At 44.0% G+C, this 144,179-nt stretch overlaps 4 protein-coding genes and 1 pseudogene across 4 annotated transcripts; 4 read left to right on the forward strand and 1 right to left on the reverse strand.

Annotated features, from left to right (window-relative positions):
• Positions 1-3,569: 3,569 nt before the first annotated feature.
• On the reverse strand, positions 3,570-15,700 carry CPOX (coproporphyrinogen oxidase). The gene is made up of 7 exons (XM_059687949.1): positions 14,978-15,700; positions 12,955-13,098; positions 12,581-12,691; positions 11,096-11,237; positions 10,052-10,270; positions 6,600-6,704; positions 3,570-4,930 (listed from the first exon to the last, which is right to left on the reverse strand). The coding sequence occupies exons 1-7, from the start codon at positions 15,498-15,500 to the stop codon at positions 4,843-4,845; spliced, it is 1,332 nt and encodes a 443-aa protein (XP_059543932.1). The 5' UTR covers positions 15,501-15,700; the 3' UTR covers positions 3,570-4,842.
• A 15,166-nt stretch (positions 15,701-30,866) lies between these two features.
• Positions 30,867-94,861, forward strand: LOC132229638 (ferritin, heavy subunit-like). Its single transcript, XM_059686183.1, has 4 exons — positions 30,867-30,962; positions 31,564-31,728; positions 32,693-32,818; positions 94,581-94,861. Exons 1-4 carry the CDS (start codon positions 30,867-30,869, stop codon positions 94,719-94,721), a joined length of 528 nt encoding a protein of 175 aa, XP_059542166.1. The 3' UTR covers positions 94,722-94,861.
• LOC132231854 (protein Daple-like) lies at positions 54,122-67,512 on the forward strand. The gene is made up of 8 exons (XM_059691660.1): positions 54,122-54,152; positions 57,954-58,048; positions 58,188-58,304; positions 59,179-59,359; positions 61,518-61,753; positions 62,990-63,114; positions 65,099-65,185; positions 67,052-67,512. The coding sequence occupies exons 1-8, from the start codon at positions 54,122-54,124 to the stop codon at positions 67,464-67,466; spliced, it is 1,287 nt and encodes a 428-aa protein (XP_059547643.1). The 3' UTR covers positions 67,467-67,512.
• Positions 78,334-79,646, forward strand: LOC132231855 (nuclear prelamin A recognition factor-like; annotated as a pseudogene).
• A 13,410-nt stretch (positions 94,862-108,271) lies between the features above and the next one.
• Positions 108,272-141,176, forward strand: LOC132229639 (ferritin, heavy subunit-like). The gene is made up of 5 exons (XM_059686185.1): positions 108,272-108,367; positions 109,028-109,171; positions 110,357-110,482; positions 132,148-132,155; positions 141,053-141,176. The coding sequence occupies exons 1-5, from the start codon at positions 108,272-108,274 to the stop codon at positions 141,174-141,176; spliced, it is 498 nt and encodes a 165-aa protein (XP_059542168.1).
• The last annotated feature ends 3,003 nt before the right edge of the window (positions 141,177-144,179 follow it).

The following is a 144,179-nucleotide window of genomic DNA, read 5'->3' on the forward strand; positions in this document are numbered from 1 at the left end:
GATCAGCTGGATCCCAGCAGCAAGCTAACCTACCGGTGGGAATGCCTGCCCCCTGGTGGTCAGTGCACATCATAGCGAACAGTTGAGCAGCCTTAGAATATCATTAGCATATTATGCTTTGATTGGTTGACTGGATGACTGGACACTTAGCATATTAGGCTTTTATTACATAGGACTAGAGGCCCAGTGCACTCAGGGCGGGGGGGGGGGGGTCCCTCAGCCCAGCCTGTGCCCTCTCACAGTCTGGGACCCCTCAGGGGATGACCACCTTCTGACTTAGGCCTGCTCCCAAGAGGATTGGGCCTAAACTGGCAATCAGACATCCCTCTGGCAGCCCGGCAGCCCTTGGGGGTTGTCCACTTGCCAGTGGGGAGCAGACCTAAGCTGCAGTCGGACATCCTTAGCGCTGCTGAGGAGGCAGGAGAGGCTCCCGCCACCACCGCTGTACTGGCAGCCATCAGCCTGGCTTGTGGCTGAGCAAAGCTCCCCCATGTGGGAGTGCACTGACCACCAGGGGGCAGCTCCTGCATTGAGCGTCTGCCCCCTGGTGGTCAGTGTGTGTCATAGTGACCAGTCATTCCCAGTCTTTCTGCTGTTAGGGTCAGTTTGCATATTATCCTTTTACTATATAGGATAGAGGCCTGGTGCACAGGTGGGGGCTGGCTGGTTTGTCCTGAAGGGTGTCCCGGATCAGGGTGGGGGTCCCGTTTGGGTGCCTGGCCAACCTGGGTGAGGGGCTGATGGCTGTCTGCAGCTGGTCACACCCCCTTCAGGGTGGGGGTCCCCACTGGGGTTCCTGGCCAGCCTGGATGAGGGGCTGAGGGCCGTTTTCAGGCTGGCCACACCCCCTTCAGGGTGGGGGTCCCCACTGGAGTGCCTGGCTAGTCTGGGTGAGGGGCTGAGGGCCGTTTTCAGGCTGGCCTGCAACTGAAGCTCCCAGCCTCTCTCTCTTTTTTTTTTATTCTGGGATTTATTTACCTTCTATAATTGAAACTCTATTGTCTTCACTGGTGCTCCCAGCTCTGAGGCCACAGCTGGCTGAAAGCAGGTATCTGGGGTTTGTTTGGCTTCTATAATTGAAACTTTGTTGCTTTTGGAGCTGTTGCTTTCAGAGCTCAGAGCCGGGCTGCGGCAGGCAGGGAACCTTGGCTTCCTCCATCACTGGAGCAACCAAGCCTCATGTTCGCTTCAGCTGCATGGCTGCCGGCCGCCATCTTGATTGGCAGTTAATTTGCATATCTCACTGATTAGCCAATGGGAAGCATAGCGGAGGTATGGTTAATTACCCTTTTTGTCTTTTATTAGATAGGATTACTCACTTGCTGTTAATAGAGGCATTCAACTGGTACAATCTTATTTGTAAACTTTAAGTTGATACCTCCCCAACCATTTCATAAGTAAATGATTCCATGACAGAGCCAATGTTGCAACTGTAAATGACTACAAAGCCAAATGACTGTATTTGTGTCAACTCCTTGAAACTCATTAAACTCACTGAAACCATGATGCATTAGATTATGCCAAGTTTTATGTTCAAACGTGTTGATGAATGGGAATTAATTGGTGAAGGATTCTTTAAAATACTTATGAATGAGTTAACTTTTAGAATCAAAACAAAGAACATTGATTGGAAGATGGAATGCAATTCAATTATCTTGCTCTGCTAGCCTATGCTATTGTATACCTGATCTTAAACCACCTGTAGAAATAGGTCTATAAGGTTTTATATTATATGACCTATGCTTTGGTTTCAGATAACAATACTAAATTCAGGATTTATTCAAGACATTTGTAAATGTTTATGCTTCACCAACTTAATTGTGACAATTTAGGTTTATTATGAAATTGAAATTGTATGTGTTTCTTTGGGAAGGAGCAAATTTAATTAATACCTGTGTCAGGGATAATACAATAGTGGTGGCAGTGAACAGAGGAAGGAAACCAAGAAGCATTTCAAAGGTAGAATCAACAGGATTTTATTAGGACAACGAGGGAGAGAAAGAGGCCAGTCGCTTCTGTGGTTTTGGGTGTGAAAGGCTTTGTGTTGGTTTCCAAGATGACAACAAATTCCTTGTCACTCCTGCCATTGAGTTAAGTAAGGCCTAGTCCCTTCCCCTTGAATGTGCAGCTGGCTTAGTGACTCACTTAACTAGTGGAATGTGGAGAGTGACACTACCTAACCTCTGGGGTTGGATCAGAAGGCAACCATGCATACCTCACCTGGTGAAATTTGAGTCTATGCTGAGCCAGCCTTCGAGTGGTCTAGCCTGGGCACTGATGTGTGACTAAAAAACCTGCAGATGATTCCAGCCTTGAATGTAACAACAAAAGACACATGGAAGGATAAGCAGTCATAAGAAAACACATTTCTTGACCTTTTAATCGGGTGCTCGCGAGCATGCAGTTTTCTAATTCAAACATTGAGTTCAATGGGTGGGAAGGCGGAGTATACTGATAGAAAGTAGTGATTAGAAATTTGTTCCAAAGCATGTACATCCTCCCCCCAAATTTCCACCCCTTCTGACCACTAACAGACATATGGAAGAGCAGCACTCAGGTGCTCAGGCCATTTGGGAGTACACCTGGGCCTCTAGTAGATTCAGGACAGACATCAATACAAACTTGAAAGTGAAATTTACTTTGAGTAACAGCAGAATGATCTTTTTTTCCAGTAGTTATGCAATTATGTTTCCCCCATCTCATCTGTAAGAGAAATACATCAAAGGGTATGGAAAACTGATATGCACAGAAAATTTTTGAAATTTTATCTTAGTCCAATGCCCAGACACCAACAGTCCTCAACACAAGTAAAAATGCTAGCAGATCTATATGATAAAAGGACTTTTCATTGTAAAAGGTAAACTGAGGTTTATTTGAACATGCCTATATTAGGGGTCTTTAAATTTAATCAGCTTTGTTGAAGTAAAAATTATATACATAATAAAATTCTATGATTTTCAGTGTGAAGTTCAGTAAGTTTTGATAAGTGTATACAATTTGGTAACCACTGTCACAATCAATACATGGAACATTTCCATCACCTCAAAATATTCATTTGTTCCCTTTCACAATCCATTTCCCAGCTCCATCCCCAGCCCCAGCCCCTAGCAACCACTGATCTGCTTTCTGCTGTTAGAGTTTTGACTTTTTTAGTGATGGAGAATTAACAACCACAGGTAATCACTGAATTGTAAGACGTAGAGATTAAGAAAATTTCAATGTAGTTATACAGTGAGTGCTCTTTGTGTCTGGCTTCTTTCACTTGGCATTATGCTTTTTAAATATTCATCCATGTTGCTGCATTTATCAAGCCATGCCTTCTCATTACTAAGTAGTATTTTAACATATGGCTATAACACACTTTCTTTATCCACTCACCTGCTGAAGGGCATTTGTGTTATTTCTATTCCTGGCTATTGTGACTAAAGCTGCTATGAGAATTTGAGTGCAAAAGTCATATTTAGGGAGGTTCAAATATTTAGGTGAGGAACTATGGTGTTAGAACTAAGAAATATTTGTCTTCCCTGTGTATATTATCCTGAAAAAAAAGTGAAAAATACAGACATCTGTAAACCATATTCCATACTAAAATTTAATCAGTAGATCCGTTGTAAGACAATGAAAGATTTCATACATTTTCCAGCCCTAAAGAGTCACACACAGTCACATACATTCAACATGTTCCAAGATAATGCTTAATAGTGTGTAGGAAGATAATATTCCTTACAAACTTCAATATATTATGAATTAAAAAAACACATTCATATTATTATGTGAACAAAGAAGCCATTTTAAGAATTTTGTGAACTTATCTTAAAAGCAAATATGAGTTACAGAATCTCTCATTTAAAGAGAACAATTTCAACTAGTCCATCTTACAAGAAAAAATATTTATAAAATGCCTACATGCTTCTCACACTCATAACATTTATGCTTACTTTAATTAAAGAAGGAAAATGTTTCTCACTAAACGAGAAACATTTCCTATATTCATAACATCCCCAGGATTTTTTTTTAGTTTAAATTTCCATATAGAACTGTCTGGAATAGAAAATTCTAAATATCAGAATGTATGGTTATAAGCTTTCACATTCAAAAGTGCAGATAACAAATTCTAGTTCTACAAAAATAAAAATTACAACCTAGATGTCCCTTTTTGAAATAACAGTGATGGAGAGTTAACAACCACAGGTAATCACTGAATTGTAACACATGTAGAGATTAAGAAAATTTCTAGTGTTCCTAAATATCTATCATTATATAAAAATGAGCATTTTACAATATTACGATTTCTACAGCAAGATACAGACATACATATATTATGACTAAAGAAACTTCAGTAACGACAAAGCAAAACTTTTACCTTCATTTCAAGTTGCTTTCAAAAATTACTGATAAACTCAATCTCATTGAATTAATGAAAATAAATTTATCCCACAACAGATTTTTGTGGCAGAAACTACAATTTTAAAGAAATATAAGAAATAAAAATAACATGAGAAGTTCTCCTGATACAAACTATACTATTTAGATTCCCTTAACTCAATACAGGAAACCCAATGTCATATTTTGTAAACTAGTCATATAAAATGATTCTAAAAGTATAAATGAGATTTATATCAACCAATGGACTTGTGGTCACCTTCTCTGACAGCATCCCATCACTGACAGCATCCAACGGAAACCTATGGGGCCAGGGAGGCAGGCTCCAGTGAAGACTGGGGCTCAAGACATAGGCGACTCACTGCCACAGGGTGGCAACGGTGCCGGCCAGTGGAGTGGGGGCACACGTGGGGCACATGTTCTGTGTCCCCAGGCCCCAGGGCGGCTGCTTCGCCTCTGTCAATGCACCCAATCCCTTGGATGGCGAAGAACTTCCAGAATTTCTGCTTCTTTGGAGTTCGCTGAGGGTGAATGCATGTACTCCCATCTGTGTACACCCAAAACAGAAGCAAAAAATGTAATAATAAAAAAATAATAAACAACACTTATACCTGTTTACTTAAGATAAATGAAAAATAAAGTTCTAAAACAGTAAAAAATGTCTCATACCTCTTTGTCTCTACTGTGCCTAATATGCCTTTCACCCACCAGGCTTTTTAAAAATACTTGTTGCTAAAGAAATAAAGTTTCTTAATTCCTGAGCACACTTTGGCTAATATCCCAGAAGGAAAGTACACTTTTACTATAAATTAGGGTTTTGTAAAGTTCTAACCTGAGATGACCCATGGGCAGACTATTTTTAGCTTCATACTTAAACATTTATTTTGTGTTAACTTTCTATTTATGGCAACAATATTGGCATGCCTTTTTAAATAGATTCTCTCTCAGAAAAAACATGAGTATCAAATTAAAGTAAATAATACATCAGATAATATAAAGGGCCACATAATGAATACTTTAGGCTTTGTGGGGCCACATATGGTCTCTTTCATATTTTTTGCTTTTAATAAATCCTTTTAAAAATGTAAAATCCTTTCTTAGCTCAAGGTCTGTACAAAAGCACACCTTTTGGTGGACTTGGATTTATCCTGCAGTCTTAAGTTTACAGACCCCCTGCATAGATTATAAGAAGCTAAAAGTGACCTGTTGTGTTAATGCTACTCAAGTGAGCAAGGCGGTGATTTCTAATCCGCCCACATCTGCTTGGAATATGCATTATACTTAGGGGCCAGAGCGATCAGGCTGACCACCAGAGGCCTAATGGTCATGTTTACTTTTCACTCACTTCTCATCTCTCCAGTGGCAGGAATACCTAACAGTGATGTGCGCGATCTTCTAACCAAGGACAGAAGATCCCTAAACGATAGTTAGACAGAGCCAATGCCTTTGTGAAGGCATGACAACCACAGAGGGTACTGCTCTCACAAGGCTAGATCAGAACAGCAAGGCAGACTGTCAATGGCATCCAGTAGTTCAATTCTTATTCAGACATTTAAATTCATGGAGAAAAAAGATTCTAACTCTTGTAAAACAAACAATGGTAACTTTGTTTTCTTTCTGATCTTTTCTATTTCAGTGTTGACACACATCATTCTCATTTTCTTAAAAGCAACAAAGTCGGTTGTAGATCTCTACTAACCTAATAGCACCAATGTGAATATATCTGTCTGTAAAATTCCCCACACAGGCTCAATTCACCTCTAGGAAGCTAGCTCACCACAGCAGCGTGGAAAACACAGAGAGAATGCTGTGCACCTCGTACTTTCAAACAAGTTTAATACTTCCTACGGGAGAGTAAGACATTTCCTCATATGTGCAATCATTTTTAATAAAATTAAGTTTTAGAAGTTGATATGTTCTTCCTGGAAAACTACCCAGGCAAGGATAATCCGGCCCTTGGACATCATCACCCCCGTCCTCCTGCTCCCTCTATCCTTTCCCTGCTCTCACACACAAAGCTGTATCACTCACCCTGATACCCCTCAAAATATCCAATTTGATTTTCCTTAATGATTTGACTCTGATTTTTTAATAAAAGCAGCAAAGTGAAAACCAGTGACGTCTCTGGGTAAGAGATCTGTAGTGTTAACGTTCATGTTTGGTGGGGGCTGAGGGCTTGGGGTAGGGGGATCATTATTATGACGAGTTATTCTTACCGAGCAGTCAGAGGTAAAGACATCAAGATGCTTTCGATCCTGGATCCCGGAGTGAAGAGGCCAAACTTTGTACCCCGATCATACAGCAGGTTAAATTCCACATACCTGACATATGGACATCAAACAACATTAAGGTCAGCTGAGTAAAATCTTTCTTAGCCCATGATGAATACTTAAAGGGGGGACTTATTCCTGCCCACCCTCCCAATCAGCTGGAACTGACACAAGTCTACAGTCAGTTGAGTTTTCTCCATCTGGACAGACATAAATAAAAGGGTATTCTATCCAACAAACAATAGGACATAGATTCAGCCCCAACACAGAGCCGTTATAAAACAAGGAGGCTGTTTTCTAAGAAATAAAAAGAATGAACACAAGGCTGAGAACCTGAAGGCACAAGAATCATGAAAAAGAAATGGCATGACTCCTTCTGGGCCTCCCCCACAGTCTGAGGTAGTTCAGAGCCAAAGACTTCATTTCCCTGCCTATACCTCACAAGTACTAAGACAGGGCAGCAAACCTGCAATTAAAAGGCCAAATGCAGGTAACAGCAATCTATTAACATTTACTCATATATTCTAGATATTCCCTTTTATTGAAGTAGTTAATAGCATTAACAAGCAGTGATATAAATCAGCCTTCCTGTGGATTCATGGCAATCATAATAAAAGGCAGTGGTTGAGTTGCAGTGCTCAATTTTATTTGCTTAGAAAAATACCCTTAGCATCAATGAAAACTTGGTTTAGTACATTAGTTTTCCATTAACGGCCAGAGTCAGATGTAAACTCTGTCTAGCTTAAAAATATAATTGCCTTTAACATCATGGGATCCTTTGTAAAAGGGTCCCTTCTCCCCAATTTAAAAAAATAAGTTCTACTACCCCAAATAATTTAGAATGATCCATAAATCTGAAAATGTCAATAAATAGTACCCCTTTCAGATCATTTCTCAACTTGTCAGAAACTACTCTCTTAGTCTAAACTTCCTCAGATATTCCTTTTTATCCATTTGTTACTCTCTTTAATCACACATAGAAGAAAATTTCTTCTAGAATCCTAGAGTAGTTCAATTTTTAGAATGTGCTTTTGTGTGTGCACTTGCCAAAGGTTCTGAGAAAATTAAAATAAATTATATCCATGAATCCCTTTCTAGTCCTCACTATTTATTATTGATTCCATTTTGCATACTAATAACTATTTAATATCTTATGCCTGTTTCAAAATATAATTTAAGTGAATCTTCTTAACTTCTTCCTAAGAATTTCAGTCTCCAGCCCTTTTCCACCCCTGCCTGATATTACCTTTCTGAAACATTATTTAAGGAATGACTGGTTCTCTAATTTGTATTGATGTCTTTGTCAAAAACCGTGAAGGAGCTCCCGAAATGAGCTTTTTGGAGGATCCCCTACTGTTTCCTTTTTTGAGTGAATGATGTCCCTATCCCTGCATTAGCCTCTCTGACTCCCACCCGGCTCCGCTTACATCTGTTCTTTCTGATTCTTTCTATACATTACTCTTCTCTGAGGTGCCTGGGAACTATGGACTTGAACCATTCCTTCAATCTAACTGATGCCTGAATCTTATCCTGTTTCCCTTTCTCAAAATATAACAAAACAGCAGTAAGTTAAAGATGGTTAGTTTCTGTTCTCCTACGGGGGGAAAAAAAAAGACTCTAAGACTTGAAGTTCAAGGTCTGATGAGAGAAGAGTAGTAACTGAGGACAAGAGACTAAATGAGTTTGCAAATAAGACTGTACCGTCAAAAGGGAAGCAGTCTCACTGCAGGGGAAACTCATTCTGGGCGGAGGTGGGGAGGAGTGACCCCTGAAGGAGACAGATAGGGCTGTAACTGCATTGTAAGCAAGTGAAGACGTGCTGATAACTGCAGAAGAGCGAGGGTTATCTTTCGCCCCAGAGTTTATACTGCCACCTGAAGCCCAGAGATATAAGGGTGGTAGAAGGAGGCTCGCCTTGCAGAAGAGTCACCCACCACACCTCAGAAAATTCATTAACACCCCCCACTTCTAACTCCAAACACATGAGTGTCTGCATATCAAATCTTACGCAAAACTAGACCATGTACTTTCCATAGCATTTTTCTTTTTCTTTTTAAATTATCCTCTTAGGTATACCTTCCCCACTGAACTGTGAGTTGTTTTTACAGGTCCATGCTATGCTCACCTTTGTAGTCAGCACAGAGACTAGCCATAGGGGCACATAAGTGTCAAGTGAAAAAAGAAAGAAGTAAAGGTGTATTTGAGAGATCATAGAAAAACAAAAACATGTCCCAAAACAGATGCATTGTGTAAGCAATTTCTAAGAAGAAAAGTTAATCAACTCTCACTTTCCCATGTTTATTAACGGAGACCAGACAGCACAGGTGGTCATAAAGAAGGATAAACACAGACATACATCTTTAGACCTGGAATGTTATTTAAGTTGACCTTTTCTGGGCACTAGTGTTACCTCCTTAAGTGCCCAAAACTTCATATGCTTGATACAGAATGAACACAAGTGAGAAAATCCATTTTACAGCGATGGACCAGCAGTATATATGCAATTAAGATGGCAATGAGAAACTCCTGCGAGCCGGAATAGTGGATTCTTTGGAGCTGAGTCACAAGTATATGCTCCCGCCGCCAGATAAAGATAATCTCAGGATGATCACCCAAATTCGCTCACCAAGCTCAATGAATGCACAGAGCAGGGTGCTAAGGTGAGTATCATGGTAAGAAACACAAACCTGCTTCAACCACTTCCTTCATGAATGGGAAAGGCTGCAAGTTTTGAAGTGTGTGGAACCATGATAACCTGGTTCCACATCTGGGATCTTTATTTACCAGCTGTGTAATCTTGGGCAAGGAACTTGCCTTTCTGAGAATTAGTTTTATCATCTATAAAATGATAATGATTACACCAAAATCACAAGTTTGTGGAGAAAAATAGATGCAAACTGCCTTATATATGGGTTGGCACATAGTAATGACTCCATAATTAGTAAATATTGTCATTAAGTGTAAATAATTTCTAAAATGATTATTTTCATTAAAACAACGTCCAAGAAACCTTAATGACGAATGAAAAAAGGTGTGATTCCAAATTTACAAAGCAGCAAAAACATTAAATGGTATTATGTTGGCATAAGGCTGGAGGGTACTGCTTGAAACCTAAGTAAAAGAAATGGGCTGAATTAAATTCATCAAGTACTTACTACATGCCTACTATGAATCCCTTATGTAGGCTAATGAAATGCACTTTGCTCTTTCCAAAATACTATATTATACAACGTTGTTTTATTCATTTACTATTCATCTGGTTATGAAAAGAAATCAAGTACTAATACAACTCTGAAAAAGCATCTGCCCCAGATAGCACACCACCCACGGTTACTACAGCTGCTCCACCCCTCTCCCGTTACACAATGAGCCGGTTTGTTCTCCTTTCAGTCACTCACCGTCCCCTCCGGAGCTGCTGCCACAGCTTCTCCTGAGGGGTGAATGAGTCATCACGGTGCTTCTTCACGAGGGGAATATAAGCAGGAACGACAGCCTGGGCGCAGCTCTGCACAAACTGAAACACCTCCTCCTTGGATGGAGAGTCAAGGTCATCAAAAAAGATACCCCCGACGCCCCTGCGCTCCCCACGATGGGCGATATAAAAGTAATCGTCACACCTGGGAAACAGAGCAAGGCCAAGTCAGGGGTCAGAGGGACACAACAAAGGCATGCACGTCAATGTGAGTGTTTCCACTCGGAGCACCATCCTCGACTAAGGCCAGCAGTGTCCTCACCCTTTGTCCAACTATGAAAATGAAAAAAGGGCTTTAGATGGATCTCCTGCAGTTAGCACCGATGCAGAATTTGCTTTTACTTTTATCTGCAGAGCAGGCAATTTAACACATGTCTATCTAAAGCATATAGACTCTTAAGACCTTTAGTGAAAGAGAAACAAACAGCCCAGGTTTAATACTGTATATCTTGAAACGAATGGTGTCGCTGCCTCAGAAGCAGCTTACACTTAGATTCCATTACATACCTACCAAACACCCTGGGTCTCCTCACAACTCGTTTGTTTTTTCTTTAGTGTTTCTTTCACAAAGTGTCCAATTCCACCTTTCTCCTTGCCACAAATCTCTGGTACATTTCCATCTGTCCCTAATAGTTCTCCAGCCCTTCCTATGCCCTCATATATAGCCATGGCAATAGAGAGACAATTCTCACCTGGGATGAAAATTTAATTTCCCACCAGAGGATTAAAAAGCCTTGGATTTGCAAACATAGATCACCTTAAAGTTTACATTCGAAATCATTTGGAATCAAAGAATATACTGCAACCCAGTTTTTATTGCAGATATTCAAATATTCCTAAGTCAATAACTTATGAAAACCACTTAAAACTGGTATCCCAATTCTAGGGGGCAATGAAATAGTTCAACCTTCGCCAGCTAAAAAAAGGTATTTAGTGAGGAACAGAATATACTTTAGGTATCATGACCTACCATTTTTTAAATTTAGGGTAGAGATCTGGGCCGTGCCGGTCACAAGCCTCCTTTAGAGTTCTGTGAAAATGGACGGCATCCTCTTGGTTCAAGTACGTGGGAGTAAGGTCACTTCCCCCACCAAACCACCAATGCTTGTTACCTACCAAATCAAGACATGTAAATGTGACTTGGACTCTGGACTTTGAGATGCATCACGTTACTCACTGTATTAGCAAACTTAATTTATCAGCTAACTTTATTAAGCATGAAACGGGTGACAATCAAAAACACTGAACTGGAACCTGGCTGGGTTGTGTCATCTTGATATGCCAAGATTGTGGGTTCGATCCCCAGTCAGGGCACATACAGGAATCAATCAATGGATGTATAAATACATGGAACAACAAATCAATGTCTCTCCACCCCCCACCTTTCTCTCTCTCTCTCTCTCAAAAAATAAAGAGATAAATAAATCAAACCAACTGAAATTAGCTCTAAATGGCCTGTAAGGCCTGGGCAGGAAAGAAGTAAGAAACTAAAAAGTGAGAGTAGAACTAGGCAGGGAAATGACACACAGGGCAGGGAATGATCAAACACCACAGGTGGACCAGGCAGTGGATTTTAACTCTGGCTACCTATTAAAATCACATGAGAAGCTTAAAATGCCTCTGTTGGTCACAATTTAAAAAAAAATAAAAACAAAAGCAAATATCTGTCCCAGGCATCTATAGCTTATTTAAAAACAAAACAAAACACACACAAAAAAACAGGAGATTCTTATGCTGCCTATATTAAATACCATCTCCCCTTCCCCCCAGAAAGGGTAAATATACTTGCTGAGGGGGACAACTCAAATAGTTTGAGAATAACTATTTCATGTGCTTAGTTAGGTCTATAGGTTGTCAGTACCAGTTGCCAATTTTTTAAACATAAGCAACTTCAAAATGAAAAGTTAAATACATTGACTTTAAATGCCATCACCTACAGAGACATCAAGAGGAGTAGCGTGGCACTGCACAGGCGCTCTGACAGGTGTAAGAGCTGGCTCAGCTAACGGGATTCCTAGGCTGGAATCACACGTGCATAATGAGGCAGGATCAAGTGCATCCCATCCTACAGTGCACTGGTGACCAGCAAAGTTATGCATGTGGAAGATATTTTCCAAAAGCAAGTTCTCAATTTCAACTTAATCTTGCACACGAGGTTCTCCTTTGGGTGGGTTTATATTTGCAAAGAACCCTGTGTGCACTTTAAGTTCAGGCTCATTCAATTGTTCCCTCTGTATAGGAGGAAATATGGAGCAATCAGAGTTGAGCCAATCCCGTTTTCATGTCCAGTGCATAATCCATTGCACTTGCTAAGGAATAAGCCATCATATGCTCCTGAGAAATCTAGTTAAAATTGTATTTATTCTCTCTCACTGTTAGATGTTATGTCCTCTAACCTGCTTTAAAATACACATTTGGTACAGTAGTAACTTCCCACAGCTCCAGACATACATACCATCGGCTTCTTCTACTTCAAAGTATCTGTAGTTGAAATGGATGGTAGGAGCATGAGGATTCTTGGGGTGGATAACGGAGCTCACACCCATAGCAGAAAATGACAATTTACCTGGAAAGTAAAACACACAGTGAGCTGCTCTCAATCACTTGGCTTGATACAAAGTACCTCCAACATGGTTTCTGGATCAGTTTTCAAAAGCTGCTTTTTAATTTGTTTCTTAAAATATAATTTAAAAAAAAGTAATTGTGAACATGCTTATGGGACATAAGCACCCAAATGGCCTTTTACAGAAGCAATATTTATTTTACAAATAAAACCTGTGGGGAAGAACAGCTTGCAGCAACTACTAAAGGCAATTGAGACTGGCTTACCATCTTTACTCTTCAGATTTTTTCCTCTATTTCTCATTTGCTTTGCTGCTTCCTCAGAAAGATGTCCATGAACGACAGAAATGCTCACCCCAGCCTTTTCAAAAACATGCCCATCTTGAAGTACACAGCTGATGCCCCCACCTCCTGTTTATAGAAATGTAAAATGAGCAAAGAATGAAAAACAGAAAATAAAGTACAAAATTAAAAAAAAGCACACCCTTGAGTGAGATGATGGGACTGGGACTTATTCTCCTCCTCTATTTTCAATATCTGTATATTTATAATTTCCAGGTGCAATAAAATTAGATAAGTAGCTTAGCTTTATGACACTTGCTACTGATAGTAGGCAAATATTATCTCTTCAAATCACATAATTGAATATTTCTTCTACATTTTTATGCCGTCATCTAAAACAAACCACTGGGCACTGGCCGGTTGCTTGGTGGTTAGAGCATTGGGCTACGGACTGAAGGGTCTCCGGTTGGATTCCGGTCAAGGGCATTTAGCTCGGTTGCAGGCTCCATCCCTGACACAAGGGCACATGGGGGAGGCAACCAATCGATGTGTCTCTCTCACATCCATGTTTCTCTCTCTCTCTCTCCCCCCATCACTTCCACTCTCGAAAAATCAATGGGAGAAATAACCTTGGGTGAGGATTAACAAAAAAAACAAATAAATAAAGTGAAATAAAATAAATCACCGGAACACTTTCCTTTCAAATACTACTGCTTTGGTTATGATATATGAGAGAAAACTAAGGTTAAAAACAGGAATGGATATATTTGAAAACTTTTATTATTACTGAATTTAAGAGCTCCATATTGTTTCAATTGTTTTTTTCTTAGTGTTTGTCTTTTCGTTTTGTTTACAGGCAACTAAAAAACAGTAGATATTGGATCACTTGGGGATTTGGAACTCTAAATTGAGTGAGACCCAGTACATTTACGTATATGAGCTTTACTATTAGTAGCCGGTCTGTTTGTTTTTTAAAACACTAGAGTTACTACAAGAGTAGCTGTCATAAAGATTCATGTTTAGCTTGTTTTATTTCTAAGATTCTTTGAGCTGGATGGGACATAAGATGATCCAGTACAACTGTATATTACAAATAAGAAAACTGAGGCACAGAAATGTAAAACACCTTCTCCAAGAACACATTTGTTTCCTGCTTTTTTAAGCACTTACATATATTTACCTCATTTAATCCTTACAATACCCTCATATATTATTTCATAGGTGAGGAAACAGAGGGGAAAAAAAAGTTAAGTACCTTCAGAAGGTCACACAGCTAGTCTAGTACTTGAGGTTTTGTGTCCTGGTTCAATGGCCTTCGCTTGAAAACATTACAAGATGGAAAACACTATGAAAACCAGGTTTAACTTCACTTAATATAAATGTGGCAGGATCACAGCCCCAAACCAGCTGATAAGAAGTTGCTGTAGAAAAGCCAGAAATCCTTCAAGTTTATGATCAAGGGGTGTGTGTGTGTGGGGGGGGGGGGGGGGTCAAGCCTGGTGCATTTTGTAGAACTACTGACAAACCAATCAAATAGTTCTTGTGCAACTTGGGTGAGTGACACCACACAATGACACCCTTAGCTGGAGGAGTCTGGCTGGCACGTAGCAAAGAGGAGCCAAGTTTCTCTTTCCATTTCCAAAGGAGGGGAAGGTATAAACACACCAAGAAAAAGAGATGAAATATGGGGAAATCTATGTGCAATGACAAGTTTGGACATCCACGCTTGTTGGCTAAAATAACCCCAAGACCTCTACGAAAAACGCCATTCAGAGATTGCAAAGATTTTGAAATGCCGAGTGCTAGCGTGACAGCACATCTGGTTCCACACCTGCAAGAAGAGGGCTGAAGGCCCTTTCGGTGCCAATCTTTGTAACGGCGTCCCTTTTTATCTGGCAGGTCCCCCTTTCCTACTCTCACACCCTCGTCCGAGTCATTTCACGGCCGCAAACTAAAGCCCGACCCCCTCTGCCCGGCTTCGCCTCCCGTTCGGCGCCGACCTCCTCACCTTCCTTCCTCTCCCACCGGTCCACGGAGAAGCCGGCGCCCCCATCCACCTGGGCCAGGGCCTGGCACACCTGCGCCTGGGTCTCCAGGATCAGCAGCTCCATCTTGGTCTTCATGTCGCCCGGCCTCCTTCGCAGCTCGCGCAGGTCGGTCACGGGCGGGGCCATGAAGCCCCGGCAGCGGCGGGCCAGCTCGTCCTCCTCCTCCCCCGGGCTCCCCGGCGAGGGGCTCCGCGCCCCCGAGCTCTTGGGCACCATCTCCGCCCGCGCCACGTGCCCAAAGGCGGCGGCGGCCAGCCCCGTCAGCCCGGCCAGCGCCGCGGCCAGCCCGGTCCCACGCCGGGGGCCGCCCCCCGCCGTCGCGCCGAGCCCCAGCCCGCGGCTCTGCCCCGCGCCGGCGGTGCCAGGGGGCCGGCAGAGGCATCCGGCCCGGCCGCGCCAGGACCCGGCACGGAGCTCCGCGCAGCCGCCGCGCGCCGCGCGCCAGCAGGGGCCCGCGCCCAGCCGGCCCAGGGGGAAGGCCATGCTCCCGCGCTGTCCCCCCGGGCAGTGCCGCGTCCCCGCGATTGGCCCCGAAGCCCCGCGGGAATCCCGAGCCGACCCACCGGGCTGGGAGGGCACCGGCAACTTTTGGCGAAGAAAAGCAACTACCCCGCCTAGCTCCCAGGCTGCGGGTGGGCCGCGAGGGATTCTGGGAGCTGTAGTCCAGGCTCCTATGCCGCCTGCAAGGGTGAGGCCAGGAGATAAGGCGACAGCTTTCTCCAGAAGGGAGTGTAGGAGGGGAGGAGAGCTGGGTGCCCGAGCACAGTGGGAGCATAGGCAGAGCTAAAAGAGGCGTTCTTGTAAAGTAGGTACAGCCCTAGTATGCTGTTCTGTCAACCAGAAGGAGAAGAGGAATTGGGCCAGACACCAGGAGTGACTCAGGCAAAAATAAGGCCAGAGACCCTCTCTTCCTAAACGACCCCTGACCTACATTTTCAAACAGGGTTGCAAACCCTAGCTCCATTATCTATACAAGCTCCTTCCTGCCTGGTTCTAGTCCCATCGAGCTTGTGGAGTTTGCAGGACTGGGTGGAACCTTGGGAAACTCCTTGCCTTAGGGCAAGTTTCTAAAGGAAGTAGGGAAAAGCTAGTGAAAGGCTCCCAAGAAATACTCGGAAAATACTTGCTGGGATCACTTAATATCACAGTCCTGTGGTAGGCAGTTAGACAGGAACAGAGCAAGAAGGCTTGGCCAGGTGTCGAAGGATACCAGGAAAGCCCCAGGTGCCTGGCAAAGGACAATTGTAGGGTGGGACCTCACTCCTCCTGGGTAACCTTTCATCCCCTTGCATATTGCTGCATCCCCTTGCATATTGCTATATTGCTGGTCATGGGTGTTGTACCTCCTCCCCCCCACCCCCACTTCTTTTCTCCCTAGAAATAACTCCACACCCAGAAAAGCAGCTAAATCAGACAAGTGACAACCTATGACTGACCTCAGGACCAGTTGCATTAGATAATGACCCCCTGCCCAGGCTCAGACCAGTCATTCAGGCCTGGTCTGAAAAGGCCTAGAATATTCTATTGAAATCTTCCCCTGGGACCACCCCTAAAAATCTCCACACTTCCCCTGGGATGGTCCCCTACAAATATCCATTCTTAGGATGGAGACCCAGCTGGCTCTTCCTCCCAGAGTATGCCCATGTCTCCCCTCATATTTCCCCCTCCACTTCCACCCAGGCATCTCACCTTTACCTTCCTCACTTCCAAGCTCCAAGGGCCCTTACACCATTAACTATGCCCAGTTCTTCTACGAATTACTTTTACTTCTGTGATTTTCTAAATAAAGGTTCTCATATATTTTGAGTCTTGGCTCTGAATTTTTTCCTTGCCAGTGAAAGGACGAGGACTACGCCCTCCACCTTGCCCCAGAGTAAGGGCTATGCTCTCCATCTTACTTTGGCCATGTGCTCGGCAAGGCTTCTTCCCGGAAGCCAAGCCTCTGCTAGCCACACCCAGGACTTCTTTAAACTAACCAATGACAATCAAGGGAAGTCACCATAGATATGACCACATCCTGTGTAACAAGACACCGACTTGCGCCTGGCCAATCGGCAGGGCCCACAGTCCTTTCTCCTCCCCTTACCCCAACCCCCTATAAACCTCTCTCCACACAGAGTTTTCTCTCTCGGCCACTGGGCTTACCATTGCATCGGTGAGTGTGGTCGGGGAGCCGAACTAGTTCGAAATGAAGGACTCTTTGCTTTTGCACCGGATTGGCTGGCTCCCTGGTGGGCCCTTGGGAATCTTGAAATCTGGGCACAACACCAGAACTCAAGTACCGAGGTGCCTGAACCCAGGTTAGGTCTGACCCCACAGGGTCTAACACCAGTTGCCTTTCCTAACATGGCCAATAATTATATGATTAAAGACTTTCCAGGCCTTGCTCCTACAGTGCCCACTTGATTATTTTAGATATAGGAAAAGCAAAGTGACTGTTTTACGAGACCCACATAAAATTCATGACCTGGTGTGTTTGGGTGATCAAGGAATAGGAGATTTAAAATATTTTTCATCATCCAACAGTTGTAGGATGCTGCCAACTATTTCTCAGGGTTTGTACTCCCAACAACTCCTGTAAACTAAGCAGGACAAATATTCACATTTCCTCAGCCTCCCACCCTAAACACATACATACACATACTTTTAAAAATGAGAAAAGCAGCTAACATAGACTTGATGGACAGATTTTTTGTTCCTATTACCATATCACAGTTCCATGTTGTCTGGACATAGGAGTGTAAGAATGATTGTCGCGGGCTAATGTGTCCCTTAAGTCACCAGGATGATTTTAATTTCTAGTAGCAGATAATTTAAACCTCTGGTGGTGGTTTCTCCAGGTTGCTCTTAGTGGCTAGATGCAGTGATGGAACTTCCATGGCTCTGCCCAGACCAATGGTTCAAGGTGGCATAGTTTATCCATCTACAACTGTGTCTGGCAGCTCTGACATGGGGACTCGATGTAGGTGGGTGAGCACACTTGACTCTTTAGCAGGTTAATGAAAGGTAAAGGCCTGGATTGAGAAGTGAATAAACTACTTTGGGGAAGTTTTTGTTTGTTTGTTTGTTTTTTGCCATAGTGTGGCTTCCTGGAAGGCTGAGTTGGGGGGTGGGGGAAGGAAAGATAAGAGAGATCATTCTAGGGAGTGTTGTTTGCCTGCTCTAGATGCCTGTGGTGAGGTTTGACTGGGCCTAGTGATAACATGCATCTCATCAAGAAGAAACCTCTCTGGCACATATGAAAAAAAATTTTTTTTAAATTGATTTTAGAGAGAGAGAAGGGAGAGAAGGAAAGAGAGAAACATAGATTTGTTGTTCCATTTATTTATGCATTCATTGGTTGCTTCTTGCATGTGCCCTGACAAGGGATGGAACCTGCAACCTTGTTGTATTGTTATGATACTCTAACCAACTGAGCTACCCAGCCAGGCCATCTCTGGTCCATTTTAAAGAACCCCCTTTTTTATTGCTCTGATTCTGAGACTACCCAGAAAGGTACTAAAAAGTAAGCAGGCACAGGCCATGTTGAATGCTTGTCCAGTCAGACAGGCTCATCCTGAGCCAGTTGGGTACTAGTTTCCAGATCCCCATCCCTCTCCATCCTTAGCCTCTAGGCAAAGAGCCTCTCTCATTTCCTCCCCTGACTTCCAGCACTCTCCCTACCTTCACCTTATAATGTTATTCTTAAGAAATACCTTAACAGCCTGGATAGTGTGAATTTAAATCACACTCCCTGGGAGTTCAAATGTCCACAAAAGGGATACTTGTATTTAAGCCTGATTTGTCAGTAGATGGCATGTCCACATTTACATTTGAGATAGATCACTCTGTAAGCAGGGGATGGAATATGAGGGGTGAGGCTGGAAGCAGATGGATGGAATATGAGGGGTGAGGCTGGAAGCAGATGGATAGGGGAGCTCAGGTAATACAATGCTGCTCCTTTACCATCCTAAGGATTACAATGATTCACATTAGTGACTCTAATAACAATTCGAACCTTTGACATTCTTTCTTCAAAGGAGCTCAAAGTAGAATCAAGGTTATAATAAAACACTCTGCCCCCCCCCCCATCCACCCTGATTTATACACAGCGCATAGTATACGGTACCCAGCAGGCACGCTCTCTAGGTTTCGAGGCAGCAGGTCCTGCCAGGAGGACCCCTGTGAGCTATGCAGTCACCAAGGGAAAACTGGACTGCTCTCCACAGCACCAAAAGCTGAGAAGGGGCACATTCTACTTCTCATCTGGTGACCATCCTCTAGATGTTGGGGTAGATTTAGAGGAATCCTGGCAACTTTGAGTGTATGACCTAAGAGATATTGTAAATGTCAGTTCTGCTCTATCAGGTCCTCAGCCAGAATGGGAGGAGCTGCTACGGGAGTGGGGTGGTTGAGGAGGAAGGGAGAGCTAAGTTTATACCTTACTCTTTGGTTCTGAACAGAATTAACTAACACTGCTCTGCACATCAAGTTAGCAGGGTCAATAGTGCCAAGGAAAATAGTTACATGAGTTTTTTCTCTAGTACCTGTGGAGTGATTGTGAATGATTTCATGAGAAAGGAATTTACCACCCAAAGCCCCTCTGTCAGAGTCGGTTCCTATGAGTGCATGTGTATTACCCACAGATTAGTCTCCTAGAAACCTGTCTGTTTCTAAGTCTCTAAACACAGCAAAATGTAAAATAGTCCTTTCCTCTGTTAGAGTAGTTAAGGTTGAAGAATCATAGTATATTAATATCTTAGACTATTTGAGATAGAAAGAACCTGATCCAATGGTTTTCAAATTTGTTCTAGCATCAGATCACTTCTAATGAAATCATGTGAAGAAGTCCGATTAACATGTGAACAGAAAGCAGAGCTGCCCCCATTCAAGAAGTCTCTGGCTGAGGAATGCCTCTGCTGTTTGTCATGCCTCCAACACCCTATCATGTGAATTAATCCTATGAACCTCTAGGATCTAGAGGAGCAAAGTCTGAAAGATATGAATTAAAACAATTCTTCCATTTTATAGGTGACAAAGATGTGTCCAATAGTTAATAATTATTTGAGTAGAGTGTAAATCCAATAGGAGGATTCATAGGAATAAAATGAAAGGCTACAATTTAAGTTCATGGCAGAGAATGGAGTTGGGAAAGGGTTTTCCTAATGGTTTCTTTGGAGTTGGATCAATGAGTCAAAAAAGAACAAGACAAATTGGAATGTGTGAAGGAGGAGAAGAGTGTTTCACTTAGATCCAGAGATAGATTTCAATAGAAATGGATGCAAACTTTGCAATTTTGAAGTCTCTGGCTGGGAATCTATTCAATGTAGCAAGGTGGCTGTCTGTGTAGAGAGATCATAGGAAGCTTTGAATCACAGCACTGCATTGAGGGGGAGACCTTCATCACTCCCAGCTATTAATCACCATCCTCGGCATAATCAAATATCCTTTAAAGTAAAGGTCTTTACAAGTTAAACACACAGGAGCTTTTCAACCTCTGGACACCAACTGTGTAGATCAATAGTTTAGACAAACAATACTTGGCAATTTCCTGATTCACAGGAGAAACTTTATCCAGCTCCAACCTTTCTTAATTTTTTTTTTTCTGTGCTCCAAATCAACTCAAAACTTATTTGTTCTAGAAAATGTCTACTGTCCTGACTCAGTTCATTATTGTGTTTAGCAACTTCTACTCTTGAGGTATCTTACTGAACTTCACCTGTAGAGTACAGATAAGAAGAAAGATTTCTCAACTGTTTTTAAATGAATAAGAGGAAACAAGATGTCAGCTGTTTAGCACAGTGCATGATACATAGCAATTATTTTAAAACTATTAGCTTCTCTTCTGGCATAGATCTCTGATAGATCATGGTAAATTCATAAGAATTTGAAAGATGTTAAATTTCACTTTTTTAAAAGAATTCTCTCTAATTTCTTGGCTCAATTATATTTTATTTCTTCCCTCCCCTTCTTTTTATTCCTAAATTAGTATGATCAACTTTCATTAATATGGTAGTTAACTCTAAGATAAGAATAAACATGGAGAATAAATAGATACCCATATTCAATACCATAGTTTGCCTTTAGTTATGAGATTTTTAGAATTAGTTTCCCTTAGACATCCTTTAAAGGTCTTTACAAGTTAAATACACAGGGACTTTTCAAAACGCATTCTTTATTTATCTCTAGATGGTTACGGAACATTTTTTGTGTTTTTAGATAATAAATTTTATAGCACTGGCAAAGGGTAAATATCTCTGCAGATAAACATATGGTCAATAGAGACCAGGTGAAATCACTCCATTTTCACACTCAATACCCAGCTTCGTGTTCCCAGCAGTCCAGGGATGCTGACCAAGAAACGTATTGTTTAGAAGTTCTGTGTCTCTTGGTGGTGGTAGTGGTAGTGCTGGTGGTAGTGGTAGTGGTGGTGGTGGTGAGATGATGATTATGATGAATGTGTTTAAAGGCAATGTAGAAAAGTCTATGCAATGATCTGCTCTCATTTTAAGAAAAATAATTATAGTATAATTGCATATAATTAAGACACTAACGTCTCTTTTAAGAAATCACACTTTTCCTTTGGTTAGAAAACGGCCAGGTTGTTTTTTTGTGGGTGAGGGGAATATTAAAAAGTATTATTTCTGCTTTTTCATTGAAGCATGCATTTAAATTAAGGATTACAAATTAATATTTGGCCATTGAAGTAATAGAAGTGGCCATTATTGAAGTTAGATACAAGTTTTTGGCAGTTGTGATTATGTCTCCAGAGAAATGATGCAGTCTAAAAAAATGATGTATTCTTTTTTTAAAATTCTTTTGGGCTTTTAAAGTAACATTTATTTTTTAAAAGTTAACGTGAATATATAGGAAACTGAAAAACACAAAGAACAAAGCCATCCTTAATCACAAGCAGTTTACAGTCTTACGTGTTCTTCTAAGTGATCTACACAACTAAGCTTCCATTTTTGTGTAATTAAGATGGTACAGTTATGTATCATGCTTTCTCACACATCATGAATGTTTACCATTTCAAAGTCTCAAAGCTATGAGTATTTTTAAAATCTTTTTTTAAAGAATTTTTAAAATTGATTTCAGAAAGGAAGGGAGAGGGAGAGAGAGATAGAAACATCAATGATGAGAGAGAGTCATGGATCGGCTGCCTCCTGCGCGCTCCCTGCTGGGGATTGACCCTGCAACCTGGGCATTTGCCCTGACCGTAATTGAACTATGACCTCCTGGTTCATAGGTCAACACTCAACCACTGAACCACGCCAGCTGGTATTTTGATAACCAAGAATACCCCACACCAACTCAACCTCAAAGAAAATGTAATCCTGCCTTTCTTGATGACAAAAATTTCATAAAGGACAAAAATAGCAACAGACCTCTAGATAAAAGATATTCATAAAGTTACAATGAAAATACTGCGTTCCCTTAATGTTCCATTAAGAATGAGACCCAAAGCAAGAGTACACAAAGTATAATGCTTTTAAGAGAATTATGGTTTAAACTTTAAAATATTAGCAAGGAGGCACGTTTTGACTGAACTACTTAACAACATATTCCTATAGCACAGCCTAAAGAGATGCTTGCACATCAGTGGTTATCACCACAATGTGAATATGAACACACACTCTGCTCATGAACAAGTTCTGATGTCCATTTTTGAGATGGTTCAACAACTCCATGTCCAAGATGCCTTTTTTTCCCTCCTAGCAATTATACCAAAAAGATATTTACAAATTGGTTAATTCACTAGCTCTACTTTTTATTAGACATTGTCACCTCAGGACATCTAAAAAGTTCCAGTGTTGCAAAATAAAGAACCTTGTCCACAATAAACACAGGAACTTAAAAAAAATCCATATAGACCTATAGTTATAACCTAAAACTTTCTTCTAGGTATGGAGATATTATCAAAGAACCCTTCCCTTCACCCTTCCTCTTCTCCCTCCTCCAACATTTCAGACGAGATCTGAGATCTGGTGCGTTCAGGGTGGTATGGCCGTAGACTCCTCCAACATTTCAGTGACTAAGTACAGAACACCTGGCTCCAAGAGGTGGCTTAACAAGACACTCCCAGAAGACAGTCCCTCCTAAAAACTAACAAGAGGGGCTTTTATAAAGGGATTATTTTACTATCTCTACTTTTAATATACTTCGGGCATTAAGACTTGTTTATCCTTGAATACACAGAAATATTAACTACTGATGTATTCTTATTCCTTCTGCATTTGAATTCGTATGAGCTATATTTATGCATATATCAATTTTCATATCAAGTCACAATACCTGCTATTGCCATTTCCTATGGCTGATTGAAAGTAGATGATTTATAATATCCCTAGGATACATTAAGTTTATGTACAGCGATCTTTAATTCAGTCACAAAATCTGTATTCCTTTTGAAAGCTATAATCTTTCATACTCTTACTAGAATTGTATGTAATGAAGATTCAGCCTGTAGGGGACTATTGAGGAGAAAATATAGGCATAGCTAGAGGACGAAAGTACAAATTGCAAATATCTTGATTGTACACAGGATTATTTGCTATTCATCAAATTTTATATTTTGTTTACTATATTTTCAAATTTTCTCAATATAAGAGATTCCATACATATAACTAAATGTGTATTTTTTAAATTTGTTTCTCCTCTTGAAAATTGAGGGCTTTAACAATCCCCTTCTGAAATGAAGAGATTTTACATAAGGGGGTCTTTGGTATTGAAACTAAAGTAGGAGAGAGCCAGAGTCATTTTTAGGAGCTACAGTTTGCGAAAAATGTCCACATCTCATACCCCAGATCACTGACACATTGGGTAAAATGAAAAAAGGGGAATTAAGGTGAAGATGGAATCAGGGTTAGTAATCTGCTGACTCTACAATAGAGAGATTATCCCAAATTATAAGGATGGACAAGTAATTACAAGGGCACTTAAATGTGCAGCGTGGAAGAAAAAAGAAAACTATCGAAGAGACATGATGTGGGAGAGATTAAACAGAACTCCCCCCCCCCCGAAATCCCTTTGTTGATTCTTTTTCTACTAGCATAAAATATGCTTAGTTCATTTGTACAAATACTGATGATTTATTTTTATATGCACAATGCTATACTGGGTTGTGAATAAGAAATGAAGGAATACAGAAAGCAAAGAAGTGCTGCCTAAAGAGTAAGCCCAGGTTATAAAAAGTATAGATCATTGTACCCGATGTAGGTATAACTGTGAATGGTGTTTGATATACTAGTATATGAGTTTTTTGGTGTCTAAACTCATGCAAGTGTGTACTATTAAAATTTTATGAGATAGAGTTAATCAAGAATACATAGGTAAAATTAAAATGATGATGGCAATGTTAATTTTATTCTGTGAATAGATAACGATGTTGGGAGGTCTATTTTTTCTAAAATATGAAATGTTTCCTTTTCTTTCCCTCTAAGATGCTCACTTTCTACTTATGTTACCATTAAAATTGCTTTTTGTTCCAAGTTGGGATTGGACTCTCAGCTCACACATTCCTACTTCTCCTCCACTCCTGGATCTCAGGCCTAAGGCCATCCACCTGACCTGACCCTCTCTCTGGGCCCTGGTCCACAGAAGGTGCTCCTCACCATATCGTTCTTGTGTCTCCAGACCTCTGTGAGTCACTGAACTTTCAGAATGTCTTCAAATGTTAGGTACTTTTCTACATGAACAAGGTGATGAGGGGCCTCTCCATCTGCAACACCTGCCTCCTGAGCATGCGCCAGGCCATCATCCTCAGGTCCAGCACCTCCTGGTTGGCCAGGCTTAAACAGAAATCCACCAGTTCCATCTTCCATTCCTTCTTCTTCTGTGAGTTCTCAGTCTGTCTTTTGTAGAACCTTATCTCCTACACTGTGGTTTCCAGTCTGCCGAATACCATAAATACTTCTCCCTTTCCCTTACAAGCTACATCATCCAGAGCCTGTTTCCCATGCTGCCACTACTTAAGATGCCTCCTTTCCAGGAATTGTTCGGCCTCAGAGGCAGCCCCAGCACCTTCACAGCACCAGCCCCTTCCTACAGAGCTCCGCAGAGAGAAGGGCCCCCAGACCCTCCTGTTACATAACGTTTCTTTATGGTCAAGTACTGGGTGGGCTTCACCATTACATCTTCTTCAGCCCTAATACGGGCGTATGTTCCAGTTGTCCTGGTTGTTCAAACTTTTGTGGTCAATTTTTATTGCCACTGTCAATTTGTTGGTGCAGATCAGATCTCATAAAAGTACAATAAATATGATGCAAAATATTCGACAGAAGTATCATATGTTAACAAATTATTAATGAAAATACTTTTCTCAAATACAGTTCTTTTGTCATCAGGTCAATAATTCATAGAACAGAGAATTTGATGTTTGTTTTTTTTAAATATATTTTATTGATTTTTTTACAGAGAGGAAGGGAGAGAGATAGAGAGTTGGAAACATCGATGGGAGAGAAACATCGATCAGCTGCCTCCTGCACATCTCCTGCTGAGGATGTGCCCGCAACCCAGGTACATGCCCTTGACCGGAATCAAACCCGGGACCTTTCAGTCCGCAGGCCGATGCTCTATCCACTGAGCCAAACCGGTTTTGGCAGATATTTGTTTTAATTAAAATGTGTAGATTTATACTTTTATTATATCTCAATACTTTTGAAACCAATGATGCCAGGGACTTGGCATATTCTTTATTTTTTTTTAAAGAAACAAAACTGCTTCATTAAGGCAACTGCTTATGATGAGTATAGGATTGATGACATTAAAATTTTTATCTAATTATAAAAACAAATTTGATTCTTGATAAACCTGCTTGCCTGGCATATTCTTTAGACACCATACACCATGATTGAGTAGTCCTGTACTTTTACCTGTTTCTTATCTTTCATTTCGATTCTCAGAACTTCATGTAAGAAAATGTTTGTTAATTTTTTAGGCATACTCTTAAGAAGCTTTTATTGTTAATACAATGTTTCAGTGTGATTTTTAAAAATTACTTTGGGTACACTTATTGAAAATCAAATGATAATATTTGTGTAGATTTATTTCTAAACTCTGTGCTGGCGTACTATATGTTCATATTTATGACAACTCAAAACTGTCTTGATTAAATTTAGAGTGAGTCTTGAAATCAGGTTTTTTTCTTATAAAAATTGTCCTTTTTATTTCGATATATATATATATATCCCTTTATATATGACTCCCTTTACCCATTTCTCTGATCATTCACCTCCTTCACCTGCTTCCTGCTCTGGCCACCTCCACTCTGTTTTCTGTATCTATAAGCTTGTTTTTGTCTATTGTTTTGCTTTTTAGTTTCCACATATAATAATGAACATACAATATTTGTTTTAGTTTGTTGGACTTATTTCACTTAGCACATGCCCTTGCGATCCATCCACGTTTTCCTAAATGGCAAAATTTTATTTGTTTTTACGGTTGAATAATATCCCACTGTATATGCATGTATATAAATACACAATTGCTTTATCCATTCATCCACTGATGGATACTTAGGTTACTTCCACATATTGGCTATTATTAATAACCCCCAACACACATGAAAGTTTATGCTTCCTGATAATTTATTTTACATTTTTAGTCTCGTCATATACTTGCCTTCCATATTTTTGTTTGCCCATTAAATGTTTGACCATTTACTTGTTCCTTCATAATGAATGGATATCTATTGATGACCTGCTACTTCCTCTTCTATGCTAAATGTTGGCAACTCCACAGCACAACACAAGTGCCTTCAAGGAGCTCATGAACTGAGAAAGAAGGCACAGATAAGCAAGCAGTTACAAAGGTGTGGAAAGAATTCCTATAACCATGGAGCACAAAGGTGGGGATACCAAACCCAGACTGAAAAGTCAGAAAACATGCTTCAGAGGAAAGGAAAGATGCACTGAGCCTGGAAGTAGGGGCTGCAGGATATGTGTGTAAACATAGTGGTTTCTGTAGATGCCATTTCTCATTTAGTCACCAGAATTACTTGTGCCCTTAGCTTTTAAAGCCCATCAGTTTGCTATTTTGATCAATTACTTCATTTATTCACTCTTTCATCTGTAAACATTTAAGAATGCACTCAGTGCCCCTGATTGTGTTAAATGCTATCTTTTCTTTTAAAGATTCATGACATGGAATTCCTGGCTTTCTCCCTCTCCATGATTTATAGAAACTTAAAATCTGCTTTTCTAAAGTGCAAAGTACTCATCTGGTTCTGCCCATTGTTTCTTCTTTGACAATCAACAACTCTCAATGTTTAAGTTTCTTTTCCTTTTAAGTTGTTCAGTCAATATAATTTATTGGGTGCTTTCCATGGGCAAGTCACTCTACTAAATGCTCAGGGACATACAAAGATGACTAAGACTTAGGCCCATTTCCCATGAGGCTTTTAAACTAATGAGGAATATATGTGTACAATACAGGGGATAAAAAGAACCCTCTAAAGATATTTTAAAGATAAACATTTCTTGTTTAGAATTAAGTCCAGAAGAGAACCCTTTCTCTTTCCTTAATCATTAGGGAGATGACAAGGTGAAGTAACACTGTAAGGACATTAAGTTTGTATTACATTTCAATAAAATTTTAAGCAATTATATAAATACTAGAGGCCTGATGCACGAAATCCATGCAGTAGGCCTTCCTTTCCCCGGCTGCTGGCACCAGCTTCCCTCTCACCCAGGACCCGGGCTTCGTCCAGAAGGTAGTCCGGAAGGACATCCAGTCTAATTAGCATATTACACTTTTATTATTATAGTTTTTTAAAAAGCTGTCTTTGTATTTTCTGCACATTCCAGAGGAGGAGTTATATAAATTAGTCAGAGAATGTCCCATAATTCAAAAGTCAATTCATTAGGTTATCAAAAGTTAATAGTGGTATTATGAATCAAATTAAATTTAAAATATATATTGGAACTACCCATGGGCTGTCACTTTCTATATTATATATTTCTGTAATTTTATAATCGTTTATAATGGTAAAGCATTGCATTTATAATAAGAAAAAAATGTTCATAATACATGTGGAGATTACATTGTGCTAATTTTCTAGAAAGGTAGCTGTCAGGCTTCTTTATCAAAATGAAAATATGTTATAATTATAAAAGTTCAAAAAATATGAAAAATAGAAAAAAAATCACCTGTAAAGCTATCATATTAATACAACTATTACTGATGTTCCAAATGTATTTCTTTTTTGTATATTGTGAGGTTGTTTTTAAATGATTATATAGCAATATTCCTCAATAATATTTAACCCTCAAGAAGAAGAGCATTTTCTTCATATGTATCCAATTCTGTGTTTTGGCCCAGATGGAATGGTAGAATCATGGGATGTTTACACGAAAAGATAATATCTTTTCCTAAGACCTTAAGTTGATCTATCCAGAAATATCCAAACTTTTATATCTTCCAGTAAGTAAAATCTTTATGTTCTTGATTTACTCTCCCATAGATGGGGTCACATTAACAATAAGTAAAAATCCAGATTTCACTGGTACTTGTCTCTACCTGCGCACATAGGACCCTAATCTCCTGAAAGGTTTCCCCAAATTCTATTGGGAGTTCAGGTGAGGTTTTACACATACTATGAACAAAACCAGTTACTATTAGTCAGCTACCATCATCTTTCCCATCCCCCTGCTGTAACCTTCATAGGCTAGATATTGCTGAGCGCCCTGGCACTGCTGCCTCCCCAGGGTGCTGCCGTGGAGGTCTTGGGAGCTCCGGCATGCCGAGCACTGCAGTGGGCTGTGGAGAAGCAGCAGGGATGGTCCCCTTCTCTCCTATGAGGGGGTCCTCAGTAGTGCCATGTGTGTTCCACATCTTACCACATTTTTATTGGAATAGCTTTTTAGGACTATACGTAAACCCTTACTACTCAAAATGTGGTCCCTGGACCAGCAACATTTGGCAGATTTGTTAGAAATGCGGGATCTCAGGCCCCATGAATCAGAATCTGCTGCTTAATAAGAGCAACAAGTGATTTATATACAAATTTCAGTTTGAGAAGCAGCTGCTTAAAGTGCCTTCTGGGACCAAGGAGTTAATTCAATTAGGGACACGGACAGGGTTGAGTCAAGAAGCAAAACTGACAAATAGTAGGACCTTTTTTTTTTTAATCCTCATTCGAGGATATTTTTTTCCATTGATTTTTAGAGAGAGTGGAAGAGAGGAAAAGACAGAGAGAAACATCAATGTGAAAGAAACACATCGATTGCTTGCTTCCTGCATGCACCCCGACCAGGGCCCAGGCCAGAGGGGAGCCTGCAACCAAGGTAAGTGCCCTTGATCAGAATCAAACCTGGGACCCTTGGTTCGCAGGCTAATGCTCCATCCACTGAGCAAAACTGGCTAGGGCTAGTAGAACTTTTTGTAATGACCTCTTCCCTTTGATGATGTTATTTATTCTTGTGACTGGACCAAAGTGAGAATGCTTGGCTCCTTCTCTCAGGATAGCTGTCCCTCAGGAAACTCCCAGGCTCCTCACCTCCCTCCCAGTGGTCGGCAAAGTGCAGCTCATGAGCCACATGCGGCTCTTTGGCCCCTTGAGTGTGGCTCTTCCACAAAATACCACGTGTGGGCACGCATGTACAGTGTGACTGAAACTTCGTGGCCCATGCACAGAAGTCAGTATTTTGTGGAAGAGCCACACTCAAGGGGCCAAAGAGCCGCATGTGGCTCACAAGGCGCAGTTTGCTGACCACTGCTAGACTCGCAGTGGTTCTTAAGCTTCTGCCCCTTTAAATACTGTCCCGCATGTTGTGACCCAACCATAAAATTATTTTTGTTGCTACTTCATAACTATAATGTTGCTACCGTTATGAATCGTAATGTAAATGTCTGATATGCAGGATGGTCTTAGGCGAGAAATAGACTTGGTGACCTGCCACTTCTATGTCAGTTGCACCAGACATAGCTTAGATCTATGCACCCACCAAATCCATGAGAAATCACATTGCTGCCCATGTAAACTATACTTTTATGTAACAAGTTTTGAGTTCACACCTATTATTTACAAATTATTTCATTATGAGCAATAGGACTACCAAGATAAGTAAAACAATCTCTACCCTAAAAGGACGCTAATAAAGTGGTAAATGTTGAGGCAGGTCAGAACTTCTGGGAGGCCATTTGAAGAAGGGGGCGAAAGCTTCCCCAATGCAGCAGTCTTACTGCAGTGATGAGAAACCATTACTGTGTCTAATCCCTACAGCCTGTGTGCCAGTTCTCCAGGTGGAACGCCCTTCTTCCATTTCTTTCTCCCTACATTCTTACCCACCTTCCAAGGCCAGTTTCAACTGCCGATTTATCAGTGAAATCTGCCGAAATCCCCTCAGCTACATGTGCTTTGCCACTTCAGAACCTCCATCACATCCTGTCTTAAGATCAGTTATATGCAGTGCAGCTTTATGGAGTGGGGAGGGAGGTATGTCCCTTATAGGCAAATAATGCATTTTAACCAGTCTTCTTAGATTCTCCATAGGACCTAGCATAATGTGCCATAAATTGTTTTTAAAGAAAAGAATATATTAAAGCTAATGCATCGGCTCTGTTACTACTTCTCTATTCAGGAAGTAGATCAGCCTTTTCAAATCATAGAGAAAATGTGAGAGAAAGTACTCTACACTGGCTGGGCTATTTAAGTGAATTAACTTTTCTCCCACACCTTTTTTTAGGTGAAAATGGTTCTTTCATGCAGAAACAATGTCCTCATTCACAGATGAGTAGCTGTTAATCACAGCTGGGTGGGATTTTATCTAGCTTTCAGCTGTATGAAAGGGACTATCTGCCTACTAGTATTTAGGAAGTCCATAGCTTGCTGGGTAGCACTGTGTATGCTTGGTTTTCTCTAACGCTGTGATGGCATTCAAGCAACCTGTCTCTGAAGAGTGTAGGGTTGCTACTAATTATGTGGCATCTTTTGAGCTGCACATCAGTGATGCTTATTTATCTATGGTTAGTATGATTTTTTGAGCCACTGGGAGGAAGGTTTCAGCTTGGATATATCCTATGTCTCTTTAGTAATGGTGGTTATGGCCATATTTGTGTTGTGATGATAGATGAAACAGCAACCTAGTGCCTAGGATTTTGCTGCTTTGTGGCTAATGATTTAGAACTGTGACTGCAAACAATGGGCTATGATGGGAGAATCACGGTTCTTTCCAGTGTGTTAACCAAACCATATGGGCATCAGACACTGGTGGTAGACTGAATAAGTAATTTTTCACCCATATTTAATTTAGAGGTAATGTAGATGTGTTAGGATTGGTGAAATAGGTTGATTTTAAAATGACATTTAATTTATTCCGGACTTTTGCTGTGTTTAAACAATTATTGGATATAAGTGCTAGCATGTGGGGTTTACAAATCTGGTCATTAAAGAGGCCATAATATCCAAAGGTTAGGCCCAAGCATATTAAAATCTGGATGGCTTTTCTTTGAGGTAGTTTGGGTTTGAAAGATAGCTGGGGTCTTCTGGAAGTCAAAGGACAAACCAAGGACCCTAGCCTGAACAAAGAGGGCTTGAGTGTGTAAGATTTCCAACTTTAAAAATTAGCTTGTCTCACCTCTGTCCCAGGCCTATTCTTATCCTTTAGACTCAGTAGAACCTATTTTTTCTGGATTCTTTGAAGACCAAGCTGAATTGAAAAGGGAACATGGAAAGCAATTCCTAAAATATCTAGTAGGACGTGGAAATACCATCTGTCTTCCTGTGATTAAGGTGACTATGTAATTTGTCATAATGATTTTAATGGTGCCTCTGCTGGGTCTAGAGAACTAAGTTAGTTGTTGCCTAACTTGTTGGGTTACCCATATTACACACGGGATTATAGTAACCAACTTTGAGGGCAAGCATTTGTGTTCTTTATAACCTCTTCATATCATTTTGAGTAATTGCAGCCACTAAATGATTGCTTAGGTTTTCCCAATGAGCCACAGCTAGTGTGGTCTCTGGACCAGAGCATCAGCATCACCTGGGAAATCATCAGAAATGCAAATTCATAGACAAACTGGATCAGATTCTCTAGGGGTGGGGCCCAAGGAGCTGTACTTTAACAAGATCTCCAGGTGACTCTAATGCTCAGGCAGATTGAGAAGCACACCTCTAATGGCCTCTTCCTAGAACAGTTACCATCCTCTATCATATCATTAGACTATCTCAGATGCACACCCAGGTATTTGAAATGGCTACATCTTCCATGTAATGAAGCCATTTTTTTTTTTCTGGGATGGACACTTAAAAGAAATCATCTAAACTTTAATGGGGGCATGACATCTAGAAACATGCCTACTTATGTGAGGGGTTCTGTTAACTTCAGTTTTATAAGGATAATTAGTAAATGTCTGATAGTTATGGAATAAACCACTATCATGGAATTTTCAAACTAGTGGAATAGTGCATGTAGCTGTGCTAGTGGCACCCATGCTTTGTATGTAAGCACATTAAAATTACATGCAGAGCGTTTAAAATCCTGATGCTGAGCTTGCACTCCTACCATTTCAGTCATTGCATTATGTCTGCAGCTGAAATCCAGACATCAGGGTTTAAGATGCTAGTTTGATTCCATTGTGCCACAAAGTTTAGAAAGTATTGGGTTATACTACAAGCCTAGACATAATTCGACCCAGGAAGTCTAATGTAAGAAAGCTGTGCCCCAGGTGACTTCCCTGTTTCTCTCCTAAAGCGGCCTGAGGTCGATAACTGGCAAACCGGCATAAAAGCTCTGGAGTATGCTCTGGAATTGGAGAACCAGTTAAGCCAGCTCCTGATAGACCTGAAGACCATAGCTTCTGCCGACAATGACAGTCATGTAAGTAGTAACTGGTTTTGAAAGTACTATCATAGTTCACTTCTGGATTATGACTTGCTTCTTGGAGGAGGGCCCAAGGCTCCGGTCGTGCAGCACATGCTTGTTTCCCCCCAAGGAGGTATATGAACCTGCTTCTGGGAGTAGATTGGAGGTGGGAGGAGTGGGTGCCCTGGTAAGAGGGAATGCAACTCAACACAAGATGGAGAGGGCTTCCCAGGAGAAGTGTGCTCTGGATAATTAAACAAATGACTTTTGCTGTTGGCTTTTAAATCTAGAAAAGTCCTTAAATGTTAATAGGTACCAGAATCACCTGGAGGGGTTACTCAAACAACCTGCTAGCTAGGCCCTACCCCACAGAGTTTCTGATTCAATGACTTTCATGTGGTGCCTGAGAATTTGTATTTCTAACAAGTTTTCAGGTTATGCTGCTGCCTGCTGACAGTGGCTTTGAGAACCACTGTCCCTGATGGTCCCTGCAAAAGTGAATGCTAATGGTGACTTATTATCCTGCAGTCTTCCTGGTTAATGGTGAACACTCCACCTTGTGGTGGTAACTTCTTTCTCACTAACCCCATAGCATCTCAGGAAATCAAAGTGAGGAAAATTCCCTTGTACAAAAGTTATCAACCCTAGATGCATATTGGACTGGCTTAGTTGCTCTGAAGAGATAGATACAAATGCCTGAGCCTTATGGCCACTTACATCTAAATCTGTGGGAATTGGGTCTAGACATCTACTTAAATCTCCATGTGATTAAAAAAAACAGGGTGAGAAACCACTGCAGTACTAGTTTTTTTTTTTAAGTTAATCTGTACTTTTTTTTTTAAAAATATATTTTATTGATTTTCCACAGAGAGGAAGGGAGAGAGACAGAGAGTCAGAAACATCGATGGGAGAGAAGCATCGATCAGCCGCCCCCTGCACATCTCCCACTGGGGATGCGCCCGCAACCCAGGCACATGCCCTTGACCGGAATCGAACCCGGGACCCCTCAGTCCGCAGGCCGACGCTCCATCCACTGAGCCAAACCGGTTTTGGCTAATCTGTACTTTTGATGAGATGCCATAACACTCATACTCATTGAGAGTGGGTATTTGTACTCACTAGAGGTCTTGAGTGTCTTAGATCAGTGCTCATTAAACTTCTATGTGCATATGAACTCCCTCTCCTTTCTTAAAATGCAGGTCTGATTTAGTAGGTCTGGAGTGGGACTTGAGATTCTCTTTTTCTGACAAGCTCCCAGGGCTGCAGATCAAGGGGTTACAATTTGGGAAGCAAGATTTTTGATTGCCTCCTGTTGCAGACGAGGTTCTAAAGCAGCGGTTCTCAACCTGTGGGTTGTGATCCCTTTGGTGGTCGAATGACCCTTTCACCGGGGTCGCCTAAGACCATCCTGCATATCAGATATTTACATTAGGATTCATAACAGTTGTAACATTACAGTTATGAAGTAGCAACGAAAATAATTTTATGGTTGGGTCACAACATGAGGAACTGTATTTAAAGGGCCAGAAGGTTGAGAACCACTGTAAAGGGTTTTCCTCTGTTTATTTCTGTAGTTCTTAAGCTTCATGGGAAAGTACCTGGATAAACAGAAGAGGAACACAACCTACCTGCAACGCCAGCTTGCATATTATAGAAATGAAGAAAAGCAGGCTCAGGAGGAAGCCGGATTGGAAAAGCCTGATGATAAAAAGCCTGTCGAGTAAATAGATCCAACATCCGAGGGCAACAGAGCAAGTCTTCCCATTGTAGTTGTTCCCAAAATCAGTTATTTAAGGATCTTAATCTTCTCCACTGCTTTCCTACATTGGTGCGTGTACAATTAAACCTGTTTTTGCATTATAATTATGTGTAAAGAGATTGTTGTTGAAGCACAAAAATGGGTTAATTCAATCAGTGTTAAGTTTGGTGAAAGCTTCCTAAGGACAATAGGTGCATTAGACTTAAAAAAAAAAAAAAAAAAAAAAAAGCCTTCTCCTTCTCCCATGATCCCAACAACACTCAGATGCAGGGTCAAGATTTGGGAATTTCAAACAGACCAAGTAGATATAGTATAAATTAAGTAGGAAAACCTTAGGTCTCACTACTGTTTTTTTCCCCTTCAACTTGTATACTATGTATTTAAATTTTACAAAAATAGTAGGATTTTCTTCAAATCAATGTAAAGCTAGCCTTGAAAACAAGAGTTCTTGGTCTAGAAATGTTTACTCACTGAAAATATTTAAGGGAACAAGCGGCTGCAACCCAGGTGCCCTTTCATAACCTGGGGTATGCATAGGGACCAGGAAGGTACACAGGCCATTAAGACAGCAAACAACTGTGTGGATGTGCCTACCCTACCTACTGAGGGCAAACTAGCAACTATTGGGGTGGTTGCTTTCAGGAGCAAGCAATGAGCATGCAAGCTGGGGTGGTTAGTACCATATGGGAACAAACGGGGCTCTATAGGATTGTGTCATGGCCACAAAACTTGTTAGATCCATGGCCGTGAGTAAGTTTTTACCTTACTCATTGACTCAGTTTATTCATTTTTAAAGTAGGGTTAATAGTATTTAGTTTATAAAGTTAATGAGAGAATTAAGTAAATTAGTATGTAAAAGTATCTAGAACAGTACATTTTCGGATTATATATTAGTTAATTTAGATAATAGTGCCACCTCATAAACTTGAGGAAAGCTAATACATAATGGCATTAGATATACCTTGGGGAAAATTCCAGTTAACAGTTGGGTTGAATATTGAAATAGACACAGCTGATCAAACAAGTGATATTGAAGTAAGCTAAAACATTCTTAGCCAAAGGAATAGCAAGTGATATTTTAAATTTTAAGATATGGAGTTCCAATGAAAGATGTAATTTAGAGCTCCAGGAGAGAAGAGAAGTTGAGAAAAAAATCCATTGTAGAAAAATTTTAGAGTACCAAGGTTGAAAGCTCACTGTAAAAGACACCACTTACAAAGAAAGAAAACTGTCATATTACTAACAGCTTTCTCATCAATATTAGATGCAAAGACAAAAACGGGAAAAACTTCAAAATTCTGAGGGGAAAAATGAAGTTAGGCAGAATAGACCTATTTGAACATGCAAATATGAAGCTCACAAAAGCTTTAACCCAAAGAAGACCTTCACTGTGAACAACCGTAGTTTGTTTTAATAAAATACAAGGGCCTGGGCTTCTACATGCAGGCCCAAAGTAGCCGACCTGATATGAAGAAGCCTCGTCTGGTACAGTCACTCTGGTGGGGAAGGGCATGCCTCAGGCTATAGTTACAAGTTAGTGAATTTCTTTACCTCCACATCTTTACCACAACTCAACCTTCTTGAAAATGACTGCCATGGTGAGCTTGTTGCCACTGGAGAATTACCAGTTCACCATGTATTCTTGAATCAATTCCCTTTTATGATTATTATTAGTTTATACTTAATTTTATACATATGGGTGACTATCATAGACATTAAAACAAGAGTAAGACAAGATTGCTTTATCTTCAACACCACTTCGTGTTTTTCTGACAGTTTTTAAGCAGAATATTTGAGACTCAGCACAATTGACATTTTTGAGCCAGATGGGTCTGTCGCGGGAAGTTGTCCTGCATTGTAGGATGTCTAGCAGCACGCCTGGCATCTGCCTACTAGATAGCACCTCCTCCAGTTGCAACAGTCAAAACTGTTTCCAGACTTGCCAAATGTCTGTTGAGAGGCAAAATCGCCATGCTTCAGAACGTCTATGCTAGACAATGCAGTAGAAAAGTTAGAGGAAAAGAAGATGTATCTATTTGAAAAAGACTTATTAATGTGATATGATTATAACTAGAACTGAAAAGCTATATAACTTACAAGAAAGTTTAATTTTGTTGCTGGATACAGGATAAATACCTACCAATGGACCTTTCCCATAAACAAAAACATTTTAAAAAAACATAACTTGTTCATAATATACAAATAAATAAAAAAATTACGAAGAATTCTAACAAAACTAACTTAGGACCTATATGAAATAAAATAAAGCGCCTCCTGAAAGAGATAAAAATCTTTAAATAATGACTAAAGGAAAGTAAGACTAAATATGAAAATTGTGACATCTCTCAAATGAATGTGTAGGACTAAAGCAATTTGGTTATAATCCCAATAGGATTTTGAAGGTATGGACAACTTTATACTAAAGAATTTCTCTAATCATGGGGTAAACATGGGAACATACATAAAAATTACTTAACACTATTAGTCATTGTGAAACAAACACAAACCACATGTGATATCACCACTAAACATTCAGGAGAATGACTGAAATTAAAATAACTGTCAGCACCATATGCTCATAAGGTGGTAAAACAACAAAAGCTCCCACACACTGTGGATGAGAATGTACAACCACTTTGGAAAAAGGTATGATTTTTTTTTCATAAAAGTAGGCATATACCTACATCATGAATTTTGGGAGAACACAGTTCAGTCCACCACAAATGATGTTGACTAAATTTGAGTGGAGAAAAGAGGAGGAAGTTTCAAGCTAATTCAGTAGGAACCAATAGGTGTTGCCTGAAAAAAGAGAGTTCTAAGAATTGTATAAAAGTCTAATTATAAAGGCAGTCATTAGAGTAAAATTATGACTGATTTTTAAAATAACCCCAATAGTGAAAGTATAAGTAAATATAATGCTCATATTCACATTTTATTTTGTAACCCTTAAGTTAGGCTTTGATTTAGTCCTAGTTCAGCTGTTAAGCAATGTTTACCCCAGTCTTTTTGCTGAAGTTTCCCTTATCTTTTGGTTGAGTGAAGTTTGTTCTCTGGGGCATTCTTTAGTAAGGCCTGACATGGATAATATTCTGAGTCCCTGAATTTGGAGAAAATTTTTTCCTCTTTATTTTATTTTTTAAAATTTATCTTTATTGTTGAAAGTATTACATATGTCCCCTCTTGTTTTTGTTGTTGTTGTGTTTTTCCCCATTTACTTCCTCCTCTCTTTCTCTTAGCATAATACTATCCAAGTCCATCCATGCTGCACAAATTATAAGTTTCTTCTTTTTTACTGCTGCATAGAATTCCAGTGTGTAAATGTACCACAGATTTTTATCCACTCATCTGCTGATCGGCACTTAGGCTGTTTCCGAATCTCAGCTATTATAAATTCTGCTGTTGCAGGCATAGGGGTGTATAATTCTTTCTGATTGGTGTTTCAGGTTTTTTAGGATATAGTCCTAGAAGTGGGATTACTGGGTCAAATGGCATTTCCATTTTTAATTTTTTGAGGAAACTCCATACCGCTTTCCACAGTGGCTGCACTAGTCTGCATTCCCACCAGCAGTGTACTAGGATTCTCTTTTCTGTCATCTTCTTTTTTAAAAAATAATTCTTTATTGTTGAAAATATTACATATGCTCCCCTTCCCCTCCCCCACCCTGTTAACACCCTCCAGCTCACCCTCCCCCCCTCCCCTAGGCCCTCACCATCCCATTGCCTGTGTTCATGGGCCATGCATCTATGAATATGATTAGTGATTTTGAGCATTTTTTTTTTATATATCTCTTGGCCTTCCATATGTCCACTTTGGAGAAGTTTCTATTTAGGTTCTTTTCCCATTTTTAAAATTGGATTGTTAAGTTGTATGAGTTTCTCATATATTTTGGAAATTAAGCCTTTAACAGTTGTATTGTTGGCAAATAAAGCCTCCCATGAAGTGGACTCCTTTTTATTTTGTAGATGGTTCCTTTTGCTGTGCAGAAGCCTTTTATTTTGATGTAGTCCCATTTATTTATTTTCTCCTTAGTTTCCTTTGCCCTAGGATAGAGGTGGGCAACCTTTTTGTGAGTGCGTGACAAAACCAGCAAAATCTCTGACTCAAAATTCTTCTGCATGCCAACCCTAATTTTTTGAGAACATGTTACGCCTACTTGATATCTCTTAAGGTGTACGTATGTGAAGAACCTTGAAGAAATAATAAAATTCATTCGAGCGACAAAAAAACAGTATATGATGATGAAAAATACATTTATTTTTTAATGTATACATGTACACTGATAGTCCGACAGAAAACTTTATGACTCCGTTTGATATTATCAGTGGGACTTTTGCTGCTGCATCACTGATGACAGAGATTTTACATCAGGTTTATATTTCGTGACCTTCAGAGATATGCATGAGCTACTACTTTCATCTGTCAGTCTACTCCTATTACGAGACTTAACAAAATTCATCACTGAGAACAAAGATTCACAAGGGTATGTGGATGAAACCAAAACACTGGTCGGATCTAGGAAGGCAGGGAAAGTTAAGGCAAAGGCATAGAAATTGCTCTTCCCCTCTCTCGTCAATCCATGTCTATGGTCTTCAAGATAACTTGTTATGTAAAATTATTTATTTATCTAAGATGCACCTACACTGAATTTTATCTGAAAAATAAAAAAGTCGATATTAAGAAAAAAATTGTAAATGGAAGATTATAAGAGAGGGTTTCGCATGCCAGCAAAAGTTACTGGCGTGCCATGTTTGGCACGCGTGCCAGGGGTTGCCCACCCCTGCCCTAGGAGATATATCAGTAAACATATTGCTATGAGAGATGTCTGAGATTTTGTTGCCTATGGTTTCTTCTAAGAATTTTAGGGTTTCATGACTATCCATTTTCAGTTTATTCTTGTGTATGGTGTAAGTTGGTGGTCTAGTTTCATTTATTTTGCATGTACCTGTCCATTTTTCCTGACATCATTTATTGAAGAGATTGTTTTTACTCCATTGTATACTCTTGCATCCTTTGTCAAATATTAATCAAGCATAACAGCATAGGTCAATTTCTGGGGTCTCTGTTCCATTCCATTGATCTATATGCTTGTTCTCGTGCCATTACCAGGCTGTTTTGATTATGGTGGCTTTGTAGTATAACATGATACCTGGTATTGTGATCCTTCTACTTTGTTTTTCCTTCTCAAGATTGCTGTGGCTATTTGGGATCTTTTTTGGTTCCATATAAATTTTTGGAGTGTTTGTTTTAAGTCTGTGAAATATGCCGCTGGTATTTTAATAAGGATTGCATTGAGTTTATTATTGCTTTGGGTAGTATGGACATTATAATGATATTGATTCTACCAATCCATGTATATGGTATTTCCTTCCATTTGTTTATATCTTCCTTTATCTCTTTTTCAATGTTCTGTACTTTTCCAAGTACAGATCTTTTACCTCCTTGGTTATGTTTATTCCTAATTACCTTAATTTTTTTGTTGCAATGGTAAATGGGACTGTTCGTTTAGTTTCTCTTTGTGAGAATTCATTATTGATGTATAAAAATGCTATCAAATTCTGGGTGTTAATTTTGTATCCTGCTGCAATGTTGAATTCATTTATTAAATCTAGTAACTTTTAATGAATTCTTTAGGATTTTCTATGTACAATGTAACGTCATTTGTGAATAATGAGAGTTTTACTTCCTCCTTTCCAATTTGGATGCCTTTTATTTTTTCTTCTTGTCTGATCACTGTGGCTAGGACTTCAAGTACTATGTTGAATAAGAGTGGTGGAAGTGGACATCCCTGTGTAGTTCCTGTTCCTAGGAGAAATGGTTTTAGTTTTTGCCCATTAAGTATGATTTTGGGTTTAGGGCTGTCATATATGGCTTTATTATTCCCACTTTGCTGAGAATTTTTATCAAAAAAGGTTGTTGGATTTTGTCAAATTCTCTTTCTGTGTCAATTGGTAAGCTCATTTGACGTTTACCTTCTAGTTTGTTTATGTGATGTATCACTTTTATTGACCTGTGAATATTGTACCCGCCTTGCATCATTGGAGTAAATCCCACTTTGTCATGAAGTATAATCTTTTAAATACATTGCTGGATTGTGTTTGCTAATATTGTTTTGAGAATTTTAGCTCATTACGGATATTGGCCTGTATTTCTGTTTCTTTGTAGTGTCTTTATCTCATTTTGAAATTAGACTAACATTAGCCTCATAAAAAGAGGTCTGAAATGTTTTTTCCTCATGGAATTTTTGGAATAGTTTGAGGAAGATACATGTTAGTTCTTCTTTGAATGTTTGGTAAAACAACCCTGTGAAGCCATCCAGACCGGGGCTTTTGTTTGCTGGAATTTTTTTTTTTATTAATTCTTCAATATTATCAGTAGTTATAGACCTATTCAAGTTTTCTGATTCATCCTGATTGAGTTTTGCAAGATTGTACTTTTCTAGAACTATGTCCATTTTGTCCAGGTTGTTCAGCTTGTTGGAATGTAGTTGTTCATAGTATTTTTTTACGTTCTTTTGTATTTTTTTAAAAAAAATTTTTTTATTGATTTTTTACAGAGAGGAAGAGAGAGAGATAAAGAGCTAGAAACGCCGATGAGAGAGACATCGATCAGCTGCCTCCTGCACACCTCCTACTGGGGATGTGCCCACAACCAAGGTACATGCCCTTGACTGGAATCGAACCTGGGACCTTTCAGTCCACAGGCCGACGCTCTATCCACTGAGCAAAACCAGTTAGGGCTTTTTTTTTTTTGGTTTTTATTTTATTTTATTTTTTTTATTTATTGCTTAAAGTATTACAAAGGGTATTACATATGTGTCCATTTTTTCCCCCCGCCCTAGACAGTCCCCCAGCCTCCCCTATCCCCCAGTGTCTTATGTCCATTGGTTATGCTTATAGGCATGCATACAAGTCCTTTAGTTGATCTCTTACCCCCCCTACCTCCTGCCCCCCAACCCTCCCCGGCCTTCCCGCTGCGGTTTGACAATCTGTTTGAGGCAGCTCTGCCTCTGTATCTATTATTGTTCAAAAGTTTATAATGGTCTCTATTATCCATGAATGAGTGAGATCATGTGGTATTTTTCCTTCATTGACTGGCTTATTTCACTTAGCATAATGCTCTCCAGTTCCATCCATGACGTTGCAAATGGTAAGAGTTCCTTCCTTTTTACAGCAGCATAGTATTCCATCGTGTAGATGTACCAAAGTTTTCTAATCCAATCATCTACTAATGGGCACTTAGGCTGTTTCCAGATCTTAGCTATGGTGAATTGTGATGCTATGAACATAGGGGTGCATATATCCTTTCTGATCGGTGTTTCTGGTTTCTTGGGATATATTCCTAGAAGTGGGATCACAGGGTCAAATGGGAGTTCCATTTTCAGTTTTTTAATACTGTCTTCCATAGTGGCTGCACCAGTCTGCATTCCCACCAGCAGTGCACAAGTGTTCCTTTTTCTCCACATCCTCTCCAGCACTTGTCGTTTGTTGATTTGTTGATGATAGCCAGTCTGATAGGTGTGAGATGGTACCTCATTGTTGTTTTGATTTGCATCTCTCGGATGATTAGTGACTTTGAGCATGTTTTCATATGTCTCTTGGCTTTCTGAATGTCCTCTTTTGAAAGGTGTCTATTTAGGTCCTTTGCCCAGTTTTTGATTGGATTGTTTATCTTCCTTCTGTTAAGTTGTATGAGTTCCCTATAAATTTTGGAGATTAGGCCCTTATCAGATATGACATTGGCAAATATGTTTTCCCACACAGTGGGTTGTCTCGTTGTTTTGATAATGGTTTCTTTTGCTGTGCAGAAGCTTTTTATTTTGATGTAGTCCCATTTGTTCATTTTTTCTTTAGTTTCAAGTGCCCCAGGAGCTGTATCAGTGAAGAAATTGCTTCGGCATATGTCTGAGATTTTGTTGCCTTTGGATTCTTCTAGAATTTTTATGGTTTCCTGTCGTACATTTAAGTCCTTTATCCATTTTGAGTTTATTTTTGTGTATGGTGTAAGTTGGTGGTCTAGTTTCATTTTCTTGCATATATCTGTCCAATTTTCCCAACACCATTTATTGAAGAGACTATCTTGGCTCCATTGTATGTTCTTGCCTCCTTTGTCAAATATTAATTGAGCATATTGGTTCGGGTCGATTTCTGGGCTCTCTATTCTATTCCATTGATCTATATGCCTATTCTTGTGCCAGTACCAGGCAGTTTTGAGAACAGTGGCTTTGTAATACAACTTGATATCTGGTATTGAGATCCCACCTACTTTGTTCTTTTTCAGGATTGCTGCAGCTATTCGGGGTCTTTTTTTATTCCAGATGAATTTTTGGAGAGTTCGTTCTAGATCTCTGAAGTATGCCGTTGGTATTTTAATGGGAAGTGCGTTGAATTTATAGATTGCTTTGGGTAGTATGGACATTTTAATGATGTTGATTCTGCCAATCCATGAACACGGTATGTTCTTCCATCTGTTTATGTCTTCCTCTATATCTTTTTTCAACGTCCTGTAGTTTTCTGAGTAGAGGTCTTTTACCTCTTTAGTTAAGTTTATTCCTAGGTAGCTTAATTTTTTTGGTGCGATGGCAAACGGGATTGTTTTTATAATCTCTCTTTCTGAAAGTTCACTATTGATGTATAGAAATGCCTCAGATTTCTTGGGGTTAATTTTGTATCCTGCTACATTGCCAAATTCATGTATTAAGTCTAGTAGCTTTTTGATGGAGTCTCTAGGGTTTTGTATGTATAATATCATGTCGTCTGCAAATAAGGACAGTTTTACTTCCTCTTTTCCAATTTGGATGCCTTTTATTTCTTCTTCTTGTCTAATTGCAATGGCTAATACTTCCAGTACTATATTGAACAGGAGTGGTGAGAGGGGGCATCCCTGTCTTGTTCCTGTTCTTAGGGGAAATGGTGTTAGTTTTTGTCCATTGAGTATGATGTTGGCTGTGGGCCTGTCATATATGGCTTTTATTATGTTGAGGTATGATCCTTCTACTCCCGCCTTACTGAGAGTTTTTATCAAAAATGGGGGTTGAATTTTGTCAAATGCTTTTTCTGCATCAATTGATATGACCATGTGGTTTTTTTCTTTCAACTTGTTTATGTGATGTATCACGTTTATTGATTTGCGGATATTGTACCATCCTTGCATCCCTGGGATAAATCCTACTTGGTCATGGTGTATGATCTTTCTGATGTACTGCTGGATCCGATTTGCTAAGATTTTATTGAGGATTTTGGCATCTATGTTCATGAGGGATATTGGCCTGTAATTCTCTTTCATTGTGTTGTCTTTACCAGGTTTTTGTATTAGGGTGATGCTGGCTTCATAGAATGAGCTTGGAAGTGTTCCTTCCTCTTGAATTTTTTGTAGTAGTCTGAGGAGGATAGGTTTTAGTTCTTCCTTGAATGTTTGGTAAAACTCCCCTGTGAAGCCGTCTGGTCCTGGGCTTTTGTTTGATGGAAGCTTTTTGATGACTGCTTCAATATCTTCCATAGTTATTGGCCTGTTGAGATTTTTAGATTCTCCCTGAATGAGTTTTGGAATGTTGTATTTTTCTAGGAATTTGTCCATTTCCTCCAGGTTGTCTAGTTTGTTGGAGTAGAGCAGTCCATAGTATTTTTTAACAATCATTTGTATTTCTGTGGGGTCTGTTGTTATTTCGCATCTATCGTTTCTGATTTTGTTTATTTGGGTCTTCTTTCTTTGCTTCTTGGTGAGTCTGGCTAGAGGTTTGTCAATCTTGTTTATCCTTTCAAAGAACCAGCTCTTGGTTTCACTGATTTTCTGTATTGTTTTTTTGGTCTCTATGTCATTTCTTTCTGCTCTAATCTTTATTATCTCCTTCTTTCTGCTCACTCTGGGGTTTTCTTGTTGCTCTCTTTCTAATTCTTTGAGTTGTAGAGTTAGATGATTTACTACCATTTTTTCTTGTTTTTTTGAGATAGGCCTGTAGAGCTATAAACTTCCCTCTCAGGACTGCTTTCATTGTGTCCCATAGGTTTTGGATTGTTGTGTTTTCATTGTCATTAGTTTCCAGGATGTTTTGAATTTCTTCTTTGATCTCATTGGTAACCCAATCAATATTTAATAGCATGCTATTCAGCTTCCAGGTGTTTGAGTATTTTGGGTTGTTTTTATTGTAGTTTATTTCTAATATTATGCCATCGTGGTCTGCGAAGATGCTTTTTATGATTTCAATCTTCTTGAATTTGGGGATACTTTGCTTGTGACCCAATATGTGGTCTATTTTTGAAGATGTCCCATGAGCACTTGAGAAGAACGTATATTCCCTGGCTTTGGGGTGAAGTGTTCTAAAGATGTCTATTAAGTCCATCTGATCTAGTGAGTCATTTAGGATTGCTGTATCTTTGCTGATTATTTGTCTAGAGGACTTATCCAGTGCTGTCAGTGGTGTATTAAAGTCCCCTACTATGATTGTATTGTTGTCGATCTCTTCTTTGATATCTTCCAGGAGTTTTTTTTATGAATTTGGGTGCTCCTGCATTGGGTGCATATATGTTTACCAGGGTTATATCTTCTTGTTGTATTGATCCCTTTAGTATTATGAAGTGGCTTTCCTTATCTCTTGTTATGGCCTTCACTTTGAGGTCTATTTTGTCCGATATAAGTATTGCTACCCCAGCTTTCTTTTCCTTTCCATTTGCCTGAAAGATATTTTTCCATCCTTTCACTTTCAGTCTGTGTGAGTCCCTTCTAATGAGGTGGGTTTCTTGTAGACAGCAGATGTATGGGTCATGTTTTTTTATCCATTCAGCCACTCGATGTCTTTTGTTTGGAGCATTTAGTCCATTTACGTTTAAAGTTATTATTGAAAGGTATTTGTTTGTAGCCATTTCTTTTTTTGTGTGTGGCTGTTTTCTTTCTGAGCTTTTTATTTCTTATTTTTATACCAGTCCCTTTAGCATTCCTTGCATTGCTGGCTTGGTGGTGATAAACTCCCTTAGCCTTTTTTTGTCTGTGAAGCTTCTTATTTCCCCTTCAAGTTTGAATGATAGCCTTGCTGGATAGAGTATTCTTGGATGCAGTCCTTTGCTTTGCATCACTTTGTAAATTTCTGTCCATTCTTTTCTGGCCTGATGTGTTTCTGTTGAGAAATCATTTGACAATCTAATGGGAGATCCCTTGTATGTAACTTTCTGTCTCTCTCTTGCAGCCTGTAAGATTCTCTCTTTGTCCTGAACATTTGCCATGGTAAGTATGATGTGTCTTGGTGTGGGTCTTTTCGGGTTCACCTTGTTTGGGACTCTCTGGGCTTGTGTGACTTTTTTCTTCCCCACCTCAGGGAAGTTTTCTGATATTATTTCCTCTAATAGGTTTTCTAATCCTTGTTCATCTTTCTGTTGTTCTGGTACCCCTATTATTCGTATGTTGTTTCGTTTCATGTTTTCCCAAAGCTCCCTTAGGCTCTCCTCCTGTCTTTTAATTTTTTTCTCCAATTGCAGTACATTTTGGGTGTGTTTTGCTTCCTTGTCTTCTAATTCACTAATTCGGTCCTCCGCTTCTCCTAGTCTACTGTTGATACTTTCAATGGTGTTTTTCATTGCAGCTATATCACTCTTCATTTCTTCTTGGGTCTTACTTAAGTTGTTGATTTTTTCATCTGTTTCTTCTAGCTTCTTCCATATGTTATTGATTTTTTCATCTGTTTCTTCTTGCTTCTTGCAGAGGTTGTCGATTTTTTCCTCCATCCGGTTTATGCACTCTAGGACCCTTATTCTGAATTCTTTTTCTGTCATGTTGCATGCCTCTGTATTACTTAGCTGCTTTTCTGGAGAGTCCTCCTTCTCTTTCCTTTGGGGGTTTCTTTGTCTACCCATGTTTGATCTCACTGACATATCTAGACGTTGAGTCGTTCAGTGGTTGCTCCCTTGGTGGCAGTGACTCCTTGGTCTGTGGTTGCTCTTCGGGCGGTTGCGGTAGCAGCTGCTCTTCAGTTGTCAGCAGCTCCTCTGGTGGGTGCTGTTCACAGCTGTGGTGGCTCTTCTGGCTGGTGGGGCGAGGTTTCACGTACAGCTGCTGTTCCTCAGCAGAGGGTGTGGTGCTCAGGAGGTTGCTGTTGCTTGGATCTGCTGCGTTGATTTAAAGGCACAAAATACAACACAACAAGGCACCACGTACCAGGCACTATACATAAATATATTCACGATATTAATAACCCCAAATAAAGGTGACCACCCGAATTAAGAGAATTAGGGGATAAGAAAGAAGGAAGAGAAAAAGATAAAAGAACAAAAAGAAAAGAAAAGTAGGGACCAAAAAAAGGAGTGCAGAAATGAAATTGGGAAAATGGAGGGGGGAAAATAAAAGCGAGAAAAGAAAAGACATGAAAAAAAAAGAGCGAAAAGAGAGAATGAAGTGGAAGAGGGGAAGAGACTTTTTATATGAGGAGTATACTCCTATAGAACCGCCACTAATCCCAACAAATTCCAGCAACAGCTTGCTGGAGATGAATGCAAACTAGAAACAACAAATAATATAAAGATGAAAATAGAATGGAGAACACTAATCCCAAAATAAAATAAAGAGAAAATAAAATGGCACTTTAAAAAATGGTATAATGGTAGCAGTAATAATACTGGTTAAAAATAAGAAGGTAGTAATTAAAAGGGTAAAATCAGGTGATGGAAAAAGCAGAAAAAAAAATTGGTTTCTTAGTTAAAAGGTGAAAAAAGAAAAAAAAAATTGCAGTAGTGAAGGTCCTTCGGTTCTTCTATTCTTCAGTGTGGCTCTCCTTAGACCTGCCAGGTATTCAGGAGAGTATTGAGTTTCCCTGCGATACACTGTTCCTCTGTGTTGTAAACCACAGTCCTTATTTTAAAGCAGGCCGTATTTGTTTCCCAGACTGCCTTATTTTGTGTTTAGCAAAGAGTCAGTTTGTGGGTCAGCCTCTGGGTGGCAGTGTTCTGGGGTTGGCCTCTGAGGCTATAGGGCCTCTCTGTCCAGTGGAAGTTCACTGCCCAGAGCTGGCTGCATAATAGTTAGCGGTGCTGTGTTGTTGCTGGGATTCTAGTTCTTCTTTGAATGTTTGGTAAAACTCTCCTGTGAAGATGTCTCTTGGATGATTAGTGGCTTTGACTATGTTTTCATTTATTTCTTGGCCTTCTGTATGTCCTCTTTCGAAAAGCATCTATTTAGGTCCTTTGCCCATTTTTTTTGATTGGATTATTTATCTTCCTTTTGTTAAGTTGTTGGAGTTTTCTGTAAATTTTGAAGATTAAACCCTTATCGGAGATAACATTGGCAAATGTGTTCTCCCATGCTGTGGGCTTTCTTGTTCTTTTGGTTGATGCTTTTTCTTTTGATGTAGTCCCATTTGTTTCTTTTCTCCTTAGTTTCCATTGCCCTAGGAACTGTATGGGTCAAATATTGCTATACTTTATTTAAAGACTTCAAATAAATTCAAACTTTGAGAAAATTTGATGTAGTTAAGTAATTCCATTAGTGTGTTGAAAACATTCAACCATTCAAACATTTAATTTTATACATAATTTTTATGTGTGCAGAATTCTAATTTCTCTTTTTAAAAATCTATTTCTATTGATTTAAGAGAAGAAGGGAGAGGGGGAGATAGAAACATCAATGATGAGAGAGAATCATTGACCACCGCTTCCTGCACTCCCACATTGGGGATTGAACCTGCAAACTGGGCATGTGCCCTGGCCAGGAATTGAACCCCGACTTCCTGCTTCCTAGGTCGATGCTCCACCCCTGAGTCATGCCGGCTTGGCTAATTTCTCTTTTTTAAGTTATATTTGAACATAGTGTCGTGGTCATGGCTTGCTCTTCAGGTTGATGTTTAGTGAAAAGGCTCCAATTGGGAGTTTACAGGTTAAATTTATTATTTATTAAATTAGGAGTAGCCCCTGTCTATGGGCGCTGGGTTCTGTGAAGCCATGGTTCACTCCTGCCCATCTGCGCCTCTTCTGGAGGCTTCCAGCATTTGTGTCTGCCTTCAGCAGTGACACGTGTTTACGACACTCTGACCTGTCGGGCCGAGCTCACCTGCACCCACAATTGAAGGCGCCCCCCATAACCTGCTCTTCCCCCCCCCCCCAGGTTTCCTCTTCCAGCTCCTGTTCCTCAGAGTTGGATCTTTTCCATCTAGTGGCTGCGTGGCCAGTCAGAGCTGCTGGGTATCCGGGTCTTCCTTCCCAGGTCCCGCAGGACTGCGTCTGGCAGGCCTCCCTTCCCGACTGCCCCTTCCACAGGGCTCCACGCCCCCACCTGGTGCTGTTCCCGCCTCCTCCTCTGGGCTCAGCTGCGCTTCAGAATGAGGGATGTGGGATGTGCAGCGCTGCAGACAGATGTGCGGTGCTCTGTTTCCAAGGAGCTAGACGGCTTCTGGCCGAGGCGGTCCCCCTGGACTGAGAAGGCGAGAGGGTGGCTCACAGGCAGGTCCCAGTGCTGTGGCGGGTTACTCTGGGCTGCAGCCTGCAGTCCGCGTGGCCCTGTGCCAACCCTGCACACTCAGACCGGGTCTTACAGGGTATGTCCCGTGGCCGTGAGTGTCCTACCAGGTGTGCGTTGATGCGCTGGTTTTAAAAGGACTGACGCTTTCAGCATAAACGCCTCAGCTGGCTGAAAAGAAGGGTCCCTGAGAGGAGCGCGCTGCCACGATGGTCAGGTGTGTGCGATGACGCTGGGTGGGTCTGTTTCACTCGTGCAGGTCGGAGCTCCCTCTCTGGAGGCCGCGCTGAGGAAGTGCGGTGATGTCTACAGAAAGGGAAGCGAGGCACAGAGGGTGGCAGCCGGCTCACCATCCTTGCCCGTTTGTATGACTTCCACCTGGTACAGTCTCTCTGCATCTCCTACATGTTGGAAAAACTGACTGGAACTTTCACAGAGAAAGATAAGGAACTGATCCTTTTCAGGCTGAGAAACGGGGATTTTCATTGAGAAAACACGATGCTATGTCCCTGGCAATGATCAGAGAGACCAGGGCAAAGCACGTTCCGGGACCAGACCAGGGACGGTGGGTCCCTCGAGCTGCCTCCTAAGTGCCTGAGTGCGCAGATGCTGAGCAGCAGGTGAAATAAGTGGGGAAATGCTGTGTGTGATGCCCTAGCCATCTGTTACTGTCTGCTCCTGGGATGAAGATGTTTTTATCGTGAGTGTGTGAGCAAACCTTATTCCTTTACTAAAACTCGGGTATTTTGTGAGTTTAAGAATCGATTTAATTCACACTCATCTGTTCAACAAATGTTCACTGAGGAAGGCCGTTGGCTCGGGGCTCAGGTGTCAGCGACCTGGACTTCTGGCTCAGCCCTGCACAGCAATGTGACCCGAGTCTTCCAAGCCTCAGTTTCCCCTTGTAGAACACAGGGCTGAGCAGAGCTCCTGCCTCTTTTCATTTTGTGCAGATCAGAGATAGGGGAGGGCAGGGGAGCCTGAGGGATGTGTGAGGAGCAGGGAGAGGGTGCGTGTGGGGCCCACAGGGGAGCAGGGCAGAGGCCGTTGCAAGGACTTGGGCTTTGATCCTGGAGGCCCCTGGAGGGTTCTGAGTGGGAAAATGGCCTGGGAAGGGTTCGTGCTAACGGTCACCTTGGCTACAACGTAGAAGACAGAGGTAGTCAGACAGGGAGACCCCCTTCAGGGGTCAGAGATGGTGGTGGGAGGATTAGCTCTGTGGTAGTGGATATGGGTGTGGGAGTTGGAACTGACCAGGCGGGGGATGGGTGGGAGGGAAGGCGGGGTCAGCCCATGTTCTCAGCTGGGCCTTTAGTGGACAGCAGGACATGCAGGAGACACAGGCTCAAAAGGGAGGACGGGACCATCCTGAGACCCGAAATGCTCACTGGGATGTGCTGTGGTCTGAGCCCTCTGAGGACGCACAGCCCTGAACATACGCAGTGATGCTGTGTGAATGCTATCACTGAAAAGGGAATACTTGGAGAAATCTCAGACAGGGGTATCTGGGAGGTCTCTGAATTGTTCTTGCAACTTTTCTGTCAGTGAGACATTCTTTCCAGTTGAAAAGTTAAAGAGTGTACAGGCCAGGGGTGGGGAAGGAATGGCCAATGTTGTGGAGAGGAGGGGTGGCTCAGAGCACAGGGCCAGGAGGGAGGAGTGCAGGGAGGGGGGAGAATCAGTGGGAGGAGGGGGGTGGAGGGGAGCAGGAGAGGGAAGGGGAGCTCTGTGGGTAGTGGTCCAGGCCCCGGTGGAGGTCTGGCGGGGGTCCGGTGCCGGGTCATGTTAAAAGGCTGCAGAGGCTGGAGTGGGGATGGTCTGCCTGCGACCATCGGGTTTATCAGCAGTGGTGGCCACGTGCAGAGTTGGTTTGTTTCTTCCCAAGTTGAAGTGATGACAATTTGAAATGGATGGCTCTCTCTTTCTTTTCTTTATGTTTTTAAGGTTCGTTGTGTGCTGGAAACGATGTTGTTTCTGAAGAACAGTGACATGCAGAGGATTCCGGGCTGTGAGCCTGAGCCTGTGGAGAAACTGAGGAAATTGCTAAGAGCAGAAGTGAGTTCCCTGTGGATGTGGACCCACCGTGGAAGGGTGGGAGGTAGTTGGAGCCGCGAGTCGGGTGCCCGGCCTGGTCAGCAAGAGTTGCGAGGGATCGAATGGCAACTCTGTTTCTGCGGTGAGACCCTGTGAGGGGCCTGTGTGCAGTGAGTCCCTGTGAGATCAGCATCCCCCACACTTAGCCGGTGGTGCTGGACTCGGCTGTGCAGCAGAATCACCATAGACCTTCTGATCACTTTGGAAGAGGGCCCACCAGGACCGGAGGCGTTAGCCCAGCAGGAGAGAGGCTTGTCTATGTAACCTCCCCAGGTATTTTTACGTGGGGCCACAGCAGAGACCCACTGCCCTCTCCAGTCAGGGTGTCCTCTACCCTTACTTATTTATTCATATTTTTGAGGAGAATTCTTATTTTATATATACTTTTATTGACTTCACAGAAAACTGGAGACGGAGCGCGAAAGAGAAACACCAATGATGAGAATCATTGATTGGCTCTCTCCTGGACACCCCGCATTGGGGATGGAGGCCACAACTGGGACATGGGCCCCAACCTGGAAGCCAACCATAACTGCCTGGTTCTGGTTCATAGGTTGACACTCAACCACTGAACCAGGCCGACGAGGCTCGGGTGCCGGTAAAACTGCCTGTATAAAGAAAAGAATGGTATTGCTGGTTTAGTTAGCTTCAAGGTATTCTTTGAAACTATTGGAGACGTTGCTAAGAATTGATAACTGAACATTTGAGAATGACTTTCTACGACCTAATGGAACCCACTCTTTCTTTAAATCCTATGCCAAGGATGTGCTTATTGATTTGAGAGAGAGAATCATTGATGTGAGAGAAAAGCATCAATTGGTTGCCTCTCATACACACTCCCACTGGAGAATGAACGCCCAACCTAGGTATGTGCCCTGACCGGGAATTGAACCCACAGCCTTTCCGTGCAGAGAATGATGCTCCAACAAACTGATCCACACCGGCCATGTCGTGGAACCAATTTTTAGGAAAGAAAACTTTATGTGACTCCTAACCTTTGTGCATACCCGTGGTCCAAAATACAGCTCAGTCCATGGGAGCTCATGGAACACCTTGATGACTTTGAGTTGATTGAATGAGATGCAGTGTGTGCAATGTGCTCATCACTGTGCCAGACTTGTGCTCACTCTTTTGTGGTTTCAGTCGGCCTCATCCTGTTTTCTGTGTCATTCTTATGTATTTTCCTTAAAAATAGCGCTAGGTTCATAAATTTTGCATCGTTTCTCTAAAATGTTGGCCCTGAAAACTGGGAGCAGAGAGTTTGAAATTTTATCATCCAGTTTATATCTCTTTGGCATAAGCTCATCAATTCAACTGTTCTTGAAATCTTGATTTGCATAATGATAAATAATTTTCATCATCTGAAGATTCCTTAAAGTATATGTTATTTGCTGTGTTCTCACTTCAGGTCACTGCATCTATAAATTTGTTTCCAGGTTAGATCACATTTCGTTGGACATTAATTGAAATCTCATCATGCTTCCCACAAATGAAGGCGGTTAGATTTATGGAATAGCTTCTATACGAGGAATTGATTGAGATAGTTATGAAAAAGTAACCACTTTAGGTGGGATTTTATTCATTTTTGTTCTTTTGTTTGGGGCAGGAATAGACTGTTGGGGACTTGCTATGATTACAAGGAATATTAATGGTGCTCTGTTAACCATGATTGTTCTGTTCTAATGAGGGAAAGCACGTTCTGATCTGGTGGAGAGTTGTCCGCCCTGGGACATGGGAGCTAACAAGGGAATGCAGGCCACCCTCCTTTCTGAGAAAGGCCTAGATCAGCAACCTCGTTGCCTGTAGTCTGGTCCCGGAGCCACCCGGCCTCTGCCAACCCCCAGCCGGAGTTGCCTGTAGCCTGTAATCACTATACCTTCCTACTTTCCCAGGCCTGAAATTTCTGCTTTCCCATGGGATCTTTGTCTTCTACCCAAGATAAGCAGCTGGCTTATGGGAGGTGGGGACAGGGGGTAGAGCAAACTTTTGTGGGTGACCTGCTGCTCTCTCCTTCTGCTGCATTCATGGAATAAATGATCTCAACCCTGTCTCTGCTTCATTGGCTCAAGGAGTGACCAGCAGCCCGGACCCATTGCTTGTCCAGATTCACTTTCAGTAATTTTATAACAGTCATTGGAGCTGGATAATTAATCGAAATGCTAATCAGTACTCTCCCCCCACCCCCAATCTAAGTCCAAAGATTTCATCTACTTTAAACAATTTAAATTTATCTTAAATTAAGAACGAGTTTTTTAATTAACCCAAGTAAAATCATTACTAGTTTAGAAATAATTGATTGGCAGCCTAAATGTTTAAATTCTGTTCTGAGGGTACCTGCATATTTGTTCTCTAAATGTCTTTCTTGCATGTGCTAATTTAGTAGTCCTTGCACAGAAAGCTATGTACAAAGTCCTTTTGTTAAGATATTTTCCAGTCCGGCCGGCATGGCTCAGTAACTGAGAGTAACACTATGAACCAGGAAGTCATGTTCAATACCCAGTAAGGGCACATGCCTGTGTTGGGGGTTTGATCCCCATTATGGGCGTGCAGGAGGCAGTTGATCAATGCTTCTCTCTCATCATTGATGTTTTTCTCTCTCCCTCCCTCTCCTTTCCCCTCGGAACTCAATAAAGATATATTTTTTAAAAATATATAAAGTATAGCCCTAGCCAGTTTGGCTCACTGGATAGAGGGTTGACCTGGGGATTGAAGGGACCCAGGTTGTATTCTGGTCAAGAGCATGTACCTTGGTTGCAGGCACATCCCCAGTGGGGAGTGTGCAGGAGGCAGCTGATCAATGCTTCTCTCTCATCAATGATTCTAACTCTCTATCCCTCTCCCTTCCTCTCTGTAAAAAATCAATAAAATATATATTTAAAAAATATATATGTATATAAAATATTTTTCAAATATATAGCTTTACTTTGTTCATTTTTCTTATAAACTACACATTAGTGAGTGTTCTGTCAAATTGTGTTTTAGGCTATTGACTGGTGGACTTCAGGGGTTCTAATGTATGAACTATTGACAGTCGATGGGGAGAATTCCCGAGCTGGGCTCTCTAGGTAAGACTTCACAAAATAAAATGAATGTGTTGTTCCCTGAAAGGAACAGATCAAATTTCTATAATGTGGCTGATGGGAAAAAATAATTTTTTGAAACATAGACAGACATATCAGAATGAAGTGGTTAATTTCCATTTATAATGGTATAGGATCTATAAATATGACCTTTATGTTTCTTTACATTTTATGTGCCAGCTAGATCTTAATCTTCATGGGGAGAGTGTCCTAATTTTTGTGTATTCCAAAGCAGTTAGCATGGGGCATGAGCCTCTGGCAGAGCCGTTTAGAATGCGTGGCCTGAGCAGTTTGGTTGGGGGGCCATGGAGACAGTGGAATGTTAGGTGCGGAGTCAGTGGGCATGGAGTCGGTGGGCGTGGAGTTGGAGGTTGTGGAGTTGGTGGGTGCGGAGTTGGTGGTGCGGAGTTGGTGGTGCGGAGTCGGTGTGAATTGTCAGTGTGTGAAGAGTCGGTGTGAAGAGTTGAAGTGAGAAGAGTCGGTGGTCGTAGAGTCGGTGAGTGCAGAGCCTCTTCCTGTGTGAGAAGGGATTGTCCCTGCCTCCCCCTCAGGGCTCTTGTGAGGAGTGAATGTGCAAGGACAGAGGGCACCTAGCGCAGGGCCGGGGATGGGCAGAGAGACGGTGCCCAGGTGACTCCCGATTCTGTGAGCAAACCCTTCCCGCTGCCAGGCTTTGACCAGAACCGTGTCCACTGGCGGCAGGTCCACGGCTTCCCTTCTACCAAGAACCTTGGGTTCTGGCCGGTGCGGGAAAGTGAACATGAGATGGAAAAGCAGGAGCTACCGCCCACTCCCAGTTGTTAGAACCGTACGTGGGGCCAGCCTTGGGCAACTGCCACCGAGAGCAAGGGACATGTTGGGTGCATGCGTGTTCCCAAACTGTGAAGGCGCTCGGGGGAGACTCAGCCCTAGGACACCAGTGGTTCTGGGAGGGCTCCTGGGCGGGAGCAGAGATGAGGGGAAAGAGCTGACCGGCTCCCCGTGTGTGCTGGGCCCTGGGACCGGAATAGGCCCCGCGGACTCCTCCCCTGAGGGGGCCTGTGAGGGACCAGCCATGGCGTCCCACACCCAGCATGTGCCTGACACCCAGGGGCCCATAGTACTGTTTGCTGTGCCTTAACCCTCATTTCCGGGAAACTGCCCAGAGCTGTTGGTTTTCCAAGAGGTTGTGTGTGACCTGTTCACATAGCAACTGGGTGTTGAACAAAAACTCACCGGAACAGCCATTTATTTCCAGCTCCCAGATCAGTGGAGTGACCGTGGAATTGAGAGGCCAAGGCTCAGCCCTCACACCCGGGACAGATCTTAGCCCCACCCCTTCCTTGTTAGGGAAACGGGCTCAGGGAAATCCCGCACCTGTCAGCAGGTGCGCTCGTCCAACCAGACGAGGCTGTACATGTCAGACACTCTCGCATCCTGTGTACAACAGATGGGGGCAGCTTTAGGTTTATGTGGTGCCCTTCTCTGATTTTCTGCTACTGGGCTGGGGCTGCTGCCGACACAGTGACCTGCTGCCAGCGAAGAGTCATATGCTAAGCTCAGTGGCTTAAGTGGGCAGCAGTGAAGGCCCTCAAAAGAGACAGGGCCTGCCCGGCCGGGCCAATGCCCAGATCGTGGGCTCCATGCCCAGGGGTGGCTTGTGGGAAGCAGGCGATCAATGATTCTCTCTCATCATTGATGTGTCTATCTCTCCCTCTCCTTTCCTCTCTGAGATCAATAAAAGTATATTTAAAAGAAATATATATATATATATGTATATATATATATATATACATACTAGCGGCCCAGTGCATGAATTCGTGCACCATTGGGGTCCCTTGGCCTGGCCTGCGGGAATTCGGCTGAAACTGGCTCTCTGACAGCCCCTGAGGAGTCCCGGATTGCGAGAGGGCATAGGCGAGGCAGTGGGACTCCATTGGTGTATGATCAGGGCGGGGAGGGACACAGGAGGTTGGCTAGTGGTGAGGGACCATGGGAGGGCCCCAGGGCATGTCAGGCCTGTCTAGTTCAGTCCCAATCAGTCAGACCCCAGCAGCAAGCCAACCTGCCAGTTGCAGCGTCTGCCCCCCAGTGGTCAGTGCACGTCATAGCAAGCTGTTGAGTGGCCTTAGCATATCATTCGTGTATTATGCTTGCATTGGTTGAATGGATGACCGGATACTTAGCATATTAGGCTTTTATTCTATAGGATGTTAAAAAAACCAAACAAACTGATAGGGCCTGACTGCTGTGTTGCTTTCTGTAAGGATGGATGTAGGTGGGTGACTGGCAATAAGGGTCTCTGCTGGCAACTAGGATGTGGGCCGAGCTGTGATTTGGGAGTCCCTACGGCCTTTCCAAGACATGGTAAACCAGCTAAGGGGCCTGACAGCCGCCCGTCCTCCTGTCACCTGCTTTACAGCCCTGTGCTGTGCGTCACTTTGCTCAGACACCACTGAGGCCTCATGGGTCTTCATCACCTACCACTGGGTCAGCACATCTTTTAGTGGCTGTAGGTCTCCCAGCAGGACCCTGTGTTGGAGTCTCTTCTGTGCAGCTGTGCTCTAGGAAGTGAGCAGGTGCATGGAGGCCCTTCAACCTGGGGAATGAGGGTAGCTGCACTGGGGCGGGGCAGGCCAGCGGGTTCCATGGTGTGCATCCTCACCCCACCCCTCTTCCTGCACTAGGATCGTGGACACATCCCCCAGCAGTTCCTTGAGGAGCTGCTGGGGGACATCATGGCCCTCGAGGCTGAACAGGTCCAGAGGAGGAACCAGCCCGCCCACCTGAGCTGGGAGCTGGAGCTGCTGATAGAAGGTAGGCAGCAGCCCCTGGCGCCGGGGAGCCAGCCTGGCTGTGGCTTCTCCCTCACCCAGGGAGCTGAGCCCTTGGCTCTGAATCTCCTGGGTCAGCCCACCCTCAGCCCAAGTCAGTAGGGTGTGATTCAGGGGCCATTTGGGACCGTTTCATTGCCATTATCCCCAAGGGGAACATGAGGGGCCTGGCAGCCTCGAAGTCAGGACATGAACTACAAGTAAATGTTGCCAGATTTCTCAGCGCCTGTGGGGACAGTCCCAGGAGCTTCCAGATGACAGCACGCTGACCCCAGAAGCTGTCTTAGATCTGTCCGTGGGGGATTGAAAGCTCTGGATGGCAGGAGCTTCCCCAGTGCTCACTGACCTGCATTATAACAGAGGCCTGGGCTGATTTCCTCCGTTCATGTCATCCTCGGGCAGATGGGTGCAGTCTGCTCTCTGTCTCCCTGGGCAGGGGCTGCTCAGTGACCTCTCCTCCCGAAGGACCTCACCCACGGGTGGCAAGTACTCGACACACGCGCCCCAGATCCTCTACCCCCCGCAGACATACTGGTCAATTACCGTGCCTCCCACACCCCAGCTGAGCCCCCCAGACCCCCGCACTCTGACGGCTGGCCCGGACCATGCCATGTCTTTGCCGACTCTGTGAGTCTCTGAAATCCTTGACTTGACAGTCAGGTTAGAACTTGGCAAAAAGTGGTTCCAGCAGTTCCACCGTCTGGAACTTCTGCTTTGGCCTCTCCACGGTCACCTGCCTTCTTCTTAAGCTCTGGGTGGCTCCTCTACCAGCCCCCAGCTGAGCCAGCACAGGGGCCACAACCAACAGCGACAGCACCTTGTGAATGACACCCAGCTGACCATCCCTGGCCCTCACACCTAGGCCTCGGGGTCGGGGGGTGGCCGTCTGGGTGGATGGTCCTCTCGGGGCCAGAGTCAGAGAGGGGAAGTGAAGGCCCTGGAAGCTGGGCTCTGACTCCACTGTGCTCTTCAGCCTGCACGCGGATCACCGATTTGGAGGAGAATACCCATGCCCTCCAGGGCACAGTAAAGATGCTGCAGGAGGAGAACCAGCAGCTCCGGAAGGAGGTAACAGTGGGAGGTGTCCAGAATATACGGGCAAGCCGGTGGCCAGGTGTCCTGTGGGGTGACAGGTTTGGGGTTTGCTTTCAAGCCAAGTTCACTCTGTGATCTGACTGTGGCACGGGCTGGGTCTTTGGCTCTGCAGGTGGAAGAGTTGGGGACCCAACTCACCCAGGACAAGGCCAACAGCCAAAAGGAAGAGCTGGAGGGAGAACCCCAGTCTAACATCGCAAACACCATGAGGCCCTCCAGGGCCACACAGGTAGGCCCTCCAGAGCACATGCCCCCCTGGCGCCCCTGCCTGCCCGAGGGAGCCTCCGGGATCACAGCCGTGTCCTGGTCATTGATCAGTGATTCCTGGGTGACCAGTTCCTTCACTCAGCTGCAGCTCAGACCAGCAATTCTCAGCCGCTGCCGGCCGCGGGGGCAGGTGTTGCCTCCCAGGGACACTGGCCATCTTGGTAGTGGTTGACAGGACTGGGGGGAGGAGGAGGGCGGTGCTGCTGGCTGTGCCGGGTGGATGGTTGTTCCGTAAATATCAGGGCAAGTTGGCTGCTAGTGTTGTTCAGATCTTCTGTATCCTGACTGATGTTCTATGTACTTTTTATTTTTCTTTTATTTTAAAATATTTTCATTGATTAAGTTATTACATATGTGTCCTTATCCCCACATTGCCCCCTATTGGTGGGGGGAGGGAACTCATGCGCTCAGCCCCCTGTTGTCCCTGTCCATTGGTTAGGCCTATATGCTTGCCTATAAGTCCTTTGGTTGATCTCTATGTACTTTTTAAAAAATAGGCTTTTACAATGGGTCACAGGGGGCAGCCAAGGAGCTGATCCAGAGAGCGGGTATCCTGTGCCCCTAAAGGTCCCGTGTGTGGAGAGGGCGCAGGGCTCCCATAGCACCATGTGCTGGTCCGTTCATGCCGTGGGCCCGGCCAGCGCAGTTCCTTAACTGCTGGGAGAACCGCACTCAGCACGGCTGGTGCTGCCTGCCCTGAGGGTCCCTGCTCTTTTGGGGTCTGCACTTGCCCTGCTCTTGGCCCCTCACTGCGTGTGGGGGTGCAGGGATGCGGGGTCGTTGGCTCCCCGGGGCCTTTACCCAATGAGGCATCCTCACCTTTTTCCTCTGGGCAGGAGGAGGAACCTTCCAGTCTGGGCCCCCAGAACCAACAGGGGGCCGCGGAGAGGGAGCCGGGGGAGCAGGAGAAGCAGCTGCCTGAAGTCCAGGAGTCCCTGAGGCAGGAGCAGGAGGCCAAGGCCCTTGCGCCGCCGGAGAGAACAACGGAGAGGAGAGGCTGCAGCAGGAGCTTCAAAGGTAACCGCCCGCCCCTGCAGCGGCATCTGCCGCGTTTCATTCGCACCAACTCCCTCAGCTCTCGCTGAGCTCAGCTCCGGTGAGTCCCCTGGTCATGGTGCCCTTTCACCCGCCTGTCACGATCACAGCTGATGGTCAGGAGGGAAGGGCCTCCAGCTGGTGGCTGGAATGGAGCATCGTCCAGGTGTGGGTGACCGCCCCTCCCACATGGATGATGGTGATGACTGAGCGGGCACGGGCATCTTCATCCTCTCTCACCAGCCATTCCAGAAGGACATATGCTTGCTCCACGTCATTCCCGCATTCCCTGTTGGTGAACTCACCTCCTCGCTGAGACGCACTTGTCACCCCGCATCGGTCTCCATGGCCTTTCAGGGCCTGTCCATAGGGCGAGATCCTGGAATCGCCTGATGTGCACATTTGCAGCTGCGGTTGAACAAGGCCTCCGATTCCTGCCTGTTTCAGCTCTCACACTGCACACGAGTGTCCCTTTCACGGTCCATTGAGTGCCATGGAGTCCTCTTCTCTTGCTTTTTGGTGGTGATTTCACTGTTTGAAATGGCCCCCAGATGGAGTGCTGCAGTGCTGTCTAGTGCCCCCAAGTGCACGCTGCGCTGGGCCTCAGGGAAAATATCCGAGTGGATCATGAGGGTCATTCAGGCCCGAGGTCTGGTGCTGTTGGCTGTCCCAGTGAGCATATGGCACAAAGCGTCCTTATGTCTTGATTGGTTGACAGAAATGTGGCCAGAGACTCACAGGAACTGGTGGGGACAGTTGCAGGATACACTGCTCAGTGCTCGCGGCGGCTCCATAGGACATTATACCGCGAATCCTGAGAATTGACTGCGTTTTTATCCTTCTTTTCAAACAGATGAGGAAAGAGGCTCAGAGAGATTCAGTAACTTGTTCCGGTCAGTCCTGAGTGTAGTGGCCCAGTCAGGATTCAAATCCAGGTCTTGTCTCAGCCCAGAGGCCTGACCACGGGAAGCCTTCCTTTGCACAGCCTTGTTTGAATATGTTTGGGGCTACAAAGTCAGGTGCCTGCGGGGCCAGGCAGGTCCAGCAGGTGGGGAGGGAGTGTCAGCGGCAGGGCAGGCCCTCCTGGAGAATACACACCCTCTGAAGGCGGTCAGCTGCGGGGCGGACCCGGGCTGCCAGGTCATCCTTTTGTTTCTACTTTTTATTATTATTATTATTATTTAATCCTCATCCCAGGATACTTTTTTCATTGCCCTTCTGAGAGAGTGGGAGGGAGGGAGGAAGCGAGGGAGGGAGGGACTGATGGAGGGAGGGATGGAGGAACGGACGGAGGGAGGGAGAGGGAGAGAGAAACAGTGATGCAAGAGACACATCTATTGGATGGCTGCAGCACACACCCCTCTATGCCGGGGAGCAATCCCACAGCCCAGGGACATGCCCTTGACTGGGAATCCACCCGCGACCCTTCCGGACACAGGCTGATGCTGTCACTTCTGAGCCGCCCCTGCCAGGGCCTTTGCTTGATGCTTTCTCCCCACCCTCCCAGAATCTCGATAGCTGAATGTTGATGTGAAACGGAACATTTTTAGAAATATTGAATAACGAATTAATTTACATTAAATCACAGAGACTGTGTGGGCCTCACAGGGCCCATCTGTGTTCACATGGATTCCATGTGCCTCTGGTCGTTGAGATTTCAGGTAGAACCCTTACCCCTGGAAAGCCAGTCGGGTAATTATGATAATGATAATGATGATGATGATGATGATGATGTCAGTGGCTTTACATAATGCTCCAGAATCTCATATTTTATTTGTCTCAGGAGTTGGGATCAGAAAGGGACTTGGAATTGGGGAGAAGAGCTGGGCAAAGGCAGAGTTTCAGAGCAAAGATGTTCTGATTCCATGTTTTTCAAAAGTGTTTCAGCCGAAGAACCCTTTTTCCAAGGAGGCAGACATGCAAAGCCTTACAGGGGAAGGATTTTTCACAGGCTGCTCTGTTGAAGTGTGTCCGAGCCTGTCTGTCCTGTGTTTCAGCCGAGTGTGGCAGCCGGGGTGGCCGCATAGAACCCCAACGGACACAGTTTGAGAACCTCTGAATGTGCTCAGCCCTCGTTTCCACAGGGGAAAACCTGAGGCCCCGAGAGGATGGGGGTGTGATTGAGGCGTACATGGGACAGAGGCTGGGAGTGCTCCTGAGCCCTGGGCCGTGTGGCTCTCCGCCCGCAGGCTCACTTCCTGGACTGAGCTGCTTCAGGGGGAGCAGGAGGAGCTACGCACCCAGACCCAGGAGCTGCAGGCCTCCCTAGAGGACGCGCAGCGGAAGATGCGGATCTGGCAGGCCGCTTACCGTGACCTGAAGGCGGAGCAACGGCCCAAGGAAATTTTGCTTACCAAGCTGAGCATCCAGTGCGAGGTGAGGCCTGGGGCCGGGGCTGACAGCCTGGGGCTCAGCCAGGTCTGAGTGGGTCCTCATTGGCGTCTGTGCCCAAAGACTGTGTGGGAATGTCACCCAGAGGCCGAGAGGAAGCCAGAGGCATTTAATGGGGACAAGCACCTTGGCTGGTGGGGATGTGTTAGAAAAGACCTCTCACCAACCTTTGCTTTTTGCAATTTTTAAATATATTTTTCTTGATTTGAGAGAACAAGGGAGGGGGAGAGAGGGATAGAAACATCAATGAGGACAGAGAATCGTGGTTCGACTGCCTCCTGCACCACCCCAGCGGGGTTCCAGCCCAAAACTTGGGCATGTGTCCTTGACTGGATTCGAACCTGGGACCTTTAGTTCGCAGTTCAATGCATGCTCTCTCCACTGCGCTAAACTGGTTAGGGCCTGACCTTTGCTTTTTGCAGGGCCGGGGCGGTGCATGGAAGCAGCCAAGTGCTGTTTCCATTCTGTCCTCGTGGCTGAGCTCTTTGCTCTGTGCTCCCCGTGTCATCTCACTGAATTCTCACAATGCTTTTGTGAGCTGGGGCCCATCCTCATCCTCTGAGGTTGGGTCTGAACTCAGTTTGTTTGAAGCCAAAGCTTGGGCTTTCCCGCCACTCCAGCCCGATGATGTTCTGGGTCAGGAGTTGACCAACCTCAGCCCCGAATTCCTATCCAGCCCGGCATTTATTTTTCTGATGTCAGAGAGAGGAAGGGAGAGGGGGAAAGGGATGGGAACTTCAATGATGAGAGAGAACCTCTGATGGGCTGCCTCCTGCACGCCCCCTACTGGGGATCGACCCCTCATCCTGGGTGTGTTCCTTGACCAGGCATCTCTTTTGTGAACTCCTGGTGCATGGGGGGCCGCTCCACCACCTGAGCCACACCCTTTGGGCTGCTTCGTAATGAGATACTTTACATTCTTTTTAAAAATGGCTGTCAAGTCCTCAGAGCCTCTTGTACGTTTTGCACTGATGGCGCCTCTCGGCTCAGACTGGCTGTGTTTTCAGTGCTCAGTGGCCACACGTGGGCGGGGCTGCCCGACTGGCCGGTGCACTCGGCCATCCCCATGACATTGGCTGTGTTGGTCCTTGCGACTGGTGAAGCTCATGCCGAAATGGCCATGTTCACGCACGTGGCCCTTTTCTCCTTTTGGGAGCAGTCTCCCAGCAGTGGAGTCACAGGGGCCCGTGGTGTTGAGGACATTGTTGATCTGTGTTTCAGTCGCTCACCCGTGTGAAGAAGGACTGGCAAGAGGAGAAACGTCACCTGAGGAGGGAGATAGACACCTTGAAAGAGCTGAACGAGAGCCTCCTGGACGCCTGTGAGGAGCACTGCACTGAGAACATGTAAGGGGGAGGGGTGACCGACACCTGTCCTCACAGGGCTGCGGGCTTCCAGCTCCACGCCCAGGCCTCCACATTCTGGGCAGAGAGCCCGCCGGCGAACTGGTGTCCCCAGGGCAAGGGAACAGACCATCTTCCCAGCGCACCCTGCTCTCCTTTCCCCGGAATGGCTCTAGAATTCTGCAAGGAGGGGTGGTTGGATTTTGCTGGCTTCAACAACATGGCCCACTGCCAGCCGCTTCTTAATCTGCTTTTGGAATTAAGCTCAGTTTAAAAATTATGACAGAGGTAAAGAGAGGTACCTAGGGAAGCAATCCAGGTCGCAGGTTGAGCCCGTTCTCTGTCTGATTTCCCCTTGAGGGGCTGGAGAGAGGGTTGTGGGTGCGCCGCGGTTGTCCTCCCTCTGCTGACACGACACGGACCTGGCTGTGGCGGAGACCCTGCGAGGTGCACAGAACCAGTGACCTGGTGGCCACGAACCGGCAGGGGTGATGGCATGTGAGCAGAGCTTGTGCCCAGCAGACAGATGTTGAGGAGCTCCAAGGAGGCGGAGAAGGAAGCGTGGTGGTGGGAGTCGGGGTTCTGCAGCTGACCTGGATGGGGACAGGGCTAGCCGGGGGGGCGGGAGTTGGGGGGACGTGAAGGTGGAGCACGGGTGATCGGGGTGCAGGGAAGGTGCAGGCAGTGGCAGGAGGGAAGGCTAGAGCAGGGGGCACTCAGATGGGGAAGGCCTCCATGCCTTGCTAAGGAGTCAGATTCCCTGGGAGTGAGTGTTTATGGGAGGCTGGTCTAAGGGCCGAGGGAGCTGCCAGAGAGGAGGCAGGAGGAAGAGGCTTGGTGCTGGGAACCTTGGGGTTGGAAGTCAAGTGACCCGAGATGCATCTGGTGGGCCCAGGGTGGTCTTCACCCCGCGGTGCTGAGCTGCGGGACTGTCCTTCCTTGTGATGGGGAGTGGCTGGCCAGGAGGGACAGAGGGACATGGTCACAGTGGCCACAGGGGCACTGACCCAGCCCCCCGGGGTCACGGCGCTGCTCCACTTTTCTCCCGGATTCTTCTGCTCATCTACAGCTGGCTCGCCACCTACCCAGGATGGTTTACAGGGAAAGCCACACTGTAGTTTGGGGTGGAAATGACCGTGGCCTGAGTTGGCTCTCTATAGCGCAGTGGGTACCAATGACCAGCAGAGGTTGGGTAGGTGCCAACTAGAAGCATCGGGGCCTGGTACCCAGGGGGATGATCTGATGATGGTTTTGCATAAAACAGTGTGTGCAGGAGGCCAGGGAGTGGGCAGGCTTCCTGAGCTGCTCCGAGTGGAGTCTTCCCAGCCCAGGGCGGGTTGGGGGCCTGTCTTCTGTGAATTTGTGCACCTAGTGGTGGGGGTCGGTCAGAGCCAGACAGGAAAGCGCTCTAGCATAAGGCCCAGCAGCACGGCTGAGGGAAGAGAGGAACACAGACTAGAAGAACAGATGCCGAGCCAAGGCCGCTGGGAGCAGGTCAGGGTCGGTGGTCCTGGGCCCAGCGGTTTGCGAGTCATCGCTTTTCACAGCTGCTCACTTCACGGTGAACTCTCAGAAAAGCCCGCGTCTTAGGTGGGACCTCGGCAGCCTCATGGCCAAAGGAGCCTGAGCTGCTGCCTCGATCCAGGGGACTCGTTTTCAAGCAAGGAAACCAAGGTCTCTGCCGTCAAGGCCCATGGGTTTGCCATCCTGAGTTGCACATGGTTTGGGGCTTTCTCTCCTGCGATGAGGTACAGCCTGCTCCCTGGTGCTGCAGCAGGTCTCCTCACGTGTTAGGGTTCCCGGACCCACACCACAAGCTCCCATCCCCATCTTCCCCACTCGGCGAGCTTGACGGTCATGAGCACCGTGATGTCCGAGTCCCAGGAAAATGCCGGCCCTTCTGGGCCAGGTTCCAGCTGGGGCCGATGAGTCCATTTACATGTTTTATATAAAACCAGACTGTTCTTTCTTTCTCCTCTGTTTACAGCGAGAGCCGGAAGACTATGCCTACAGGAGAGGCGGAAGAGGACAGAAGTGGGGATCCAAAGGAGGCTCAGTGTCCTGCTCCTAGGAAGTGAGTTGATTTCAGCAGCAGGAACTTCTACACAGAACAGGAAGCTGCTCTTTCACGAGTGGGGAAAGCCATGTGGAGCAGTGACCAGTGTGTGGGGCCCGCACCTTCCCCTCTATGCCAGGTCCCCTGTGCGCACCTCCCTCCCAGCTCTGAAAGAATTTAGAGTTTCTTTCCGGCCTTCCTCAGGGTTATCCTCTGAGGGATGGCGAATGCCAGCTGCCATGTCCTGTTGAAGGGGCAGAGAGTCTGGATTAGAGCCACTGAAGCAGGACTATCAGGCTGTGTCTCCAGGTTTCAGGACCTAGAAAGCCATGTTTCTGTTTTGGGAAGGAAGCGTGGGCCGTACGCATGGGCCGTACGCGTGGGCCGGACATCTGGGCCAGCACCCATGGTCTTCAGTCACAGGAACCTCTTGGTCTTCCCTACATTCCTCTGGAGTCTCTGGACCCCAGGGTGGTTCTCAAACACGTTCCCTTCTGCAGAGCAGCAGCCCCGGTGGTGGGCAGCTCGGTCCCCGAGGCTGCGGGCTTCCGTCCAGCAGGCCTTGCCCTGCGTCCGGGCCTGAGCCCCAGGAGCTGGGCCTTCAGATTGTCCTGCCCCAGCCCAGCCTTGAGGGCAAATCACCATGAATCCTGCAAGGGCTCTCTGTTGACATCACAAAACCACATAATTTCCCACCCTCCTCCTGTCCCTTGTGTTGGCGGGGACATTGAGGCTCGATGAGGAAAGTACTGGAGTTGAGTCAGCACAGTGTCGCTCTGTGGCAGAGCCAGGATTAGAACCAGCTGCGGTTCTTCTTGTGACATTAGAATGCCTCCATTTCCAGTTAGCTGCACTGTATTACCCTTTAAGTTCACTATTTTCATTTATTAATTTTTATTTTACTATATATATATATATTAGTATATTTTAACTGAATTCAGAGAAGAAGGCTGAGGGTGATAGAGAGAAACATCAGTGATGAAAGAGAATCATTAATTGGCTGCTTCCTGCACACCCCCCACCAGGAATTGAGTCTGTAACCCGGGTATGTGCCCTTGACCAGAATAGAGCCCAGAACCCTTCAGTCCATAGAGTGATGCTCTACCCACTGAGCCCAACTGGCTAGGGCTATTTTAATTTTGCTTAATCCTCACCTGAGGATTTTTTTTCATTGATTTTTGGAGAGAGTAGCGGGGAACAAGGGGTTGGGGGGAAGAGAGAGAGACATCAATGAGAGAGACATCAATATGAGAGACACATTGATTGGTTGCCATCCAGCACACGCCCCCAGTGGGCCCAGGGATAAAACTGCAACCCAGGTACAAGCCCTTGACCCAGAATCAAACCCTTGACCCTTCAGTGCTTGGGCCACTGCTCTAACCCCTGGGGCACACCAGCCAGTGTCCACTCTTTTTTATCCACATGGCCCACTGGGCCCACCCTGTTCCCCCCTCACCCAGATTCCTCAGTGCCCGGAAGGGGCTAAGTCTGCCCGCCTGTCTCACCTATTGGGAGCTCCAGCGGGAAATGAGGAGGCCCTGACTCTCCCTGACATGGCCCTGGGATGCACAATTGCCAGCACACCTAGATGAGCACAGCACCTCTCCCGGTGCCTCCCAGTGACACAGAGTGGAGGCTGCATGTGAGGTTCTGTTTCCCGAGAGGCTAGTGCGGGTTTCTGCCACAAGGAACGCTTCTCCCGTCCCTGGGTCTGTGCAAATGAACTGCAAATGGTGCTGCACGCCCTGAGGCCACATGCGATGATCCTGGTGCTGGCGATGCAGATTCGTGAGGAACCTGGTGCTGAACCCCAAGTGAAGGGCCGCTTCCCTGGCTGGAGGGGCAGTGGGGGTTGGCAGTGTCCTAACCCTCTACTCCTAATAGGAAAAAGCGCTGGAGTCGAGCCAGAGCCTTCCTCAAATTCTTCCAACGCCAGAGAGACGGCTCACGAGGACAAGCCAAGTCACCCGCAGACAGCCTTCCTGGGCCCCTGGAGGCCACCCCATGGTGCTCATACTGGGAGGAGAAGGGAGACGCCCGCAGTGGGCCCCCACCAAAAGGTAGGAGGGGCTGGCCTGGCTGCAGGAGGGCAGTGAAGGGGAGGATCTCAGGTCTTCCTCGAGGTCAGGGCAGAACCGACGAGATGCGAGCTGGGTGCGCACACGTGTGCTTGGAGCCTGAAGGGGGCTCCGCACGCCCCGTCTGCCCCCTCAGGTGTGTGAACACCCAAGTAGAACATGTAAGCCCACGTCACTGTGGTGGCAGTTTCATCCAGAACCATTTAGTTCCTTCAGCATGAGGAGCCTCCCCATCACGTACACTGTGGTGGGTCCTCGAATATCCAGAGCGGATCTCCAGACAGTTACCGCGGAGACACGCTCAGGAGAGGATGAGGATGTGTTTGGGGCTCCTTGTCTCGGAGTAGCCATTTCTGTAGGGAAAGCCCCCATGTAACCCGTCGTGGACATCTGCCAGGCCTTCAGGCAGGCTTGGGCTCTGCTCTTTCTGTGGCTCTGAGAAGTCGGTGTGGTTCTCTTCTCCCACCTGACCTGGCCCTGAGTCCTCCCACCAGGGGGCGCTGGACCTGCTCATTGAGGGCTGTGATGGGAGTGAGCCATTGGGTCCACGGTGGATTTGTAGCTGCATGTGCTGCATGTGTTTCCTGGGGTCTAAGAGGCTGTCAGCTGTCAGCTGCCCGATTTTGTGCTCATGGAAAGAAAGTGATCGGGTGGCGGCAGTGAGGGTTTTGTCAGAATCGCCACCAGTCGACAGTGACTGGGAGGGATGCTCCAAACTGCACCCTGATTTCAGAGATGGAAGGTTGGGGCGGGGGAGTTCCTCTTAGAACCAATTAAACAAAGCCATAGACTGAAAGGTGGTTTAGTTTTCACATTCACTTTGAAATATCATTTTATTGATTATTTGCCTATAAACCTGCCAAACATGCCCCCTGAGGAAGTTAAAAATTTGATGAAGGACACTAGGACGTTCTGAAGACGGGGCCAGGCCCGAGACTAGGGGGCTCCCAGGGGCTGGGGTGACAGGCCCTGACAGGACCCGGGCCGTGACAGGGCGCCTGTGAGTGTGACGGGTGCCCCAGCCGTTCCGGGTGGCAGTCACCACTGCAAGTCCTACTGTGTCACTCGAGATGCAGAAATGAAGTGCGCGCATGCGGGCACACTGTCTGGGGGCTGCTGCTTGCGTTCCCGGTCTCACAGGAGGTGAAGTCGGGGAAACGCTCACGTGCAGGTAAATGATCATGAAGCTTACTGCCTTGTTAGCATTTGTTTTCTCCAGAGGGTTCTGTGGCCTCAGGTTTTCACACTGGCTCCTCACACTTTTGGACATGTATCACGTCCACTGGTGTGATTGGCTAAGTTGATGAATGAGCTATAATCAGCCCAATTGAGTTAGCAAAACCTTCTGAGAAAAAACTGCTTGACAGATCCCCGCTGTGGTTTGGATCCGTGAGTGAGCAGGTCAGGGGCTGCAGTTAGTAACGGCAGCCGTGCAAGGGGGCTTTCTGGGCTCAGCAGCCTTTCCGTAGTTGACCCACTTTGTCCGTCTCCTTGAGTTCTAGCTGCCGTGGGAGGTCGGCTCCATTCCTGTCCCCCGTTCAGAGCTGGGAGGGGAGCTCAGGAATGCTTGACCAGGGTCAGCACTGGCCCAGAGAATCAGTATTGGAGCTGGGACCCGAACCCGCGTCTGACAGGTTACGGGGCCCGAACTCTTAACCGCTGTGAGCACTGCCTGCCCTTCAAGCTGCTTTGGTCCCTGAAGATGCTCAACCAACTTGGGGCCCCAGCACTGAGGAGTGGGTCCCTTCTCTGTGGTGTGAGCTGTGTCAGCAGGTGGCGCTGTGGGGGAAGAAATAGCAGAGGTGCAGCTGTGCACTTGAATCCTCCATCAGAACTGGAGAAATCCCTTCTGTTCATGGATTGACGTGTTGAGGAAGTCACTAGACCAATTGTCTGCTCTCATAAGACTAGAACTTAAAGGCTGTGAGGGCTAAACCAAGAGGAGAGGATGCGGCGCCATCTAAACTGGAATAATGCTTGAGTTTGAGGGTGTTTGGGTATCAGATAGAGGTAGGTATTTTCGTTATGTGCAAAGTCATCCTGCCGTAAGAGGCTGTGAGATGTACCAGAATTATTAGTGAGCCTGCCCGTTTGTCTCAGTGGTTAGAGCATCGAAGGAACGAAGGGGCGCAACTTAGATTTCCAGTCAAGCGCACATACCTCAGTTGCAGGGTTGATCCTGGCCGTGGTTGGGGTTTGTGAGAGAGGCAACCAGTGGATGTATCTCTCTCCCATCGATGTTTCCCGCTCTTGCTCTCTCCCTCCCTTCACCTACATCCTCCCATCCACTCTCTCTCTCTAAAGACCAATGAAAAAAATATCCTCCCGTGAGGACTTTTTAAAAAGAAGTATTATTACTGAGTAGTTCAGGTGGACTGTTTCACTGCATGCAGCAGGCCAGAAACATGCCACTAAGTGTTTGGAGAGGAGCAGGAGTTAGTTGTGTGTGAGACAGGATGTCAGGGAGCCTGTCATTAAAATGGATGAGTAAGCGCAGCTGGTGTGGCTCAGTTGGGTGAGCATCGTCCCATGAACCAGGAGATCATCTTCTGATTCCTGGTCAGGGCACACTAGTATGGGCGTGCAGAAGACAGCCGATCCATCTTTCTCATCATTGATGTTTCTATCTCCCTCTCCCTCCCCCTCTCTGAAAATCAATGAAAACACATTGGACAAAAAAGTGGATGAGTAAGGAAAGCTGCCCCCTACATCAATAAACACCCTTGCTTAATAATTTAACCCACGGAAATGGAAAAACAGTCTAAGGCGTCGACTCCTTGAGCAGTACAGAATGCTCCTCTCGTGCTACGTAGAGCCCTGGCTCCAGCTGCCACTCCAACACTTGACTGGAGTCCGAGCAGAAAGGGTTCACTGGGCCCTGATGCTGGTTGTGCTGGGGGGAATGTTGCCGTCTCTCCCGGGCTGGACCGGATTCTGATTTCCCAAGTACATTTGGCGAATGTAGCGTCATTTGTCCATTATTCAATTCATTTACTTGCTGCTTTCTGTGTTTTTATCCTTCCTCCCTTGGTTATCCGGGATGACAATTTAGCGACGGAACAACTCAAGAGTGCCTTTTGGAGCAGAAAGAAGCATGGCGAGGTCAAAGACAAGCCTCCAGTGGTCAGCTCTGCTTGGTCTAACGTCATGAAATGCTGCATTTAATGCACCCACCCTCTCCTCTCTAACTAGCCTCTCCCTTTTTTCTGACCACGAAGATTTATAATCCTTTCCCTTTATCCCTGTCTTGATCATATACCCTTTCTTTCTTTCTTTTTTTTTTTTTAGAGTGAGTCCATTTTTGTTTTAATGTATATATAATTACAATATATTAGCAAAGCATATGGAAGAATAAGCACAAAACTAATAAATAGTTTACAACAATTAGCCTCTCAGACTGGGAATGAAGAAAAGGTAGGTAGAAGAAACTCTCACTGCCTGCTTTCTGAAAAAAATTTAAGTGGTGGGACTATGCGTCATTTTTACTTTCTTATTTGTAATAAAAACAACAACAATGAAAGCATTGCATCTCAAGGAAATAAATGAGAAAAGAAAAATCATCTTCACTTTCTAAACCCAATGGTAGAATTTGAAACAAATTCTAATAAAAGAAAAATGTAGAAACTATATAGCACATAGAACTCTAATATCAAGAGACTAACCTAATTAGCCAAAGAAAAATGTGACACACTCTTAGACCAAACCTTGGGAATGCTTCAAGTTCCTGGGATCTTGCCAAAGACAACTAACTGTCTTTCCAGGGGGGATTCTGCCCTCTAGTGTACAAAGAGAAGTTAAAATACATGAAGCTGTTAATAAATTAGTGAAATTAAGTGATTTCATTAGTGAAATGAAGTATTTCTACTTCATTCCTAGAACATCACAATTTTCTCCTTCAATGGAAGCTCCCATATCCTTGTTTCTAAATCAATTTCCTATAATCAGACTCAGTAAACTTTGTGACCGTCATAACTTTGGCTACGGATTCTTCCTATTCTTCTTTACATCTCCAAGATCCTCACTTTACTGACTCATAATTCACACCAAGAGAAATTTGGCACAACTAATGATATAGAAATATAGCAAAATAAAGTTTTTAAAGTTTATAACAGATATAGGCACTTGGCTCTTACTAGTAAACTCACATTTCTGAAACTTGGTGGCACTATAGCTCAAGAATAAAGGTAAAGGAAAAAGGCTGCACTATATAATAAAGTCTTTCTCCTCAGAGGATTTTCTAAGAACACCAGAATTAGTTTACCTCTCAGCAACTTTGAAAACCACTAGGGACACTTCCTAGATTCATAGTATTTGATGTAGGTATTTAATCCAAATTGACAGAAATTACCCGAATCTGGTGACCGCAAATGAAAAAAAGGTCTTGCTTTGAAAGCTTTTCATTGTTTGGGATCTCACTGAGATGCTCACATTGGCAGGCTCTTCACTGTTTGATCCAAGTGTCAAATACTGCGGGCCCCCCAACAACAAAAAGGATTATCACTAGTCTCTACATAATTATACTTCTTCCAGTTACCCACTTGGCCTGGAACAATCTCTTCAAATCAAGAATGTGAATGAGAATAAGATCACCTTTAATATATTCAAAACATGCCAACTATTCACAGAGAAATCTTTAAAAAAATATTTAACTTTCAAATTCATTTACTCTATACTTGTAATACCTATAGATGTTTATTTAAAAAGCAAGTTAAGAATAAATGAAACAAACAAAGCAGAGTTTAGCATCCATTGAAGAACAAAAAGGTAAAAATCTGATAAAGGGTTTTCTTACCCTGACACAAAGCACATCATTCTGGAGCTGATAAGCTGTACCACCCAGTACGCCCTGAGGCAGCCCTGCGTCCCAGGGCCTTTCTCTGGGCAGAGCCAGGCCACCCCATTCCCCCCTTGCCCCCCCACCTCCCACACAGCTGCCCGCTGGTGCCTGTCCCTAAATAGGGCGGTCAGCCTAGCCTCAGCCCAGCTGCTTGGGACCCGCAGGCCACAGGCCGGCAAACAGGAGTCACCTGAAGGCGTGTTCTGAGGACTCGAGGGGCAGAAACAGCCAGCCACACCCTCTGCCCCAGTTCCTTCACCGCCTGGGTCCCCAGTGCCAACCACTGGACAGGAGGCGCTTCTCACTGGCTCCCCCAAAGGAGGAGAGGCTGGCTCCCCTGCAGCCTCCGCCACGGCCCACCATGGCCACGGGCAGTGGCGGCCGCAGCAGCTCCAGCCCCAGCACCGCGCAGTGACTGCAGCCCCGGCTGCCAGGACGAGGCCTCAGCCCCGGACGTTCAGGGCAGGTGGCCACCGTGGCCCCTGTCCCAGCGGGTGTAAGCTTCTCAGAGCCCGATGGGTCCAGGGCAGGACCACAGAGAGGGGCTCCCTGCCAAGAGCCCACGCAAGTCACCCGACGTGGCTCCCACGCCAAAGGGCCCCTGAGGACATCAGTCATGGGAACAACTTAGAGAGCAGGCGGGCGTCGCCACAGCTGCGTGGGACCAGCAGGTGGAGCTCAGAGGATGGAGCGTGGCCGTGGGTGACTCGTCTCTTGGACCCGCAGCCCCTGAGCCTTCAAACTCCTGACGCCCCTTCTGACCACCAGGGCCTCCTCTCCCATTGGCCTGAGGGGCCGGGAGCGACTTTGGAACGAGGAAGGGTCCCCCCCGCTGCTCCCATGTTTCTGTTAGTGACAAGGCTGTGCCGGACCCCAGGGTCACACTCCCACGATGGCTGCACGCGTCTGACCCTCCAGAAACCTGTATCTTTGGAACAAATCCACGTTGGCCTAGGGATGCTCACAGTGCAGTGACAAACACTCTCCCTGAGGCAGACGCTGTGCCCCTTAGAACACGTGTCAGCAACCTGACCTCCATGAAAGCGTCCATGTGTGTGCGGGTGTGGGTGAGCAGGTACATGCAGGCACGCTCTGAGGGCTGGGCCCTGTGGTCCGGAAACTTGACTCCATCTCCAGAAGCCTGGGGCTCCCAGGAGAAGCCCAGACCGGCCAGACGACCAAGACCTCGTGGCCCTGGGTGGACCTGGGAGTCGGGCTCACTGTTACCCCAGAGCGTTGCCGAGCCAGGCCTGGGCCCCACACTCCTGAGCCCGGGGGCCCACGGCCTTCCAGGCAGGTGGCCTCAGGCTGTGCCTCTCTCCAGCTGGCTCCTGGGGCCTCGGATCTGCCCCCGGGTTCACTTTTCTACTATCATGGGCTCTGCCCCGCCTGGCGCAGAGAAGCCCTGCCCGCCCCCTCCCAGCAGAGGCCACAGTGTGCAGAAGGGAGCGTGTGCGAGAGGTGGCTGTTCTATCCGGCCCGCAGAGCCGAAAGAGCGGAGTGTTCTCTTGCTCTCCCCTCCGCTCCTTCACCAGCAGCAGTGTTAACATGGCAACGTCGGGAAACACAGCCACAGCTCCTTCTTCTGAGTGGGCGGATTTATATCCACCCATTCAGTAGAAGGAACAACCTCTCAGTCTTCCAGAGGCTCCTTGTAATGCCCGCGGACGCGTCTCCCGACATCACCCTGGAAATGCGTAGACACGTTATCCTGGTGATGTAGGGAGACATGCCCCTGGAGAGCACAGTATCAGAGCCTTTCTGAGGTAAGATTAAGAGCTCTACTCAAACACAATTTTTTTCCTGTTCCCACATTCTGTACATCACAATGACTTGTTAATAAAACAACAAAGACTTTCAGCTGTAAAAATGCGTGCTACAGGGCATTTGTGTTAACATGCACCACTGCACATTAGCATCAACGCAAACAAGATGGTAACCTGTGTACCCTGCATTAACCCTAGCTGCGCTGCATTGCAGTACTGCACCACACTGCAACGGCAGCACGGCTAGTGTGAACGAACCCTAATTCAGTGGGTTGAACAAAAAGGTTGTATAGAAATGTGATGAACTAAAGATTTTATTACAAAATCACTTAATTTCAGGGTTTCAGAAGTAATTGGACAAATGAAAAACTGAAGATCAAATGTTCATATCTAATACTTGGATGAAACCCTTTCCTGGTAATGACAGCCTGAAGTCTTGTACTTATGGACATCACCAGATGCTGGGTTTTTCTCCTTTGTAATGCTCTGCCAGGCTGTCACAGTAGGGGTATATTTATAAATATCCTGCCATTTCCAGCTTTTAATAAGAAAAACTGTTGCAATGGGCATTTAAAAGTGGCACTTGGTTGTTTTTATAGAGTCCAGTGGATGCAATCTGACATTGATAATGGGCTCTTTCACACTATGTGCACTGCGGCTGTTTTTTGCCAGTAACGGAAGTGCTAGTGGTAACTACTGGTTACCCATGTTTTGCACTGCCCGAGCACCTCCCATACAAGTGTGTCTGGAAGACACAGCAATGTGCAGCTATGTGTGTTACCATAAACAAAGGGCCTGTGTGAAAGATACACAGGTTTCCTATGGAGGAAAGGGGTTGTTCTCTATGGTCAGGGTGTGCCTCTGTCCCATGTTTGAACTTTTTCAGATGATTTTGTTATATATATATTTTTTAGAAGACCAAAAATGTTATAGTAGAGCAAATTTAATCACTTGTTTTTATACTTTACTGTCTTATTTTAGTAAAGAATTTAATAAGAGAACGGTACTGTTAGTTTTAGCCCAATATTAAACATGAGTGGAACAAAGAAAAGGAAAGTGGACAGTGAATGCCGAGTGTTTAAGAGGGAGTGGACAACAAAATATTTTTTCACCTAAGTCTGATCAATGCCGGTATGTCTGATATGCCAGGAAACACTTGCAGTCTTCAAAGAGTACAATCTCAGCCGTCACTTTGCCATAAAGCATGGCAACTATTCTAGCAAGCGGTCACCTCAAGAACGGGAGGCTACTGCATAGAGGTTGATGGCTAAATTACAGGCTCAGCAAAATGTCTTTCACAGACAAACTGCAATTCAAGAGACAACTACCAAAGCAAGTTTTATGCTATCATTCAAATTAGCAAAAGCTAGCAAACCTCTCTCTGAAGGCGAGTTTTTGAAAGAATGTATGATAGAGAGAGACAGCAGGTCTCTTGTGTCCAGAGAGCAAAGGCAAGTTTGAAAAACTCAGCTTATCGCGCAGGACAGTGACTCGTCGAGTGGAACTGATTGATGAAGACTTGGCCAGCAAGTTAAATAGTAAGGCAGAGTTCTTTAAGTTTTATTCACTAGCATTGGATGAAAGTAATGACGTAAAGGACACTGCTCAGCTCTTAATTTTTATCCGAGGGATTAGTGACAATTTTGAAATTACGGAGGAGTTTTTAGCCATGGAGCCACTGAAAGGAAAAACACGGGGAGAGGACTTGTATGACCGGGTGTCTACTGTCATCGAGAAAATGAAGCTACCATGGAGTAAACTTGCTAATGTCATGACAGATGGATCTCCAAATTTAACTGGAAAAAATGTTGGACTGCTAAAAAGAATTCAGGATAAAGTGAAAGAAGAGAACCCTAACCAAGATGTTATTTTTCTTCACTGTATTATTCACCAGGAATCATTGTGCAAGTCTATATTACAACTTAATCATGTTGTTAATCCAGTCGTAAAGCTTGTTAATTTCATTCGAACAAAGGGACTTCAGCACCGTCAGTTTATTAAGTTTCTGGAGGAAACTGATGCGGATCAGCACGACTTACTTTACCCCTCTCGTGTCAGCTGGTTGAGTTTGGGCAAAGTTTTCCAATGAGTGTGGGAGCTCAAAGAAGAGATTGGTGCATTTTTGAAATTAAAGGGGAAGTCTGACGAATTTACTGAGCTGAGTGACAAGAATTGGCATTTACTGTAGATATATTTTCACATTTGAATGAGCTAAATGTGAAGCTACAGGGAAAAGATCAGTATGTACATGACATGTACACTAATGTGAAAGCCTTTAAATCAAAGCTGATTTTCTTTTTCAGACAAATTTCAGACAGTCTTCACTCATTTTGCCACACTAGCCACACAGAAGGAGACCATCTAAAACATGAAGAAATACAGCAAATCACTGGATGACCTGCATGCAGAATTCTGTCATCGGCTTTCTGATGTTGAAAAAATTCACCAGTCACTTCAACTGGTGGCCTGTCCTTTGTCACAAAACCCTGAAACAGCACCAGAAGAGGTGCAACTGGAACTCATCGATCTTCAGTCTGACTTTGTCCTAAAGGAGAAATTCAGGTCTCTTGAACTAAGAGACTTTTATGCTTCACTTAATGAAGCCACTTTTTCAAACATCCGGAGGATGGCACAGAAGATACTGGTGCTGTTTGGGTCAACCTATGTTTGTGAGCAGACATTTAGCGTCATGAACATCAACAAAGCCCCTCACAGATCCAGCTTAACTGACGAACACCTCACATCTATCCTGAGAATAGCCACAACAAAACTAACTCCAGACTTTGATGCATTAGCTAAAAAAGGAGACCAACAACACTGTTCCCACTGAAGTTGATGTTTTAAAGACCAAAAACCTTTCAACCCAGTCTACATTGCTATCTACATCTACGTCCCGGGCATAATTTGGAAGCTGCACTAAAGAAAATGTTTAATTTACTGTTTACACATTTTGTTCTTTTCTATTTGTTTTAGTTTTAAATTATTTTATTATATTTAAGTTTAATTTGAAAGGCTTTTGTACCTTTCCTTTGTTAGGCAATTTTATTTTGCCTTTGCCATCTTCAATATAAGGTATGTTATTGTGCTATGATTCCTCCATTTTTTGAAGTTTCAAATTATAATAATTAGTGTTTACATTCTTCTTGTTAAAATGTTTGAAATGAATAAAACTATTGAAATAAAAAAAGACCGTACCCTTTTATGTAATGATGTTTACTTTGAATTTATATTAGTTCACACAAACACTCCATCCATGCTTTTGTTCCAGCCCTCCAGTCCAGTTTAAGAACCCATTGTGGCCCTCGAGTCAAAAAGTTTGCCCACCCCTGCTCTAGTACATTTCATAAATTTAGTGCAATGTAAAGGTGAAAATTGTCATTCAGTCAGAATATACTAGTAAGAATATCTTAGAATTTTTTTTTGTTCTATTACTATTTATTAGGATTACTAAAACATAAAAAATGCAAATAATGTCTAAATTTTTCTATGGACCACCAAAAGTTTTTATGAGCCATCAGTGGTCTGTGGATCACCGGTCGGCAACGAGTGATTTAGAAGTCTTTTGTTGCTGTTGGTAGTGGCAGTGGTACTGGTGGTGAGATGATGATAATGATGATGATGATGGTGGCGGTGGTGGTAATGAGTGTGTTTAAAGCCAATGTAAAAAAGTTTATGCGGTGGTCTGCTCTCATTTTAAGAAAAATCATCTATACTAAATAAAAGGGTAATATGCTAATTAGACCAGACATCTTCTGGGCGACCTTCCGGACAAAGGCACGGTGGCAGAGCTGAGGCAGAGGCAGTTAGGGGTGATCAGGCCAGTAGGGGAGAGCAGTTAGGGGGATCAGGCTGGCAGGGGAGAGCAGTCAGGGAAATCAGGCAGGCAGGCAGAGAGGTTAGGGGCAATCAGGCAGGCAGGCAGAGGCATTAAGGGGCGATTAGGTAGTCAGGGGATCAGTTAGGGGCATCGGGCAGGTAGGCAGAGTAGTTAGGGGTGATAAGGCAGGCAGGCAGGTGAGCAGTTAGGAGCCAGCGTCCCGGATTGCAAGAGGGATGTCAGACTGCTGGGTTAGGCCTGATGCCTGCAGAATCGGCAGTTGAACATCCCCTGAGGGGTCCCAGATTGGAGAGGGTGCAGGCCAGGCTGAGAGACACCCACCCTTCCCATGCATGAATTTCGTGCACTGGGCCTCTAATCTATATATATAAAAAGCCAGCGACCGTAATGACCAGAACGACCACCAGCCAGGAGGCAGTCACTCACTCCCTTAGCAGTCCTGCAGGTTCAATCTCCTGAGAATGGGCCAGGCACCCATGGACCAGTGCTGCTGGCAGGATCCCTACAGTGCCACCAACCTCCTGGAACTCAGCCTCGGGCACCTTGGCCGCTTCCCCTCCCTAAAAGCTCCACAAGGAGCTGTGACTGCTCTCCCCTGCTTCCTCCAGGTCATGCACACTGGCCCCCCGCTGCCCGCACCTCTCCACATGAAGTATGATCACTGCGCACACGGAAGGAATATAATAAAAAAACAAAAACTGATGACCAAGGGAATGCCGCAGTTAACATCCGGAGTCCGGCTCAGGAGAACGGAGAGAAGGGAGAATTCCACAAGTTGGCCGATGCCAAGATATTTCTGAGTGACTGCCTGGCATGTGACAGTTGTGTGACCACAGAGGAAGAAGTCCAAGTTTCTCAGTGGAACGCCAAGGACTTCTTCCATGTTCTGAACCTTAATAAGAAATGTGACACCTCACAGCACAAGGTGCTGGCAGTGTGTCCTCAATCTCTGCCTTATTTTGCTGCTGAATTCAGCCTCAGTGTCACTGATGCACCCAGAAGGCTCTGTGGCTTCCTCAAAAGCCTTGGGGCATATTATCTTTGACATGATGATAGCTGTGGACTTCAGCATCCTGGAGAGTCAGAAAGAATTTGTGTGTGGGTACCACCAGCACCGTGAGAAAGAGCCTTGGCTACCCATGTTGACCTCCACCTGCCCCACTGGGTCCATGTGCGGAGCGCGTGCTGGGTCATCCCATCACGCCCCACCTCTGGATGGCCAAGTCTCCCCAGCAGATCATGGGCTCTCTGGTGCAGGATTACTTCGCCAGGTGGCAGAACCTGACCCCAGACAAGATTTTCCACGTCATTGTGGCCCCGTGTTATGACAAGAAACTGGAGGCCCTTCGAGAAGATGTTCCCACAACTGTACACAGTTCCCGGGGTGCTGACCTCCGGGGAAACTGTCCAGATAATGGAGCAAAGCGACCTCTCCTCAAATGATGCCGCCGTGGACACTCTGTTTGGAGACATGAAGGAGGAGGAGGTGAGGCTCCAAAGAGGGTGCCAGCCCCAACGGGTACCTGGCACACATCTTCAGGCACCCAGCCAAGGAGCTGTTCAACGGGGACGTGGGGGCGCTCACCTACCGCAACCTGAGGAACACAGACTTCCAGGAGGTCACCCTTGAAAGGGATGGACAGGTCCTGCTACACTTTTCGGCTGCTTGTGGCTTTCAGCACATCCAGAACATGGTCCCGAAGCTGAAGCGGGCCAGCCACTTCGTGGAGGGCCTGGCCTGCGCCCGGGATGCCTAAGGGGCGGGGGCCGGGCCCATGCAGAGGACAGGCGTGCGGACAGGGACCGGGCGCTGCTGTGGCAGGCGGAAGACATCTGAGCCTTCCACCTCCGGGGGAAGGTGTGGCCCCAGAGACCAGCGCCCATGTGCAGGAGCTTTACCAGGAGTGGCTGAGGGCGGGGGTGACTCCCCCAGGCCCAGGCGGCCCTGCACACTGCCTAGCAGGGCCAGGGCAGCCTGCCAGCAGCAGACGCCCGGTAAAGGTCCAGCAGACGCCCGGCCAGCAGGCCGCCTGAGGAGGGGTGTCAGACACGTGAAGGAAAGGCTTAGCGTCCCTGTCATCCCTTTGGTTTTCAGAATTCCCTGCCCCCCATCTGCCGACCCCCTCCCTCTGAGGGGTGCTGTCTTCATCACATGGGTGCAACTGTAATATTGTATCTCTAGAGGATTGCCCCAATGTACCTATCCTTTTATCCACTGATGAAAAAATCTCAAAGAACAAGAATGGAGACAGACTACTGTCCTTTAGGCTTAAAAAAACCCTTGAAGTGTCTTGCGAAGAGCTGAGACTTGGTTCCGTCCGTGCACCTCAGAGAGATTGGATGAGGAAATGGCCAGGTTTGGCCCTGACTTTACCCATTTATGTTACTCTTGAAGGTGTCTTTGCCACAATGTGAATAAACTGCCACCTTTTTCAATAGGGGCTCATATGAAAGTCTGCATTCCCAACTTTTCTTGAAATGGATCTATGTTCTGCAGCTGTGGCCACCATCCTCAGACCAGATCCTGTCACTGGGAATCGAGTGGCACTGAGTGGAGCTCCCCCGCCGCTCCCCACCCCAGTCTCCCTGTGCCCTTTTACATTCAGGGATTGAGCTGAACTCACTTTGGGGGAGGCCTGGCAAGGATGACAGGTGTCACAGATGAAAGGATGGAGAATGGAGAGGCAGACACCCTGCTCAGTCCCTCCCTGGGTGGGGTCAGGCAGATGTAGGTCGGCCAGCCCGCCCCACAAGAGGGTGAGATAGTCACCTCTCGCGCAGTGGGCCCGACGACTCCTCTCAGCTCCAAGAAGCCCTCTGAGTTCCACAACAGCGTGCTCTGCCCTCACGTGCTGCTCGCCCTAAACAAGAAGGAAGTGAGCAGTTGGCTCACAGACAACTACACAGAAAGATACGCAGCCACCACAGAGCCCAGTACCCTGTGCACGTTCAGGCTGTCCGTGAAGTCAGGCCTGTGGCTGGCCTGGTGTTGGTTTTTAGAGCACTTGGATTTTGTTACCATGTGGGTGACATTCTTCTTGAACCCCTCAGCCGGTTAGATTTCCCTCATTCATGTGTTATTGTACCTGTGCACCCATCTGGGTTGATAACTTGGACATTGTGTGAAATTACCTATTTTCTGCTTTCAATCTATTTACAGTGGTGTTTCATCCTCTGTGGTAACATAGATCCATTTCTGATTATGGAATAAACAGCTGAAGTGTCAAAAAAAAAAAAAACACCTAAAAGTGGCTGCTAGGTGGCTCCTGACAATGAGTGGGAACATCTGTGGAACGGATCCGGATCCCAGGCCAGCAGGGTGAACCACTGACCACCTGGAGGGCCAATAGTGTCCTGGCTCCCCCCAAACCCCTTCAGGACCCCACCCATGTACAGATTCGTGCACCGGGCCTCTAGTTACAGTATAATTGCATATAATTAAGACACTAAAGTCTTATGAAATTATACTTGCCCTTTTGTTGGAAAACAGACAGGTTTTTTTATGGGTGAGGGGAATATTAAAAAGTTTTATTTCTATTTTTTCATTGTAACACGCATTTAAATTAAGGATCACAAATTAATATTTGTCCATTGAAGTAATGAAAGTGGCTATTATGGTGAACATAGATAGAAGACTTGGCACTTCTGATTATGTCTCCAGAGAAACTATACAGTCTAAAATACTGATGTATTCTTTTTCCTTCTGCATTTGAACTCCTATAAAGCATATTTATGTATATGTCCATTTTCATATCAAATCACAATACCTACTATTATCATTTCCTAGTGGTTTTTGAAAGTAGATGATTTCTAATTTCCCTAGGATACATTAAGTTGATATGCAGCGATCTTTTATGCAGGTACAAAACTATTCATTATGAAAGCTATAATCTTACACTCTTACTAGAGTTGTACATAATGAAGTTTCAGCCTGTAGGGAACAATTTAGGAGAAAAAAACAGGCTTACCTAGAGGACAAAAGTACAAATTTTAAAGAACATCTATTGTTCACAGGATTATTTGCCATTCATCAAATTTTATATTTTGTTTACAATATTTTCATTTTTTCAATATAAGAGAGTCCATAAATATAACCAAATGCATGAGTTTTTAAATTTGTTTGTCCTCTTGAAACTGAGAGCTTTAACAATGCCATTCTGAAATGAAGAGAGTTTTCTCTGGTGTGAAAACTAAATTAGGAGAGAGCCAGGGTCATTTTTAATTTGCAAAAAGGTGTCCACATCTCATACCCCAGACCAATGATATATTAGGTAAAATGGAAAAGGAAGAATTAAGGTGAAGATGGCTAATAATCCACGTAAGGGTAATAATCCGCTGACTCTACAATAGATAGATTATCCTGAATTATCAGGATGGACACCAAGTAATTACACGGGCACTTAAATGTGAAGGATGGAAGAAAAATGAAAAATGTCAAAGTGACGTGATGTGAGATAGATTAAACAGAACTTTCTTTTCTCTGAAATCTCTTTGTTGATTCTTTTTCCATTTAGCATACAACTAGTGGCCCTGTGCATGAAATTCATGCATGGGGGAGGGGGTGTCCCTCAGCCTGGCCTGCACCCTCTCCAATCTGGGACCCCTCGGGGTATGTCCGCCAGCATGCTCACCCCAAACTGCCCCCCTGCCAGCCTGATCGCCCCCAACTGCCCTCCCCTCCTGGCCTGATCGCCCCTAACCGCCTCTGCCTCAGCCACACCACCATGGCTTTGTCCAGAAGGACATTGGGAAGGTCTCCCAGTCTAATTAGCATATTACCCTTTTATTATTATAGATATGCTTAGTTTGCTTGTACAAATACTGATGATTCATTTTTATATGCACAACACTATACTAGCTTATGAATAAGATATGAAGGAATGCAGAAAGGAAAGAAGTGCTTGCTAAAAAGTAAGCCCAGGTTATAAAAAATGTGTATGTCATTGTACCCGATGTAGGTATGACTGTGGATGGTATTTGATATATATGAATTATTTGGTGTCTAAACTCATACCAAGTTTGTATTATTAAAATGTTATGACATAGAGTTAAGAATAGATGGGGAGACACAGCTGATTCTCACAGCCAGTTGGCCTAGAGGTCAAATCCCCCTAGTATCAACTATAACAATCAAGGCTTAACTACAACAAGACTGCACACAAAAAACACTAAGGGGTGCACCAAGAAAGCATAAAAAATGCGGAGACAAAGAAACAGGACAAAATTGTCCATGGAGGATATAGAGCTCAGAACCACAATTTTAAGGGCTCTCAAGAACTGTCTAGAAGCAGCTGATAAACTTAATGAGATCTACAAGAAATCTAATGAGACCCTCGATGTTATGATAAAGAACCAACTAGAAACTAAGCATACACCAACTGAAATAAAGAATATTATACAGACTCCCAACAGCAGACCAGAGGAGCGCAAGAATCAAGTCAAAGATTTGAAGTGCGAAGAAGCAAAAAATACCCAACTGGAAAAGCAAAATGAAAAAAGAATCCAAAAATACGAAGATAGTGTAAGGAGCCTCTGGGACAGCTTCAAGCGTACCAACATCAGAATTATAGGGGTGCCAGAAGATGAGAGAGAGCAAGATATTGAAAACCTATTTGAAGAAATAATGACAGAAAACTTCTCCTACCTGGTGAAAGAAATAGACTTACAACTCCAGGAAGTGCAGAGAACCTCAAACAAAAGGAATCCAAAGAGGACCACACCAAGACACATCATCATTAAAATGCCAAGAGCAAAAGACAAAGAGAGAATCTTAAAAGCAGCAAGAGAAAGAAACTCAGTTACCTACAAGGGAATACCCATACGACTGTCAGCGGATTTCTCAACAGAAACTTTGCAGGCCAGAAGGGAGTGGCAAGAAATATTCAAAGTGATGAATGCCAAGAATCTACAACCAAGATTACTTTATCCAGCAAAGCTATCATTCAGAATTGAAGGTCAGATAAAGAGCTTCACAGATAAGGAAAAGCTAAAGGAGTTCATCACCACCAAACCAGGATTATATGAAACTAGGGGCCCGGTGCACGAAATTCGTGCACTGGGTGTGTGTGGGGAGGGGAGTGTCCCTCAGCCCAGCCTGCCCCCTCTCACATACTGGGAGCCCTCAGGCGTAGACCCCCATCACCCTCCGATCGCCTGATCGGCCCCTTGCCCAGGCCTGATGCCTCCACCAGAGGTGTCAGGCTTGGACAGGGGACCCCCATCTCCCCCCAATCACTGGCTCTGGCCCCCGCCCAGGCCTGAGGCCTCTGGCCCAGGAATCATGCCTGGGCAGGGGACCCCCATCTCCCTCTGATCGCTTGCTCCACCCCCCGCCCAAGCCTGACGCCTCTGACCCAGGCTTCAGGCCTGGGCAAGGGGACTATCATATCACCCGAATCCCCGGCTCTGCCCCCTACCCAGGCCTGATGCCTCGGCCAGAGGAGTTGACCCTCATCGCCCTCCAATCACCAATCACCGGATCGGCCCCTTGACCAGGCCTGAGGCCTCCGGGAGAGGTGTCAGGCCTGGGCAGGGGACCCCCAGCTCCCCGCGGTTGCAGGCTCCGCCCCTGCCCAGGCCTAATGCCTCTGGCTGAGGCGTCCGGCTCGGGCAGCGGGGACCCGCAGCTGCAGCGGCCCCGCGATCGTGGGCTTCGCTTTAGGCCCAGGCAAGGGACCCCTAGCTCTCGGGACTGCCAGCTTCGACCATGCCCAGCTCCCATCACTGGCTCCACCCCTACTTCCTGCTATCACTGGCCAGGGCAGAAAAGGCGCCTGATTCTCTGATCATGGCTGGGGGGCAGGGCAAAGGAGGCCCCAGGGCCGCCTTTGCCCTGCCCCCCAGCTCTTAGCTCCCCCCTGGGTTTCCGATCACTGTCAGTGGCAGGGGGCTTCTTCCTGCTTTCCCTTTCGCCTCCCTGCATTGTGCCTACATATGCAAATTAACCGCCATCTTGTTGGCAGTTAACTGCCAATCTTAGTTGGCAGTTAATTTGCATATAGCCCTGATTAGCCAATGAAAAGGGTATCATCGTACGCCAATTACCATTTTTCTCTTTTATTAGATAGGATGCTGAAAGGTATCCTTTAAGAAGAGGAAGAAGAAGAAAAAGGTAAAGATACAAATTATGAACAACAAATATGCATCTATCAACAAGTGAATCTAAGAATCAAGTGAATGAATAATCTGATGAACAGAATGAACTGTTGATTATAATAGAATCAGGGACATAGAAAGGGAATGGACTGACTATTCTTGGGGGGGAAAGGGGTGTGGGAGATGCAGAAAGAGACTGGACAAAAATCGTGCACCTATGGATGAGGACAGTGGGTGGGGAGTAAGGGTGGAGGGTGGGGTGGGAACTGGAAGGAGGGGAGTTATGGGGGGGGGGGGGGAAAGAGGAACAAATGTAATAATCTGAACAATAAAGATTTAATTATTAAAAAAAAAGAATAGATGGGTAAAATTAAAATGATGATGACAATGTTAATTTTATTATGTTAACAAATAATGATGATGGGAGGTCTATTTTTTTCTAAAATATGAAATGTTTCCCCTTTTTTCCCCTCTAAGACGGTCACTTTCTACTTATGTTACTATTAACAAATGCCTTTTGTTCCAAGTTGGGATCGGACTCTCAGTTCACACATTCCTACTTCTCCTCCACTCCTGGATCTCAGGCCTAAGGCCATCTACCTGACCTGACCCTCTCTCTGGGCCCTGGTCCACAGAAGGTGCTCCTCACCATATTGTTCTTGTGTCTCCAGACCTCTGTGAGTCACTGAACTTTCAGAATGTCTTCAAATGTTAGGTACTTTTCTACATGAACAAGGTGATGAGGGGCCTCTCCATCTGCAACACCTGCCTCCTGAGCATGCGCCAGGCCATCATCCTCAGGTCCAGCACCTCCTGGTTGGCCAGGCTTAAACAGAAATCCGCCAGTTCCATCTTCCATTCCTTCTTCTTCTGTGAGTTCTCAGCTTGTCTTTTGTAGAACCTTATCTCCTACACCAGTGATGGCAAACCTTTTGAGCTCGGCGTGTCAGCATTTTGAAAAACCCTAACTTAACTCTGGTGCTGTGTCACATATAGAAATTTTTTTATCTTTGCAACCATAGTAAGACAAAGATTTATATTTTTTATATTTATTTTATATATTTAAATGCGATTTAACAAAGAAAAATCAACCAAAAAAATGAGTTCGCGTGTCACCTCTGACATGCGTGTCATAGGTTTGCCATCACTGCCCTACACTGTGGTTTCTAATGTGCCAAGACCAATCTGCCGAATACCATAAATACTTCTCCCTTCCCCTTACAAGCTATCATCCAGAGCCTGTTTTCCATACTGCCACTACTTAGAGATGCCTCCTTTTCAGGAATTATGCCGCTCTCAAGCGCAGGTATCAGAGGCAGTCCCAGCACCTTCACACCACCAGCCCCTTCCTACAGAGCTCCGCAGAGAAAAGGGCCTCCCAGAGTCTAACAGGACCTTCCTGTTACAGGTGAGTTTCTTTATGGTCATGTGCTGGGTGGACTTTATCATCTCATCTTCTTCCTAATATGGGCATATGATTCAGTTGTCTTGCATGTCTAGAGTTTTGTGGTCATTTTTTATTGCCACTGTCAATTTTTTGGTTCAGATCAGATCTCATAAAAGTACAATAAATATGATGCAAAATATTCAACAGAAGCATCATATATTAACAAATTATTAATGAAAATACTTTTCTGAAATAGAGGTTCTTTTGTCATCGGTCAACTATTCATAGAGCAAAGGATTTGATATTTGATTTAATTAAAATGTGTGGATTTATAATTTTATTATATCTAAATACTTTTGAAACCAATGATGCCAAGGACTTGGCATATTCTTTAGACAACATACACCATGATTGAGTAGTCTTATGCTTTTATGTCTTTCCTACCTTTCATTTTGATTCTCAGAACTTCATGTAAGAAAAAGTTGTTGATGTTTTAGGCATACTTTTAAGAAGCTTATCCTATACTAATAAAAGAGAAAAATGGTAATTGGCATACAACCGATACCTTTTTCATTGGCTAATCAGCGAGATATGCAAATTAACTGTCAGCCAAGATGGCGGCTGGCAGCCAGGCAGCTGAGAATAGGAGGCTTGGTTGCCCCAGCGATGGAGAAAGTCAAGGATCCCCGCAGCTGCAGGGCTCTGAGCTCCTGAAGCAACAACTCCAAAAGATACAATGTTTCAATTATAGAAGCTAAAAGATGGCGGTTAATTTGCATACTCAGGCTCCAAGCAGAGCGAAGCCAAACAGCCCTGAAGCAGCAGGGCAGAGAGGCCTCAGGGCCTGGGATCAGCAGAGTCGAGAGGCCTCCCGGCCCCGGTGATCAGTGGATCCGAGAGGCCTCCCGGTCCCAGTGATCAGCGGATCCGAGAGGCCTCCCAGCCCAGGTGATCAGCGGAGTCGAGAGGCCTCCCGGCCCCGGTGATCAGCGGAGCCGAGAGGCCCGGCCCCGGTGATCAGCGGAGCGAGAGGCCTCCCGGCCCCAGTGATCAGCGGATCCGAGAGGCCTCCGGGCCAGGGATCAGGGGAGCCGAGAGGCGTCCTGGCCCTGGGATCAGCGGAGCAGGGAGGCTTCCCAGCACCGGGATCAGTGTGACAGGGTGCGGAGCTCCAACCCTCTGATCGGCCCTGCTCTGTGCATGACAGGAGTGGCGCTGCAACCTCCCTATGGACCCTGCCTTGAGTGTGCCAGGGGGTGGTGCCCCAACCCCCCAATCAGCCCTACCCTGAGCATGACTGAGGGTGGCATGGCAACCTCCCAATCCGCCCTGCTCTGTGCATGACAGGAGGCGGGGCCCCAACTCCCCTATGGGCCCTGCTCTGAGCCCGACCAGGGGTTACACCTAGGATTAGGCCTGCCCTCTGCCACCCGGGAGCAGGCCTAAACCAGCAGGTCCTTATCTCCTGATGGGTCCCAGACTGTGAGAGGGCACAGGCCAGGCTGAGGGACCTCCTCTCCCAACCCCGAGTGCACAAATTTTTGTGCACCGGGCCTCTAGTATTGGTAATAAAATGTTTCAATGTGATTTTTTTAAATTACCTTGGGTACACGTATTGAAAACCAAGTGATCATATATGTATAGATTTATTCCTAAACTCTAAGCTGGTGTACTGTATATTTATCTTTATGTCAACTCCAAACTGTCTTGATTAAATTTAGAGTGGGTCTTGAAATCAGGTTGTTTTTCTTTTAAAATTTGTCATTTGCATTTCCAGATATATTTATTTATTCACTAATTATTCATTCATTCATTCATTCATTCATTCATTTATTCCTGCATTCATTCATCTTTTTTATTCCCTTTACCTATTTCTCCCTTCATTCACCTGCTTCCTGCTTTTGCCTACTTCAAGTTTGTTCTCTGTATCAATGAGCTTGTTTTTGTTGTTGTTTTGTTTTTTAAGCTTCCACATATAAGAATGAGCATACAATATTTGTTTAACTTTGTTGAACTTATTTCACTTAGCACATGCCCTTGAGGTCCACCCATGTTTTCCCAAATGGCAAAACTTTATTCGTTTTTACGGCTGAATAATATCCCACTGTATATGTATGTATCTACATATACACAATTGCTTTATCCATTCATCCACTGATGGATACTTAGGTTATTTCCAAAAATGGCTATTATAAATAACCCCCAACACACATGAAAGTTTATGCTTCCTGATAATTTATTTTACATTTTCAGTCTCATCATATACTTGCCTTCCATATTTTTGTTTGCCCTTTAAATGTTTGACCATTTACTCATTCCTTCATAGTGATTGGATATCTATTGATGACCTGCTACTTCCTCTTCTATGCTAGATGATAGCAACTCCACAGCACAACACAAGTGCCTTCAAGGAGCTCATGACCTAAGAGAGAAGGCACAGATAAGCAAGCAGTTACAAAGGTGTGGAAAGAATTTCTATAACCATGGAGCACAAAGGAGGGGATACCAAACCCAGACTTAAAAGTCAGAAAACATGTTGCCTCCATCAGGGTGCTTCCATGGAGATTTGTAATACATTTAAATGAAATTTTAAGAAATGATATAATTTTTTATAAAGCTGTCTTTGTATTTCCAGCACATTCCAGGGGGGAGGGGGGAAGTTTATAAATCAGTCAGAGAATGTCCCATAATTCAAAAGTCAATTCATCAGGTTACAAAAGTTAATATTGAATCAAATTAAATTTAAAATATATATTGGAACTTCGGTGCTACCCATGGGCTGTCACTTTCTACATTATGTATTTCTATAATTTTGGAATCCTATATAATAAAAGCCTAATATGCTAAGTGTCCAGTCATCTGGTCGGCCATTCAACCAATCAAAGTGTAATATGCTAATGATATGCTAAGGCCACTTAACCACTCGCTATGACATGAACTGACCACCAGGGGGCAGACAGCCAACTGGTCAACCAGTTGCTATGATGTGCTCTGACCAGTAGGTTAGCTTGCTGCTGGGGTCAGGCCCATCAGGATTGAGCGAGATGGGTGGGACTCACCCTTGAGCCCTCCCCCTCCCACGGTCCCTCCCCAGCTGGCCAACCTCCTGCGTCCCTCCCCAGCCCTGATTGTGCACCAGTGAGGTTTCTTGGACTGGCCTGCACCCTCTCAAAATCCAGACTGAGGGACCACCGCCCCTGCCCCCCCCCCCCCCCCCCACACACACACACGAGTGCACAAATTCCATGCACTGGCCTCTAGTAATTTATAATGATCAAGCATTACATTTGCAATAATTAAAAAATAGCATGTTCATAAATACATGTGGAGATTACATTATGCTAACTCACTAGAAAGGTAACTGTTAGGCTTCTTTATCAAAATGAAAATATATTATAATTTTAAAAGTTCAAAAGTATAGAAAATAGGAAAAAATCACCTGTAAAAATATCATACTAACACAACCATTACGGATGTGTTTCTTTCTTCTCCTTTTTTTCTGTATATTGTGAGGTTGTTTTTAAATGATTAGATAGCAATATTCCTCAATAATATTTAACCCTAAAGAAGAAGAATGTTTTCTTCATATGTATCCAGTTCTGTGTTTTGGCCCTAATAGAAAGGTAGAACCATGGAATGTTTACCTGAAAAGATAATATCTTTTCTTAAGACCTTAAGTTGATCTATCCAGAAATATCCAAACATTCATATCTTCCAGTAAGTAAAATCTTTATCTTCTAGATTGACTCTCCCATAGATGGGGGTCACATTAAAAGTAAGTAAAAATCCAGATTTCATTGGTACTTGTCCCTACCTGCTCACATAGGACCCTAATCTCCTGAAAGGTTTCCACAAATTCTATTGGGAGTTCAGGAGAGGTTTTACACATACTATGAACAAAACCATGCTCTGGTTTCTCTTCAGATCGCATAAATCTTTCACCTTTTACTATGAACAAAACCAGTTAACTATGAGTCAGCTACCATTATCTTTCCCATCCCCCTGCTGTAACCTTCATAGGCTAGATATTGCCGAGCCCCATGACATTGCTGCCTCCCCCGGGTGCTGCCATGGGGGTCCTGGGAGCTCCGGCATGCCAAGCACTGCAGCGGGCTGTGGAGAAGCAGCAGGGATGGTCCCCTTCTCTCCTATGAGGCGGTCCTCAGTAGTGCCATGTGTGTTCCACATCTTACCACATTTTTATTGAAATAGCTTTTTAGGACTATACATAAACCCTTACTACTCAAAATGTGGTCCCTGGACCAGCAACATTTGGCAGAATTGTTAGAAATGTGGACTCTCAGGCCCCATGAATCAGAATCTGCAGCTTACCAAGAGCACCAGTGATTTATATACAAATTTCAGTTTGGGAAGCATCTGCTTAAAGTGCCTTCCGGGACTAAGGCATGAATTCAATTAGAGACAAGGGCAGGGTTGGGTCAGGAAACAAAACTGACAAATAGTAGGACTTTTTGTAATGACCACTTCCCTTTGATGATGTATTTATCCTTGTGACTGGACCAAAGTTAGAATGCCTGCTCCTTCTCTAAGGATAGCTGTCCCTCAGGAAACTCCCAGGCTCCTCACCGCCCTCTACAGATAGACTTGGTGACCTGCCACTTCAGCTACATATCCTTTGCCACTCCAGAACCTCCATCATATCCTGTCTTAAGATCAATTATGTATGTTGTGGCCTTATGGAGTGGGGGGTTATGTCCCTTATTGGCAAATAATATATTTTAGTGAGTCTTCTTAGATTCCCCATAGGACCTAGCATGAAGTGCCATAAATTGTTTTTAAAGAAAAGACTATATTAAAGGTAATGTGTCTTCTCTGTTACTACTTTTCTATTCAAGAAGTAGATCAGCCTTCTCAAATCATAGAGAAAACATATGAGACAGTGCTCTACACTGGCTGGGATATTTAAGAGAATTAACTTTCCCCCCACACCTTTTTTTAAAAGGTGAGAATGGTTTTTTCATGCAGAAACAATGTCCTCATTCACAGATGACTAGCTGTTGATCTCACCTGAATAGAATTTAATCTAGTTTTCAGCTGTATGAAAGTGGCTATCTGCCTACTAGTATTTAAGAAGTCCACAGTGAGTAGCACTGTGTATGCCTGGTTTTCTCTAAAGTGTGATGGCATTCAAGCACCCTGTCTCTAAAGAGTATGAGGTTGCTATTAATTATGTGGCATCTTATGAGCTGCACATCAGTGATGCTTATTTATGGGTTCTTGAGCCACTAGGAGGAAGGTTTCAGCTCGGATATATCCTATGTCTCTTTAGTAATGGTGGTTATGGCCATATTTGTGTTGTGATGATAGATGAAACAGCAACCTAGTGCCTAGGATTTTGCTGCTTTGTGGCTAATGATTTAGAACTGTGACTGCAAACTATGGGCTATGATGGGAGAATCACGGTTCTTTCCAGTGTGTTAACCAAACCATATGGGCATCAGACACTGGTGGTAGACTGAATAAGTAATTTTTCTCCCATATTCAATTTTAGAGGTAATGTAGATGTGTTAGGATTGGTGAAATAGGTTGATGTTTAAATATAATTTAATTTATACTGGACTTTTGCTGAGTTTACATACAATTACTGGATATAAGTGCTAGCATGTGGGGTTCACAGATCTGATCATTAAAGAGGCCTTAATCGCCAAAGGTTAGGCCAAAGCATATTAAAATCTGGGTGGTTTTTCGTTGAGGTAGTTTGGGTTTGAAAGATAGTTGGGGTCTTCTGGAAGTCAAAGGACAAACCAAGGACCCTAGACTGAACAAAGAGGGCTTTTTTGGGGACAACCACAGTGATAACAAAGTGAGTGTGTGTAAGATTTCCAACTTTAAAAATTAGCTTGTCTCACCTCCAGTTTTTCCTCATTCTCACCTCTGTCCCAGGCCTGTTGTTATATTGATGACCAAGCTGAGGTGAAAAGGGAACATGGAAAGCAATTCCTAAAATATCTAATAGGATTTGGGAATACCATCTGCCTACCAGTGATTAAGGTGACTATGTAATTTGTCATAATGATTTTAATGGTGCCTCTGCTGGGTATAGAGAACTAAATTATTTGTTGCCAAATAAATTATTGGTTTTTACCCATATTACACATGAGATTATAGTAACCAACTTGGAGGGCAAGCATCCGTCTTCTTTGTAGCTTCTTTATATCATTCTGAGTAAATTGAAGCCACCAAATGGTTGCTTAGGTTTTGTCAAGGAGCCACAGCTAGTGTGGTCTCTGGACCAGAGCATCAGCATCACCTGGGAAATCATCAGAAATGCAAATTCATGGACAACCTGAATCAGATCCTCTAGGGGTGGGGCCCAAGGAGCTCTAGTTTAACGAGCTCCCCAGGTGACTCTAATGCTCAGGCAGATTGAGAAGCACAACTTGAATGGCCACTTCCTAGAACAGTTAGCATCCTCTACCACAGTAGTTCTCAACCTTGGCTGCACATTAGAATCACCTGGGAATCTTTAAAATCCTGATTTCTGGGCCTCATCCTTCGAAAATTTTGTTTCTTTGTTATGGGGTGAGGCTAAAGAAACAGATCTCACCCGAATAGAAAAGACTATATTAAAGCTAAAGTGCCTTCCTTTGCAAGGCTCCGGTCATGCAACACATGCTTGTTTCCCCCCAAGGAGGTATATGAACCTGCTTCTGGGAGTAGATTGGAGGTGGGAGGAGTAGGTGCCCTGGTAGGAAGGAATGCAACTCAACACAAGATGGAGAGGGCTTCCCAGGAGAAGTGTGCTCTGGATAATTAAACAAAATGACTTTTGCTGTTGGCTTTTAAATCTAGAAAAGTCCTTAAATGTTAATAGGTACCAGAATCACCTGGAGGGGTTACTCAAACAACCTGCTAGCTAGGCCCTACCCCACAGAGTTTCTGATTCAATGACTTTCATGTGGTGCCTGAGAATTTGCATTTCTACCAAGTTTTCAGGTTATGCTGCTGCCTGCTGGCCAGGGGCCACCCTTTGAGAACCACTGTCCCTGATGGTCCCTGCAAAAGTGAATGCTAATGGTGACTTATTATCCTGCAGTCTTCCTGGTTAATGGTGAACACTCCACCTTGTGGTGGTAACTTCTTTCTCACTAACCCCATAGCATCTCAGGAAATCAAAGTGAGGAAAATTCCCTTGTACAAAAGTTATCAACCCTAGATGCATATTGGACTGGCTTAGGAACTCTGAAGAGATAGAAACACCTGAGTGCCGGAAGCCGGTCCATCCTTGCTGCTTGACACAGTCGCTGCAGGAAAGAAACATCTGCACAGCATGTTTCAAGGGACCTGGCGTATATAGCATACTGTTCTTAATATGTTTGCTCCCCTTAGCGCTGTGTGTTTTAACCAAGGTCACCTCTCTGAGAAAGGTTGTTTCCCCAGGTCGGAATTTTTCCCTGAAGTCAGGGAGGGGATGAAACTCCTTAACTAAGTGCCAGGCGGGTAGTTAATCACTACAAACAATCATGCTTAAGCTACATAATCTTTACTCCCTGGAATGGAGATAAGAAACGCCCTAACCTTTGTAATAGAAATTGACAGGATTAAAATCAACTGGGATAAATACGGATGTAACAAGACAATAAACAGCAGAACCTCTCTGGAGATCAAGACCAGAACTTGGCTGGAGATCCTGGCTAGGCTGCTGATCAACTGAACGCTGTCTCCGTGTCATTCCTTCTTCGCCGACTCTGTCTACGCCTTTGGGAACCCCTGGACCTGCTGGGGTTGGACCCCGGCACCTGAGCCTTATACCAGACCACTTACATCTAAATCTTTGGGAATTGGATCTGGGCATCTACCTGAAATCTCCATGTCATTCAAAAAAAAACAAAGTAGGAAACCATTGCAGTAGTAGCTTGTTTAAGTTAATCTGTAGTTTTGATGAGATATCCTAACACTCAGTACTCATTGAAAGTGGGTATTTGTACTCACCTGGAGGTCTTGAATGTCTCAGATGAGTGCTCTTTGAACTTCTATGTGCATATGAACTCCCTCTCCTTTCTTAAAATGCAGGTTCTGATTTAGTAGGTCTGGAGTGGGACTTGAGATTCTCTTTTTCTGACAAGCTCCCAGGGCTGCAGATCAAGGGGTTACAATTTGGGAAGCAAGATTTTTGATTGTCTCCTTTTGCAGACAAGGTTCTAAAGCAGTGGTTCTCAACCTTCTGGCCCTTTAAATACAGTTCCTCATGTTGTGACCAAACCATAAAATTATCTTCGTTGCTGCTTCATAACTGTAATGTTGCTACTGTTATGAATCGTAATGTAAATATCTGATATGCAGGATGGTCTTAGGTGACCCCTGTGAAAGGGTCGTTCGACGCCAAAGGGGTCGCAACCCACAGGTTGAGAACCGCTGTTCTAAAGGGTTTTCCCCTGTTTATTTCTGCAGCTCTTGAACTTCATGAAAAGGTTCCTGGATAAACAGAGGAAGGACATAAACCACCTGCAACACCATATTGTATATTATAACATATTAGAAAAGGAGGCCCAGAAGCAGGAAGAATTATTGAAAAAGGCTGCTGAAAAATAGCCTGTTGGATAAATGGACCCAACATCTGAGGGCACCAAAGCAAGTCTTCCCATTGCAGGCATTCCCCAAATCAGCAATTTAAAGATCTTAATCTTCATTTGACAGAAGACTGCATTCCTTCATTGTGTGTACAATTAAATCTGTTTTTGCATTATAATTATGTGTAAAGAGATTGCTATTGAAGCACAAAAAAGGTTTAATTCAGTCAGTGTTAAGTTTGGAGAAAGCTTCCTAAGGAGAGTTGGTGCATTAGGTTAAAAAAAAAAAAAAAAGCCTCTCCTTCTCCCATGATCCCAACAACACTCAGATGCAGGGTCAAGATTTGGGAATTTCAAATAGACTAAGTAGATATAGTAATGAAGTAGTGAAACCTTAGGTCTCACTAATGTTTTCCTCCCCTTCAACTTGTATACTACTTATTTTTTCAATCTTTAACTTTTTTATTGATTGAGGTATTACATATGTGTTCTCATATACTACATATTTTAAAGTTGACAAAAATAGTAGGATTTTCTTTGAATCAATGTAAAGCTAACCTTGAAAACAAGAGTTCTTGGTCTAGAAATGTTTACTCACTGGAAATATTTAAGGGAACAAGCAGCTGCAATCCAGGTGCCCTTTCATAACCTGAGGTATGAATAGGGACCAGGAAGGTACACAGCAATTAAGACTGCAAACAACTGTGGATGTGCCTACCCCATCCACTGTGGGCAAGCTAGCAGCTATTGGGGTAATTACTTTCAGGAGCAAGCGATGAGCGTGCAACTTGGGTGACTAGTACCACCTGGGATGGAAAGGTACTCCATAGGATTGTGTCCTGACTCCAAAACTTACTAGTTCCATGGCCTTGAGTAAGTTTTTATATCACGCATTGACACAGTTTAGTCATTTCAAAGTAGCGTTAATAGTACTTAATTCATAAAGTTAATGAGAGGATTAAGTAAATTAATATGTAAAAGTATTTAGAACAGTACCTTTTCAGATTATATATTAGTTAATTTAGATAATCGTGCCACCTCATAAACTTGAGGGAAGCTAATACATAATGGAATTATTATGCTAAGTCAGTGGTTCTCAACCTTCTGGCCCTTTAAATACAGTTCCTCATGTTGTGACCCAACCATAAAATTATTTTCATTGCTACTTCATAACTATAATGTTGCTACTGTTATGAATCGTAATGTAAATATCTGATATGCAGGATGGTCTTAGGCGACCCCTGTGAAAGCCAAAGGGGTCGCGACCCACAGGTTGAGAACCACTGTGCTAAGTGATATAAGCCAGCCAGAGAATGACAAATACCATATAATTTCACTTATATGTAGAATCTAATCAACAAAAAGTGATTTAACAAACCAAATAGAAACAGAAGCATAGATATATAGAACAGATCGACAGCTGTCCCATGGAAGGGGATTGGGTGAAAAAAGGTGAAGGGATTAAGCAAAAATATGACATAGGCACAGATACCAGAATGGTGATAGAGGAAAAGGGGGCGGGGGTGGAGTCGGAAAAGGGCAACGAAGGGACATATGGGACTGAAGGAGACTTGACTTTGGGTGGTGACTGCCTGATGCAGTATGCAGTTGTTTTCTTGGAGTGTATACTTGAAACCTGAATGCTTTTATTAACCAACTAGAGGCCCGGTACACAAAAATTTGTGCACTTGGGGGGAAGGGGGGGTCCCTCAGCCCGGCCTGTGCCCTCTCGCAGTCTGGGACCCCTCGGGAGATAACACCCTGCTGGCTTAGGCCTGCTCCTGGGTGGCAGAGGGCAGGCCCAATCCCTAGGTGCAACCCCTGGTCAGGCTCAGAGCAGGGCCGATTCGGGAGTTGGGGCGCCGCCCCTGTCATGCACAGAGCAGGGCGGATCGGGAGGTTGTGATGCCACCCTCAGTCATGCTCAGGGTAGGGCCGATTGGGGGGTTGGGGCACCGCCCCGTCACACTCAAGGCAGGGTCGATGGGGAGGTTGCAGCGCCACCCCCTGTCACGCACAGAGCAGGGCCAATCAGGGGGTTGGGGAGCTGCCCCCTGTCACGCTGATCCCGGTGCCGGGAGGCCTCATGGCTCCGCTGATCCCGGTGCTGGGAGGCATATTACCCTTTTACTATATAGCATAGAGGCCTGGTGCACGGGTGGGGGCCGGCTGGTTTGCCCTGAAGAGTGTCCTGGATCAGGGAGGGGGTCCCCACTGGGGTGCCTGGCCAGCCTGGGTGAGGGGATGATGGCTGTTTGCAGCTGGTCACACATCCTTCAGGGTGGGAGTCCCCACTGGGGTTCCTGGCCAGTCCGGGTGAGGGGCTGAGGGCTGTTTTCAGGCTGGCGGGTTACGGAAGCTCCCAACCGCTCCTTTTTTTCTTTTTTCTTTTTTTTTATTCTGGGCCAGCTTTAGCTCTGGCTCCAGCTCTGAGGCTTCTGCTGCTGAAAGCAGGTATCTGGTTTGTTTGTGTTCTATAATCGAAACTCTGTATCAACTCCAGCTCTGAGATCCCAGCTGGCTGAAAGCAGGTTTCTGGGGTTTTGTTTAGCTTCTATATTTGTAACAATGTTTCAAACTGCCAGCTCAGAGGCCGGCAAGGCAGGCGGGGAACGTTGGAGTCCGCTGTCACTGAAGCAAGCAAGCCTCATTCATGTTTGCTTTAAGCTGCCTGGCTGCCGGCCGCCATCTTGGCTGGCAGTTAATTTGCATATCTCGCTGATTAGCCAATGGGAAGGGTAGCGGTCGTACACCAATTACCATGTTTCTCTTTTATTAGATAGGATGTCACCCCAATAAATCCAATTTAAAAAGACAACATAACTGAAATTGAGACAGAATCTTAAAATATTTAATCTTAGAAGTATCTCTTTTGAAATGAGAAGGGGTCATAGAAAGATCCAATTAGATATATACCTTGGGAAAAATTCAAGTCAAGAATGGGTTGAATATAGAAATAGACACAACTGATCAAACAAGTGATATTGAAGTAAACTAAATTTCTCAGCCAAAGGAATAGCAAATGGTATTTTAAATTTTAAGACATGGATTCCCAATGAAAGATGTAATTTAGAACTCCAGAAGAGAAGAGGAGTTGAGAAAAAGATCCATTGTAGCAAAATGTTAGAATATCAAGGATGTAAAACTCACTGCAAAATACATCATTTACAAAGAAAGAAAACTGTCATATTACTCACAGCTTTCTCATTAATATTAAATGCAAAGACAAAATAGGAATAGCATCTTCAGAATGCTGAGGGGAAAAATTAACATTTAGGGCAGAATAGACATATTTGAACATGAAAATAATAAGCTCACAAAAGCTTTAATGCAAAGAACTTCACTGTGAACAATGATTTATAATAAAAGCATAATATGAAAATCACCTGAACGACTGAACAGCAGAAGTACCAAGCGGATGACCTTCCAGATGACCATGCTATGACATGCAGTGGCACGAGGCCAGCCAAGGCGGGCGCTATGCGATTGGTCAGGGGGTCATGCCATCACACCACAATCGCTCCATAGCGGGAGACCCAGGCCACCCTCTGCGTGGTGATTGATCGCGGAGCCCTGAGATCGATCACCCCAAAGAGGGTGGCCCAGGCTACCCAGCCAGCAGTGCTGCAGCGGGTGGGCGGGACCTCCCTCAGCAGAGGCATCGATCATGGAGCCGCCCCAGCTGGTGGTGCTGCGGCAGGTGGGCAGGGCCCCCCTCTGTGGGACAATCGATCGTGGAGCCCTGAGATCAATCACCCCACATAGGGAGGCCCAGGCCACTGTCCAGCGATGCTGTGGTGGGTGTGTGGGGCCGGCCAGCGATTGACCCACAGAGGAAGGTCCAGGACAGCCAAGTGATTGCACCCCACACCTGTCACTGAAGAGGGAGGTGACCAGTGGCAGGGGAGGGGGGGCAGCGCTGCACAGATGGCAAGCAGTGGCGGGGGCAGGGCCAGCTGCTGGCAGCCAGGGAAAGAAAAGCACTGATAGGCTCTGATTACCAGCCAGGTCTAGGGACCCTACCCAAGGGGTGCCAGATTGAGAGAGGGCATAGGCTGGGCTGAGGGATTCCCCTCCCATGCATGAATTTTTTGCACTGGGCCTCTAGTCTCTCTATATAAAAGTCTAAGAGACCGTTATGACTGGTCAACCAGTCACTGTGACACGCACTGACCACCAGGGGGCAGATGCTCAATGCAGGAGCTGCCCTCTGGTGGTCAGTGTGCTCCCACAGCCAACCTCCTGCTGGTGGCCAACTTCCCATGGTCTGTCCCTCTGGCTGACCAGCCCAAATAGCTCTGATTGCCAGCCAGGCTGAGGGACCCCATCCGTGCATGAATTCATGCACCCGGGCCTCTAGTTGTTTTAATAAAATACAAGGGCCTGGGCTTCTACATGCAGGCCCAAAGTAGCCTACCTGATATGAACAAGCCTTGTCTAGTACAGTCACTCTAGTGGGGAAGGGCATGCCCCAGGTTGTAGTTAGAACATAGTGAATTTCTTTACCTCCACACCTTTCCTATAAATCACCCTTCTTGAAAATCACTGCCATGGTGAGCTTGTTACCACTAGAGAATTACCAGTTCACTATGCATTCTTGAATAAATTCCCTTTATACATATTGGTGACTATCATAGACATTAAAATCAGGAATAAGACAAGATTGCTTTATCCTGAACACTACTTTGTTTTTCTGAGAGTTTTTAAGCAGAGTATTTTAGACTCAGAGCAACTGACATTTTTGAGCCAGATGGGTCTGTCGCGGGAAGTTGTCCTGCATGGTAAGATGTCTAGCAGCATGCCTGGCGTCTACCTACTAGATAGGACCTCCTCCAGTTACAACAATCAAAACTGTTTCTAGACTTGCCAAATGTCTGTTGAGAGGCCAAATCACCATGTTTCAGAAAAACTACTCTAGACAATGCAATAGAAAAGTTAAAAAAAAGATGTATCTATTTGAAAAAGATTTTTTAATGTGATATGATTATAACTAGAACTGGAAAGCTATGTAACTTACAATAAAGTTTAATTTTGTTGCTGGATACAAGATAAATATCTACCAATGGACCTTTCCCATAAACAAAAACATTTTTAAAAACATAACTTGTTTATAATATTTACAAACACATAAAATATCTATGAAGAATTCTAACAAAACTAGCTTAGAACCTATATGACAGTGATGGTGAACCTTTTGAGCTCGGCATGTCAGCATTTTGAAAAACCCTAACTTAACTCTGGTGCCATGTCACATATAGAAATTTTTTGATATTTGTAACCATAGTAAAACAAAGATTTAAATTTTTGATATTTATTTTATATATTTATATGCCATTTAACAAAGAAAAATCAACCAAAAAAATGAGTTCGCATGTCACCTCTGACACGCGTGTCATAGGTTTGCCATCACTGCTATATGAAATAAAATGAAAGTGCCTCCTGAAAGAGATAAAAATCTTTGAATTATGAATAAAAGAAAGTAAGACTAAATATGAAAATTGTGACACCCCTCAAATGAATGTGTGGGACTAAAGTAACCTGGTTATAATCCCAACAGGATTTTGAAGGCATGGACAACTTCATACTAAAGAATAGCTTCAATCATGGGGTAAACATGGGAACATACATAAAACTTACTTAACACCATTAGTCATTGGGAAACACAAACCAAAACCACATGAAATACCACCCACTACACATTCAGGAGAATGACTTAAATGAAAATAACTGTCAGCACCATATGCTCACAAGGTGGTGAAACAATAAAAGCTTCCACACACTGTGGGTGAGAATGTAAATTGGTACAAACACATCAGGAAAAAGGTATGGTATTTTTTTTTTTTTTCATAAAAGTAGGCATATACCTACCTTATGAATTTTGGGAAGACACAGTTCAGCCCACAACAAATGATGTTACTGTTGACTAAAATTGGGTGAAGAAAAGAGGAGGAAGAAGTTTCAAGCTACTTCAGTAGGAACCAATAGATATTGTCTGGAAAAAAAAAGAGTTCTAAGAATTGTATAAAAGTCTAGTTATGAAGGCAGTCAATAGAGGGAAATTAGGACTATAATTTTTAAAATAACCCCAATAGTGAAAATATACATAAATATAATGCTCATATTTATATTTTATTTTGTAGCCCTTAAGTTAGGCTTTAATTTAGTCCTAGTTCAGCTGTAAACAGTGTTCACCCCAGTCTTTTGACTGAAATTTCTCTTACCTTTTGGTTGAGTGAATTTTGTTCTCTCGGGGATGCTTCAGTAAGGCCCGATATGGATAGTATTCTGAGTCCTTGAATTTAGAGAATATTTTTTCCTCTTTATTTTATTTTTTTTTAATTTATCTTTATTGTAGAAGTATTACATATGCCTCCTCTGTTTTTGTTGTTGTGTTTTGTTCCCCATTGATGCCCTCCTCTCTTTCTTGACAGACATTTCTCTTAGCATAATACTATCCGAGTCCATCCATGCTGCCACAAATTATAAGAGTTTCTTCTTTTTTACCACTGCATAGAATTCCAGTGTGTAAATGTACCATAGATTTGATTTATTTCACAATTTTAGTTTCGTTATATATTTGCCTTCCATATTTTTGTTTCTCCTTTAAATGTTTGACCATTTACTTATTCCTTCATAGTGAATGGATATCTATTGATGACCTGCTATTTCCTCTTCTATGATAGATGATGGCAACTCCACAGCACAACACAAGTGCCTTCAAGGAGCTCATGAACTAGGAGAGAAGGCACAGATAAGCAAGCAGTTACAAAGGTGTGGAAACAATTCCTATAGCCACTGAACACAAAGGTGGGGATTCCAAACCCAGACTGAGAAATCAGAAAACATGTTTGAGAGGAAAGGAAAGCTGCACTGAGCCTGGAAGTAGGGGCTGCAAGAGTTTCTATAGATGCCATCTCTCTTTTAGTCACCAGAATTACTTGTGACCTTAGCTTTTAAAGCCTACCAGATTGATATTTTGATCAATTACTTTATTTATTCACTCTTTCATCTGTAAACATTTAATAACACACTCAGTGCCCCAGATTGTGTTAAATGCTATCTTTTCTTTTAAAGATTCATGACATGGAATTCCTGGCTTTCATCCTCTCCATGATTTTCAGAAACTTAAAATCTGCTTTTCTAAAGTGCAAAGAACTCATCTGGCTCTGCCCATTGTTTCTTCCTTGACAACCAACAACTTTCAACATTTAGGTTTCTTTTTCTTTTAAATTGTTCAGTCAATATAATTTATTGGGTGCTTTCTTTGGGCAAGACACTCTACTAAATGCTCAGGGTCATACAAAGATGACTAAGACTTAGGCCCATTTCCCATGAAGCTTATAAACTAATGTGGAATGTATGTGCACAGAGAACAAAATAAAGGGAAGAAAAACACTGTCCTAAAGATATTTTATTTTAAAGATAAAAATGTCTTGTTTAGAATTAAGTCCAGAAGAGAGCCCCTTTTCTTTTCTTAATCATTAGGGGGATGACAAGGTGAGGTAACACTGTAAGGACATTAAGTTTGTATTACATTTAAATAAAAATTTAAGCAATTATATATATTTTTTAAAAGCTGTCTTTGTATTTCCCGCACTTTCCAGCGGAGGAGGTGTATAAATTAGTCAGAGAATGTTCAATAATTCAAAAGTCAATTCATCAGATTATCAAAAGTTAATAGTGGTATTATGAATCAAATTAAATTTTATATATATTGGAACGACATTGCTACCCATGGGCTCTCACTTTTTACATTATATATTATTGTAATTTTGGAATAGTTTACAATGATCAAGAATTACATTGTAATAAGAAAAAAAACAGCCAAAACCGGTTTGGCTCAGTGGATAGAGCGTCGGCCTGCGGACTGAAGGGTCCTGGGTTCGATTCCGGTCAAGGGCACATCCCCAGTAAGAGGTGTGAAGGAGGCGGCTGATCGATGTTTCTCTCTCATCGATGTTTCTAACTCTCTATCTCTCTCCCTTCCTCTCTGTAAAAAATCAATAAAATATATTTAAAAAAACGAAAAAAAAACCAATATGTTCATAAATATGAGTGTATTTGGAGATTACATTAATTCACTAGAAAGGTAGCTGTTAGGCTCCTTTATCAAAATTAATATATATATAACTAGAGGCCCGGTGCACAAAAATTTGTGCACTCGGGGTTGGGAGAGGAGGGCCCTCAGCCTGGCTGTGTCCTCTCACAGTCTGGGACCCATCAGGAGATAAGGACCTGCTGGTTTAGGCCTGCTCCCGGGTGGCAGAGGGCAGGCCTAATCCTAGGTGTAACCCCTGGTCGGGCACACAGCAGGGCCCATAGGGGAGTTGGGGCCCCGCCTCCTGTCATGCACAGAGCAGGGCGGATTGGGAGGTTGCCATGCCACCCTCAGTCATGCTCAGGGTAGGGCCGATTGGGGGGTTGGGGCACCACCCCCTGTCACACTCAAGGCAGGGTCCATAGGGAGGTTGCAGCGCCACTCCTGTCACACACAGAGCAGGGCCGATCAGAGGGTTGGGGCTCCGCACCCTGTCACACTGATCCCGGTGCTGGGAAGCCTCGCTGCTCCGCTGATCCCAGGGCCAGGACGCCTCTCGGCTCCCCTGATCCCTGGCCCGGAGGCCTCTCGGCTCCGCTGATCACTGGGGCCGGGAGGCCTCTGGACTCCGCTTATCACTGGGGCCGGGAGGCCTCTTGACTCCCCTGATCACTGGGGCCGGGAGGCCTCTGGACTCCGCTTATCACTGGGGCCGGGAGGCCTCTGGACTCCGCTTATCACTGGGGCCGGGAGGCCTCTCGACTCCGCTGATCACTGGGGCCGGGAGCCCCCTTGGCTCCGCTGATCGCGGGGCCTCCGACTCTGCTGATCACCGGGGCTGGGAGGCCTCTCGGCTCCGCTGATCACCGGGGCCAGGAGGCCTCTCGGCTGATCACCGGGCCGGGAGGCCTCTGGACTCCGCTGATCACAGGGGCTGGGAGGCCTCTTGACTCTGCTGATCACCGGGGCGGGAGGCCTCTCGACTCCGCTGATCACTGGGGCCGGGAGGCCTCTCGGCTCCGCTGATCGCGGGGCCTCCGACTCCGCTGATCACTGGGGCCGGGAGGCCTCTCGGCTCCGCTGATCGCGGGGCCTCCGACTCCGCTGATCACTGGGGCCGGGAGGCCTCTCGGCTCCGCTGACCACGGGGCCTCTGACTCCGCTGATCACTGGGGCCGGGAGGCCTCTCGGCTCCGCTGATCACCGGGACTGGGAGGCCTCTCGACTCCGCTGATCACTTGGGCCGGGAGGCATCTGGGCTCCGCTGATCACAGGGGCTGGGAGGCCTCTCGACTCCGCTGATCACAGGGGCTGGGAGGCCTCTCAACTCCGCTGATCACAGGGGCTGGGAGGCCTCTCGACTCCGCTGATCACCGGGGCCGGGAGGCCTCTAGGCTCCTCTGATCACCGGGACTGGGAGGCCTCTTGACTCCGCTGATCACAGGGGCTGGGAGGCCTCTCGACTCTGCTGATCACCGGGGCCGGGAGGCCTCTCGACTCCGCTGATCAATGGGGCCGGGAGGCATCTGGGCTCCGCTGATCACAGGGGCTGGGAGGCCTCTCGACTCCGCTGATCACAGGGGCTGGGAGGCCTCTCGACTCCGCTGATCACAGGGGCTGGGAGGCCTCTCGACTCCGCTGATCACTGGGGCCGGGAGGCCTCTGGGCTCCGCTGATCACAGGGGCTGGGAGGCCTCTCGACTCCGCTGATCACAGGGGCTGGGAGGCCTCTCGACTCTGCTGATCACCGGGGCCGGGAGGCCTCTCGACTCCGCTGATCACTGGGGCCGGGAGGCCTCTGGGCTCCGCTGATCACAGGGGCTGGGAGGCCTCTCGACTCCGCTGATCACAGGGGCTGGGAGGCCTCTCGACTCCGCTGATCACCGGGGCCGGGAGGCCTCTCGGCTCCGCTGATCACCGGGGCCGGGAGGCCTCTCGGCTCCGCTGATCACTGGGGCCGGGAGGCCTCTCGGCTCCGCTGATCGCGGGGCCTCCGACTCCGCTGATCACCGGGGCTGGGAGGCCTCTCGGCTCCGCTGATCACTGGGGCCGGGAGGCCTCTCGGATCCACTGATCACCAGGGCTGGGAGGCCTCTCGGCTCCGCTGATCACCTGGGCTGGGAGGCCTCTCGGATCCGCTGATCACTGGGGCCGGGAGGCCTCTCGGATCCGCTGATCACTGGGGCTGGGAGGCCTCTCGGATCCACTGATCACCGGGGCCGGGAGGCCTCTCGACTCCGCTGATCACCGGGGCCGGGAGGCCTCTCGACTCCGCTGATCACCTGGGCTGGGAGGCCTCTCGACTCCGCTGATCACCTGGGCTGGGAGGCCTCTCGACTCCGCTGATCACCTGGGCTGGGAGGCCTCTCGACTCCGCTGATCACCTGGGACCTGGAGGCCTCTCGACTCCGCTGATCACCTGGGCTGGGAGGCCTCTCGGATCCACTGATCACCGGGGCTGGGAGGCCTCTCGACTCCGCTGATCACCGGGGCCGGGAGGCCTCTTGACTCCGCTGATCACCTGGGCTGGGAGGCCTCTCGGATCCACTGATCACCGGGGCTGGGAGGCCTCTCGACTCCGCTGATCACCTGGGCTGGGAGGCCTCTCAGATCCACTGATCACCGGGGCTGGGAGGCCTCTCGACTCCGCTGATCACCGGGGCCGGGAGGCCTCTTGACTCCGCTGATCACCTGGGCTGGGAGGCCTCTTGGATCCGCTGATCACTGGGGCCGGGAGGCCTCTCGGATCCGCTGATCACTGGGGCCGGGAGGCCTCTCGGATCCACTGATCACCGGGGCTGGGAGGCCTCTCGGCTCCGCTGATCACCGGGGCCGGGAGGCCTCTAGGCTCCGCTGATCACTGGGGCTGGGAGGCCTCTCGGATCTGCTGATCGCTGGGGCCGGGAGGCCTCTCGGCTCCGCTGATCGCAGGGCCGGGAGGCCTCTCGACTCTGCTGATCCCAGGCCCTGAGGCCTCTCTGCCCTGCTGCTTCAGGGCTGTTTGGCTTCGCTCTGCTTGGAGCCTGAGTATGCAAATTAACCGCCATCTTTTAGCTTCTATAATTGAAACATTGTATCTTTTGGAGTTGTTGCTTCAGGAGCTCAGAGCCCCGCAGCTGCGGGGATCCTTGACTTTCTCCATCGCTGGGGCAACCAAGCCTCCTATTCTCAGCTGCCTGGCTGCCAGCCGCCATCTTGGCTGACAGTTAATTTGCATATCTCACTGATTAGCCAATGAAAAAGGTATCGGTTGTACGCCAATTACCATTTTTCTCTTTTATTAGTATAGGATTATAAAAGTTCAAATAATATGGAAAATATTTTAAAAATCACCTGTAATGCCACTATACTAACACACCTATTATTGATGTTGCAGATGTGTTTCTTTCCTCTCCATTTTTCTGTATATTGTGAGGTTGTTTTCAAATGATTAGATAACAATATTCCTCAATAATATTTAATTTAACCCTCAAGAAGAAGAACATTTTCTTCATATGTATCCAGTTCTGTGTTTTGACTCAGATGTGATGGTAGAATGTTGGAATGTTTACATGAAAATATATTATCTTTTCTTAAGACCTTAAGTTGATCTATCCAGAAATATCCAAACATTCATATCTTCCAATAAGTAAAATCTTTATCTTCTAGATTTACTCTCCCGTAGATGGGGTCACATTAACAATAAGTAAAAATCCAGATTTCATTGGTACTTTCATTGGTACCTGCTCACATAGGACCCTAATCTCCTGAAAGGTTTCCCCAAATTCTATTGGGAGTTTAGGTGAGGTTTTACACATACTATGAGCAAAACCAGTTACTATTAGTCAGCTACCATCATCTTTCCCATCCCCCTGCTGTAACCTTCATAGGCTAGATATTGCCGAGCCCCATGACATTGCTGCCTCCCCCGGGTGCTGCCATGGGGGTCCTGGGAGCTCCGGCATGCCAAGCACTGCAGCGGGCTGTGGAGAAGCAGCAGGGATGGTCCCCTTCTCTCCTATGAGGCGGTCCTCAGTAGTGCCATGTGTGTTCCACATCTTACCACATTTTTATTGAAATAGCTTTTTAGGACTATACATAAACCCTTACTACTCAAAATGTGGTCCCTGGACCAGCAACATTTGGCAGAATTGTTAGAAATGCAGAATCTCAGGCCCCACGAATCAGAATCTGCAGCTTAACAAGAGCACCAGTGATTTATATACAAATTGCAGTTTGAGAAGCATCTGCTTAAAGTGCCTTTCGGGACTAAGGCATGAATTCAATTAGGGACAAGGGCAGGGTTGGGTCAGGAAACAAAACTGACAAATAGTAGGATTTTTTGTAAATACCTCTTCCCTTTGATGATGTCATTTATCCTTGTGCCTGGGCCAAGGTCAAGGTTAGAATGCCTGGCTCCTTCTCTCAGGATAGCTGTCCCTCAGGAAATTCTCAGACTCCTCACTGCCTCCTAGAGATCGACTTGGTGACCTGCCACTTCTATGTCAGTTGCACCAGACAGGGCTTAGGCTAGATCTAAGAACCCACCAGACCATGGGAAATCACATTGCTGCCCATGTAAACTATACTTTTATGTATTAAGTTTTGAATTTACAGCTACTATTTACACATCACTTCATTATGAGCAGTGGGACTGCCAAGATAAGTAAAACAATCTCTACACTCAAAGGAGGCTAATGAAGTGGTAAATGTTGAGGCAGGTCAGAACTTCTGGGAGGCCATTTGAGGAAGGAGCCAAAAGCTTCCCCAATGCAGCAGGCTTACTGCAGTGATGAGAAACCATTACTGTGTCTAATCCCTACAGCCTGTGTGCCAGTTCTCCAGGTGGAACGCCCTTCTTCCATTTCTCTCTCCCTACATTCTTACCCACCTCCCAAGGCCAGTTTCAACTGCCGATTTATTAAAGAAATCTGCAGGAATCCATATCTATATCTATATATCTATATCTATATCTATCGATAGATAGATAGATAGATAGATAGATAGATAGATAGATAGATAGATAGATATATGCTTTGCCACTTCAGAACCACCATCATATTCTGTCTTAAGGTCAGTTATGTGCATTGTAGCCTTGTGGGGTGGGTGTTTTTTCCCCCCTATTAGGCAAATAATGCATTTTAGTGAGTCTTCTTAGATTCCCCATAGGACCTAGCATGAAGTGCCCTAAATTGTTTTTAAAGAAAGGAATATATTAAAGCTAATACATCTACTTTGTTACTACTTCTCTATTCAGAAAGTAGGTCAGCCTTCTGAAAAAAAGGAGAAAACATGGAAGTGTTTACTGTACACTGGCTAGTATATGAAGGAGAATTACTTCCTCCAACCCCCATACACACCTTTTTCTCTGGTGAGATTGGTTATTTGGTGCAGAAACAATGTCCTCATTCCCAGATGAGTAGCTGTTAATCACAGCTGGGTGGAATTTCATCTAGTTTTCAGCTGCATGAAAGTGGCTATCTTCCTACTAGTATTTAAGAAATCCATAGCTTGCTGGGTTGCACTGTTTATGCCTGGTTTTCTCTAAAGCTGAGATGGAAGACAAATCACGGCTCCCTGAAGAGTGTAGTGTTGCTATGAATAAAGTGCTATCTTATGAGCTGCACATCAGTGATGCTTATTTATCTATGGTTAGTATGGGTTCTTGAATCACTGGGAGGGAGGTTTCTGGTCTAATATATCCTGTGTTTTCTTAGTAATGGCGGTTATGGTGTGATGATAGATGAAACAGCAACAGAGTGGCTAGGATTTTGCTGCTTTGTGGCCTGATAATTTAGAACTGTGATTGCAAACTATGTGCTATGAGAGGGAGAATCACGGTTCTTTCCAGTGGGTTGTCAAAGCGATAGGCATAAGACACTGGTGGTAGACTGAATAATTTTTCTCCCATATTCAACTTTAGAGTTAATGTAGATATGTTAGGATAGGTGAAAAAGATTGACTTGAAAATGTCATTTGACTTATACTGGAATTTTCCTGTGTTTACGGTATTATTGGATATAAGTGCTAGCATGTGGGGTTCACAAATCTGATCATTAAAGAGGCCATAATCACCAAAGATTAGGCCCCAGCATGTTAAAATCTAGGTGGTTTTTCTTTGAGGCAGCCTGGGTTTGAAAGACAACTGGGGCCTTTCGGAAGTCAAAGGGCAAACCAAGGACTCCAGCCTGAACGAAGAAGGTCTCTTTGGGACAGCTACAGAGACAGCTAAGTGAGTTTGTGTCAGATTTCCAGCCTTCAAATCAGCTCGTCTCACCTCCAGTTTCTCCCTATTCTCACCCCTGTCCCAGGCCTATAATTCCATCGACGAATCAGTCCAACCTTGTTTTGCCACATTCTTTGAAGACCAAGCTGATATAAAGAGGGAAAATGGAAAGAAATTCCTAGAATATCTAGGAAAACGTGGGAATAAAATCTGCCTTCCAGTGTTTAAGGTGACTGTATAATTTGTCATGATGATTTTAATGGGGTCTCTGCTGGGTCTAGAGAATTAAAATATTCATTGACACCTAACTTGTTGGGTTATCCATATTATACATGGGGTTATATAAACTGACTTTGAGTGCAAGCATCTGACTTCTTTGTAGCCTCTTCATATCATTTTGAGTAAATTGGCAGCAACTAAATGGTTGCTTAGCTTTTCTCAATGAGCCACACCTACCGTGGTCTCTGGACCAGAGCATCAGCATCACCTGGAAAATAATCAGAAATGCAAATTTGTGGATAAACTGAATCAGATGCTCTAGGGGTGGGCTCCAAGGAGCTGTATTTTAACAAGCTCTCCAGGCGACTCCATGCTCTGGGCATATTGAGAAGCACAAATATAATGGCCTATTTTAGAAAATTTAGCATCCTCTATCACAGTGGTTCTCAACTTTGGCTGCCCATTAGAATCACCTGGGAATCTTTTTAAAGTCCTGATTTCTGGGCCTCATCCTCCGGAAATTCTGTTTCTTTGTTATGGGGTGAGGCCACAACATTAGTAACAGAGAAACAGAATTTCCGGAGGATGAGGCCCAGAAGTGAGGATTTTAAAAAGATTCCCAGGTGATTCTAATGGGCAGCCAAAGTTGAGAACCACTACTTTATCAGGTATTTAGTCTGGTTCAGATGCAGACCCAGGCATTTGAAATGGCTACCTCTTTGGTGTAATTAGATAAATCCTTTTTCACTGGGATAGACACTTAATACCCCACCAACATTTAGATGAGTTCTATTAACATCTAGAAACATGCCTACTTCTCTGAGGGTTCTTTTAACTCCAGCTTTACAAAGAGAATCATGAAATGTCTGCTAGAGTTAAACTACCAATGTGGAATTCAAAAGCTAAGGGAATCGTGCATGTATTTGTGCTAGTGGCACCCATGCTTTGCATGCACATTGAAATTGCATGGGGAGCTTTTAAAATCCTGATGCCCAGGTGGCACTCCATGCCAATGACATCATCATGTCTGCAGCTGAAGTCCAGACAGACACCAGGATTTAAGATGCTAGGCTGCTTACACTGTGCCACAAAGTTTAGAAAATATTGGGTCATACAAACCTAGACATAATCTGACCTAAGAATTTGGATGTGAGAAAGCTGTGCCTGAGGCGACCTCCCTGTTTCTCCCCAACAGAGGCCTGAGATAGAGAATTGGGGAACCGGCATAAGAGCTCTAGAGTGTGCTCTGGAACTGGAAAACCAGTTAACCACGCTCCTGCTAGACCTGAAGACCACAGCTTCTGCCAACAAAGAACGCGATGTAAGTTGTTAGCCACTGGTTCTGAAAGCCATGTCAACTTCACTTCTGAATTATGACTTGCTTCTGGGAAGCGGGTCCAAGAGGGTGGATCATCCAACCCGTGCTTTCTTTCCCCCAAGGAAGTATATGAACCAACTTCTGGGAGTAGATTGGAGGTGGGAGAAGTAGGTGCCCTGGTAAGAAAGAATGCAACTCATCACAAGATGGGGAATACTTCCCAGGAAAAATGTGCTCTGGATAATTAACAAAGTGACTTTTGCTGCTGGCTTTTAAATCTAGATCTTAAATCATCGGTTCTCAACCTGTGGGTCGAGACCCCTTTGGTGGTCGAACGAACCTTTCACAGGGGTCGCCTAAGACCATCCTGCATATCAGATATTTACATTATGATCCCTAACAGTAGTAACATTACAGTTATGAAGTAGCAACGAAAATAATTTGATGGTTGGGTCACAACATGAGGAACTGTATTTAAAGGGCCAGAAGGTTGAGAACCACTAACTTAAATGTTAATTGGTACCAGAATCACATGGAGGGTTTACTCAGACAATCTGCTGGGCCCCACCCCCTAGAGCAGTGGTTCTCAACCTTGGCTGCACATTAGAATCACCTGGGAATCTTTTTAAAATCCTGATTTCTGGGCCTCATCCTCCGGAAATTCTGTTTCTTTGTTACTAATGTTGTGAGCCCACCCCATAACAAAGAAACAGAATTTCTGGAGGATGAGGCCCAGAAATCAGGATTTTAAAAAGATTCCCAGGTGATTCTAATGTGCAGCCAAGGTTGAGAACCACTGCCCTAGAGTTTCTGATTCAATGACTTTCATGTGGTGTTCCAGAATTTGCATTTCTAACAGGTTTTTAGATTATGCTGCTGCTTGCTGGCCAGGGGCCACACTTTGAGAACCACTGATGGTCCCTGCAAAAGTGAATGTTAATGATGACTTATCCTACAGACTTCTCTGAAATCTTCCTGATTAATGGTGAACATTCCACCTTGTGGTGGTAACTTCTGTCTCACCAAAACCTTAGTATCACAGAATAGCAAATTGAGGAAAATTGCTTTGTACAAAAGTTACAACCCTAGTTGCATTTTGGACCAACTTAGGTCCTCTGAAGGGATACAAACACCTGAGCCTTATTCCACTTACATCTCAATCTTTGGGACTAGGGATTGGGCACCTACTTGAAATCTCCATGTCATTAAATAAAAGCACACATGGGGTGGGAAACCACCGCAGTAGTAGCTTGTTTAAATTAATCTATACTTTTGATGAGATGCCCTAACACTCATACTCATTGAAAGTGGATATTTGTACTCACTGGAGGTTTTGAATGTCTTAGGTCAGTGCTCTTTGACCTTCTATTTGCACATCAACTGCTTAGTCCTTTCTTAAAATGCAGGTTCTGATTTAGTAGGACTGGAGTGGGACTTGAGATTCTGTGTTTCTGAAAAAGCTCTCAGGACTGCAGGTCTATGAGCTACCATTTAGGTAGGAAGATTTGTTGTTGATGTTAATTCTCACCAGAGGATATTTTTCCGTGGATTTTTAGGGAGAGTGGAAGAGAGAGGGAAAGACAGAGAGAAATATTGATGTGAGAGAAACACATTGGTTGGTTGCCTCTGACAAGGGCCAGGGCCCTAGGAGCTTGCAACCAAGGTAGGTGCCCTGGACTGGAAACAAACCCAGGATCCCTTGATCCGCAGGCCAATGCTCTCTTCACTGAGCCAAACTGCCCAGGGCTGGGTAGGAAGATTTTTGATTGCCTCCTGTTGCAGACAAGGTTCTTAAGGGTGTTTTACTGTTTATTTCTATAGGTCTTAGAATTCATGTTAAAGTACCTGAAAGAACAGAAGAGGAGCACAAAAAACCTGCAAACCAAGCTAAAATATTGTAAGGAAATTGAGAATCAGGCCCAGAAGGAAGAAAAAGCCTGCTGAAGTGTTAAGTAAATAGACCTAACATCTGAAGGCAACTAAACAAGTCTTCGCACTGTAGGAGGCCCCAAAATCGGCTACATAAGAATCTAGATCTTTATTTGGCAGAAGACTGCTTTCCTTTATTAGTGTGTGTATAAATAAAACTGCTTTTGCATTATAATTGTGTGTAGATTCCTACTGAAGCACAAAAAGGGTTATTTCCATCACTCTAAGTTTGGTGAAAGCTTCCAGAGGTCAGTGGGTGCATTACACTTAAAAAAAAAAAAAAAAAAAAAAAAAAAGCCTCTTCCTTTTCCCATGATTCCAACAACACTAAGATGCAGGATCAAGTTTTGTGAATTTCAATCAGTCCAAGTAGATATAATAGAAATTAAGTAGTAAAACCTACTAATGTTTTTCTAACTAATGTTTTCCTCCCCTTCAACTTGTATAATACATATTTAAAGTTTACAAAATAGTAGAATTTTCTTCTAATCAATGTAAAGCTAAATTTGAAAATAAAAGTTCTTGTTCTAGAAATGGTGACTCACCTGAAATATTTACAGAAGACAGGCAGCTGCAACCCCAGTGCCCCTTCATAACCTGTGGTATAGGGACCAGGAAGGTACACAGGCAATTAAGACTGCAAACAACTGTGGATGTGCCAATGCCACCCACTGCGGGCAAGCTAGCAGCTATTGGGGTAATTACTTTCAGGAGCAAGCAATGAGCATGCAACTTGGGTGACTAGTACCACCTGGGATGGAAAGGTACTCCATAGGATTGTGTCCTGGCTCCAAACTTACTAGCTCCATGGCCTTGAGCAAGTTTTTGCCTCAATCATTGACTCAATGTAGTCATCTTTAAAGTAGGGTTAATAGCACCTAGTTCATAAAGTTAATGAGAGAATTAAGTAAATTAATATGTAAAATATCCAGAAATGTACTTTAGGAAAGCCAATATATAATGGAATTATTATGCTAAGTGAAATAAGCCAGCCAGAGGAAGGCAAATACCATGTAATTTCATTTATATGTGGAATATCACTGATAAGAATTTGAGACAGGACAGGTAGTTTTATGGAAAAGTGGGTCCATGGGAGAGGAATGCATATGTGAAGGGAAGGAGGCAGCTCCAAGACCAGAATGCTTATTTTGACTTTCACAGAGGATGGAGAAATGTTACAAAAGGAAGCCATATATACACAGAGGATAGAGGAATGTTGCAAAATAAGGGGGAGAGAAAGCGGGTGACACCAGGTGGGCTTTGACTTTTGAAACTGATACTATGCAAGAGAATGACCAATTAGGAAAACACAGGGGAAATAAATTAAGGAAAGGTCCAATGAAAAAGGGTCATGTTCAGACAAAGAGCTGCCAGCATATATAAACCAAAGATAAAAGACTCAGAACAGGATTTAGGTTTTTTCCCATTTTAGAGAAAGATCAGGCTTTTCCCATTTGGGGCGGGGCATTTGTATATGCTTTCAATAAGCTTCCCCGTTTTTATTTAAAATCTTTTAGCCCATGGATTTATTCTTCAAACTTCGTTAGATAAGAGCCCGCAGAGGGAGATTCTGCTCACCCCAACTCCATGTATCCTATATAATAAAATCCTAATATGCTAAGTGTCCGGTTGGCCATTCAACCAATCAAAGCATAATATGCTAATGATATGCTAAGGCCACTCAACTGCTTGCTATGATGTGCACTGCCCACCAGGGGGCAGATGCTCTGACTGGTAGGTTAGTTTGCTGCTGGGGTCCAGCTGATCGGTACTGAGCGAGACAGGCCAGACATGCCCTGGAGCCCTCCTGCGGTCCCTCCCAGGCTGGCCAACCTCCCCAGTCCCTCCCTGGCCCTGATTGGGCACCGGTGGGGTCCCTTGGCCTGGCCTGCATGCTCTCGCAATCCAGGACACCTCGGGGGATGTCAGAGAGCTGGTTTTGGCCCAATCACACAGGCCAGGCCTAAGGACCTTACTGGTGTGTGAATTTGTGCACTGGGCCTCTAGTCATAATAATAATAGTAAAAAGATTTAACAAAGTAGAAACAGAAGCATGGCTACATACAACAGACGAACAGCTGTCAGAGGAGAGGGGATTGGATGAGAAAGGTGTATGAATTAAGCAAAAATATGACGCAGGCACAGACAGCAGTTGAAGATAGAGGAGAAAGGGGGATGTGTGAAGTGGAAGTGGGCAAAGAAGGGGCAAATGGGGACTGAAAGAGACTTGACTATCGGTAGTGAGTGCCTGATGCAGTATGCAGATGTTTTTTGAGTTGTACACTTGAAACCTTCATGTTTTATTCACCAATGTCACTGCAATAAATTCAATTTGAAAAGACAACAGATAACTTAAATTGAGACATAATCTTAAAACTTTTAATCCCTAAAAGTATCTCTTGAAATGAGAAGGGGAAATAGAAAGATTCAATTAGATATACTGTGGGGAAAATTCAAGTTAACAAGTGGGTTGAATATTGAAATAGTCACAGATAATTTAACAACTGATATTAAAATAAGCCAAGAAATTCTCAGCCAGAGAAATAGCAAGTAGTATTTTAAATATTAAGACATGGAGTTCCAATGAAAGATCTAATTTATGGCTCCAGGGGAGAAGAGAAATTGAGAAAAATATCCATTGTAGCAAAATTTTAGAGTATCAAAGATGTAAGAGCTCAGTGTAAAAAAAAAAAAAAAAAGAAAGAAAGAAAACTATCACATTACTAACAGCTTTGTGTCAATATTAGATGCAAGGAGAAAATGGGAAAATCATCTTCAAAATGCTGAGGTGTGTTAGGTCTGATCAAATAATTGAATTGATACCCCTTCCCTGAGAACCGACCTTTACAACTGATATTCCCTTTGCTTAGACCCTATTCCACTGAGGACTATTATTTCTCCCCTCTGGATTTTCCCAGTATCTGGACCCACCCAGAGAGTTTCCTGCAAAAAAGCCCCACGTAGAACCCAATCTCTGACTCCTCATCCCTGGGTTCTGGTGCCATTTGAAGTTCAGCCCATCTGGCCTCCCGAAGACCTAATACATTTATAATTCTTTAACATTGTTGGCCTCATGTGTTCCTCCTTTGGCAACCCTAACATTTGGTGTCAAAACCTGGGAGGGTTCCATGGGAAAGGGGAGCCATTGCCCCCACTTGGGTCACCCCAAGTTTGCTACTCAGAGAGCAGTAGGCAGCAGCAGTTCAACCTGGGCTACTGGTACTTCTGAATCATACTCGGGTGACATGATTGCCTGCCTCAATTAGGCCTCCCTCCCTACCCAGCCAAGGAGGACGCCAGATCAGGAACCTCTCCTTCTGCTTTGCTGACCATCCCACACCAGCCAATCTTCTCTAGGTGAGCGACATTCCACAATTTCCTTCATCTCCAGTCTTCGGCCCACTTACTCTCAATAGCTTCTCGAGAGTCCTCTGGTCTCAATAGGTTTAGCATTAGGCCAGAAGACTCCTCAGCTATTTGGCCTCAGGTCTTTCTGGAATGGGGACATCCAATCCAGAGGGTCACCCCTCATTTCTCATGGTGATTTTTTTAATAGTGGGGATGCCTGCCTTAAACAGTCACCTTGACTTGTGGTGTGTCACTCATCCTTCCCCTCATGGGTCATGCTTACTCTCCTCATCATGGGGAGCACTCCCTCTACGTCCCCTTGAACAATGCCTCTTGGCCGTCTCCTTCAAAATCTCTACTGCCTTTGACTCATAGGAGAGATCAGGCCCAAGCACCTCATTTTCTTTTGTAACACTATTTGACCACAATATAAACTAGATAATGATTCTCAATGGCCTGAAAAGGGCACTTTTGCTTTTAACATATTGTGCGATTTAAATAATTGCTGTCAGCAATGGAAAATGGTCAGAGATTCCCGTTTTCACCCTCTGTTCTCAATCCTCTCCCTGTCAGTCCTGCTTTACTTATCAGATCCTTCTCCTTCACACAAAACATCATACTCCTAACACTTCTGATTCTGAATCTACTTTTGACCTACTAGACCACTGACTTCCACCCACTTACACACCCCATTCCTCACCTGCAGTAGATTCCCAAACCCAGATTCTCCTAACCAGTAAACCACCTTCTACCCTGGTCCCTGAGAGCCCAAATCCTGAGAACACAATTTCCAATACAGACTTTCCCCACCTAACACTATCTCTCCGGCCACCCAAAGACCACTTTCTTCAACAGCCACTTCTATTCCCATTTTACCCCTGAGGGCAGTGGTAATAACTGAGGACATAGTCTGAGTTCATGTCCCATTCTCTATGTCTGACCTTTCTGAGATTGAAAAAAGACTAAGGTCTTCTTTACCAACCCGGCCACTTTTACCAAGAAATTTGAGTACCTGACCTAGACCTATGACCTGATCTGGCATGACAGCTATGTCCTCCTGTCCTCCTCACTAACCCCAGGGGAGATTGAGCACATCTGGCTAACAGCTCAGGATAATGCCAATGACCCCACAGACAGGACGTGAAAACAACCTGGTTGGCACTGACACTGTCCCTTTAACTGACCCGAGATGGGACTCTCAGTTTAATTCTCCAGAGCACTGGTTCCATAGCCATATACTCAACTGTCACATTGCCAGACTCAAAAGGCTGTCCATAAGGCAGTCAACGATGATAAACTAATGAAATCACTCAGGGCCCTGAGGAAATCCAGCTCTCTTCCTCTCCCACCTCACTGAGGTCTTACAGACTTTACCACCTTAGATCCGACTTTCCCAGAGGGACCCTTCTTCTATATACCCATTTTATATCCCAATCAGCCCCTGACTTACACCATAAACTTCAAAAAATAGACACAGGTCCACAAACCCCTCAGAAAAGACCTCATTAACCTGGCCTTTAAGATTTGTAATAATAGAGATGAGGACACCCAACTCCAAAAATAAAAGCATGATCAGGCCAAGGCTAAGGCCCAGTCAGAGGACTTCCAGGTCCTAGCCCAGCCGTGGGCAAACTACGACCCGCGGGCCAGATCCGGCCCGTTTGAAATGAATAAAACTAAAAAAAAAAGACCGTACCCTTTTATGTAATGATGTTTACTTTGAATTTATATTAGTTCACACAAACACTCCGTCCATGCTTTTGTTCCGGCCCTCCGGTCCAGTTTAAGAACCCATTGTGGCCCTCGAGTCAAAAAGTTTGCCCACCCCTGTTAGCCACAGCTCTAAAAACCCCAAATGAAGTGCCAGTCCTCCAACCAAGGGTAACTCAGGAGCTAAGCCTCCTGCAGGCCCATGCTTCAAACGCAACAAGGAAGGACATTGGGTCAAACCCTGCCCAAACCTGAGACTCCTGCCTTGGCCCTGCCCAAGGTGCAGAAGGGAAAGCCACGGAAATCAGACTGTAGTGTGGTCCCTCCAGGTGAGACCTCAGCCAGTCCAGCAAGGCTGCCCTCTGGCTGCAGTTTGGAGTTCCCAGACTTCCTGGAACTGACCACTGAAGCCCGAAGCTGCCCAGGCACTGACAAGGGCCCTGTGGAGGCTTACATCACCGGGACACAACCTCGGGTAAAAATTGTGATGGCAGGTAAGCCAGTCTTCCTTTTAATTGACACGAGGGCCACTTAGTCTGACCTCCCAAAATTCACTGGGACCCTTGTCCCTCCTCAGTCTCTGTTATGGGGGTTAATAGATCAGTCTCATAGCCATTAGCCACCTCACCTCTACACTGTTTCTTACCTAATACCCCCTTTATCCACTCTTTTCTTGTTCTACCTTGGGGCACAATTGGGGCTACCAAGAATCCCTCATGAAGCCCAGATATCCCAAACCACAGTCACCTACCTGGGTTTTAATCTCACACCATAAATTTGATCCATTACCTTAGACTGTAACATGCTATCACCTCCATAACTGTCCCCTCCTCTAGACAGTAAATACTCTCGTTTCTCAGGCTCACTGGGTACTTTTGCCTCTGTGGTCCCAACTTTAGTCTTCTCACAAAGCCCCTCTATGACACAATGAAGGTATCCCTCATTGTGCCTTTAGACCCCAAAGCCAGCATTTTCACTCCCTTTAATACTCTAAAAACTGCTCTCACCACAGTGTCTTTCAAATCCCCCCTTCCCAAAAACAATTTTCTTTATTCCTAAACTGCAAACCCTTACTTAACTGTCCTGCTAATATCAGAAGGAGAACTCATGAGCACCCAAACCTTAGCATGTTACCTCTAAGGAAAAATGTGCAGTTTTAAATCCACGCAGCTGAAGGACTGGAAAGTGCATTCCTAGAACAAGCTGCAAGGACTGCTCCCTCCTCTTCTAGCCTTTCCTCTAGCCTCATAGGTCTATATATAAGTTTCAAACGTTTTTGAACTGAAGAGCTTTGGAACATTGCTGGGTTAAAACATAAACATCTGAATATTTTCTCCTAGTATTCTAAAGCAGCCCCACTTAGGCTCTCCCCTGTTCCATAAATCTTCAGATTTGGAGCCTAGATTTTCTTTATTTCCACCAGTCATTCACAGGATTTTACACTATCATGGAAAGCCTCAACAGATCTTCCTGCATGTTACTTAGAAACTTCTCTCCCCTTCTCTAGCCTTCTTAAAAACAATACCAGATGTCAAGCAATATTACAAAGCCACTGTTCTCAAACTGCCTGGAACTGGCACAAGAACAGACATATAGACCAATGGAATAGAACAGAGAACCCAGAAATAGACCCAAACCAATATGCTCAATTAATATTTGACAAAGGAGGCAAGAACATACAATGGAGTCAAGACAGTCTCTTCAATAAATGGTGTTGGGAAAATTGGACAGATACATGCAAAAAAATGAAACTAGACCACCAACTTACACCATACACAAAAACAAACTCAAAATGGATAAAGGACTTAAACATAAGATGGGAAACCATAAAAATACTAGAGGAATCCAAAGGCAGCAAAATCTCAGACATATACTGAAGCAATTTCTTCACTGATACTGCTCCTAGGGCAATGGAAACTAAAGAGAAAATAAACAAAACAAAACAAAAAATTAAAAAGCTTCTGTACAGAAAAAGAAACCATCAACAAAACAACAAGTAAACCTACTGCATGGGAGAACATATTTGCCAATGTTATCACCAATAAAAGTTTAATCTCCAACATTTACAGAGAACTCATACAACTTAACAAAAGGAAGATAAACAACCTAATCAAAAAGTGGGCAACAAACCTAAATAGATACTTTTCAAAGGAGGACATAAGGAAGGCCAAGAGATATATGAAAACATGCTCAAAGTCACTAATCAAAGCCACTAATCATCTGAGAGATGCAAATCAAAATGACAATGCGGTACAATCTCACACCTGTCAGAATGGCTATCATCAACAAATGACAAGTGCTCAATAGAAGTTCAAGGAAAATAAGGGATGGGCTAAAGGTGTCAGCAGGGTTTGTTGCCACCAAAGAATTACACCATTGTGTTGGTCAGAGGACATTTGGAAACAGGATTCTCTTCTAAGCCACAGAACAAAGAGGGACTTTTTTTTTTTTTAAAGACATTTGAATAGGAAAGCAAAATAAGTTGGAGTCAGTTATATGAGGAAAGGATGAAGGAACTAAGAATAAAAAAAACCTGAAAAAAAGGAATGTTTTAGTGAGGCCAAGATTTTGGTCTTCAAATCACTGAAGGGTCCTCATATGGAAAAGGGATTAAACCTTTCAAAGTGGACCAGAGACCAATGAGTGGAAGCTTCAGGGAGAACCATTTGGCTCAATAGACAGTATATTAGTTAATTTAATTTTTTTAGCTGCTGTAACAAATCATTATAAACTTAGTGCCTGAAAAGACTACTTCCTATCTTACAGTGTAGAGGTCAGAAGTGTGAAATGGACTCTCCTGGGCTAAAGTGAAGGTGTCGGTAGGGCACATTTCTTCTGGAGCATTTCTTCCATTGGATAATCTGCTTCCCTGCCTTGTCTGCCTCCTCCAGGCTGCCTGCAGTTCTTGGCTCCTGGCACCTTTCTCCATCTTCCAAGGCAGCAGTGTAACAACTTACAATCTCTGACTCTGACTTTCCTGTCTACCTCTTATAAGAACTGATGTGGTTATATTTTGCTTATTTTTTATTTTTTATTGTTGACACGATCACATATGTTCCCATCCCCACCCCCAACCTTGCCCACCTCCACCCAGCCCCTGCACCCTTTCCATCTGGCCATCACCACAGTCCTCTGTGTCTATGGGTTATGCCTATATGTTCTTCAACTTCTTTCACCCTCCCTCCTGTCTGACAACTGTAAGTCTGTTTCATGTATCCATGCCTCTATTTCTATTTTGTTCCACAGTTTATTTTGTTCATTAAATTCCACATATAAGTGAGATCATACCTATAAGTCTTTCTCTGACTGGTTTCTTTCACTAAGCATAATAATCTCCAGGTCCATCCATGCTGGTATAAAAGGTAAGATTTTTTTGCTGTTTTGTTGATGGTTTCTTTTGCTGTGCAGAAGCTTTTTATTTTGATGTAGTCCCATTTGTTTATTTTCTCCTTAGTTTCCATTGTCCTAGGAGCTGTATCAGTAAAGATATTGCTAGGACATATCTCTGATATTTTGCTGCCTGTGGATTCTTCTAAGATTTTTATGGTTTCCCATCTTATGTTTAAGTCCTTTATCCATTTTGAGTCTATTTTTTGTATGGTGTAAGTTGGTGTTCTAGTTTCATTTTTTTTTTCCCTTTGGCATGTATTTGTCCAATTTTCCCAGCACCATTTATTGAAGAGACTATCTTGACTCCATTATATGTTCTTGCCTCCTTTGTCAAATCTTATTTGAGCATAATGGCTTGGGTTGATTTCTAGGTTCTCTGTTCTGTTCCATTGGTCTATATGTCTGTTCTTGTGCCAGTACCAGACCGTTTTGAGAATAGTAGCTTCGTTGTAATATAGCTTGATATCTAGTATTGTTATCCTTCCAACTTTGTTCTTCTTTCTCAGGATTGTTGCAGCTATTCGGGGTCTCTCTTTATTCCATATAATTTTTTGGAGAGTTTGTTCTAGGTCTGTGAAATATGCCATTGATATTTTATAGGGGATTATATTGAATTTATAGATTGCTCTGAGTACTATGGACATTTTAATAATGTTGATTCTGCCAATCCATGAACACAGTATGTTCTTCCATTTGTTTATGCCTTCCTCTATGTCTTTTTTCAGTGTCCTGTAGTTTTCCAAGTACAGGTCTTTTACCTTCTTAGCTAAGTTTATTCCTAGGTTTCTCAGTTTTTTTGTTGAAATGGCAAGTGGGATTTTTTTTTTAATTTTCTCTGTGAGTTCATTATTAGTAAATAAAAAAGCCATAGATTTCTGGGTGTTAATTTTGTAACCTGCTATATTGCCTAATTATTTATGAAGTCTAGTAGTTTTTTGATGGAGTCTTTAGGGTTTTCTGTGTATAATATCATGTCATCTGTGAATAATGAGTTATACTTCTTCTTTTCCTGTTTGAATGACTTTCATTTCTTTCACTTGTCTGATCACTATGGCTAGCACTTCCAGTACTATGTTGAACAGGAGTGATAAAAGTGGGCATCCCTGTCTTCTTCTTGTTCTTGGGAGAAATGGTTTTAGTTTTTGCCCACTGAGTATAATGTATGCTATAGGTTTGTCATATAAAGCTTTTATTATGTTGAGGTATGATCCCTGTAATCCCACTTTGCTGAAAGTTTTTATCAGGAAAAGGTGGTGATTATGTCAAACGCTTTTTTTGCATCAATTGATATGATTATGTGATTTTTCTTTCTCTATTTGTTTATGTGATGTATCACATGTTTTGATTTGTGAATATTGTACCATCCTTGCATCCCTGGAATAAATCCCATTTGGTCAAGATGTATGATCTTTCTAATGTAATGCTGGATCCAATTTGCTAGAATTTTGTTGAGGGTTTTAGCATCTATGTTCATCAGGGATATTGGCCTATAATTCTCTTTCTTTATAGTATCTTTATCTAGTTTTGGGATTTGCATAATGCTGGCTTCATAGAAATAGCTTGGAAGTTTTCCTTCCTTTTGAATTTTTGGAACAATCTGAGGAGGATAGGTTTTAGTTCTTATTTGAATGTCTTATAAAACTCCCCTGTGAAGCTGTCTGGACTAGGGCTTTTGTTTGGTGGAAACTTTTTGATTACTGCTTCAATTTCATTGGTAGTTATCTGCTAATTCAGGTTTCTTTATTCTTCCTGATTGAGTTTTGCAAGATTGTATTTTCCTAGGAATATGTCTATTTAATCTAGGTTGTCAGTTTTTAAAAAAATGTATTTTATTGATTTTTTACAGAGAGGAAGGGAGAGGGATAGTTAAAAACATCGATGAGAGAGAAACATCGATCAGCTGCCTTCTGCACACCCCTCACTGGGGATATGCCCACAACCAAGGTACATTCCCTTGGCCAGAATATAACCAGGGACCCTCCAGTCCCCAGGCCGACACTCTATCCAGTGAGCCAAACCAGCCAGGGCAGTTGTCAGTTTTTTTTAGTAGACTTGATCGTAGTATTCTTTTATAATCCTGTGTATGTCCATGGGTTCAGTTGTTACTTCACCTCTTTAAGTTCTGATTTTGTTTATTTGGGTCCTCTCTCTTTGTTTCTTGGTGAGCCTGGCTAGAGGTTCATCAATCATAATTGTCCTTTCAAAGAACTAGATCTTAGTTTTATTGATCTTTTTTGGTGGTGTTTTTTTTTTTTTCCGGGGGGGGGGGGGGGTGAGGTGCTCTATATCATTTATTTGTGCTCTGATCTTTGTTATTTCCTTCCTTTTGCTCACTCTGGGCTTTTCTTGTTGCTCTCATTCTAATTTGTTAAGTTGTAGAGTTAAATAATTTATTACCAGTTTTTCTATTTTTGTGTGTGTGTTTCTTTTTTAGATAGATCTGTAAAGCTATGAACTTTCCTCTCAAGAGTGCTTTCACTGTGCCCCATAAAATTTGGATTGTTGTGTTTTCATTGTCATTTGTTTCTAGGAGACTTTTTATTTATTCTTTGATCTCTTTGGTAACCCATTCATTGTTTAATAGCATGCTATTCAGACTCCAAGTGCTTGATTGTTTTTATTGTTGTTGATTTCTAATTTTATGCCATTGTGATCTGAGAAGATGCTTGATATGATTTTAATCTTCATGAATTTAAAAAGACTTTACCGGTATCCTAATTTGTGGTCTATCTTTGAAAATGTCTCATGTGCACTTGAGAAGAAGGTATATTCGAAGCTTTGGGGTGAAATGTTCTGAAGATATCAGTTAATTCCAACTAATCTAGTGAGTCATTTAAGATTGCTGTTTCTTTGTTGATTTTTTGTCTAGAAGGTTTATCCAGTGGTGGCAATGGGGTATTGAAGTCCCCTACTGTGATTGTATTGCTGTAGATCTCTCCCTTGATATCTTCCAATTTTGTTATATATTTGGGTGCTCCTCTATTGGGTGCATACATGTTTGCCAGAATTATATCCTCTTGTTGAATTGCTCCCTTTAGTATTATGAAGTGGCCCTCCTTATCTCTTGGTATGACCTTCACTTTGAGGTCTATTTTGTCAGGTAGAAGTATTGTTACCCCAGCTCTTTTTTCATTTCCATTTGCCAGAAACATTTTTTTTTCCATACCTTCACTATCAGTCTTTGTGATTCCTTTGTTCTGGGTGGGTCTCTCACAGGCAGAAAATATATGGGTCATGTTTTCTTATCCATTCAGGTACCCTATGTCTTTTGATTAGAGCATTTAGTCCATTTATGTTTAAGGTTATTATTGATAGGTACTTATTTGTTGCCATTTTAATTCTTTATGCTTGTGTTCCTTCTTCCCTATTTCTTCTTTGTACAGCAGTCCCTTTAGCATTTCTTACATTGCCGAGTTGGTGGAAATAAACTCCCTTAGCCCTTTTTTCTCTATGAAGCTCCTGATTTCCCCTTCAATTTTGAAATTCATCCTTTGCTTTGCATCACTTTGTATTTTCATTCCATTCCTTTCTGGCCTGGTGTGCTTCTGTTGAGAAATTGGTTGATAGTCTAATAGAAGATCCCTTATAGGTAACCTTCTGTCTCTCTCTGGCAGTCTTTAAGATTCTTATTATGTGGTTGATGTTTGCCAATTTAATTATGATGTGTCTTGGTGTAGGTCTTTTGGGGTTCATCTTGTTTGGGACTCTGTGTGCTTCTTGGACTTGTGTGGCTTTTTTCTTCCCAAAATTAGAGAAGATTTCTGTCATTATTTCTTCAAATGGTTTTCTATTCCTTTCTCAGCTTCCTCACCTTCTGGTACCTCTATTATGTCGATGTTGTTTCATTTCATCTTGTCCCAAAGCTCGCTGAGACTCTTTTCCTCCTTTTAAAGATTTTTTTTTCAGTTGCTATTCTGCTTGTTTTTATTGGTTTGTTTTTTCCTACCTTGTTTTCTAACTTGCTGATGTGGTCCTCAGCTTCTTTAAGTCTGTTATTGAAACTTTCCATTGTGTTCTTTATTACAGCTATGTCATTCTTCATTTCCTTTTGATTTTTCTTCATTTCCCTTTGATTCTTACACATGTTGTTGAATTTGTCTTCCATCCTTTTCAGCGTCCTTATAATCATTGCTCTTAATTCAATCTCTGACAAATTACTTGCCTCCATTTTGTTTATTTCCTTTTCTGGTGATTCCTCCTTTTCTTTCATATGGGGGTTGTTTCTTTGTCTCCCTATTTTTGCTGTTCCTTTGTGATTATTTCTATATATTAGATCAAACTTCTATGTCACCCAGATTTTTTAAGCTTGTCTTCTATAGTAGATGTTTTGTGGGGTGCAGTGGTGCAATCTCTCTGGTCTTCTGGGCTGGGTATGCTAGGGATGACCCCTACTTGGAATATTTTGGTTCTCTTGGTATAGTTGGGTCTTGAGTGCTATTGCTCATTTGTGGATATAGTCTCCTCTCAGAGTGTCTGGTTATGTGGCTCACTCTCTACCACGTAAACCAAACAGCATGAAGTACAACTCGACAAGACATGACACAAATGTAACAAAACACAAATATACTCATGTCACCAATAACTCCAATAAAAATGAACACCAGAGAAAATAGAATTAGGCGAGAAAAAATGGCAAAAATGGTATTGAGAAAAGAAAGGTAAGAGAGAAAAGAACAAGGAAAAAAAACAGATATATAGATAGATATGAGTTGAAAACACCACAATATAAGCAAATAAACCAAAAAATACAAATAACAAATACTCTGAAAAACGGAGAGGACAGGATTTATAGAGGCAGAGCTTATGTACAGAAAGTAAGGTTAAGGAATTAAATGAATAGGAGAAGGGTCATTGTTCAGTATAGAGGAGGTAGAAAGAGAATGAGTGATCAGAAGAAAAGAAAAATAAATAAATAAATAAATAAATAAATAAATAAATAAATGATGTGCCGAGCCAGCTCAGCCAAGGGTTCACAAGCCTGAGTGAGGGCAGTGAATGGATGAAGAAATGACAGACAAAGAGAATAAGCTGGGTCTAGGTCAGGGGTGGGCAAACTTTTTGACTCGAGGGCCACAATGGGTTCTTAAACTGGACCAGAGGGCTGGAACAAAAGCATGGGTGGAGTGTTTGTGTGAACTAATATAAATTCAAAGTAAACATCATTACATAAAAGGGTACGGTCTTTTTTTTTTTTTTTTTTTTTTTTTTTAGTTTTATTCATTTCAAATGGGCCGGATCCGGCCCGCGGGCCGTAGTTTGCCCACGGCTGGTCTAGGTGGATTTTCCTGTGCCTGCCTGAGGCCACAGAGAGAGATCCAGAAGCAAGTTGAGCTTTTATTTTATACTCAGAGGTAAACAAGGTAGTGGTCACCATAGTTACAATGTTCTTGTGAGTTTCACTTGTTTTGGCAGCACTTGCTGCACCTCCCACAGCCCATTAGCTACCCAAGTAAGATCTAGGGAGCTTCATAAGGTCAAGCCTAATTATGCTAAGAGGACTGTGCCCTCTAAGCTGGGACTTGTTTGTGGCTTTGCCAACAGGTCAGTCAGAGGCTTAACCTTATAGCTGTGCCCTACAAAAAGATAAAACAATTTTTAAAAAAAATTATCTATTCATTTATTGATATATTTTTGGAAAAGGAGAATAGAAAAAAGAGTAGGTAAGTTTGTGTTTAGTGAGTGACACTAATTAAACAATAAGGGGAAGAAGAGAACGAGAGAGGAGAGAAAAATCAAAAGCATTAAAAAATTGACTAGCAAAGAAAGAGAAAAGAGAATGGTGCATGGACTTGGAGCAGAGGAGAGGAAATGAGATATACGAGTAAGCCAACAGAGATTATAATAATAACGACACGTCAATAAAGCAGATAAAGATTAATTTTTAACAAGGAGTAAAAGGAATAGACAGAGAAAAACTAAAGCAGGGACAGGAGAAAGCAGAATGAAAAAGGGGGAAGTCAGGAAGAAAAGGATGGGAAAAAATTAAAATAAAATAACAATAAAAGATAAAAATAGAATGAAGAAAAACTAACACAAAAAATCTATACTAATAAAAGGGTGATATGCTAATTAGACCAGACATTTTCCAGACAACCTTCTGTACTTCCTTCCTGACAAAGCCGGGCCTGGATGACTGCGATCAGACATCCCCTGAGGCGTCCCAGACTGGAGAGGGTGCAGGCCAGGCTGAGGGGCCCCCTCTCCCCCACCAATGCATGAATTTCGTGCACTTGGCCCCTAGTAAAAGATAAAAAACCTGAAATAAATAAATAATTTTTAAAAATAAAAGTTAGAAAATAAAACAGTAAAGTGTTGTTCACTTCAACCGGGTTTTAATGCCCCATGGGGGCTGGTTTAAGACCCCACTCTTCTGTTCAGTCTGCTGGTGTACTGTATGTTCATTTTTATGCCAACTCCAAACTGTCTCGATTAACTTTAGAGTGGTCTTGAAACCAGGTTATTTTTCTTCTAAAAATTGTCATTCCAGAAAAATTTTATTTGTTCATTTAGTTTTATCTTTTGACTCCCTTTATCCATCTCCCACCCACCCCTCCACTTCTCTCCTCTAGCAACTTCCAATCTGTTCTCTTTATGAGTTTTCTTTTGTTGTTGTTTTGTTTTTTTGATTCCATATATAAGAATGAGCATATAATATTTGTATTTCATTGTTGAACTTATTTCACTTAGCCTAATGCCTTCAGGTCCATCCATGTTGTCCCAAATGGCAATATTTTATTTGTTTGTATGGCTGAATAATATTCCATTGTGTGTGTATGTATGTATGTGTGTGTGTGTGTGTATGTATATATATATATATATATATATATATATATATATATATATATAATTACATTATACATTCATCCACTAATGGCTATTAAAAATGTAAACACACGCGAAAGTTTATGCATCCTGATAATTTCTTTTACAATTCTAGTCTCATCATGTATTTGTCTTTCATATTTTTGTGACCATTTACTTATTCATTCACAGTGAATGGATATCTAATAATGACCTGCTGTTTCCTCTTCTATGCTAGATGATGGCAACTCCACAGCACAACACAAGTGCCTTCAAGGAGCTCTTGAACTAGGAGAGAAGGCACAGATAAGCAAGCAGTTATAAAGGTGTAGAATGAATTCCTATAACCAAGGAGCACAAAGGTGGGGATACCAAACCCAGACTGAAATGTCAGAAAACATGACTTAGAGGAAAGGAAAGCTTCACTGAGAATGGAAGGTAGAGGCTGCAGGATATGTGTGTAGGCACAGGGGTTTCTGTAGATGCCATCTCTCTTTTTGTCACCAGAATTAATTTGTGACTTAAGCTTTTAAAGCCTACCAGTTTGCTATTTTGATCAATTACTTCATTATTCACTCTTTCATCTGTAAACATTTAAGAATGCACTCAGTGCCCCAGGTTGTGTTAAATGCTATCTTTTCTTTTAAAGACTCACGACATGGAATTTCTGGCTTTCTTCCTCTCCATGATTTTTGGAAACTTAAAATCTGCTTTTATGACATGCAAAGTATTCATCTAGCTCTGTTGGTTTCTTCCTTGACAACCAACAAATTTCAATATTAGGTTTCTTTTTCTTTTAATTTGTTTAGTCAGTATTATTTATTTGGTGCTTTCCATGGGCAAGACACTCTACTAAATGCTCAGAGACATAAAAAGATAACTAAGACTTAGGCCCATTTCTCATGAAGCTTATAAACTAACTAGTGGCCTGGTGCACGAAATTTGTGCATGGGGGAGGGTGTGTTCCTCAGCCTGGCCTGCACCCTCTCCAATTTGGGACCCCTCGAAAAATGTCCTGCCAGTTTACAGGGATTGGGCCTAAACCAGCAGTCGGACTTCACTCTCCTAATCCGGGACTGCTGGCTCCTAACCGCTCACCTGCCTGCCTGCCTGCCTGATTGCCTCTAACCACTCTGCCTGCCAGCCTGTTCGCCCCCAACTGCCCTCCCCCCACCCCCCACTGCCGTCCTGCTTGCCCCCAAATACCCCCCCCCTCCCCGCCAGGCTGATCATCCCAAACTACGCCCCCTGCTGGCCTGCTCACTCCAAACTGCCCCCCCCCCCCGCTGTCCTGATCACCTCCAACTGACCCCCACTGATGGCCTGCTTGCCCCCAACTGGCCCCCCTGCTGGTCTGCTTACCCCCAATGACCCCAACCCCCACCAGCCTGATCACCCACAACATCCCTCCCCTCTTGGCCTCTAACCGCCTCTACCTCGGCCCCGCCACCATGGCTTTGTCCAGAAGAACATCTGGAAGGCCTCCTGGAAGGTCTCCCAGTCTAATCAGCATAGTACTCTTTTATTGGTATAGATATATTTGTCTGTAAATATGGTTATGATTGCAGATATGAGTAGGACCAGGTAAAATTTTATAGAATGGGCCTTTTATTACAGATGGTTTGCCATGTATGCATTTTTTCTAAAGAAGTAAAAATTACTTTAAAAAGTGTTTCAGAAAGACTTTTAGAAATTTACAGTATCTGCTTTTCTTCCAAGAAAGTTGTCACTTTTATGCCAGAGTGAGAATTATTTGTATGCTTTGTATGTCAGCATTGGGCCACTGTGACTGGGGGGCACTTAGCTTGACTTGAGAGTAATTATCTTGCTCACTGGCTGGGAGGGAGGGTGTGTGGCAGAGGAGATAAATACGGGTTCTGGATTATTCATAGATTGCTGACTTTCTGGATTGATTGTGCAAGCCCCTCCTTTTATTGATGTCCACCTTCTATTGACAGACATCTACTCTGGGAGAGAAATAAGATGAAACTCTCTATCTTTTCATTGTAAAAAGTATTTGAATTCCTAAGGTGTGATATGGCCACCCAGCCATCTACAGTCAAGGTACACATTTTCATGGAGGATGTTCCCACTCTTGAATAAATTAAAACAATTTTTTCTTTTAATTTAAACTTTCTTCTATAACTGGTTTCTTGTTACTTAAAAGCTAGTTTTTTTTGAAACTGCTTCCAAAGCTTTTCAAGCTGTATATGTCCTTGGAATGAATTTATAAATAAGAATTGAGCCCGGCCGGTGTGACTCAGTGGTTTAGCATCGACCTATGAACCAGGAAGTCACAGTTTGGTTCCAGGTCAGTCCACATGCCCAGGTTTTGGCCTGATCCCCAGTACGGGGTGTGTAGGAGGCAGCCGATCAATGATTCTCTCTCATTATTGATGTTTCTATCTCTCTCCCTCTCCCTTCCTCTTTGAATCAGTAAGAATATATTTTAAAGAGAGAGAGAAGAGTTTATATGTTTGTAAAGAAGAAAACATGTATTTGATGCTCTTAGAAAGTCTTATTTTCTTTCATTAAAACTTGTGTAGTATAGGGAACTCCATAGATTCTCTCAATTTGAAGAAAGTTAGAGGGAAAGGTACTAATTCAGAGTTCCTTGGGAAAATGTATCACTTATACATTTTTTTACGTTTTTTTAATCAAAAACTGAAATATTTTTTATTCAGAAAATATATTTGGATCTAAATATTTTCTATAATTTTAACCCTAAAATATCAATTTAAATATTTTAAAAATGGTTGGGATGTTTATTTTTTTTTTAAATAAGTTAGGTTACTGGAGTTCTACATATTACTGGATCACCTGTGGTAATTTTATGATTGGAAAATTAAGAATTATAGTCAGAGGGAAGGACATTAGAATTTTAAAAGAACATATTCAATTTACTTTAGAAGCCGAACCTATCTTATCATGTGACTTGTTTTGTATGTCTGTTAAACTATATTATCACATAAGCATTGCTGCTATTGGGACAAATAATGACAGTTGATTCAGGTCATTTGAATGTCCACTGTCTGTTTTTTGTTTTTGTTTTAAATATATTTTATTGATTTTTTTACAGAGAGGAAGAGAGAGAGATAGAGAGTTAGAAACATTGATGAGAGAGAAACATCGATCAGCTGCCTGATCAGCTGCCTCCTGCACATCCCCCACTGGGGAAGTACCCACAACCCAGGTACATGCCCTTGACCGGAATTGAACCCGGGACCTTTTAGTCCTCAGGCCGACGCTCTATCCACTGAGCCAAACCGGTTTCGGCTCCACTGTCTGTTTTAATTTGTATGTTCGTTTTGACTCTGTCATATGCTCAATCTTCAGTGGAAGTCATGAGAACCTATTATTTTTGCCTGCTCCCTCCTTTACGTTGGAAATATTCTTTTTTACCCAGAGGGACCTTAACTTTGATGTAAGTGATTGTTTCCGTTGCCAACTGTTTTCTTCCTTGCCAAGTAAGAGAGTTGTGAACTCTTCCGTGATGCCTTCCCCAGGATATTTGCAGATGTGGTTGGGAAAAGTCATTTCATCCCCGACCTTTGCATGTCAGGTGCTGGGGTGCCGGGGTGCCACCTGGCCAGCGCCCCGGCTCTCCCGCCCTCCGATCGCCATGGCGATCACGGGGCCACAGAGTTGTTGTTTTTTTTTTTTTTTAGAAGAGTATAAATTATTTAAGAATTAAAGCTATGTGCACACGGCCAAAAAGAAAGAAAGAAAGAAAAAAAAATTGGCTCCACCAGTCCCACCTGTACCCCGTCCCGGCAGGGACTGACAGCGAAGCCCCTCTCCATCCCGAGCCCTCCAGCCCCGTGCAGACGGAGGCCCCCCCTCCCCCGTCCCCCCCCCCCCCCCCCGTGAGAGCCGAGCAGCGTGGACCTGACCTGAGGGCTGTGCACCTGGAGTGACTGCAGAGGGAGAGGGGCAGGCAGGAGCAGCGAGCCAAGGAAGGCCCACGGCCCCGGGACTGGGACTGCGGAAGTTACCAGAAAAGAAAAAGAAGAAAGATGCAAAAGGACCCCGGCCCTGGATCTGCCCTCCACGGAGGACTTCGACGCCCTGGTCTCGGCCGCCATGAAGGCTGGTAACACCTGTGGCCTCCCCAAGTGCCGGGCCAGCGTCGTGACTCTGGGCCAGCTCTGCCCACACGGCAGCCACCGCTACTGCCTCTGCCACTGCCTGCCCCACTGCCTGCCCGAGACCCATGGCTGTGGGGAGAGGGCCCGCGCCCACGCCCAGCACAGAATCAGCCGGGAGGCAGTGCTGTACGCCGCAGTGGGGCCAAGGACCGGTCCCTGGACCCCGCCAAGAGGGCCCAGCTGCAGAGGAGCCTGGATAAGAAGCTGGGCGAGCTGAGCAGCCAGAGGAGGAGCAAAAGGAGGGAGAAGAAGATGTGAGCCGGCCCTCACACCCTCCGGCCTTGTCTTTGCAAATGCAAGTGGGGCCAAGCGGCCGTCCCTGGTGCTTTCTGTGCCTTATAGCTGCTCCGGTGACGTGACCAGGGCTGCATGAGCAAGCGAGGGGCCTCTGGGAGGGGGTGGGTCCTCGGGCCCAGGGTGCCCTGCCTTGCGCTGGTGTGGGGGCAGGCTGCAGTGGCTGTTCCCTGGACCTTCCTGGGAGAGAGCCGCCCCAGGTCTCAGTTTTGCTGGCACAGGGGCCCCTGGGGCTCTCCAAGGTCCCTCGCCAACTGCTTTAAGAGAACCTTTAAGAGAGGTTCCGGGGGTCCGGGGTTGCCGCCTGGCCTGCGCCCTGGCTCTCCCGCCCTCTGATCGCCATGGCGATCATGGGGCAGGCCAGCCAGCAACCTCGGCCCAGGAGTCTGGGGTTGCTGCTTGGCTTTCTGATGGCGATCACCGGCTGGGGGGTGGGGAAAGGCGGCCTTTGCCTGCCCCCCAGCTCTTGCCTGCCACCTGGGCTGCTAATCACTGTTCTTCCTCTTTCCCCTTTCGCCTCCCATCATTGCGCCTATGCAAATTAACCGCCATCTTTGTTGGCGGTTGATTTGCATATTGCCCTGATTAGCCAATGAAAAGCATAGTGGAGGTACGGTTAATTACCCTTTTTGTCTTTTATTAGATTAGATGGGTAATATAAATATATGTGCATAAAGGATACAATAAAGGGAATAAAAATACTCTCCTAAAGATATTTTATTTTAAAGATAAAAATTTCTTGTTTAGAATTAAGTCCTGAAGAGAGCCCCTTCTCTCTTCCTTAATCATTAGGGAGATTGCCGGGAGCCAGTCCATGCTTGCTGTTTCAGGGGACCTGGCATATATGGCATACTTTTCTTAATATGTTTGCTCACCTTCTTGGCACTATGTGTTTTAACCAAGGTCATCTCTGAGAAAGGTTGTTTCCCCAAGTAGGGATTTTCCCCTGAAGTTAGGGAGGGAATAAAACCCCTTAACTAAGTGCCAGGCGGGTAATTAATCACTTTAACTACGAACAATCATGCTTAAGCTACATAATCTTTACTCCCTGGAATGGAGATAAGAAACGCCCTAACCTTTGGAATAGAGATTGATGGGATTGAATCAACTGGTATAAATACAGATGTAACAAGACAGAATTCAGAAGACAGCAAGACACAGAACTCAGGAGACAGAATTCAGAAGACAGAACCTACACGGAGCCTGGAGACAGAAGAACTTCGCTGGAGAGAACATGGCAATAGATCCTGGACTGAACCTGACTATAGAACATGGCAAGAGAACCTGACTAGAACCTGGTGACCGAACCTGGCTGGAGAACCTGTACAGAACCTGGCTGGAGATCCTAAGCAGAACCTCTCTGGAGATCGAGACCAGAACTTGGCTGGAGATCCTGGCTAGAGATCCTGGCTAGGCTGCTGATCAACTGAACACTGTCTCCGTGTCCTTCCTTCTTCGCCGACTCCGTCCACACCTTTGGGGACCCCTGGACCTGCTGGGGTTGGACCCCGGCAGGAGATGACAAGGTCAAGTAACACTGTAAGGCAGTGGTTTTCAACCTTCTGGCCCTTTAAATACAGTTCCTCATGTTGTGACCCCACAATAAAATTATTTTCGTTGCTACTTCATAACTGTAATGTTGTTACTGTTATGAATCGTAATGTAAATATCTAATATGCAGGATGGTCTTAGGCAACCTCTGTGAAAGGGTCGTTCGACCACCAAAGGGGTCACAACCCACAGGTTGAGAACTGCTGCTGTAAGGACAGAAAGTTTGGATTAGATTTTTAGACATTTTTAAGGAACTGTATAACTTTATTTAAAAGCAGTCTTTGTATTTCAAGCACATTCCATGGGAGGAGGTGTATAAATCAGTCTGAGCATTTTCCATAATTAAAAAGTCAATTCATCTGGTTATTAAAAGTTAATAGTGGCATTATGAATCAAATTAAATTTTAAATATATATTGGAACTACAATGCTCTCACTATCCAGCTATATATAAAATCCTAATATGCAAATAGACTGAACAGTGGAATAACCGAACAATCAAACAACCGGTCACTATGATGTCCGCTGACCACCAGGGGGCGTGCACAAAACATGGCAGGTGTCAGCAGCAGGCGGCAGAGCATGGAACACGGCGGATGGCAGAGCACAGAACATGGTGGGCATTGGCCGCAGCGGGATGGTGAGCAGGTGAGCGGGGACACCAGACCAAGGCAGGGCACCAGTCGCTGTCATCAGGGCAAGCCTCTGGTGGTTACTGAAAATTCTTTGCTCCTGCACACCATAGTCAGACCCAGCACTCGCACCTGCTGCCAGTGCCGGAGCCTCTGCTTGTACCCACTGCCAGTGCCTGGTGCTGGCCCCAATCGCTTGGCGCCATCAGCAGTTGCAAGCAGCGGCTGCTGGCCCTGATCGTCCTCAGGGCTTCTCCACCTCCCCCTGCTCCTGAGGGGTGATCGGGGATGGCATATGCCTCTTGCACCCGCTGCCAGTGATGGCCCTGTTCACACCCTCTGCCAGCGCCAGAGCCACTGTGCCAGCGCCGGCCCCACTCACACCCGCAGCTGGTGCTGGATCCCAACTGCTCGGCACCATCAGCGGGTGTGAGCGGCAGCTGCCAGTCCCAATCATTCCTGAAGGCTTCTCCACCTCCTCCTGCTCCTGAGGGGCAATCAGGGTAGTAGCTGCTGCTCACACCTGCTGATGGTGCCGGCCACACTGGAAGCCACTGCTGGAGCCAGCCCCAATCATTCCGTACTGTCAGTGGGTGTGAGCAGGGCTGGCGCTGTCAGCGAGTGGGAGCAGTGGCAGTGGGAGTGGGGCTACCAGCAGACAGGGGACTGGACCAGGGGCCATGGCAGGAGGGACCGGGAGGGGGCATGGAGGATGTGCCAAGACCCACCCCTGTGCACACCACAACCTTGCAGCCCACAGTTCCTTTCAAGGTGCACGAATTCATGCACAGGGCCCCTAGTATTATATATTTCTGCAATTTTGAAATAGTTACAGTGATCAAGCATTACATTGTAATAAGAATAAACAATAAGTTCATAAATATGAATGTATGTGGAACTTCCATTGTGTTAATTCTCTAGAAAGGTAGCTGTTAGGCTCCTTTATCAAAATGAAAATATATTATAAATACAAAAGGTAAAAAATTATGGAAAATAGAAAAAATAACTTGTAAAGCTACCATATTAACACAATTGTTACTGATGTTGCTGATGTGTTCTTTCCTCTCTTTTTTTCTGTATATTGTGAGATTGTTATTAAATGATTAGATAGCAATATTTCTAAACAATATTTTAACTCTCAAGAACAAGAGTATTTTCTTCAAATGTACCCAGTTCTGTGTTTTGGCCCAGATGGAATGGTAGAATCATAGAATGTTTACATGAAAAGATATTATATTTTCTTAAGACCTTCAGATGATTTATTCAGATATATACGAATTATCATTATCTTCCAGTAAGTAAGTAAAATCTTTATCTCTTAGGTTTACTATCTTTTTTTTCCTGTTAATCCTTACCTGAAGGTATTTTTCCATTGATTTTTAGAAAGAGGGGGAGAGGAGAGAAACTAAGATGGCGGCATAGATAAACACCGGGAAATTGCTGCTTCCCACAACAATTGATAAATGCATCAAAAACACAAGCCGGACTCATCCAGAACTACAGGAGAGCTGGCTGAGTGTAAATTCTACAACTAGAAGGAAAGAAAAGCACACTGAGAGCCAGAGGAGCTGCAGAGGTGGAGTGCAGAGGTACGGGGGCTCGCGCGCGCGAAAAGGGTCTGGCACCTGAGGACGCGGCTGTCTTTTTGAATCCGGAGGGAGACACAAGCTCCCCACGGCTCTGAAATCCGGTTCCGGGAAGTCTCTGGGGACCCAGCACTCATACGGGGAGAAACTGGTCTCTCTGGCAGCGGGCGAGCTTGAGGGCAGCTTTCCCTCAGAGGTGCTTGCAGCCATTGCCGGGACACTGGGACTCGCGACTCCTTAGGGCAGGGCTGAGGCTCCGCCATAGCTGCTTCCTCCGCCCTTTGATTCCTTGAGACCCCGCCCCGCCCAGGCTGCGGCAGAGGCTTTTGCATATGAATGCCCTGGCCATTTGCAACCTGTAACTACCTAACCACAGCCGGGCCAGATAGACCCAGAGCTTCCAAGAGAAGGCCCAAGGCCCCACAGCGGCTTGCATTGCTACACAGCTGAGCATCATCAGGGCACTTCCAAACTCCAAAAAAAGGAAGGGGAATCTGCAGTTCTCTTCGTAGTTCCTACTGTGTAACCTCAGGCAGAGGCTAAATTAGCACCTCCTTAGATCCAAGAGCCACTGTACCCAGTGGTCAGAGGGGGACCATCCAGATCACAACTCCTCAGATCCATAAGGGACACACTCAGGGTGCAGTCTCAGTGAGCACCAAAGCCCCACTGAAGCAAGTCTTGCCCCAGGAGGGTGTCTTCAGCACAGAAGTTCTCCCACTGCAGACACAGCTGATTCTCACTGCCAATTGCCCTGGAGGTCAATTCCTCCCAGTGAGCCTACAACAACCAAGGCATAGCTACAACAAGACTGTGCACAAAGCCCATAAGGGGGTGCACCAAGAGTGTCCACCTCAGGTAACTGGGGAGGCTGAGCCACTGGGCCCTACAGGACACCTAGCACACAAAGCCATTCTATCAACACAGGGAAGCAGCCAAAATGCGGAGACAAAGAAACAGGTCACAAATGGCAGAAACGGAGGAAAGCAAACAACTGGATATAGAGTTCAAGGCCACGTTTATAAGGTTTTTCAAGAATTTTATGGAAACCGCGGATAAATTTAATGAGTCCCTCAATAAGTATAGTGAGACCATGGAGGACATGAAAAAGGACCAACTAGAAATTAAGCATACACTGACTGAAATAAAGAATAATTTACAGAGATCCAACAGCAGACAAGAGGATCCCAAGAATCAAGTCAAAGATTTGAAATACAAAGAAACAAAAAATACCCAACTGAAAAAGAAAAAAGAAAAGAGATTCCAAAAATATGAAGATAGTGTAAGGAGCCTCTGGGACAACTTCAAGCGTACCAACATCAGAATTATAGGGGTACCAGAAGAAGAGAGAGGGCAAGATATTGAAAACCTATTTGAAGAAATAATGACAGAAAACTTCCCCCACCTGGTGAAAGAAATATACTTACAAGTCCAGGAAGCGCAGAGAACCCCAAACAAAAGAAAGAGGGGGAGAGACAGAGGTAGAGAAAAACATTGATGTGAGAGAGATACACAAACCCACCCCTATTGGGTGATTAGGAATCAAACCTGGGAACTTTCTGTCTATAGGCCAGTGCCCTAACCACTGTGCAAAACTGATAAGGGCTAGATTTACTACACTGTAGTTGGGCTCACATTAACAGTAATAATCCAGATTTTACTTGTCTTCCTGTTCACATAGGACCCTAATCTCCTCAAAAGTTTCCCCAAATTCTATTGGGAGTTCAGGTTAAGGTTTACACATACTATGAGCAAAACCAGTTAACTATTAGTCAGCTACCATCATCTTTCCCATCCCCCTGCTGTAACCTTCATAGGCTAGATATTGCCGAGCCCCATGACATTGCTGCCTCCCCCGGGTGCTGCCATGGGGGTCCTGGGAGCTCCGGCATGCCAAGCACTGCAGCGGGCTGTGGAGAAGCAGCAGGGATGGTCCCCTTCTCTCCTATGAGGGGGTCCTCAGTAGTGCCATTTGTGTTCCACATCTTACCACATTTTTATTGAAATAGCTTTTTAGGACTATACGTAAACCCTTACTACTCAAAATGTGGTCCCTGGACCAGCAACATTTGGCAGATTTGTTAGAAAATCTCAGGCCCCATGAATCAGAATCTGCAGCTTACCAAGAGCACCAGTGATTTATATACAAATTTCAGTTTGGGAAGCATCTGCTTAAAGTGCCTTCCGGGACTAAGGCATGAATTCAATTAGGGACAAGGGCAGGGTTGGGTCAGGAAACAAAACTGACAAATAGTAGGACTTTTTGTAAATACCTCTTCCCTTTGATGATGTCATTTATCCTTGTGCCTGGGCCAAGGTTAGAATGCTTGGCTCCTTCTCTCAGGATAGCTGTCCCTCAGGAAATTCTCAGACTCCTCACTGCTCTCTAATGATGGATTTGGTGACCTGCCACTTCTATGTCAGTTCCATCAGACAGGGCTTAGGCTAGATCTAAGAACCCACCAGACCATGAGAAATCACACAGCTGCCCACGTAAACTATACTTTTATTTAATAATTTGATTCCATACCTATTATTTACAAAATTATTCCTGAAAAGCTATGGGGCTACCAAGGTAAGTAAAACAATCTCTACTCTCAAAGGAGGCTAATGAAAAAGATATATGTTGAGGCAGATAAGAACTTCTGGGAGACCATTTGAGGATGGACCACTGCAGTCTTCCTGCAGAGTGTAGAAACCATGCTGATGTCTAATCCCTACAGCCTGTGTGCGCTCCTTTTCCAGGTGTAATGCCCTTCTTCCATTTTTGTTTCCCTACATTCTTACTTGCCTTCCAACACTAGTTTCAAATGCCAATTTATCCGTAAAATCTTCCATAATCCCCTCAGCTGCATGTGCTTTGTGTTAGGTTGGTGCTGAAAGGAGCCAGGCCAAGGGACCTTGTGAGTGTTTAAGAAATTTTATGACATTCTCTCACCACAGGCTGAGTCAGAGTGTCAGTGTCAGCCCCAAGGGGATGGTTGGGCTCTCTTATATAGGGTAGGAAGTGCAAAAGAGGGTCAGTATGTGGGTGCATGAGTCAGTCAAGTGGAGGAGAGTGCACAGGTCAGTCAGGTGGAGAGGATTTCTTCTTATCTTGCTCTGCAAGTGCTGGACTTCTGCCCCAAGCTGTGGGGAAAGGCTTATAACATCATGTATTTCAGAAAATATGTCCAAGCAGGAGAGACTAGGGGTAGTTTATCCTAATACTTTCACACTGCAGAACCTCCATGATATCCTGTCTTAAGATCAACTGTGTAGGTCCCCGCCTTACGGAGTGGGGGTTATGTCCCTTATAGTCAAAGAACACATTTTAGTCCATCTTCTTAGATTCCCCAGAGGACCTAAATGATGTGCCATAAATTGTTTTTTAAAACAGGAATATATTAAAGCTAATGAATCTTCTCTGTTACTACTTCTCTATTCATGAAGTAGATCAGACTTCTCAAATCATAGAGAAAACATGAGAGAAATCATAGAGAAAACCTGGGGCCACAACATTAGTAACAAAGAAACAGAATTTCTGGAGGATGAGGCCCAGAAACCAGGATTTTAAAAAGATTCCCAGGTGATTCTAATGTGCAGCCAAGGTTGAGAACCACTGCACTAGAGTCTTCTCTGGAATTGGAGAAGCGCTTAACAAAGCTGCTGCTAGACCTGATGCTCATGGCTAATGAAGACGATGAATGTGATGTAAGGAGTTAGCCACTGGTTCTGAAAGCAATGTCATCTTTCACTTCCTGAATTATGATTTGCTTCTGGGAAGTGGGTCCAAGAGAGTGGATCATCCAACACGTGCTTTCTTTCCCCCAAGGAAGTATATGAACCAACTTCTGGGAGTAGATTGGAGGTGGGAGAAGTAGGTGCCCTGGTAAGAAAGAATGCAACTCATCACAAGATGGGGAATACTTCCCAGGAAAAATGTGCTCTAGATAATTAACAAAATGACTTTTGCTGCTGGCTTTTAAATCTAGACAAGGAGTACTTAAATGTTAATGGGTATCAGAATCACATGGAGACAATCTTCTGGGCCCCACCCGCTAGAGCAGTGGTTCTCAACCTTGGCTGCACATTAGAATCACCTGGGAATCTTTTTAAAATCCTGATTTCTGGGCCTCATCCTCTGGAGATTCTCTTTCTTTGTTACTAATGTTGTGGCCCCACCCCATAACAAAGAAACAGAATTTCTGGAGGATGAGGCCCAGAAATCAGGATTTTAAAAAGATTCCCAGGTGATTCTAATGTGCAGCCAAGGTTGAGAACCACTGCCCTAGAGTTTCTGATTCAATCACTTTCATGCGGTGTTCCAGAATTTTCATTTCTAACAAGTTTTAGATTATGCTGCTGCTTGCTGGCCAGGGGCCATACTTTGAGAACCACTGTCCTAAATGGTCCCTGCAAAAGTGAATGTTAATGATGAATTATTATCCTACAGACTTCTCTAAAGTCTTCCTGGTTAATGGTAAACATTCCACCTTGTGATGGTAACTTCTTTCTCACCAAACCCTTAGTATCTCAGGAAATCAAAGTGAGGAAAATTTCTTTATACAAAAGTTATCAACCTTAGATGCATATTGGACTGACTTAGGAGCTCTGAAGGGATACAAACACCTGAGCCTTATTCCACATCTCAGTCTTTAGGAATCGAGTCTGGGCATCTACTTGAAATCTCCATGTGATAAAAACAAACAAACAAACAAAAAACAGGGTGGGAAACCACGGCAGTAGTAGCTTGTTTAAATTAATCTGTGCTTTTGATGAGATGCCCTAACACTCAATACTCATTGAAAGTGGATATTTGTACTCACCTGGAGGTCTTGAATGTCTCAGATCAGTGCTCTTTGAACTTCTATGTGCATATGAACTCCCTTCCTTTTTTAAAATGCAGGTTCTGATTTAGTAGGAATGGAGTGGGACTTCAGATTCTATATTTCTGACAAGCTCCCAGGGCTGCAGGTCCATGAGCTATGATTTGGGCAGCAAGATTTTTGATTGCCTCCTGTTGCTGACAAGGTTCTAAAGCAGTGGGTCTCAACAATCTGGCCCTCTAAATACAGTTCCTCATGTTGTGACCCAACCATAAAATTATTTTTGTTGCTACTTCATAACTGTAATGTTGCTACTGTTATGAATCGTAATATAAATATCTGATATGCAGGATGGTCTTAGGCTACCCATGTGAAAGGGTCGTTCGACCGCCAATGGGAAAGTACCTGGATAAACAGAAGAGGAACACAAATTACCTGCAGCACCAGCTTGTATATCATGAGAAATTAGGAAATCAGGCCCAGGAGGGAACGGCCCATTGAAAGAGCTTACTGCAGTGTCAGGTAACAAATAGACCCAATATCTGAAGGCAACAGAGCAAGTCTTCCCACTGTAGTAGGTCCCAAATCAGCTGCTTAGAATCGTGATCTTCTCCATTTGGCAGAAGACTGCTTCCTTCATGGGTGTGTGAACAAATATTTCTGTATTTGCATCATAATTATGTATAAAGAGATTGATACTGAAGCACAAAATAGGTTTAATTCCATCAATGTAAGTTTGGCTAAAGCTTCCTGAGCATTAAAGTTAAAGAAAAAAAAAAAAAGCACCTTTCTTCTTCTGCCATGATCCCAGCAGCACTCAGATGCAGGGTCAAGATTTGGGAACTTCAAACAGTCCAAGTAGATATAGTAGAAATTAAGTAGTAAACCTTAGGTCTCACTAATGTTTTCCTCTCCTTCAACTTGTATACTACATGTTTAAAGTTTACATGATAATAGGATTTTCTTCTAATCAATGTGAAGCTGACCTTGAAAACAAGAGATTTTGGCCTAGAAATGATGACTCACCTGAGAGATTTACAGAGGACAGGCAGTTGCAAACCAGGTGCCATTTCATAACCTGAGGTATGCATAGGGACCAGGAAGTTACACAGGCAAGTAAGACTACAAACAACTATGTGGATGTGCCAATGCCATCCACTGTGGGCAAGCTAGCAACTATTGGGGTAATTACTTTCAGGAGCAAGCAATGAGCATGCAAGTTGGTTGGCTAGTTCACTGGGAAGAAAGGGGGCTCTATAGGATTGTGTCCTGGCTCTAAACTTACTAGCACCATTGCCTTGAGCAAGTTTCTCCCTCACTCATTGACTCAGTTTAGTCATCTTTAAATTATGTTAATAGTAGTTGCATAAAGTTCACTAGAGGATTAAGTAAATTAGTATGTGAAAGTATCTAGAACAGCACCTTCTCAGATTACATATTAGTTAGTTTGGATAATAGTGATAGTGCCACCTCCTAAACTTGAGGAAAGCCAACATATAATGGAATTGTTATGCTAAGTGAAATAAGCCAGCCAGAGAAAGACAATACCATATAATTTCACTTATATGTGGAATCTTATCAACAAAAAATGATTTAAGAAACAAAATAGAAACAGAAGCATACATAGAACATTCTGACAGCTGTCAGAGGGGAGGGGATTGGATGAAAAAAGGTTAAAGGAATAAGCAAAAAAATAAGACACATAGGCAGACTCCAGTGTGCTGATAGAGAAAAAGGGGGTGGGTGGGTGGACTGGAAGTGGGCAAAAAAGGGACAAATGGGGACTGAAGGAGACTTGACTTTGGGTGGTGAGTGCCTGATGCAGATGTTTTGTTGTGTTGTATACTTGAAACTTTATGGTTTTGTTAACCAATGTCACTCGAATAAACTCAATTTGAAAAGACAGCAGATAACTGGAGTTGAGACAGAATCTTAAAAAATTTAATCTTAGAACTATCTCTTTTGAAATGATATCCAATTAGATATACCTTGGGAAAAATTCCGGTTAACAAATGGGTTGATTATTGAAGTAGACACAGCTGATCAAACAAGATATTGAAGTAAGCTGAGAAGTTCTCAGCCAAAGGAATAGCAAATGGTATTTTAAATTTTAAGACATGGCGTTCCAATGAAAGATCTAATTTATAGCTCTAGGAGCAAAGAGAAATTGAGAAAAAGATCCACTGTAGGAAAATTTTAGAGTATCAAGAATGAAAAAGCTCACAGTAAAAGACATCACTTACAAAGAAAGAAAAATGCCAAATTACTAACATATTTCTCATCAATATTAGATGCAAAGACAAAATTGGAAAATAATCTTCAAAGTGCTGCGAGGGAAATTAAGAGTCAGGGCAGAATACACCTATTGAACATGCAAACATTAAGCTCATGAGCTTTAATCCAAAGAAGACCTTCACTGTGAACTATCATTGTTTTAATTGTAAAATACAAGGGCCTGGGCTTCTACATGCAGGTCCAATGTAGCCGACCTGAGATGAACAAGCCTTGTCTGGTACAGTCACTCCGGTGGGGAAGGGCATGTCCCAGGCTATAGTTACAACACAGTGAAATTCTTTACCTCCACGCCTTTACCACAACTCAACCTTATTGAAAATCACTGCCATTGTGAGCTTGTTACCACTGGAGAATTACTAATTCACCATGCATTGTTGAATAAATTCCCCTTTATGATTATTACTAGTTTATATTTAATTTTATACATATTAGTGACCATCATTAAAATCAAGAGTAAGACAAGATTGCTTTATCTTCAACACTACTTCATGTTTTTCTGACAGTTTTTAAGCAGAGTATTTGAGACTCAGCACAATTGACATTTTTGAGCCAGATGACTCTGTCGTGGGGAGTTGTCCATGCATTGTGAGATGTCTAGCAGCACGCCTGACATCTGCCTACTAGATAGGACCTCCTCCAGTTACAACAATCAAAACTGTTTCCAGATTTGCCAAATGTCTCTTGAGAGGCAAAATCACCATGCTTCAAAACAACTATTCTAGACAATGCAATATAAAAGTTAAAGAAGTTATATCTATTTGAAAAAAAATTTAGTGATGTGATATGATTATACCTAGAACTGAAAGACTATATACTAGTACCTTATAAGAGAGTTCAATTTTAGCTGATACAGGATAAAATATATAACAATGAACCTTTCCCATTAACAAAAACATTTTAAAAAACATAACTTGTTTATAATATTCACAAATACATATAAATATCTAGGAAGAATTCTAAAAAAAAAAAACTACCTTGGAATTAATATGAAATAAAATGAAAGTGCCCCCTGAAAGAGATAAATCTTTGAATAATGAATAATGGAAAGTAAGACTAAATATGAAAATTGTGACACCTCTTAAAGGAATGTGCGGGACTAAAGCAATTTGGTTTTATAATCCCAATAGGATTTTGAAGGCATGGACAACTTCCTAGTAAAGAATAGCTCCAATCATGGGGTAAACATGGGAACATACATAAAACTTAACA

This window comes from Myotis daubentonii, chromosome 3, assembly GCF_963259705.1.
Source record: "Myotis daubentonii chromosome 3, mMyoDau2.1, whole genome shotgun sequence".
NCBI lineage: Eukaryota > Metazoa > Chordata > Mammalia > Chiroptera > Vespertilionidae > Myotis > Myotis daubentonii.

Bases quoted from the DNA above. Each gene is read 5' to 3' on its own strand.
- CPOX (XM_059687949.1), bottom strand. From the start codon at position 15,500: ATGGCCTTCCCCCTGGGCCGGCTGGGCGCGGGCCCCTGCTGGCGCGCG. The intron at 11,238-12,580 runs GTATGTATGTCT...TTGATTTGGTAG, and splicing joins TGAAGTAGAAGAAGCCGATG to GTAACAAGCATTGGTGGTTT. The intron at 4,931-6,599 runs GTAAGAATAACT...GGGTGTACACAG, and splicing joins TCTTTACCTCTGACTGCTCG to ATGGGAGTACATGCATTCAC.
- LOC132229638 (XM_059686183.1), top strand. From the start codon at position 30,867: ATGGCATTCAAGCAACCTGTCTCTGAAGAGTGTAGGGTTGCTACTAAT. The intron at 30,963-31,563 runs GTTAGTATGATT...TTTAAAAATTAG, and splicing joins GTGATGCTTATTTATCTATG to CTTGTCTCACCTCTGTCCCA. The intron at 32,819-94,580 runs GTAAGTAGTAAC...TTATTTCTGCAG, and splicing joins CTGCCGACAATGACAGTCAT to CTCTTGAACTTCATGAAAAG.
- LOC132231854 (XM_059691660.1), top strand. From the start codon at position 54,122: ATGGGGAGAATTCCCGAGCTGGGCTCTCTAG. The intron at 63,115-65,098 runs GTAAGGGGGAGG...CTCTGTTTACAG, and splicing joins GAGCACTGCACTGAGAACAT to CGAGAGCCGGAAGACTATGC. The intron at 65,186-67,051 runs GTGAGTTGATTT...TACTCCTAATAG, and splicing joins CAGTGTCCTGCTCCTAGGAA to GAAAAAGCGCTGGAGTCGAG.
- LOC132229639 (XM_059686185.1), top strand. From the start codon at position 108,272: ATGGAAGACAAATCACGGCTCCCTGAAGAGTGTAGTGTTGCTATGAAT. The intron at 108,368-109,027 runs GTTAGTATGGGT...CCCCTGTCCCAG, and splicing joins GTGATGCTTATTTATCTATG to GCCTATAATTCCATCGACGA. The intron at 109,172-110,356 runs GTGACTGTATAA...TCTCCCCAACAG, and splicing joins TCTGCCTTCCAGTGTTTAAG to AGGCCTGAGATAGAGAATTG.